General features: G+C 41.1%; 10 protein-coding genes across 15 annotated transcripts; 5 read left to right on the top strand and 5 right to left on the bottom strand.

Moving 5' to 3' along the window:
• The first annotated feature begins 5,284 nt into the window (after positions 1-5,284).
• Positions 5,285-12,635, top strand: sp6 (Sp6 transcription factor). Its single transcript, XM_068702198.1, has 2 exons — positions 5,285-5,462; positions 9,584-12,635. Exon 2 carries the CDS (start codon positions 9,703-9,705, stop codon positions 10,627-10,629), a length of 927 nt encoding a protein of 308 aa, XP_068558299.1. The 5' UTR covers positions 5,285-5,462; positions 9,584-9,702; the 3' UTR covers positions 10,630-12,635.
• A 10,816-nt stretch (positions 12,636-23,451) lies between these two features.
• On the top strand, positions 23,452-27,325 carry cwc25 (CWC25 spliceosome associated protein homolog). The gene is made up of 9 exons (XM_068702197.1): positions 23,452-23,619; positions 24,339-24,511; positions 24,605-24,841; positions 24,931-25,000; positions 25,249-25,400; positions 25,530-25,602; positions 25,717-25,922; positions 26,422-26,589; positions 26,775-27,325. The coding sequence occupies exons 1-9, from the start codon at positions 23,602-23,604 to the stop codon at positions 26,884-26,886; spliced, it is 1,209 nt and encodes a 402-aa protein (XP_068558298.1). The 5' UTR covers positions 23,452-23,601; the 3' UTR covers positions 26,887-27,325.
• A 1,105-nt stretch (positions 27,326-28,430) lies between these two features.
• On the top strand, positions 28,431-31,397 carry psmb3 (proteasome 20S subunit beta 3). The gene is made up of 6 exons (XM_068702201.1): positions 28,431-28,556; positions 29,647-29,831; positions 30,109-30,216; positions 30,418-30,595; positions 31,057-31,151; positions 31,232-31,397. Exons 1-6 carry the CDS (start codon positions 28,554-28,556, stop codon positions 31,278-31,280), a joined length of 618 nt encoding a protein of 205 aa, XP_068558302.1. The 5' UTR covers positions 28,431-28,553; the 3' UTR covers positions 31,281-31,397.
• Positions 31,398-32,180: 783 nt separating this feature from the next.
• LOC137866367 (phosphatidylinositol 5-phosphate 4-kinase type-2 beta) lies at positions 32,181-42,472 on the bottom strand. Of its 2 annotated transcripts, none has more exons than XM_068702199.1 (10): positions 41,871-42,472; positions 38,754-38,851; positions 37,722-37,818; positions 37,468-37,620; positions 36,962-37,108; positions 36,074-36,112; positions 35,520-35,633; positions 34,848-35,109; positions 34,489-34,592; positions 32,181-33,352 (listed from the first exon to the last, which is right to left on the bottom strand). In XM_068702199.1, the coding sequence occupies exons 1-10, from the start codon at positions 42,012-42,014 to the stop codon at positions 33,272-33,274; spliced, it is 1,239 nt and encodes a 412-aa protein (XP_068558300.1). In that variant the 5' UTR covers positions 42,015-42,472; the 3' UTR covers positions 32,181-33,271. The 2 variants fall into 2 exon arrangements, with proteins under 2 accessions (XP_068558300.1, XP_068558301.1); XM_068702200.1 differs by lacking the exon at positions 41,871-42,472 and adding an exon at positions 41,059-41,821.
• Positions 42,473-45,294: 2,822 nt separating this feature from the next.
• Positions 45,295-51,953, top strand: LOC137866379 (polycomb group RING finger protein 2-like). 3 transcript variants are annotated; one of them, XM_068702246.1, is made up of 9 exons: positions 45,295-45,403; positions 46,045-46,172; positions 46,603-46,699; positions 46,795-46,850; positions 46,945-47,074; positions 47,352-47,391; positions 47,518-47,616; positions 49,399-49,479; positions 50,761-51,953. In XM_068702246.1, exons 2-9 carry the CDS (start codon positions 46,055-46,057, stop codon positions 51,139-51,141), a joined length of 1,002 nt encoding a protein of 333 aa, XP_068558347.1. In that variant the 5' UTR covers positions 45,295-45,403; positions 46,045-46,054; the 3' UTR covers positions 51,142-51,953. The 3 variants fall into 3 exon arrangements, with proteins under 3 accessions (XP_068558347.1, XP_068558348.1, XP_068558349.1); XM_068702247.1 differs by having other exon boundaries at positions 45,594-46,172; XM_068702248.1 differs by lacking the exon at positions 45,295-45,403 and having other exon boundaries at positions 45,411-46,172.
• Positions 51,954-52,157: 204 nt separating this feature from the next.
• On the bottom strand, positions 52,158-54,514 carry LOC137866380 (CDGSH iron-sulfur domain-containing protein 3, mitochondrial-like). The gene is made up of 3 exons (XM_068702249.1): positions 54,228-54,514; positions 53,186-53,302; positions 52,158-53,100 (listed from the first exon to the last, which is right to left on the bottom strand). Exons 1-3 carry the CDS (start codon positions 54,312-54,314, stop codon positions 52,915-52,917), a joined length of 390 nt encoding a protein of 129 aa, XP_068558350.1. The 5' UTR covers positions 54,315-54,514; the 3' UTR covers positions 52,158-52,914.
• A 267-nt stretch (positions 54,515-54,781) lies between these two features.
• On the bottom strand, positions 54,782-57,407 carry LOC137866382 (CDGSH iron-sulfur domain-containing protein 3, mitochondrial-like). Its single transcript, XM_068702250.1, has 3 exons — positions 57,202-57,407; positions 56,761-56,877; positions 54,782-55,923 (listed from the first exon to the last, which is right to left on the bottom strand). Exons 1-3 carry the CDS (start codon positions 57,277-57,279, stop codon positions 55,735-55,737), a joined length of 384 nt encoding a protein of 127 aa, XP_068558351.1. The 5' UTR covers positions 57,280-57,407; the 3' UTR covers positions 54,782-55,734.
• Positions 57,408-57,629: 222 nt separating this feature from the next.
• Positions 57,630-87,856, bottom strand: LOC137866383 (protein AF-17-like). The gene is made up of 20 exons (XM_068702251.1): positions 87,438-87,856; positions 86,519-86,598; positions 86,349-86,403; positions 86,115-86,224; positions 82,386-82,489; positions 74,121-74,214; positions 73,577-73,684; positions 73,113-73,202; positions 72,869-73,016; positions 71,996-72,778; positions 71,271-71,470; positions 70,381-70,498; positions 70,116-70,182; positions 69,632-69,780; positions 63,785-63,985; positions 62,897-62,973; positions 61,919-62,289; positions 61,628-61,742; positions 60,465-60,668; positions 57,630-60,377 (listed from the first exon to the last, which is right to left on the bottom strand). Exons 1-20 carry the CDS (start codon positions 87,544-87,546, stop codon positions 60,342-60,344), a joined length of 3,219 nt encoding a protein of 1,072 aa, XP_068558352.1. The 5' UTR covers positions 87,547-87,856; the 3' UTR covers positions 57,630-60,341.
• A 2,341-nt stretch (positions 87,857-90,197) lies between these two features.
• On the bottom strand, positions 90,198-101,097 carry LOC137866374 (zinc finger protein Aiolos-like). 3 transcript variants are annotated; one of them, XM_068702233.1, is made up of 9 exons: positions 100,820-101,097; positions 99,183-99,309; positions 98,232-98,296; positions 97,797-97,907; positions 95,449-95,865; positions 94,336-94,503; positions 93,815-93,931; positions 92,706-92,819; positions 90,198-91,344 (listed from the first exon to the last, which is right to left on the bottom strand). In XM_068702233.1, exons 3-9 carry the CDS (start codon positions 98,281-98,283, stop codon positions 90,716-90,718), a joined length of 1,608 nt encoding a protein of 535 aa, XP_068558334.1. In that variant the 5' UTR covers positions 98,284-98,296; positions 99,183-99,309; positions 100,820-101,097; the 3' UTR covers positions 90,198-90,715. The 3 variants fall into 3 exon arrangements, with proteins under 3 accessions (XP_068558334.1, XP_068558336.1, XP_068558335.1); XM_068702235.1 differs by having other exon boundaries at positions 95,527-95,865; positions 100,820-101,094; XM_068702234.1 differs by having other exon boundaries at positions 92,706-92,816; positions 100,820-101,092.
• A 777-nt stretch (positions 101,098-101,874) lies between these two features.
• On the top strand, positions 101,875-120,582 carry LOC137866377 (insulin-like growth factor-binding protein 4). Its single transcript, XM_068702245.1, has 4 exons — positions 101,875-102,813; positions 110,914-111,077; positions 112,286-112,411; positions 117,059-120,582. The coding sequence occupies exons 1-4, from the start codon at positions 102,456-102,458 to the stop codon at positions 117,194-117,196; spliced, it is 786 nt and encodes a 261-aa protein (XP_068558346.1). The 5' UTR covers positions 101,875-102,455; the 3' UTR covers positions 117,197-120,582.
• Positions 120,583-122,411: the final 1,829 nt, after the last annotated feature.

Genomic DNA, 122,411 nt, shown 5'->3' with positions numbered 1-122,411 from the left:
AAAAACTTCTAGACAACAAATCCAGATAATGCATAAAATTAAGGCTGTCTGTGTTTGTCCTTCTTTAAGTGGCTGTTTTCAGTTGCGTGAACAAGAGATCCTGCCTTGATGAACTCACATATCAACACACACACACACACACACACACACTGTGCTAACCCAAAGACCTCTCCTAGAGCCACGCAGGCATTGTGGCCCAGTTTGTAAGCCCTGCCATGTGAAGTGGAGGGCCGGCTGGAGGTAGATGAGGGGTGTTATGAGACGGAAACAGCTGGTGAGAAGCCCAGAGGATATTAATCTGAGGGGGGAGACAGGATGGCAGGAGAGGCCGTCTAATAAAGCATGGTATTACTGCTGCAAAGGTGTGTGTGTGTGTGTGTGTGTGTGTGTGTGTGTGTGTGTGTGTGTGTGTGTGTGTGTGTTTGTGTGTGTGTGTGTGTGTGTGTGTGTAAGTGTCTGTCTGTCTGTCTTCCTGGAGGATTACTGGTATGTAGTGAGTCTGTGTCCATCTGGTTACCACCAACTTTAAGCTGTGAATTTAAAAAGAACATTCTGGTTCGAGTTCTCTGTTTATAGCTGGTAGGAAATCTGTGATCATCTCCAGTTCATCCGATAAATCCAGCAAGGCACATTTAAAGTTTAACAACCCTTTACCCACACAAAAAAGTTTTTTTGAAAATTAGATAAAATAAAGCATCCAAATTTTCTCTGAGCAATTAAAGTTCCGGTTAAAAGGCAGAAGTAGAAGATGGGAGGGGAAGCTGGGCGGCATCAGTCGCACAGACAGTAATGACGGCGCCACTGCTGTTTAACAATCAAAGATCGGAGGCGGGGGCTCGCAAGGAAGTCTCTCCTCGAAAAATACAGGTGTTTGGTACAATCAAAGCGCAGCTTGCAGAAATGACTGGGTTTGAAGTTGAAAGGGGAGGCAGGAGGAGAGGGGGGGCCGTCGTGGTGAGTGAGTGAGTGAGTGAGTGAGTGAGTGAGTGCCTGTATGAGAAAAAAAGTAACTCAGTCAGAAGACAACTGTGGGCTGGTCTCTCCTCCGGGATTTTGAATAATTAACAAGGATAAGGAAATTGACTACTAGGTGCTCACTGTTTACTTTGTTTGGATTTTTTTCTGCCTCTGGAAGGGAAGTGAGGCTTTAGCCGGCCTAGCTCTCTGGAGGCTGGTGTGTTGGCAGGTGGATTTGTCTGGGACAGCGGTGTGGTTCCCGTGGGACTAGAAACAAGTCAAACCAGCCAAAGGCCAGTGAATCAGAACCAACTTTATATGGTGGGAATCTTGTATACAAAACACCTGTCTTTTAAAGAAAGACCCAAGTTGTACACACAGAAATACAATCACACACAAACTGTGACGATGTCCTGACTAATTACTGTAATTAAAAGTACAAGATACAATGGTACTATATGTTTAGGGTGTGTAGGATTTGGGAAATTTTTTTTTTATTCCAGCAATAAAAAGTGTTGAACTATTCTTTTATTGGCTAGTCATCTATGGACATTAAATTAATAGCTTTACATTTTTGGAAAGACACTTTCCTGCCGAAAAGATTGCTACGACTCTTGTACCTTCGTTAACTGAACGTCTCTGTCCAAGGGTAATAAAAATCTACCTGCAGCACTAAAGCTCACTAATTAACACGCATTGAATCTTGTGTGTTAAATCTGTGCAAGGTGAAGAAATGACACATTGTGTTATGTGCTGAACTAAGGCGAGGCTGGTCATGGTGGTCGTTGGTTTTACTCTTTATGAATTAAACAAAGAAGATATGACATTTTATTACATTTCCACTAGTTTCCAGTCCTCTGTTTGTCATACAAACATGAGAGTGGTGTTCTCATACTACCTACTGTAGTACGAGCTACCACAGAAGAGATTTTGAGTACTTTTCCAGGGTCTATGGTGGACAGATTTTTCTGACCGTGATAAAACTGTGCAAGAGGCAGTCACAAAACTAAATGTTAATTTAAATCTGAACTACAGGTTTGTAGCTGAGATTAAGGATGTTCGAAGATGGGTGTGGTCCGTGCAAGGGGGCCGCAAGTAGGCGGGTAGGAAGTAGTCGCAAAATGGTCTGTAGTTAAAATATATTAAATCAGATGGGTGAAGTTTTTCACCATTCTGCTCCTATAAAGGGCCTCACACAGAATATGACATTGGCAACTACGCTCTGAAGCTCATTCATTTTCAATAGCTTGCACGGCGCCACAACGGCTTTTTGCTGCGTTGAGCAAAGAGTGGGCATGCCGTGCAAACCATGCCGTGTGTGAAAGACACTTAATGCCGTGTCCTGACATACATATTCACACTGGAAAAGTTACAAAATGTAATGAAGGTATACCAAAGTAGAATATTTTTCATCTGCTGTTGCTAAACACTGTTGTCCTGCAGTACAACTTACAATATGAAAATATTTAGAAAAACAAAAACAAAAAGAGTATGCTTGAGGAGCAGCAGCTCAAAAACATTTCCACTAGCATTTATGACGCTTTCAAAATTTAATTTGTTCCAAATTGCAGCTTGATCTGTAGGCACACGCCCTGTATTATTTACTCTTGGTACAAAACTGTATCCAGCATTTAAGTCTTTATACTGAGTGCCAAGCATTGACATTGACATTGATTGATTGGTACATTGTGTGTGCTTTCTATTGGTGAGAAGTAACCAGTATAGGTGGAAGGGTTTTATCTGAAAACAACAGCCGCCTTAACACGTAAAGGTCAAAGGTGCTGCAGTTATATAAATAGATGTTGTTTCACCACATTGGCATGACAGGGCTTTTGCTGGATTGATGACAAGAGTAAATGCTTCAGAACAAGCCTACTTGCAAGAGTGAACCACAAACATTTTCATGTACATTAGCAAACAACTCTTGTACAAAAAAATATGCAAGCAGTGACAGACACAAAAAAACTGTCAAAACAAGCTATCTAAACACATCTAAATCATTAGGAGAATTTGTAAGCCCCTACTTGAATTTGCACTGTAATTAAATGTTAGGCAGTCTCTTTCTGATTGTGCTGCATTGTATTCATGAGGAAATATGCTTGACTATTTAAAGATGTCTGTAAACAGCATTTAAACGTGGTGTGTGGTCTTCCTTTGGGAGACCTGATCTCTATTTATACAAGTACATTGTACTGAAAGATATGAGATACCGAGACATTATACCTATTTCATTTTGAATAAGTAAGCAACAAATTTATCATGTTTTAAGTTTTCTGTCTGTCCTTGTAATTATATCAGAATGCTCTTTGATGTGCTAAACTCTAATCAGCGGTCTGGTACCTAAAGTTGCTGGCCAAGAAATGTGCTCCTGGAAAGAACATTTCCTGATTAGTGTGATGATTCTTTATGACTTGAAGGTGTGTATAAATCTGCCAAGGCGTGTGCTGAATCAAGACTTTGTCAATATTTGCTGATCGCCCGGTGTTTCCATTATATGACTGTCATGTAAATCAGTTCAAACTCAGCACTTGCTTCAGAGAAAGAGGAGCAGAGAAGGTAGGAAGTCACTTCCCGCCGGCCTGTCTGTGGTTTGTGTTTGTCAGTTGATTTGAAGCTGCTCCACCAACATGCTGTGACAGGAAAGGAATTAACTCAGTGAGGAGACAAAATTTTAAAAAAGCCCTCAAAGGAAGATAATGTTAAAAAAGTGTGATGCACATTCAAAGCCACTGCAGTCAATTAAACTCTGACATATTTAACATTTGGCACGTAAAAGAAGCCTTTTGTAGCAGTTCAATTGTTATATCAAAGACTGTTCATACTAACGGGAGATACACATGCTGTTTCTCTGAGTGGTTCAGGACGTTTAGCAAGTAGAACCAGTGCACTGTTTTCTGCAAAGTAAGATCTCAAGATTTGCGTATTGTGCCTGTGTTTTGGCTCGAGCCAAACCACCTCTCAGGAGTGTCCGCAATCAAAGGATTTCCTGGTCTCAACTATATCTGATTCACAGGCTGCAGTCGCTTTACTGACCAGGTTACTGCACAAATGCGTCACAGTTTGTAAAGGTTAATCTAGATTTGGTACACTACCATAACTATGACAGTGTCATGTAAGACATTACTATGCGGGTCCAAATCTCTTGAGTTTGTATTTGTTTGTGTTTGGTATTAAATAGTTTACAGTTTTGAAAGAAAAGTGCTGCAAAAATAAAGTAGAATACTTCTGAGTGTACCATTTATTTCTTAAACCAGATCCCAACCTCTCGTGTTGACTTGAAAACAGTAAAAACAGAAGTTGTAATTTAACCCCCCCCAAAAAGTTATTTAAACGGAAAAAGCTTAAGTAAACTTTATGAAACAGGTTTTCTAAATGTAGATAATGTTAATGCAACGTTTTAACATTGCGGTAACTATGTTTTACCTAGTTGCTAAATCTTTGATATTTATCTAAATGTACATTATGATCAAAATAAATAAATAACTGATACAGAGCAGGGGTATTTCAACTCTCACAGTGGTCTTACAGTAATTTGTGTTTCAAATTCATTAATTTGATCATTGAATCATTAATGGGCCCTGCTTCTGTTTAAAGAGCCCACTGTTTAAGATTTTGTTAAACAGAAAAATATTCCTTCACAAGTAAAAGTCTTGCATTGAACATGTTTACTTCAGCACAGGTTATAGCAACTAAATGCACTTGAAGTTTTAAAAGTAAAAGCACTTGTTATGCAGAATGACTGAATGATATTCAGTTATGAATATAATATTGTCATAATTATGGAGGCAATAACAAGTGGTAGACTAATGTTGCAGATTGTCATAGTGGAACTAATTTGAATGATTTCATGTACTGTTGGTTTGTTGAATCTATAACAATGGGAGGACAAAAACTTGCCACCTGTATTTTTTCTGCTCTTCTTCTCCAAAAAATAAAATCCAACATAAGTGAATCTTTACAGAATCACACATTTGCCTGAACTGCAGTGGAATGAAACTATTAATACTCTTATTTTGCTTCTTTTTTTTTTTTAAACAAACATATAATAGAAGACTAAAATTGGTACCTCATCAGATGGGGACCCGGGCCAAACTTTAGAAAACTATTGGATATTTGGCAACTCTAACAGATTGTCCTATTGAGCCTCGTGTTCTTTAATGCGAGCTGTTTCCTCACCTCCAGCTTCGGAGGGCGCATCTTCAAAGGGGCAGACGGCACAGCGGCAGAGGGCGGAGCCTGGAGGGACTCAAGACGCACAGCCTATCATAAAGTTTGTCACTACTGAGAGCGCTGCTTACCTGTGCGCCAAAAAGCCGATATTGCCTCAGTTGGACCGTCTGCGATGAAGAAAATCAGATGAAATGATGATGAGGATAATATTTTTTTCTGCACACGTTTTTCGACGAAAGGAGGAAGCAGCAGAGCTGAGCTGAGATAAAGTCTATCCGACCAAAGCGCATTTATACCAAAAAGAAAATAACAGCAGTAGCTCCAAGGACAAACAGGTAAATCGGGATTTTCTTTTCTTTGCCATCACTGCCATCTACATTAGCGTTACTACTATGTTTAATAACATGACTTGATTATAAACTTATCTTCAATAACATTAAGACATTGTTATATTAGCCTACTTATTTATTAAACTGGAACTATTGATCAATATATGAGAAAATCAAAGTAATTTCATATTGAACGTAGACAAAATAAAAAAGACAATGTTAATGTAAGTTTTGAATAAACAGAACATTTAGTAGGTTAGGGCTAACACTTTTTTTACTTGGAGACAAACACAGAAAATACATACATTTCCCACAAAGAGACCATAGGAGCTGCCACTAAACCTAAACATTTTAACAATTTCAGTTTTAATTATTGTACTTGTCTGTTGTATTTTGGAGAATGTCGTTAAAGCATTCTCCAAAATACAACGGACAATTTTAAGAAAAATGTTATCAGATAAAACTAAAATATGTGTAAAATATATAGTCCAGGTTTTCCGGTGTAATAAGTAGTGGATAAGTGTGGATTATATTTAACTGACAGTTTTCTGCACCATAAAGTCAACAAGCTGACTTGTAAGTGTGAAGGGTCAGTGTCAATGGGATGTAACCTAATGTATTGTTTACTCAAATAAATAATTATGCAGATTTTATGTCTTAAAGTGTTTGTTTCACAGGCAAATTATTAACAAATTATGGAGAATCAGACCTTTATATTTGTTTCTGTCTGTACATTAATGCAGTTGAGAATATTTGCCGACTCATTGTTGCTGTTTATTTTAAATGATGGTCTAATGTCATTATTGCTCCTTTTGTCCCTGCGAAGTAGACTGCTTTAATGTGTTCATGTTCCCGACAGGAACGATTCTGCAGGGACCCTGTGAAACTTATTAAAACTGGAGAATAAAGAAAGAGTTCCTGGATGTACAATAAAAGACAAATATAGTAAATGGAGAATATTTTGAATTAAGATTATCTAGCACAGGAAAGACAGAGAGACAGGAAATGTTGGGAAAGAGAGGAGGGGACTGACATGCAGCAAATGATCCGGCCAGCTGGGAATCGAACCGGTGACTTGCTGCTCAGGGTTTTTACACCCATATGGTATAGATAAAATATATAAGACATATCTTATACAAAGATATATAAGGTACGATATATGTGCTGTTGTGGAAGAAGTATTCAAATAATTTACTTCAGTAAAAGTAGCAATGCCATAAAGTCAAATCATAAAATCAATCAATCAGTAAAGTCATGCATTCAAATTGTCACCATTAGCAAAAAAATATTTCTAAAAAATAAAAAGTACCAATATGCAGAATGGCCTATGTAAATGCTATATTATCATATTATTGGATCAGTATTATTGATGTTTGAATATGTAAGTGGTACTTTAATGCTGAAAATGGTCAAGATGCAGCGACTTATACTGTTTAATCGAAACAATTCGGGGTTTTTTAATAAACTAGAAATAAAAGGTACTATATTACATGCATATAAAGACCATTACAATTATCTAGTGTAAAGACAGACCTTGAATACATGTTTGTAGTAACTTTGCACCACTGTATATACGTATCTTGACAATCTGGATAGTAATGTGTCAATATCTCTAGTCTGCACTTAATCATACAGTTAAAGTGCAGAAAAGCAGAGATCAGCCTTCACTCTCCAGCTTTGTACCTTTGTAACCCTTCACTCAGCTCTGCAACTGACATTTTAATTCATAATCCAGTCAAAGCATTTTATAAATTCTAATATAAAGTAAATTTTGTTCCTCCTCATTATTGTACCCACCAGATTTGTTACCGGTGTGGGGTCAGACTTTGGGCAATAACAAGTATTTTCCCACACATGGTCACTTAGAAAAGGTCAGAAAGCTTTGGTGTGACAGAAAAGTGTTTGAAGTTCATCGTGGTACACTTGTCTGACAGCTGACCCTGTCGAATTGGTGTGTTCCATCTACTCCATCCATTTTGTCCTCTAAGCAGGTTAAAACAAACTTCTTGTAAATGCCATTTGACCCAAACTGGTTTGTCTAGAGTGTCCACAGACAGTCAGCGTTACTGCTTTAACTGGATTATACTACGTCTGGGATGAGATAGAATGGGGGACTTGTGGCGGGTAGAACGAGGATTAAATTGGGCCTGTAAATTATTTTGAAAGTGGCACTCAAAATGTATTAATGCAAAAGTTTAAACAAGCAGGTTATCAGTTTGAAATAAGCATATTATGTTGGAAAACCCGAACTATTAGGATCTCATATCAGAACAAAGAGTGTAAAAAAGATTTGTCAAAAACTGCACTATATTTTAAAAAATGTTCTCCCTCTCCGTGCCTCTTCCAAATGGCAGGCTTGTAAACCGGGGTCTGAGCTGGGTCTTGGTCGGGCAGGTTTTATGACCAGAGCTCTGTCATTGTTCTGTACCATCCTCCTCCTCCTAAGCTGCTGTCCCCCTGGGGGCCCCCCTATGCCAGCTGTTTCCCTTAGGAGCCCGTAGCGCTCCCAGCACTTTGGCGAATGGAGGAGGATGCTGCTGTCTTCGCTTGTTTACGGTTATGTCAGGAAGAGCAGAGTGGGCCATTCCGTTGTGCGTCTGAGTCGCATTCCCAAAAGATTAGAGAGCAGCAACTCTGGCTCCAGGCTGACATAAAAATAAATCAGCTTGACCCTTAACACCAGGCCTTTCATTAGGGAATTCCAAACTAATTGCTTTACAATTTCATTGCAACTAGAAGCATCTCTGAGATGGTTTGAGTGAACCTTTGCGAATGATGTGTAATCCTCTTGGTTTGGCTGTATTGACTCAACAAATTGAGATCTACTGAGGCGATCCTTCAATGTCAGTCAGAGTGACACCACCTGTGTGCTGAGGCACATGCATGCTCCACCAGCATTTAATGGACCTACATAACAGACAGGATGTCTTCCACTGGAGCTTGACCTATTTCTTGTCAACCCTGTGCAGTTTGCTATGTCAGATATGTTTCACAACAAGTGATCTCAAGACTTAGACACCAACCCCTGAAGCTTCAGCCTTCTTTACTATTTCCTGCTGTAAAGATAATTGTAGATGTCAAGGATGGGGGTGTGGTGGAAGTCAACAAGATTGTTTGGGGCTAGGACATGTTTGGAGCCGAGCACAGGTCTTGCAGGCAGCTAGCTTCTTGGCATAGATTTCCACAGACTTGTCCAACTTTAACAAGCTTTGTGTCACCTTTGGAAGTCAGAGCCCCTCCTCTCGCTGACTGACGTTGTTGAGGTGTGCACAAGTGTACTGAACATAGAGTGTGTTGGGGACAGGATGCTGTTTTGGAGCGTGTGCCCATAATTATACACATAAAGTAATTGTTCTCATGTCATTGCTGGTCTCCCATTCTCAGGCTCCTGAATGCCGTCAGTCTGCAACTGTTGACGCTTTCTGCCGCCAGTGTGTAAGAGGCGGGCCGTTTTACGGGGCTCCTTTTGTAACTTGCCTGCAGGGCTGTTGTTGTAAATCATGCGTGATTCATAAAAAACAGGTTCCCCTGTCTGCTAGGTTTCACAAACCTCAGAGACGTACAAATAGACTTTGGCCTGCAGCCATACCTCCCTGGAACTTCTTCTTTTACCAAACTGCTCTCCTGTCAACACTCCCCTTCACTCTCGTCCCTCCCCCCCATCTCACCAGCATTTACCCCCCCTGCTGCCTTTGCCTCTGCACAGGGCCAATGATGTTGCTTTCTTTGCGTTTGACTTTGACTGTCCTCCATGGGAAGTACCTGGCAACGGATGCATGTGGCAGGCTTCTGCCTGGACACGTCTGTCTCCCCCTCTCTTCTGTCTCCTCGGCCATGCAGCGTGAGAACTGCAGTATCCATGGCGATGAAGGAGGTGTGCTCGGGGTTTAAATGTTGTAGACGGGAGGATTTAGGCCTGAATGTCTCACTTCTGAAGTTCAGAAACGTTAGATCAGCAGAAGCTGAGTAATTTCAAAGCCTTTCAGACTGGGAAAAAAAATGACCTCAAGGCTTCAAAGTCCTTGCATGTGGTTCAGTGAAGTCACTGAGAAAATGCAACTGAGTGAGAAAGTGAGTTGATACCAGATTTGGAGAGATAACAGTTTGTCTGTTCTTTCTTTCTGCAGGTTTTTTTGATGTATCACCACCCTACCATGTGCTAATCTTCTCAGCATTACCCAGAAAATAGTAAACACTTTGAGTGGGCGACCTCATCAGCAGTCTTGCACCTGCACCAGCTTCTGTCATGGCCCACCCTTACGAGCCTTGGTTAAGGACAGCACCACCAAGTGGCAGCCCAGAAGACATGAACATCCCCTCCTGGTGGGACCTCCACAGGGACGTCCAGTCAGGCAGCTGGATAGACCTGCAGACAGGGCAGGGTGTCAGCTTGCCTTCAGTAAATCCAGGGAGCTCCATGGGGTTGCAGCACTCTTTGGGGCCCTACGGATCTGACCCGCAGCTGTGCACCCTGCCTCCAGCTCAACTCGCTCCAGCCTCGCACTCATCTCACCTCTTCCCCCAGGAAGGCTTCAAGATGGAGCCACTGGCCCCTGAAATGCTGCAGCAAGAATCGTTCTCCCTGGAAGAACCACAGGAGAACGCCGTCTCAGCCCGCCCAAAGCCCCAGCGCCGCTCCTCTTCCAGAGGCGGCGGCCAGGTTGCGTGTCGCTGCCCTAACTGCATCCATGCTGAACAGCTGGGCCAGAGCACTGATGACAGCAGGAGGAAGCACATGCACAACTGCCACATCCCTGGTTGCGGCAAAGCATACGCCAAGACCTCCCATCTGAAGGCCCACCTAAGATGGCACAGCGGGGACCGGCCGTTTGTCTGCAACTGGCTCTTCTGCGGCAAGAGATTCACACGCTCTGATGAACTGCAGCGCCACCTTCAGACACACACTGGTGCTAAGAAGTTCAGCTGCTCATTATGTCCTAGAGTGTTTATGCGTAATGACCACCTGGCCAAGCACATGCGCACACATGAGTCCCCGCCAGGACTTGGGGAGGAGAGGATAAATGGAGACGGGAGGATGGATAAGGGCTTTGATACACCTAAACCTCCTCAGTCCTCCTCCAATGTGTCTGTGTCTGACACCACAGAGCCTCCACTGAAGCTGAAATGTGAGACAGACCCCTCAGTCTCAGGTGTGACAGGGCAGTCTGGCTAATTTCATCACTTTTAGGAGAGTTTTATTGCAGTTAAAGGTGAACTTTTGTTCCCCTCTCTGTCACTGAGGCGTAATAGTTTTACAATAGAATAGAGAATAGAAAAAAGGTTTGGACAAACTTTCTCTGATGAAAGTTGGATGGAACAGAGAGTGTGTTCATGTGTGGTCTTGTGAATTTATCAACTGGGCTAACTCAGTGATAATCTAAATGTTATAGCACACAGAAAAAAAAGGAATTTTACCTATTTTGTGGATACAACTTTACTCTGTTTACTTAAAATGGAAGGTGGCTAAAGGATTGCTGCTTGAGCTACAAATACCAGTAGACCAAGAGACTGGGATGAGATTAACTGAAGGTGGCTTGTTAACTCGTTTACAATGAAATTAATCAAATGTGGTACTGGACGTTTTGGAGAAATGTTTGACTCCAACACAGTTTAATACAACAATTTCAAAGGCAGCATGCTTTTGAACGGAGAACGTTTTTGACTCAAACTATCACCATATGTGTGTGTAGCCTACTGTGCAAGTTGTGATACGACACTGGAATATAATACAGCATTTTGTCATTTTAAAAAGGACAATAGCTATTTGTAAGGTTAAAGGTTCATGCCACAAACCTGTGTGTATGTTGGTATGCAATAAGTAAAATATAGGTTACATAAACAAAAAGACAATGATGCTGTACTGTGGCAGCATGCCATAATGTTGATAATATAATATAAAAAAGGGAATTCCATGCACTACAAAGGCTTGTATTTACCAAAAAATTGTGTGTTTCTGTTGCCACTGTAGTTATGATGGTAAAACACTTATTAATGAGAATAATCACACAGTAGGAGAATGTGAATGTTGGTTTTAGTTTACCAGATGGACCACAACAATGCAAAGAAACGTGAATTAAGTGTGATGATGATGTGAAAAGAGTAAACTCACAGATCACAACTTATTGAACCCCAAAATAAAAAGTGGTCAGAGCCACTGAGGACATAATGTGATGCCCTCCACTTTTGGCACGTAAGAACAAGAGAGAAAGCTGATCATTAATGCTGGACATGGAGAAAAAATGCTGCATGGGCAAATTAATATTTTTGCTACAAACACGACTCCACAGGTCCGTCACTACAGGCTGCTGGTGCAGCTGAATCAAACTCAGTTGGGTTGTTTACTAGAGTGGCCTTTGCAGTCACAAGATGTAAAGCTGCGCTAATCACAATTTTAATATTAACAGTGGAAAAAAATTGCGTGAGTGATGAACTCTCAGAGTGTTATCACTAAACTCTGCAGCTCTACTGAGTACACTATTTACCGTTTTAGTTCAGTCTCACTTCTCTTGTCCAAATCTTTATATGGTGATGAAATGTCAACGTTTTATATACAGTTAGTTCTGCTGCCATCAAGTGGCCAAAAAGAAAATATGCTTTTAATATCCCAAATGTGCAACAGAAAATGTTAAAAGAGCGATCCTTAAATTCATGCCTGAAGGTTCACTGACACTCAACTCATTCAACAACACACTTTTTGAAACATGTCTCCGAATTAGCAGAGAACGACTGTGTTTGCATTGTAGTTAATGGAAGAAAATACAGTTTAACAACACAAGCATCAGAATTTGTTTACCTTACTTGTTTGGAATAGTCAACTTTCATAATCAATAATATGTGATCAATAGTTCTGTAGCAAGCAGTGTAGGCAGCTTTACAGTTTAAAACACTATTAGGATGTATGTAACCCATCACAGACACTAGGCTGAGATTTCTATATATTTAGGGAGCTTGCATTATTGGAGGCTCACAATTGCTATATTTATGTATAGGAGATAAGAAATGGAAGACTGCTTAAACATTAGTCAATTATTGTGTTTGACTATTTCTATTATTTCTAATAATAGAAATAGTCTTCTTTTATGTTGGTCGGTAGAACAAAATGGACAACTTTGTTTTAATTTGTTGATGTAGTGAATGTTTAGTTGACCGTAATAAAATATGTTCTAAAACCTTTAATAAGTTAAGTATCATGGTGTTATAACTTGTATTTAATCTATTATTGTCCTTTAAATAAAAAAAATATATATTCTGTGTCCATGTTGAACCTATTTTTTTTAACCAAAGATATGCTAATTGTCAATTATTCTTTCCAGTTTAATTTGTACTCAATCACAACAGCATTATTATTATTATTATTATTATTATTATTATTATTATTACTACCAGTAGTAGTAGTAGCAGAATAACAAGTAAAGTGGATTCCTTTAGACCCTGTAAATGTTTGTATCATATATCAGATATTACATAACATTTTTTACACAATTAGATGTAGTGTTAGAATCCCAAGTTAAAAACATAATTGTGGTCTAAGAGTGGTCTGCTGAGGCAGCAGCATCTCGACAGCCGACAGGAAGAGACTAAACAAACTCATCAAGAAGGCCAGCAGTGTGCTGGGGAGTCCACTGGATACGGTGGAAGTGGTGTGAGACAGGAGGATGATGGCTAAAATATCATCCCTGATGGACAACACCTCCCACCCCATGCGGTACGCCCTGGCAGCTCTGTGCAGCTCCTTCAGCCATCGGCTGATTCACCCCCGGTGTGTGAAGGAGAGGTACTGCAGGTCCTTCCCTTTCTGCGGCCGTCAGGCTGCACAACCAGCAGACCAGCAGACCATCAAACACAAACAATCTGTGCAATATAAATACATTATACGTTATATTATATATACAATATTCTGTCTGCATATATCATATTTTTAGTTTTTGGCTATAGTTATGTTTTAGCTATTGTGGATTTTTACGTAGTTAATATTCTTTACTGTTAATTATTTATAATACTTGTTTTGATCACTATGCTGCTGTGATCCTGTAAATTTCCCCACTGCGGGACTAATAAAGGATTATCTTATTTTATAAGAATGATCCATACAGTATGTGCAACTAATTAACAACCATCAAAGCACGCACGTTGACATAAAGTAAATTTTTACGAACTGCGACCATAACAACTAGAAAGTCACGTCGAGCCATAGCGCTGAATGTTTATTCCGGTTTACTCGCGACGATGACGCTGTAATGTCAGAACCTGACGATAGGCGCGTGAAGGCATTAGGCTCGTTCGACATAAGCCAGGCGTGCGCAGAATCGATCACCGGCGATCGGCGCACAATGCATGCCGGGTAGATTTGCGTCCGACTTGCTGTGACGTCGTGAAAACGTGGGCAACGTTAACCTCACGTGAGCGAGGCGGCCGCAGATTTCAGAGCTAGGCGCTGCAGAGTTGCTCTCCACCGACGGCATGACCCCAGGGCATGATGGGACTTGCTCTGACGTCATGAACACGTGGGCAACGATTACATTACATTACAGTCATTTAGCAGACGCTTTTATCCAAAGCGACTTACAATTCAGTATCTATCGCAGCTACGGGAGCAATTTTGGCGTTAAGGACACATTAACATCTAGCGTCTCCCCAAACGCGTCGCTCCAAACGCCCTAAACGCGTCGCTCCAAACGCGTCACTTCAAACGCCCCAAACGCGCCGCGCAAAATTCGCATCACTGCAGTCTCATCGTGTCTGTGCAAAGACTTTGTATGTAATCTCATCAGGCGAATAATTCGCCCTGCGTTCGGTGTGAACACAGCTGGCAGCCTCGTGGGGAGGGGAGGGGGGAGCTGCGCTCATGTGATTGCTTGAAAATGAGGCTGACATCTGATTGGCTACAGATAGGTCCATGTTAAAAAAAACGTATTTGTGAATCCGGCCAGGCACGGGAGTCTCAAAAAACCCACCAACAAATGTGAAGAGATCCACAAACAAATAGAAAACATCCACACACAAATACATACAAATGCAGAAATATATTTGTTCTGCGTGCATTTGTGAGTCACATTTATTTGTAAATCCTTCTGTGTAGAGACAGGCAGACAGACAGAGAGAGAGAGAGCGCGTGCGTGCGTGCGTGTCACTGGTTGCCATGGTGACGACGCAGGGCCTGGAGAGTCTGTGAGTCTGTTTGTTTATAAACATCAGTAATTAGCTGAATTAAGAACACCTGTGAGCTTGGCAGACTTTTCATGAGAAAACACTGGAAAACACCTGTCAAACAAATGCACTTTATACCAAAACCATGGGTCCAATCAATAAAATAAGTGCACCGTGAGAGAGATAAGACTCTGCCGAACGCCCTGGTATGTTTTTTATGTTTATAGTGTTATAAATGTGAGCGCCAGCGCAAGTTACAAAACTGGTACCGTCTGCTTTCTTTGACAAATTTCTTTTCTGATTTAACATGGGGTCTAATGGGGCAGTCGGTTGGAATTCATGTCGCTCCACGGCTGTTTGAGCCAAATGTGTAAGTCCGTTGGATTCCATAGACACTTTGTTGCGACCAGCACAAGATTTCCAAGCTTTTTGGCCAAAAATGGTGTATAAAGAGTACAAATTGTGGGAATGGGAGCAATTTGTTTGGAAAAATCACAGAACTTTTTCCTGCTCTGCTCCACTCTGACCGTGATGTCATCACTCTAGCACTTAACGAGCTGCGCAATACACACCCATTATAAAATCTGAAACAGACCCAAAGTTTTGCTGAAACTAAATCGGTGACTTCATGAAAACTATGCTAGCTAGCAAAATGTCCATTTTGCTCAATAACGTCCATCAATTTGTCTACGTTTTAAACTTTGAATCATGTTTCTACGTTAAAGTATGGCTGGTCAATATGGGTCCAAAGTTAAGTGTTTTTTTTGCTTTCTTCACGCCAAAATCCCATTCAAGTCAATGGGCCGATTTTTCATCGTAGATCGCGATTTTCGGGGAAACCGCTGGACGAATTTCTTATAAAAGTCATAGCTCACGATTCCCGATCAAGCCGCACGTGTTGAATTACTTTTTGAGCAGGTGTTGGCAACGCTGTGGGGCAAGTTTCGCGGCAAACTCTGATGTGGAAGATGGAGAATAAGAATAACTAGAAAATGCATTTCCTGCTGAAAATGCGTTGGAATGCTGAAAGCTGAAATGAATTGCAAAAACATTGCTGAAAATACAGAAATGAGAGACTACCGGTCTGAAAAATGTTGAAGCTCGAAAGCATTTAAACTGCACTGCTGAAAACCCTGCTAGTTGAAACGTCTAACTATGGTGTCTGTAGCTGAAAGTATGAGAAAGAAGGCTTTGTAAGTTGAAGAAGTTTAACAGGATTTGAAGATTTTCTCCATAGATATCCCATTCAAAACAAATTGCAAAAAGCTTAATAATTCAAAAAGTTTAAAGATTACAAATATGAAAAATACCATCCCTCTCCTGAAAAAGCTGAATATTTTGATATTCGAACAGCTTCTGTGGCTTAAAAAATGTCAGCAGTAGTGATATTTGTAGTAGTAGAAGTTGTAGTTGTAGTAGAAGTATTATTAGTGGTAGAAGTATTAGTAATTAGAAGAAGCAGTATAAGTAGTAGTATCAGTAGTCGTAGAAATAGCTGTAGTAGTGGTCATAGTATTTAAAATAACAGTTGTCGTAGTAGAAGAAGTAGTAATAGTAATGGCAGTATTTGAAGTGATAGTGTAGTATTAGTACTCGTAGCAATCGTACTAATAGCTGTAGTAGTATTGGTACTGGTAATAGCATGAATAGCAGCAGTAGTGGTAACAGAGAGAGAGCCAGTGGGAGAGACAGAAAGAAAGACAGAGAGAGAAACACAGAATGACAGGAAGACAGAGATAGAGAGACTGAATGAATGAGTGTGAGAGAGTGAGAAAGGCAGGCAGACAGTTGTTTGTACTGAGTGAGTGAGTGAGACAGGCAGACAGACAGTTATATGTACTGAGTGAGTGGGAGAGAGAGACAGACAGACAGTTAGATGGACTGAGTGTGTGGGAGAGAGAGACAGGCAGACAGACAGTCAGATGGACTGAGTGTGTGGGAGAGAGAGAGACAGGCAGACAGAGAGTTATATGAACTGAGTGAGTGAGACAGGCAAACAGACAGTTATATGTACTGAGTTAGTGAGTGAGACAGGTGGACAGACAGTCATCTGTATTGAGTGAGAAGAGCAGACAGACAGTTGTATGTACTGAGTGAGTGGGAGAGAGAGACAAGCAGACAGACCATCAGATGGACTGACTGTGTGGGAGAGAGAGACAGGCAGACAGTCAGATGGACTGACTGTGTGGGAGAGGGAGACAGGCAGACAGACAGTTCCATTGACTTAGTGATTTGGAAAGAGAGACAGGCAGACAGACAGTTATTTGTACTGAGTGAGTGAGTGAGGGAGACAGGCAGACAGACAGTTATTTGTACTGAGTGAGTGGGAGAGAGAGACAGGCAGACAGACAGTTAGATGGACTGAGTGATTTGGAGGGATAGACAGGCAGACAGACAGTAAGATGGACTGAGTGAGTGGGAGAGAGAGACAGGCAGACAGACAGTCAGATGGACTGAGTGAGTGAGACAGGTGGACAGTCATCTGGATTGAGTGAGAAGAGCAGACAGACAGTTATATGTACTGAGTGAGTGGGAGAGAGAGACAGGCAGACAGACAGTCAGATGGACTGAGTGTGTGGGAGAGAGACAGGCAGACAGACAGTTATATGAACTGAGTGAGTGAGACAGGCAGACAGTTATATGTACTGAGTGAGTGAGTGAGACAGGTGGACAGACAGTCATCTGGATTGAGTGAGAAGAGCAGACAGACAATTATATTTATTGAGTGAGTGGGAGAGAGAGACAGGCAGACAGACAGTTACATTGACTGAGTGATTTGGAGAGAGAGACAGGAAGACAGACAGTTACATTGACTGAGTGATTTGGAGAGAGAGATAGGCTGACAGACAGTCAGATGGACTGAGTGTTTGGGAGAAAGAGACAGGCAGACAGACAGTCAGATGGACTGACTGTGGGAGAGAGAGACAGGCAGACAGACAGTTATATTGACTGAGTGATTTGGAGAGAGAGACAGGCAGACAGACAGTTATATGTACTGAGTGAGTGAGTGAGGCAGACAGACAGTTATATGTACTGAGTGTGTAGAGAGAGACAGACAGACAGAGAAAGAGAGAGAGTGTGTGTGTGTGTGTGTGTGTGTGTGTGTGTGTGTGTGTGTGTGTGTGTGTGTGTGTCATCGGTTCCCATGGTGACGGCGCAGCAGTTGGAGAGTCTGTGTGTTTATAAACATTAGTAATTAGCTCAAGCACGAACACCTGTGAGCCTGCCGCCTTTTCATGAGAAAAAAACTGGAAAACACCTGTCAAACAAAACCACAAAACTCCCATAACCATAGCCCCTATTGCTCCGATATTAAGACTGAAGTGCAAGGATGACTTGAAGAACAGATCATGCGAATATTGGATCTGTAGTGTAAAAAAAAGTGGCTTCAATGGCGATTTAGAAATGGGGTACGGTTGTCTGTGCAAGACTTTTTTGAAGTATGTTTTAACATTGGGGTCTATGGAGGAGAAAGTTGGTTTTCCTCTCAAGTAAAGGCTTTTGAGCCAAATGTGTAAACCTGTGGGATTCCAAAGTCATATGTCTACGACAAGGACAAGATTAGCTACGTTTCCATCCAAAAATGATGCATGTAGAGTGAAAATTGAGGAGTCAGTCGCAAAAGACAAATATTTTTTTCACAGGAATCTCAGGCTTCTCTTCACTCTAGCGGTGACATCACGCACTCTAAGCTGCGCAATACACACCCATTATAAAAGCAGAAAAGGACTGAAAAACACATGAAAGCAAAAATGCTACTATTCAAAAAGTGTAAAAGATATCAAAATGATTATAACATACAATCATTGGTCAGGGTTTTCTCAACATTTGAAAGTTTAAATGGTGTCTGTAGCTGAAAGTATGAGGAAGTAGAAGGATCTGAAAGTTGAACAAGTTTAAGAGGATTTAAAAATATTCTCCATAGACATCCCATTCAAAAAATAAGTTGCAAAATGCTTAATAATTAAAAAAGTTGAAAGATTAGAAACATAAAAAGACATAGCACCCCTCTCCTGAAAAAGCTGAACATTTTCATATTTGAACGGTTTCTGTAGCTTAAGAAATGTGGAAGTTATTAAGTGCCAAAATACGTACGGAAGAAATAGTTGAAGAATAAAGATTAGGATAACAATACTTGGAATGCCGAATCAGCATTCCAACAATAAGCCCGCAGGATTACAGTCAGTGTGCTTTGGCACAGGCAGTATTACTGCCTTGTGCCACAAAGCCACATTGAACTAGAAAATGCATTTCCTGCTGAAAATGCGTTGGAATGCTGAAAGTTGAAAGCTGAAATGAATTGCAAAAACATTGCTGAAAATACAGAAATGAGAGACTACCGGTTTGAAAAATGTTGAAGCTCGAAAGCATTTAAACTGCACTGCTGAAAACCCTTCTAGTTGAAACGTCTAACTATGGTGTCTGTAGCTGAAAGTATGAGAAAGAAGGCTTTGAAAGTTGAAGAAGTTTAACAGGATTTGAAGATTTTCTCCATAGATATCCCATTCAAAACAAATTGCAAAAAGCTTAATAATTCAAAAAGTTTAAAGATTACAAATATGACAAATATCACCCCTCTCCTGAAAAAGCTGAATATTTTGATATTCGAACAGCTTCTATGGCTTAAAAAATGTCAGCAGTAGTGATATTTGTAGTAGTAGAAGTTGTAGTAGAAGTATTATTAGTAGTAGAAGTATGAGTAATTAGAAGAAGCAGTATAAGTAGTAGTATCAGTAGTCGTAGTAATAGCTGTAGTAGTGGTCGTAGTATTTAATATAACAGTAGTAGTAGTAGAAGAAGTAGTAATAATAATGGCAGTATTTGAAGTGATAGCAGTAGTATTAGTACTAGTAGCAATCGTACTAATAGCTGTAGTAGTATTGGTACTGGTAGTAGCATGAATAGCAGCAGTAGTGGTAGCAGAGAGAGAGCCAGAGGGAGAGAGGGAGAGACAGAAAGAAAGACAGAGAGAAACACAGAATGACAGGAAGACAGAGATAGAGAGACTGAATGAATGAGTGTGAGAGAGTGAGAAAGGCAGACAGACAGTTATTTGTACTGAGTGAGTGAGACAGGCAGACAGACAGTTATTTGTACTGAGTGTGTGGGAGAGAGAGACAGGCAGACAGACAGTTAGATGGACTGAGTGATTTGGAGAGAGACAGGCAGACAGACAGTCAGATGGACTGAGTGTGTGGGAGAGAGAGAGACAAGCAGACAGACAGTTATATGAACTGAGTGAGTGAGTGAGTGAATGAGTGAGTGAGACAGGCAAACAGACAGTTATATGAACTGAGTGAGTGAGTGAGTGAGTGAGTGAGTGAGTGAGACAGGCAGACAGACAGTTATATGTACTGAGTGAGTGGGAGAGAGAGACAGGCAGACAGACAGTTAGATGGACTGAGTGTGTAGGTGAGAGAGACAGGCAGACAGACAGTTATATGAACAGAGTGAGTGAGTGAGAGAGGCAAACAGACAGTTCTATGAACTGAGTGAGTGAGACAGGCAGACAGTTATATGTACTGAGTGAGTGAGTGAGTGAGACAGGTGGACAGACAGTCATCTGGATTGAGTGAGAAGAGCAGACAGACAGTTATATGTACTGAGTGAGTGGGAGAGAGAGACAGACAGACAGACAGTTACATTGACTGAGTGATTTGGAGAGAGAGACAGGCAGACAGACAGTTACATTGACTGAGTGATTTGGAAAGAGAGACAGACAGACAGACAGTCAGATGGAGTGAGTGTTTGGGAGAAAGAGACAGGCAGACAGACAGTTAGATGGACTGAGTGTGTAGGTGAGAGAGACAGGCAGACAGACAGTTATATGAACAGAGTGAGTGAGTGAGAGAGGCAAACAGACAGTTCTATGAACTGAGTGAGTGAGACAGGCAGACAGTTATATGTACTGAGTGAGTGAGTGAGTGAGACAGGTGGACGGACAGTCATCTGGATTGAGTGAGAAGAGCAGACAGACAGTTATATGGAGTGAGTGAGTGAGACAGGCAGACAGACAGTTATATGTACTGAGTGAGTGAGTGAGGCAGACAGACAGTTATATGTACTGAGTGTGTAGAGAGAGACAGACAGACAGAGAAAGAGAGAGAGTGTGTGTGTGTGTGTGTGTGTGTGTGTGTGTGTGTGTGTGTGTGTGTGTGTGTGTGTGTGTGTGTGTGTGTGTCATTGGTTCCCATGGTGACGACGCAGCAGTTGGAGAGTCTGTGAGTCTGTGTGTTTATAAACATTAGTAATTAGCTCAAGCACGAACACCTGTGAGCCTGCCGCCTTTTCATGAGAAAAAAACTGGAAAACACCTGTCAAACAAAACCACAAAACTCCCATAACCATAGCCCCTATTGCTCCGATATTAAGACTGAAGTGCAAGGATGACTTGAAGAACAGATCATGCGAATATTGGATCTGTAGTGTAAAAAAAAGTGGCTTCAATGGCGATTTAGAAATGGGGTACGGTTGTCTGTGCAAGACTTTTTTGAAGTACGTTTTAACATTGGGGTCTATGGAGGAGAAAGTTGGTTTTCCTCTCAAGTAAAGGCTTTTCAGCCAAATGTGTAAACCTGTGGGATTCCAAAGTCATATGTCTACGACAAGGACAAGATTAGCTACGTTTCCATCCAAAAATTATGCATGTAGAGTGAAAATTGAGGAGTCAGTCGCAAAAGACAAATATTTTTTTCACAGGAATCTCAGGCTTCTCTTCACTCTAGCGGTGACATCACGCACTCTAAGCTGCGCAATACACACCCATTATAAAAGCAGAAAAGGACTGAAAAACACATGAAAGCAAAAATGCTACTATTCAAAAAGTGTAAAAGATATCAAAATGATTATAACATACAATCATTGGTCAGGGTTTTCTCAACATTTGAAAGTTTAAATGGTGTCTGTAGCTGAAAGTATGAGGAAGTAGAAGGATCTGAAAGTTGAACAAGTTTAAGAGGATTTAAAAATATTCTCCATAGACATCCCATTCAAAAAATAAGTTGCAAAAAGCTTAATAATTAAAAAAGTTGAAAGATTAGAAAAATTATGAGAAATAGCACCCCTCTCCTGAAAAAGCTGAACATTTATATAGTTGAATGGTTTCTGTAGCTTAAGAAATGTGGAAGTTATTAAGTGCCAAAATACGTATGGAAGAAATAGTTGAATAAAGATTCGAAGAACAATACTTGGAATGCTGAATCAGCATTCCAACAATAAAGATTCGAAGAACAATACTTGGAATGCTGAATCAGCATTCCAACAATGAGGAGCTGACAGGTCTGTTTTGAAAGCTATATATATGGGTCTGATAAGATCATTACATTACAGTCATTTAGCAGACGCTTTTATCCAATGCGACTTAGCACATTTCTACACCATGGAAGCTACGGGAGCAATTCTGGGGTTAAGTGTCTTGCTCAAGGACACATCAACATGCGACCAGCGGAGCCGGGGATCAAACCACCGATCCTCTGACTGAAGAACGGCCCTGCTCTCCACTTAGCCACAGTTGCCCAAGATCAGTTTGAGACTATGGCTGTGTTGGCGTCTAAAACCTTGTTGGGAAAACTGGATGTAATGCAAGCATCTGTAGTGGGGTCTTTAAAACAACATCTGTGCCGGCATTGCAGGTAGAATTGGGGGAAATGCCATTGGAGTTGAGAAGAATACAGATCATGATGACATATTGGGTCAGTTTACAAGGACATAACAACAATAAGTACTATTGAGCCATGCTGGGAACATGAAAACAGGCCAACAAAGAGCTTTGGTTGGGTTGTTATGAAGAAGGCTAGTGAGTTAGGTTTACTGGCTAGGAGTTATTCTCCAACTGTGGTTCTGCCAGCTATTCCTCCTTGGTTACTGCCACAGCCTGAAATTGAGCTCGGCCTCTGAGGGTGGCTGTTAATTTTGTGTGGGTCCATGTTGGAATGAGAAGGCGGATAAAGCAGCAAAAAGGGCTTTGAAGAGTGGAAGACTTAATGTTAATGTAAATATAAGTAAGTCAGAAGCTAAAGTGGTGATTAAGGGACAAATCAAAAAGATACGTCAGAATGAATGGAATAAAGGGAGTAAAGGAAGATATCTGTTTAAAATAAACCATTGGTTGGGAGTGCAGGATCTAGTGGACGAACAAGAAAAGAGGAGATGATTATGACAAGACTAAGGAATGGCCATGCTGGTCTTAACAGTTCCCTCTACGTTATTGGAAAGCATAATAATGGAAAATGTGAATTTTGTGAAGAAGAAGAAACTGTGGACCATGTTTTATTGTCCTGTCAGAGGTACGAGTCAGCGAGAGAAGTTTTGAAAAAAGGTCTAAGAGAGACTGGACAGGAGAATATCATTAATGTACTAAAGAAAAGCTTTAGTGACAAATGTTGGAAACTTTTTCTGGAATATTTAGAGTCAACCAGACTAATGAATAGAATTTGTGAAAAAAAGAAATAATTTTTGTATATATATTTATATATACATATTTGTATTTATTCACACACACACACACACACACACACACACACACACACACACACACACACACACACACACACACACAGGTATATGTATGTGTGTATATATGTATATGTATTTATTTTCGTTTGGTTGTCGTATTAGAGTCCTTAGTTCACACTCCAGATTAGTGGGTGGAGGTAATGCACCCGAAAGCTGTTTGCCAACCGCCATAAAAAAAACAAAAGAAGAAGAAGAAGCAGGCGGCTGAAAACGGTCCGACTTGAACGCAGTTTTATGTCACCGCCCCCTTCTTTTCCGCCTGCTCTTTCTTGTCCGCTTCAAGTTCATTTCGAACGAGCCTAATGTGAGCTGGAACCGGAAATAGAATTATACAAAACCGGAAGTATACAAAACACATAACACACGAGCCTCGGTGGCTCCATTTTCTTGCTAGCGTTTAACTTTCGTTGTTCAACCTTTTGTAGTATAGACAGATTTGTCTTTTTTCCATTTATTGCTGGATTGAAAGGACAACTATTCCAAGATGGGGGGAGGCGATCTGGTAAGTATGAGCTAAGTTATCCAGAACAGCTTTCTGTTTAGAGACGGTTGATACCAAACCCTGTTCAGAATATGGGTGTTTAAATATGTTACTTACTGTTTTCTACATAGCTGGTACAACATGAGGTAATACCTAACGTTACTAGGACTAATTACGAGTCACAGTTCAGTAATACTCACTTTAACTTCGGTCTAATGTTATTCTATTTATTTTTTATTTTTATAGCTGTTGCAATAGCTAATGGCAAGTAGCGTAACGGCTAGTTTGCGTTAGCTTAAGGTTAATTGACCGAGCATCTAAAACAGTTTACTTTATGAGTCATATGTATGTATGTTAACACAAGGCCAACTCTACAATGACATGTATTTGACGAGTTAATGGGTCTGCTCACAAATAAAATAACGTTAGTCGCAACAGAAGCACCCGTCATATACAGATACAATGAGATGTCAAAGTAAAGTGTTTAAAATATTCTGTTGAAATATTCAGTTTCACAATAAATTATTTCCACGCCTAATGTACCAGAAGATGATATTTGATCAGGCAGATCGTTATTAATTGTATGTATTTTTCTGTTATAGTCAGTCATGACATGAATGATTTTGTTTGAGTGGGTAATCATGTTAAACCCTTTCAAGTCCAACTTGTACATTAAAGCCTGTACCTGATGGTTTTCACAGTTACAGCTTCTAAATGTCCTCACTCTTGACTTCTGTCAGAACTTGAAAAAGAGCTGGCATCCCCAGACTATGAAAAATATTGAGCGTGTTTGGAAAGCTGAACAGAAACACGAGGCTGAATGCAAGAAGATCGAGGAGCTCCAGAAAGAGCTGAAAGAGGAACGAGCTCGAGAAGAAATAACAAGATTTGCACAGCAAGCGGGTTCCATCAAGTTAGTTCGCTGATATTATCATTATAGTTATTTTGTGGTTTAAGACAAAAAAAAGTAGGTTCTAAGTCAAAACATCTTGTTTTATGGTGACAGGAAGAAAGATGACCGCCTGGACTGGATGTACCAGGGCCCTGCTGGTCAGGTCTCCAGAGATGAGTATCTTCTGGGACGTGCCATTGACAAGCAGATCACCGACCAATACGAGGAGCCCGAGAGCGGTCCATCGGCTGAGACTGGCCTCCTGCCTGGGTCCATTTTCAACCCCACCACTCCTGCCTCAAACCTCGACCTGGCTGCCAAGATCAGGGAAGATCCCCTATTTGAAATCAGGTTAGTATGTCCCCTATCTTTTGTAATTTGTTCTAAAAATACAACACAAGTTGCAAGTGTTTAATTTATGTTTTGTTGGTTTTCTGAAGGAAACGTGAGGAAGAAAAGAAGAGAGAAGTTTTGAGTAATCCAGTGAAGATGAAGAAAATCAAAGAAATGGTAAAATGACTATTTTGATGTATTGGTTTGTAGCGGATTTCTTTTTTTTTTTTACATTTGACTTACAGATTTTGGTTATTTTACCGTAAATAACTAACTCATGTCTGACATTTACATGTATTTTCCTTCTTTGCATCCGTCAGCAAGGTTTACACTAACTTTATTATCAAAAACAACTGCATGCGTGTTTGAAAGTGGTACAGTGTCAGGAGTGGGAGATTGTCAAGTATTTTTTATTTCTCTCACAGCTGCGCCAGAATCTCGACAAGAAAGATAAGAAAAAGAAGAGGAAGAAGGGAAAAAAAGAGAAGAAAGGCGACAAAGAGAGAAGAAAGGAGAAGAAGTATAAGAGAAGGAGTTCAAGCTCAAGCTCGGTTGAGGAAGATGAGAGAAAATACAGGTATGTAAGGAGATTGTTAATGAAATTATAATTTATATAGATATGTGCTCAAACAGCAAAGCACACTTAAAATGCAAAAATATCACAAATCAAGCAAAGTTTTCTTTATTATCGTTTATCTCCTTTTAGGTCACATTCCCAAGATGAATCTTCAGCAGATACCAAAAAGCATTCCCATCATCATTCAGGCTATGGCCTACAGGTCAGTAAGCAGCAAGGCAGTATTTCATTATACCAATATTATCTATTTTTCAATTATTAATCTTGCTTTGGACCAGAACCCTTAAGTCTTAACAATTCAAGTCTTCTCTCTTAGCTCCCCGCTGGCAGACATCACCAGTCCTCCGCTCCCTCCAATCACTCTGGGCGCCGTGAGAGGAGCCGCTCCCAGTCGCCACACAGAAACAACAGAGAAAGTCACTTCAACTCGTCTTCCTCACACAAAGGCGACAAGAAGGTTGAGCACAGAGCTTCCAGCCAACAAGGAGAGCGTTACCAGAGACAGAGACACCCCGTGTCCAAGTAAGACTTCACAGGGCTCCAGAAAGTATAGACGCTGGACTTGTAAAAGATGGCTATAGTCCAAATTCTAACATTATTCTAATTGACTCAGATTAAGATTCATTACCTGCTTGCTTATAAGTGTCAACCATCATTAAAATATGTGCTGATAATGACATAAGTCACCCATTCCTGAGTAAAATACAATGTTGGAGTTTCTCTCCAGTATTCCAACTTTAATCCACTATCATGTGCTGCCACGGTATATATCCCCCTCTCTAACTTTATACATATTTTGCAGAATAACTCCTATGAGTTAATCTCTTCAGGTATATTCCAAATGCAAGTAAATTTGCCATAAAACAGTTGGGTAGCTGTACCATTTTTGTCTCAAGTCACTCCGCTTATTAATTTAATTATGCTTACTCTGGGTTAGTTGGAGAAAGCGTGATAAAAATCTGTTTTTCACCACCCACACTATTCTGGTAATTTTCTCATGTTTTTTTTCTGTCTGATGTAGGAAGCTCTCTTCAGATGAGCTGGAGCGCAAGAGGCGGGAGATGATGGACGAGGCCAAGCAGAGGGATGAGGACAGGGAGAATAACGTGAAGAGATACAAGAAGCAAGATGAGCAGGAAAAGCAGCGAGAACTAAATGTCAAGCATGACCGCTATGCTGGCTTCATTCAGTAAGTTTCTGAGCAACTCTGACACAGAGATAATCAGAGGGTGTGACACACACTACCACTACTATTATTATTATTATAAATATGTCTTAAATCCAAATATATTCTTCCTGATGTCTCTTCAGTTTTCACCTTTCTTGCATGCTTAAATGTTTAGCTCCAGTAACACTCACCTTTCCCTCTTGCAGTAACATGAAGCTGGACAGTGCTGCAAGCTCTACTGTAGAGGACAGAGTGAAGAGGAACATCCACTCCATTCAGAGGACTGCAGCCTCCCTGGACAACTTCATGAAGAGATGAAGACACAACACATGTATATTACAGATGATCTAAATGAAACTGCTTGGCAAGAGTATGCCACCCATTCCTTTATCTGTCTCTTTAATGTATTGAAGCAGATGTGCATGTATTAATGCAGTGAGGATAGATAGTGTGGTGGGAGTCTGTCATGAGTTCAAACAAGGAATTACAGACTCCATGCCTACCAGTTGCTTTTATTTTGAAAAGTATTTTCCACAATGGTAACATAATTTATATTTCAGACTATCTTGGCTGATCTGTTCTAGTTACTTTCTTAAAAGCCAATACCCCTTTAATGTTCATGTAATCAGAACGTTGTACAGTAAATTGTTTGTTTTTACAGTATAATAGGACCTGCTTTTAAGGTTTTTGTAATATACGTTTGTTACTTAGTGTTACTCCTGTGAGTGGCAAATTAAATAAAAACATGTTTCAACTCTGGCGTTAAGATACTGATAGTCGAAACACACCTTCAAACAAACTTGGCCAAATATTCACATCAAGACTCTTTATCGATGGAACAATTTCGGGTCATGGCAACACAAATGGCCAAAACAGACATCACAGCTCTCACCTTATATTAAACACATGGAACCTGTTTTATGTGATGATGTATAGGGACAATTTAATTTACCGTTTTAAAATTCTCAGTAGTAGGATTTATTATTCAAAACTTATTCAACAGTGTGGTAATTATTCATTTAGTCGAAGTATTAAGAGTTGTACCTGTTGGTCAAACTATAATTTGATTATTTTATTTGGTTCTTATTGGCATTCCTTATTATTCAGTTAGTAGGAAAATAATCGTTGGTTCCATACCCAACTCAGTGAGCGTCACTCTGAAATGTGTTAGTAACCTTTGCCGAGTGAGTTTCTGACGTAGCGAACAATTAAGTTAACACACATGACCGATCAGCTGTTTCTGCAGTCGTCTTCCTGGATAATCTGTTTTATGTCTTCGTCTCCGGACAACATGAAACATGGCAAATATCAGCTGACATGAAAGAGCAATTAAAACTTACCCAATTAAATCAAATGCATGAAGAACTAAATTTTTCGATGTTACCTGGGTTTGAACATGGATGGGTTAGTTACAAACACAGCTCAGTCGCCTTGTTTTGTTTCCGTATTGCAACCTCTACTTCTTCTACTAACTTTATTGCCTTATTACAGCCATGCCTATAGCGCCGACTTCTGACAACTACACTACTGAGTTAATTTGCTCCAAATCAGTTTATGGAAACGCACCTGACAAATTTATTTTTGTGCAACATTTCAAATATTCAATAATAATACGCTTGACAGTTGAATGGAAACACTGCTAGTAGCAAACCAGTTTTAAAAAAGCGTTTTTAAAAATTGAAAGAAACCTCCCGGTTTTAATTTCACTTTAACACGCCTCGAACAAACTATGCATGCGCCGTTCTCCTTTGCCGATATCCTCCAATCACAGCAGCGCGTCGCACCAGGTACCGTTCATCCGGCCAATAGGCTTCTGCAATGATCTACGATGACGTAGAAGAATCTGTTACTCTGATCTCCATGTTTCTAAATCGTGTAGTCACTCTTACAAACCAACGAGCTATTCATAATAGTGAAGAAGAAGAAGAAGAAGAAGGGGAGTTCGCAAGTTCTAGCATTTAGGAATATACTGCAAAACCTTCACGATGGTAAGAATGCCATACATCCGATTATATGCGTATGGTTTTAAGGTCAAAATCGTCCAATTAACCAGTTAATAAGGCTAATAGTTACAAGAGCTTGGCTAAGCTAATGTATGTAGCTAACAGCTAGCGCACACACATCTCTAGCATGCTAACAATTGGAAACAAACATAAAGCGTAACGATTATAACGTTACAATGATTGTTAGCTTAATTAATTAAATAGTTTCAGCCAATGATACAGAATAATACATTGTTATAGTAGCGATAGCTGGACAGCTAAATAACGTTACTTAGCTAAACCGCTACCCAACTCAACATTAGCTGCACAGACCCGGTGGCATACCATGATTTCCTTAATTAACTTTAAAGACATTTTGATTGTATACCCAGGATAAGCTTAAACCGTTGTAGTTCCGTTTGTGTCAACATCAGCTAACAGTTTGTTTGAACAGTGTCATCCTGATTAGCTGAACCTTCAACTTAATATGGCCAACGCTAGCTAGTTAGCATTGGATAAGATAAAGCTACTGTCACAACAGTGACAACCCAATAACGATATTTCAGACATTGGTCCATTGTTGGTCCAATAACTACACTTTTTATATTACAATTACTTATTTTGTTAGTTAACGCTATTTTAAAGTACTTCTACACGCTTACTTACACATTTGGGTAAGACGTAACCCTGATTAATTAAATTGGCACGTGCTACATTTAAAACCTAATGAAATCAATTTGAATCATGATGTATGTTGAAGACAAAAATATATTTCACATTATTTGTATAATAGACATGGGCCTACAGAATATATTTACAGTATTCTTACATATACCTCGGTCCTGTGGTTGAGGTTCTTATTTTCTTCCTTTTTGATTCTTGTATTGTTAATCCTCTCTTTGCCTCATAGTAAAGCATCAATTGTTTGCTCAGTTAAATGTCAGAACAAGTGTAACATTTTTTTTGTCTTTTTAGCTGAAAATTACAATTGAAAATAAATTGATTCATCACAATGGTTGCTAAAACATTTTTTTGACTAATCAATTGATCTATTTATCATTTAAACTCTGACTTACTTATGTTCTTTTTCATCCAGTCTATTATGTCCTATAACGGAGGGGCCGTCATGGCCATGCGGGGGAAGAACTGTGTGGCAATAGCAGCAGACCGGAGATTTGGCATTCAGGCTCAGATGGTCACTACGGATTTCCAGAAGATCTTCCCCATGGGAGAGAAGCTGTACATTGGGCTGGCTGGACTGGCCACTGATGTTCAGACAGTGTGAGTGTGTTTAACCTTCATGTTTTTCTCTCAATGTGGCAAAACGCTTCTTCCACCACCAGGGCATGACTATGACACGTATACGAAATTACTTGGACTACTTTCAGATCTTATGTATTGGTATAACTAAGTATTAAGGGGAAACTGTGGTTTTAGTTATGCGGTTAGTCACCGCTAGGAAGTAATTCAAATTTGCGTTCTTTGTGATTTATTAAAAAAAAATTATCATCTGTTGTAAAATGTCTCAGGAACAATGGTGTCTTTGCTTTTTGTGTAGATCCCAGAGGCTGAAATTCAGACTGAACCTGTATGAGCTGAAGGAGGGTCGCCAGATCAAGCCCAAGACCTTCATGAGCATGGTGTCCAACCTGCTGTATGAAAAGAGGTGAGAGCACCAAAGTTAATATAGACCCATTTTAGTGTAAACAAGACAGGCGGTAAAATGCAGACGGTATGCCGTCTGTCTGCAGCTTATAAGTTGGACACGGGTCCAATTTATAAGCTGCAGACAGACGGCATACCGTTGGCATTGATTCTTGCATGGAAGGTGAAAGAATATCTGGTTAATATGTGACGTTCTCATTAGGTTTGGGCCATACTACATTGAGCCTGTGATTGCCGGACTTGATCCCAAAACCTTAGAGCCATTCATCTGCTCCTTGGATTTGATTGGCTGCCCCATGGTGACAGAAGACTTTGTTGTCAGTGGCACCTGCTCAGAGCAGATGTACGGCATGTGTGAGTCTTTGTGGGAGCCAGACATGGTAAGTAGTGAGTGAAGTTTGAGGTCACTGTTAAGCCTGTAGGTTCCTTGCTGGACACTAAACAGTTACTAACCAACAGCTTTTGCCCATTGCAAGTATATCATGTTTGCAGGATCCCACATGATAATGAAACCGTGTCTCTGCATTTTTGTGCATGTAAATGTTGTTACTACTAGCTTCCATTTGCGGTATTGGTAAATTGTCCGCTCTAACTTTTGGGACAGAGATTAACAAGATCACAATGTTGTCTTTACACAGCTGACAATTTCAACACAAAGTTCAACTTAGAGTAGAAAGTAGAATGTGCTGCCTTTTTATTATCTGCATTGTCTGTTTATTCCATTTGCACTGTAGAGGCTAATACATACTGTAGCTATGTATATGAGTTATACCTAGAATTTGGTCATTCTTCAGTTAAACATTCATGAGTGTTTATTTGAGAAATGTGTTTGATCATGCAGGAACCAGAGGACCTGTTTGAGACCATCTCACAGGCGATGCTGAATGCCGTTGATAGAGATGCAGTATCTGGTATGGGTGTCGTTGTACACGTCATGTAAGTACAGTGTGCACATGTTAGGGTGAGGTGGAATGACAGGTTTGCAGGGATTAACAGCTTTTTCTTTTCTCTTGCAGTGAGAAAGACAAGATCACCACACGGACCCTGAAAGCCAGGATGGACTAGAGCTTCTGTTTCTCCCCACACTTCACCAACACAAATGTTTTGTATACAAATGATAAACAATGCTTGTACTGTCTTTTTTTCTTCAATAAATAAATGAATGAACATAGGTTTAAACAATGAACTTGACTGATATTAGTGATAGAAGAAATTGCACTACATTGCCATCACTTTTCAGATATTTGATTCATGTTACATATTGTTCAAATTCACCGGTTCTGCACCAAACCAAGACATACTTGGCAACTGAAATTTAAATTCAAGGAAGACTACATCCGCAAGGTTGGCTGACCTGAAAATACTTCAACCTTTTATACTTTATATGACAGCTAGCTTGGACTGTACACCAGTTTTAAAAATAAGAGTAGTGCGATTACAGAAACCATTAAATGATTCTCGACATGTCACACTTGGGAGAGACATTCCCCAACACTTGTCCAAAAAACAATGTAGCGACAATTTGACATTCTTACAAAGAAAAGCCTGAAAGGGGTCGGTCCTTATGTCAATTCTGAACCCTCAGACCATGCAGGGGATGAAAATGCTTTGGTCTGAAAAAAATACCCTACCAAGTTATAGGAAGTGTAGAATACTGCAATTATGGAGTTTGACTCATACTTTATTTCTAAAATCCCCAGGGAGCACCTGAAGTCTATGGAAGTACATTACGAAAATGTCCTTTTTATATAATTTGCCACAATAACGTTATAACTCTGTTCAGTGAAATGTTATTGCTTAATGAGACATTTCTTGTGTTTTGACAAAAGGCCTAACTCCAGGTCCACTTACTAGCCTTTTCTGAAGTTTTTAATTGCATCTCACAGTCCGCCTAAATAAAAACCTTTTTGTCTAATAGTGTAGTGAGGTACAGTCACTGAAGAAATAAGCATAGCCAAACAAAAACAAGATAAAACTCCCTTTAATATGCAATGAATCATTTTCAAGTAACCTTTTTTTTCTAATGTCTGTTGGTAACAAAACAATACTGTATACAAACACAAAATTGCTACATTAATGTAAACAAGATATAAAAATGATCATTATGGTAATAAAACAAGTATTTGCTGCAGAATTCCCCTTTTTATGTGAATTGTTTTTTCCTCCACCAAGCTCACGGTTAAAATTTCAAAAATAGTCAAAAACAATATGGCAACGTAACATTCAAACACCAATTTTTTCAGTTTTTTTCAGTTTTTTTTAAAGTCATAACACTCAGATGCTAAGTTCATTGGTTTGATGTTTCAACTTACTGGTGGAGTCTCATGTACACATCAGCCATGCATTTTTGATATTGCATTCATTTACTTAATACACCATTATATATTAAAGTGTTTATCCCCTGTTCCAATTTGTCAGCAGTGCGTTTGATTCTTTTGTTGGTACTGTGAGAGAAACCTGATAGCAACTGTCAAAGTGTTTGTCATGCAATCTGACTATTCAGCATCTGTGCAAGTTGTTTACATCTGCGTGTGTGTGTCTCTAATAGAAATGATAAGAACAACGACATGAACAGAAACCAAAGAGACTGTACTGACGGACTGTTAACTACTGAAGCTGACACACTCGTTCAAGGCATTAGTGAGACAGTTTCCGTGCTGGCGTGAGGAGTAATAAGGTGGCTGAGGAAAACCGGGAAAAGAACAGGGAGATTATCGGGATGTCATTCCGAATTCAGTGAGTGGTTTCATGAGTTTTTGCAGTCAGCTAGTAGATGAGGGAGCCGGGGAGGTGGTGGGGTGTGTGCGTGTATGTGTATGTGTGTGTGTGTGTGTGTGTGTGTGTGTGTGTGTGTGTGTGTCAGTGTAACAGGCGCGGTGCATCCTTCCTGCCAGACTCATGCCGGCTGTGGGAGGACACTGGTAGTTTTTATTTTTTCTGGGCGTAGAGAGGCGGGGGGGAGATGGACCTACACTGATGTGAAGGAGAAGAGAAATAAGTGCGTGGCATTTGACAGATCTATGACAGAAAGTGACTGGCTGGACTGGGAGATGAGTCTATGATAAGATGTTGGACATGAACTCGTAGAATCGTTTCGAGTACTGCTCCGGGTTCACTGTCGATATTTCGGCCCCCGCCTAAGAAACACAAACAAAACAACATTAGAAAGATGGAGCGAAGAACATGCAACATAAGATCATTAATACTTTTGGTTTCCATAAATCTTTGTGTTACATGGAGTAAAATGCACTTTCACAGGCCGTATAAGAATAAGGATAAATCATTAAAACTTAATTCATGATTATGAAAACCACACTAATTATGAAGAAATTTTATTCATTTTTATTTCTTTATGGAATAGTTTATTAATTGTCAATTACATTCTTCCAATCTCTCTGAGCAAGCTCAGCCACCAAAATGTAGCCAGCTAAATCTTGTTAAAATTATTCTGAATCAAAAACTAGACGCTACTAGCCACAAACAGGTACAATACAATAACTGGCTTCTCCTTTTATTGAGCTCAACAATGCTACACATGCTATCTCACCAGCCTGTTAATGAGCTTAGATTTATTACTTAGCATTAAATTGAAGAGCCAGCGTTGGCAGTAGCAGCTCGCTAGTTAATTCAGATTTATGTTAGTAGCTTTATGTTTCTAAAGATGTTCCTCAGAGAAAGACACACAACAGTGTGAAGAGCAAAAAAACAGAGGGTGTGTTCCAATACCATCATCCTATCTAGTACGCCACAAAAAGATTTACTATGTCCCAATATATAGTATGTCAAAAATACTAGGATGTCCTGCTGCATTCGGTCGCACTTTGCCGTATGCAAGCCAGCATGCTTATCTGGCTCAATGTTTTTATGAAGTAGTATGTCCCAATTGAATGCATACTTGCAGTACATACTTTGTAATGGCAGAGGCAGTATGTACTAAAAGTAAAAAGAAAAAGTACAAGATTTGGAACGCAGCCACTGTCTTTCTCTTTGGTTGTTGTAGCTAGCTGGTTGGTTGGTTAGCTTGCTGGGAGGCTGAGGGCACATGTGACTGGCCGAAACATGAGGGGGCATGATGCATGAAAGCATTTCATCATGTTATTGTATTGAGTTTTAATGATTAAATAAATATGAAATGATTCAATAATGTATTGCTTTACAAAAAGTATTTTGCATAAAGTATTCATGATGTCTTATTGAATAATTTAAATGATATCTCTGTAATCTGAATGTGTAGCCATAGAGGGATGGAGCATGATGTAGTATTGACACTCACCCCGTGTTTCACAGTTTTGGCAGCATGTGCAGCTTTTTTCTTCGCGTCATAGTGTGTGAGGATGTCGATGATAGCCATGAAGTACACCTCCTTCTTCACAGCACCTAGCGCAAGAACAACACATCACACGGTTTTACTTTCACCTGAAAATAGATGATAAAGGCTGTTCTGTGGGACACACATTTCTTCTATTGTATGAGGACGGCAGCTTTGACTGACTACTCCTTAGTTTTGAGTGCTCTTAATCAAACTAAACAAGATAATGCTTAATTCTTTCTTCCTTGTCATCTAATTAGCTGCTAATGCGTCATTTAAAGCTAAGTTAAGTGAGTCAGATGGATATCAAAGGCAACCCTCACTGTCGTGGCTCTTGATTGCGTAAACGTCCACAGAGGGGTCGAACTCCCCAGGGCCGAAGAATCCTCCACAGTTGAGAGGGTTTCCGGGGCTGTCGGGGGGCGTGCCGAAGGAGCCGGTGAGCACGCCTCCGCCCATCCCGTCGTTCTCATACTCCTCCTCCTCTCCCATGCCCTCCACGTCCATCACCTCCTGCTCTGCCCGATCCACATCGTGGATTCCCACCAGGAGACTGTAGTCCATGATCTTTAGGGTGGCCAGGAACTGACACACACATACAATACACAAATGTCAATCAATGTAATGAATGCCTCGTTGTCACGTCTGTTTCTTGGTCATATAGGTCTGAGGAACATTTGTTTATGAATAAAATAGGGCTGGACTGAACAGATTGAAGCTTCATACATATCGTTCCTATCGATCAAGATGATGTTTTTTACTTTACTTTAAGGAATACAAATGTTTGAAGAAAATAGTGTAGTCTAGTTAGCATAGTATACTTTTTCAATGGAACTCAAAGAACAATTAGAATACAAATCCCACCTTTTGTATTTGACGATTGTCAATGATCGATGCAATCGACACAAACTAATTAAACAATAATACAAAAATCAATAATAACAAGACGAACATTTTTACAGCTGACAAGATGAAAACCCGGATGTGTTTCTCACCTCTACATCACGTTTTAGCTTCTCCAAAAAGTACTTCTTGTTGTCGTCTCCTATCTGCAGCTTCTGGCCTTCATTCAGAAAGTCGTTGTCTTTAAAAGTTGGGAGTTCTTTTGCCTGAAGAGAGGAGAAGTCTTTAATTAGCAAACAGTAGTAAAAATGTTGTTAATGAGGATGATTAGAGGCCACATGCAAGACACGGATACTACTGATAAGTGTTACAATTACACAGTCATAAATGTAATATGACAAATACATAGAGATAAGGTCAAAATGGTCTTTCAATGATGACAGATAACGTCCCATTCCAACAAATCTGAGTGAATAGTTGTCAGTACTCTACAGCGCATACTAAAAACAAAACAAGTACAACAGAGTATGACACACTGACCACATATTAGTACCCAGTGCAAAAGGGTACTAATAGAATAAATCTGCTTACTTAAAACTTGCTTAATTTAGCTGTCATTGAACAAGTTTGCCTTTGGGGTGAGCTAAAGGAGTTTATATTTGTCCCATCATGTCAGCAGCCGTCACTGCACAGAAATAAAACGCACCTTCTCCTTGTCGCTGGCTTCCCTTGAGACCGTAGAACCCTACAAATGAGAGAAAATTCGAATAAAACTAGAATTCATTGAAAGCAGCTCAAGACACATCAGAGGCATTGGTGCATTTTACCCACTTTATCTCAGACAGCATCTTTTTAAACTGTCAATATTGGAGCGGTAAGCTTTTCTCCAGAGAATACTTAGCAGCAGAAGAGGCTTATGCCATGAGGCATTTTTTTAGGATCACTGTAATATTCAGCACAAACCCAGAATTCTTTGTAGATGAGCTGGATTTGTAATCTTCTGCAAATTATACCATGAGTGTATGAACTTTTTCCTATTTAAATTCAAATTCAATTTTCTTCCTCAAGCACAATCACAGCAAAATCAGGTGTTTGAGCAATAAATTGAACAACCTTAATTATAAAAACAAAATAAAATCTCAGAAAATTGCAGTGCCCTGACTCTACTTTTAATTGAAACCATTTTTTTATAGCCAAAAATAAAAAAATAAGCAGCAGTAAAATGTATCAGAAGCTTGTCTCACCCCAATTATTTCTTTAATTTAACCTAATTTAATTTCCTCTTTATAATAATTCCTTTTATTGTTATGTTGTGCTATTGTTTCAATTTATTCCTTGCTTATTGTATATTTATTTTCCCTCAGAGGAGATTCCTTTTACATATCAGACATTTTTTTTTTTTGCAATTTAATTGATAATGTATTTATACATTTTCCCTTCATTAAATTAACTCAAAGAGCAGTTATAGATGTAAAAAGAGACAGATGTGCACACGTGTGATTTAAGTCTTATAGTATTCAGTTGTATGTGTGTGTGTGGTTTATCCTGGAAACATTGTTTATGTGATCGATACATGTTGCCATATTGTTTGTACCTTCAGGTCGTATTTGCGGTGTACGGTGAGGCGATGGCTGAATACATTCCGGGTCACCACCATGTACGTCTCCACCCCGTCCACTGTTAGCCTGTACATGCCCAGGAACTGTGGGAGCAGCGTGTTGCCATGACACTCCACTATAAACTGGAGACAATGAAGGGAGGAGAGCCGAGAGAGTGGGAGTCAGGAATCAAATATACAGCATGATACACACTGATTAAAACTGGACACAGCACGACTCTACAGTCAGATAATTTCAAAACTTCTGCATCATTTACATGCATGAGTAACCTTAGATTCAAATGAAGGAAGCACAAATATTTTCACAGACTGATGCTCCTAAATTTCTTTCGTACACTCCATCTATACAAACAGTAAACATTTAGATTAAATAGTGTATGAATGAACCAATACTCATACCCAACATTTAAGCACATTACAGATATCTAAGGTATTTGATTCTGTCTCTGGATATCCCGTGTGGTGGGACAAGGGACTTCTACCTGGTGATATTTCTTTAGGATGTTGTGCATCTCAGCAATGTCCTCGCTCGACACCGTTTTAATTACAAAGCGGTGGTCGTAGCTGGACAGGAAGCGGTTGCCGAAGCGACCCTGGGAGTCGCTGTTGAGTGGAGCGCTCCTCGTTAGAGAATTCTGCCCAAAAAAAACAAACAACAACATCCAGTTATATTCTTACATCAAAGTAGACCTCTTTCCCCGAAATAATTTAGATTTCATTCATCGCAGTGACTTACCTGGTAGTCCTGGTCATCAATGCAGAACCTCTCCCTCAGGTTTCTGAACACCATGGGACAGTACTCTTTGAACTTAAAGCGACTAGGCAGGTTTTCTCTGACAAGTAAAAGACACAACCGGTCAGTACAACAAACAGGAGCTCAGAGGCTCATTACTAAACACGAGGAAGAAGACCGACTGCTATTTTTAGTTTGCAAAATGTTGAATGTCGGATTTATTTCTGCTGTTGTGTGCACATACAATTCAGAGTTCACATTTACAGCTTTGAGCTCCTTTTTCAAAGCATTTGTTCTACTTTTAGATGCTGCCTATTTGCAGGGTGAGAACATTTTAAAGTGCAGAAAATAGTAAACATCAGGCTTTTTAAATCAACACCTCATTTAAATATATTAAATTTCTTTTCATGACATGTGAGCAAAGGCATCATTTCCATTCACCACTGAAGCCAGATGTGTAAAGATCGTGTGTAAATAGTCACTTTATGGAACTTGCATCCATATCGCCAAACCGAAAACCCTTAATCACCCCCCAAAAAATGATAGCGCTAGAATGTGAAACGCAATGAAATTTGAACCACCACTAAATGTCATGCAACCTAATAGGACTCATCTTTGTAGCAGAGTCTGCTACGGTGACCGAGCTACTTCAGACTACAAACAGTACTGTTTATTTATTGTTGACGTTATTTTGTCCACTCCTGTGTACAGTTCAGGACCAAAAGGGTACATTTCTCTGATTGTTGGAGGTCGTCACCTGCTACTCTCGGCCTTATAAGCTTAAAGAAAACAAAGATGCTACTTTACATGAGGATGATTTGTATTGCTAGGACTCTTGGTGAAGTCATTGCCACATTATGGTTGGTGACATCCATTCTGAATACAACATATTACGGCCATTCAGAGCAAGTCTCAATTTGTATATTTGAGCAAAGAGATGGAACGTGGACTTTTAGGAGTTACATCAGGTGTTTTGAACTCTGCCGTTGGGTTTAACAGATGGAGCTGACAGTGCATAAGCTGTGATGTACCTACTTGTTAAATAGGTGGTTGTCCACTTTGATCTTACTGTAGGCTTTAAAGTCATCTGGCATCAGCATTACTGGTACAGGCACATTACTTAACTCGTTAATCTGAGGGAGAGAAGTGAGAAAAAGAGAGAGAGAGAGAGAGAGAGAGATCAGACAAGAGCCCGAAGCTCATATTCCCAGTTACAGACTCTATGATTAAGAAATCAAAGCAGCAATATGGACTTTTGCAATTTCACAGTTTGAAATTATGCTGAAAACAGACTCTTGCATGAAATACTCTACTGTTGTGCAGTTCCAGTCAAATAAATCCAGCTGTGCCTTAAAAAAAGATACAACAGTGAGAAATATGTACAGCATCTCATTTTGCCCTCAAGTACTGAACATGCTCATCATAAGAGCAGAGCTGTGAATACCTGCAGCACGCTCCAGTATTCAAAAACAATATCTATTGTCAGTCGCATGACACCCAAACACATTTGAGTGTTTACCAGCGCCAACCGTTAACTCTGCATTTTAATCAACAACATTGTTATAAATTAAGAATGGGACATTAACAAAAATGCTGACAATGTGATCATCACATTTAACCTAACTAATATAAAAAAATAAATGATTTATACATTCTTGTACAGGGGGCTTTTAAAGACACAAACTATGAAATTATGAAAAATACATACATTAAAAAATGTTACAATAAAAGGTGGTCTTCAAAGGTTTTCCATAGTTATAATTCTACATGGATATGATGCCATCCCATTAGAATTACTGTATTGATTACAGAAGATATGTTAAATTTAAGATTATCCATATAAAATAAGACATCCATTAGGCTAAATACGGGAATATTAGGTATTGTATTATGCATCCATCCATGTACAACTCTGATCTTATCTGCTGACACTCATCCAGGGCAGAAGCTCACGCTGATGGACCTCTGAAAAATATGTCTGTGTAAACAGCAATAGAAGACTGAAGAAATCCCACTACCCCAGAGAGAAAGTGGAGACAAACAGCCTGCGAGTAACTATGAAGTGATAACAGATAGATTAACTAAAATGGGCAGTAAAGGGGCAGTACTTTAGCGAGCACACTTACACACAAGTAAATTCATAAACAGCCAACCTTACTTAAATATCATCTGATTCCAAGCTGTAACTTCCCCATTCAATCTAAATAACAACAAAACAATCTTATTTATACTCTTATTATTTTATTTTTTTTAACATTTCATTCCAAACAGTTGTTTGTACATTAGGAGTATAGTTTTTGAATTAAGTTATCAAAAAGGAAACAGTCAGTCAGGTAGCTTCCTAGTGGAGGCCTGTTCATTTGCATGAATTCAGATGTGTGCAGGAAAATTTAACGTATCTAAAAATAATGTGTAACTTTGAGAAGTATGAAAACAAGCAGTTATTGAATTTATAATGTAAAGTTTTCTATGAACACATCGTGTCCTTTACAAACATCAGAATCTGTTATCTTGAAGCTCTGATGAACCTCAGTGGTCAATTATTTATGGACATAAAAAACAAAACTAATTTTGTTTGATGCTGCTAATAATTAGCAGCATCAAACAGGTGGTGTACAGCAGTTTATCATCTAAACACTCACTGACACTGTGTGGAAGTGATGTCTTGCAGCATAACAGCTAGGACAGTATTAAAAATGCATACAACTCCTGACTGGAAGAAGAGGACTTTGATGAGAAGTCTGTTTGATGTCTTGAATCGGCTTCCCGCCCACACCTCAAATCACCAGGCCTATGAGCTGCACCCACACGCCCACTGCCAAATTTCACCCACTGAGTACTGGAGATGCTGCAGCGATAACCACATCATTAGCTGCTTCCCTAATTCCTTGGTTGTTTGCAGTATATCGCCATCTCATTTAACAGGCTAGCTAGTGTTTTGGGATCACGTCTTGCAGAAATCAGTGTGGTTTGAACCAGACACACACAAACACATTCCCAGTGTCACAGTTTCACATCTGCTGTGGCTGTTACGCACCTTTGAGTTATTACCAATTACATAATGACGACATTAATGTTTTGGAAGAGGAGTCAGTTTACCACACAATACTGTAACTTCATCATAACAGCACCAGTGTGCTTTAAATGACACGAGGGAACCAAAAATAAAAAAGAAGTGTAAACAAATTACACCTGACTGTAACAATAAACTCATACAGGTGTACTTTTATTCAGAGCAGATCAAAGCAAGTTTCAACCCTGGACATAAAGTTCTCACACCTGAGAAGCTGCTTTTCATGCATCAATCAAACTGTGTGACAGAGTGTGACAAAACACTTACTGTGTGTATTGCACATTAGGCAAGAGCAAGCTGCTGGTGCAACTCCATCCATCACTGACGTCGAATCTGCCCCTCACCGTGCTTTACATAGCCCACAGGCAGTCTCCCAAAAGTGAATGTGATATATGTTTTTTTACTGCTAGCTATTTAAGATTGTGTGATGCAATTAACTTGTTGGATGCATGCACCGAGAGCACCGGAGCTGAAAGCTCGGGAGCAGGTTTATTTAAGACAATGGGGCAGGCTGCTGTCTGCAGCTGTGGGAGCTTGAAAATCTGTGTAACCTGCTGCTCCAGCTGCCTGACAGGGCACACCCCTCCCACTCCTCCATGCCTGCGCTACAGCAACCGCAGCTCACGACTTGGCTCCAAAAAACACTTCCACCATCAAATGGTGGCAGATTGTTAACGCTACGCTGTCAGTGAAAACGCACACAACCTGCCGAACCTGATATTCACCCAACAGCTGCAGAGACTTAAACAAACAGACACGTCTAAATCCCCTGCAAAAAACCCACGCTTCAGGCAAAGCAATCCGCTGCTAGCTATGAAGGCATCAGCAGTTAGCTGCAAACTGTACGACAACGAGCAGCTCGGTACAGAGCCGGCCAGCAGACCTCTGTCCGAGCTACACTACTACATACTTTGGCGAATATCCGTGAAACGAGACATTTACCGTGGTCGGCTGAGAGCATCAGAGCTGGCTTGACAGATGATGGCAGCTGGCTAACAAGCTAGCAGGCTAGCTAAATCAAAACAGCAGCATAAACAAACCGCTTACTGGCGACCACGAGACATTTAAGACGCACTTACCGTATGGTTGACACCCCACATTAAAACGCTGAGAATGGGCTCACTCGCACGGAATAATTTCACTTTCTGTCCTATAAAATGCTTCTTTTTCGTCTTGGTTTTGCTAGCGCTGACAGGCGCTGCGCTGGTGCAGTTGGATGACATGTCTCAGGCTGGGAATTCAGGGTACGCAAGACGGCACTCACTGTCGTTCACAGCCTCTACACACAACACCAAAATTCAGAAAAGTTTAAGGGCGTCTAAAAAAAAAAATCTATAAGTGCATCGTGCTCGTCGTCCAACTCGCAGCGAGTCTCTGGGTCTGGTTGGGAGTCAGCGGTAGAGCATTTTGCGCCGTCACCACCCTTCCTCCTCCCGAGCAGGCCGCGGTGGAGTCCAGAGAGCAGCTAGCCGGCCATCAGGCTACAGAGCAGCCTCCCTCTTTAAAAACAATAACAATAAAAACCTAGAGAGGTGATACACACGCCAGACAGCTCCTCTCCTTTCCCTTTAACGCGTGCAGCGCGGAATTGATGTGATGCTGTTTTACTTGTCGGTGCGTAATCCCATCATGATGCGCCTGAGATTGTTGTCAGTCACTAACCAGTTCGGGGTCTCCTCAAGATGGCGTCTGTGTTGCGCTTAACGGTCAACAGCGTGCCCAGCAGGCCGCCGCTAGAACTACAGGGGTTCCCACACCTCAATCTTAACTAGGACCTGGAGGGTAGATCGAGTTGTATAGCCAGGATTGAGGACTAAAATACTGAGACCAAGTCCGTCCAAATCCCCAATTTGATACATGTCCGTAGTTGGAGTTTTCATAATTTATTCATTCACTTAACTGTTATTTTTAATCCAAGTCAACTACCAAGGTTAGGGTGTGAATGCTGGCTGTACACACCATGAAGAATACATTTTAGTGGGGAAATACTGGCTTTAAATAGTCTAAAAAACTGTTAAATATCACTGTAAACACACCAAGTGTTGATTTTATTCACCAATGTTGTTGCTTAATCTCCCCCAGGTTGCTAAAATGCCCAAACTCCCTGATAAAAATAAATAAATACAGCAGACATGAACCCAGTATCCTCAATGGTAGGAATGTCCCTGGCTGTAACAGCTGTTGCACTGAAACATGTAACCTGTCAGATTCTAAGTCACCATAGATTCAACTTGGGTTGATCAAAGATTGACAGGTGAGGTGTGAGTGCTTTGAAGACAACTTGATAACAGCTGATCTCCTGTTTCTATCTGTAGTGGCCATGCATCTAAGCTGTTAAAGATTTTACCACTATGTTTGATAACAGCTCACAATAAATTATGTCACCTTGGTTAAAACTGTTGGCAAATTAGCTGAAATTCCTCATCAGGTCGCCTGATGGTTAACAGGAACCCCTCACAGTTTCACATACAAATCAATGAGAAATATACGTGTGACATTATTCTAATTTCAGCGAGATGTCTTAATTTACGTAAAAAAAACTAAACACAAAAGTTGCAGAAAGATGTGGGACACAATGTATTTCCCCATGGCCACCCACCACAGGTTCTGGTCTGACAACACTGTATAGAAGCCATAGGTACATTCACTGATGCACTGCATTGTCAGCAATATTCTGCAGAATTGCACAAATTTCAAATGGTTCAATATGATGATATCAAGACATTTTCAGGGTAAAACTAAACCAGGTGATTTAATAAGTTAGTTAGTTAACAAGGCAGAAAAGAAAACAGTGTTAGTGACAAACTTTCTCACGATTCTTTAAAGAGGAAACATTGGAAAAATAAATGTAAAGTCTGATTAGTCTTCTTTCTTCACTAACTATGTATTGCCAATGGTTCAATCATCGTTTGATGATATGATGAAACCAATTTTGTATATAAAGCTCAATTTACTTGTCATGGTTAGTGCTACATTTGTGTGGAGCTATCAAGTCTGACAAAATAAACCTGATGATGTCATTAGGGTTATCGCAGCTTTAGCTTGGAGATTACAAATGTATTCAAAAGACTATGCGTAACAAACAGGGGACATGAACAAGACAAGGGCAGGGTGAGCCTTACGAACAGATACTGAGTTGTATTATGGAAGTATCCGTGTCTTTTGAGCTGGACCCATTTTCGGGACTACAAGTCAGGATCTTTGGCTCCAGCTGCTTTACATTTGACCAGTTATTGTTTTTTAAATCTGACACTTTTGAGTCCCACAACTTTATGGAAGAGAAATATTAAATTACTGGGGTACTAAAACATTAATACATGTACAACTACACTAAAACATGCACTCAGTTGTAATAATTATTTCTTTCTTTCAGACCTTATGCTCAAGACTAAACCATCCAAAATCACAGGAATAAAATTCCCTGTAGCATGTTTTTTCTTCTTCCCTTAATGAAACGATTTTTTCTTGCATTTCCTAATTATCAAATAAGTATTCTGTAACAACGCAATGTATTTGTTCCTTGTAGCTTCCAGCATGCGATCATCATGTACCCCTGTACACTGTGTTTTCCCTGTCAAATGTGCAGTCATTTCGAAAGATTTGATCTTAATACACTATGTTTACATCACTCACAGTATTTTTTGTTGTAAGCTGACCCCAGGGTTGTCACAAAAGCTTTGATGTTCTCTGCATGTTACCAAAGGGTATACTGACTCTCCAAACTGTTAGTCTGTACTGTTAGTCAGTAGTCAGTTAGTATTGTTAGTCAGTAGGCTGCCCTGTAGTTATATATTTTTTCTGTCCTATCTGTCTGTAAATATGTGCTGATTTTATTGGTTACAAGGTTAGCTGGAAAAGGAGTCAATCTCAGATTCAAATGGATAAACATTAATTTGATACATGATATAAATAAATAAAAAAAGATTTCACTTTGTGAAATACAAATTTACACTGGATTATAGTAAGAATTCTTCAGCATTTATGTATTTGATAAGGAATGTATAACTTTTCCCAGGGGTATACATCTATTATTTTTCTTACCATGTAAATAATTGTATCATTCTTTATTTTATTTATTACTACCCATTGATTTATAGCTTTACCCATAATTTATTCTATCAGTATATATGACGTAAAAATAATATATTTTATAATAAATGTAAAAAAACATTTAATTGGAGCAAGACACACATTTCCAATTAAATTCCACACGCCTTTGTGGGACAACTCATAGCTCGGGCCCCAAGACACGAGGCCTTGCAGGGCCTCTCAGACAAAATCATTTATAATTTAGACAACAGAGGGCATGGCTGATCCATCTCATGTGCAACGTATTGAAATAAAAAATAATAAACAAAGGTAAAATAACAATAAAAAAACACGAATGCGATGTCGGGGAGGGTAAATGAACGTGTAAAAAGTCAGCAGGGCCTGAGACCCAGTATGCCCCGTGAACGAGGCGACAAAATAATATCACGTGATCCAAAATGGGCAGTCCTCTGACGGTGCTGAAAAAAAGCCATTTTCTGGCGCTGCTGCAAATTCTGTCCAAGTCCAAATAATTTACCTGGATCCTCGTTGGGAGGAGAGGGAAACTTTTATGTCTAACCAGGTAGGAACGAAGCGTCGGCGATCGCTCTTTATCTGGCACGTCGCGCCGCTGTTTGCTGAGGCGCACACAAAGTGCACGGTGTCACATTTTGAGTCTCTCTTGTTCGCCTCCTGATACAGCCCTGTCAGTGAATTTAAGATGGCTGCTTTGTGTACCAGTGTGATTTTCTGTGGCTCTGCACCCCCATCAGTGTCGGTGTTGCCTCTGGATGTGTTTGGTTGTGGTGCCCAGTCGGACGGCGGAGCTCCGGGAGAAATGGAAACGCTCTTTGTTGGTCCGCTGGTCGAAGGGCAGAGCTGATGCACAAGATGAGGCCACTACAGGGGCGATTCAATAGTCGGCTGCTGTGTACCAGCACACAGCTCGCATTTAGCTGCACGACTCCCTGCTCTCCACACGTTATTCGTCGTTACAACATGTCATTGCAGTTGTATTTCGTTGGCCACGAGCTCTCTTTGTTGTGGTTTCACAACCTGCTGTCCCAAGGACGAGCTGCAGACATTGTCTGAGGGGAGCACTGTGGCAGCCACTCATTGAGCATATGAGGAAATCCCTAATTGTCTTAACAAGCACATTCACATAGGCTCTTGTGCCCCACTGTGTAACCAGAACCTCTCATGTTTGTTTGTTTCCCACCGCAGATCTGTCCAGATGGATAAAATGCAGCCCAACCGGATTAAAATCACAGATCTGAATCCTCACCTCACATGCCCACTGTGCGCTGGTTATTTAATTGATGCTACGACCATTGTAGAGTGCCTGCACTCCTGTAAGTTCCTCACAGTGAAAGCATTGCATGCATGCATGCATGCATGCATGCATGCAATTGTGTTCATTAACCCTTAGCATGACATTAGCACAGACCATACAACTGTATGCACATCTAGCAGAGCTCCTGCTCATGAGGAGGTGATGTTGAGTCACACACTGTGACTCCACCTTAATGTTCATTTTTGGAATCTTGGCCTATAAGAAGTCTACTTCAGGGAACATCTGTGTGCACAATAATAATGTACCGCATGTGAAACAATTCACATTTTATGTTGGCACTGTGTATGAGATGGAGAGTCTCCTCTGATGTAGAATCAACAGTAGTTTTGCATTAATGTTTTACGTTGAATTGAAAGTGCCCATGAACACTGTGCAATGTACAGATCAATGTTTTATAATATGTCTGTGTCCTTTCTCTCTCCGTACAGTTTGTAAAACTTGCATCGTTGCCTTCCTGGAGACAAATAAGTTCTGCCCTCGATGTGACGTTCAGGTCCACAAGACATGTCCACAGCTCAGCATCAGGTAAGTTTTGATGGTTTATGAAGGGTGTTTTGTGAAAATACTTCTGACTGCAAGGAGCATCATGCTTATAAACAGGGATTTCTTTTCTTTTCCAGGGCAGACAAAACTCTACAAGATATTGTTTATAAGCTTGTACCGGGGTTATTCAAAGGTAGGATTGTGTTTCTTGAAGCCAGCTCTTGTCATAAGTTACTGTTTTTATGGTGCATTTCTTTGCCAATGGACACGTGTATTTCTGAACCCAGATGAGATGAAACGGAGGCGGGACTTCTACGCAGAGAATCGTGTGCTGGAACCGGGGGAAGTGGTGGAGACGTTTAACATAGCAGAGGATGAAATCATCAGTCTGTCCATACAGTTCTATGAGAGGAACAAGTGAGTCAATCACTTCTCAGTTTTTTACAAAAGACAGCAGTGTGGAATCTTAAGACAGATTTAAAAACAATGCATTTTAACTATCTGATCATCCACAAAGCAAACAATAGAGAATAACTACTTCAATATACAACTAAGAAATAAGTAGTGACATAAGAGAGGACTAAGAAACTATTCCATTCACACCTGCTGTATGTCTCTCTGAATCTCTCTGTGTGGAAATAATTGTTGATTTAATATTTAACACCTTTTCTTTGTATTTAAAATTCCCCTGCAGAAATAATGAGAGGCAGCATTCAGAGTTGGAAGGAGACAAGGTAAAGCCTGATTTAGTTGGTCAAAGCAGTAGTTGAAGCCTACACTCTTCATGTTTAATGTGATTTTCTGGTGATCAGCTTGGATTTATGTGTTCCCCTCTCTGCTCTTCTTGTCTTTGTTCTCAGTCCAATGGTAAACGCTTCCTGCAGTGCCCAGCAGCCATGTCCGTCATGCACTTGGCAAAGTTCCTCCGAAGCAAGATGGATATTCCCAACAACTATCGGGTAAATGGACACTTTACCTGTACACAGCAACTCTTGCTGTATCAATTGTGTGTGTCAAATTTCAGGCTTTTCGACACAATAGTATAATTGCCTTGTGTAAAATTAATTTTAACTCTGAAGTAATGTGATCACAGTCGGTAACACTAAAACAAAAGTGGGTCAATTTCGGTTGCATGCATTAAACAGCTTTTAAAGAGACCAAATCATATGTGCCCAAACTGAGTGGCATTGCTGCAAAATCATTAAAGCTGCACCAATTTCAGCCCATAATGTCACTGTTTTGGTTCGCTTTCACTGCTCTCCCCTTGTTTTCAGCTGTAGCAGCTGTTTTTAGTGACAAAGCTCTGATAAACATTGAGCACAACCTTCCCTGCATTGTACGGAGGACAAAGTTAGCCACTAGCTGGTGAACACAGTGGAGTACTTGGCAGCTAAAGAGCCAGATATTTTTCTCAGGAGTTTGCAGAGACTAAAACCAGAGCTAAAGGGTAAACATTGGACTTTAGTTCATAAGATGGAAACAAGCAAGACTCCAAAATGAATGCTAATTTTGATTCATATCTGTCACCATAACAACTTTGTGAGGTGATGATACGTCATTGTTGTACAGCACTTTCCACTACCATTGAGCTGCAAAAAAACCCAACCTATTATTGCTTTTAAATGTTTCAAGGTAAAGATTTTGATGGGTCATAGCAGAAAAAGCACAGGTGTGACTAACAATGATGGAGCTGTTCCATTAAGTGTCCCAGTGAGACCGCATTCACAATAGCAAAGCCCTGGAACTGAATCCATATAATTACTTCATTAATTACAACTGTGCTTTTCTTGATGCAGCATGTCAAAGCGACAAAGGCCTAAAACAGGCGCACCTATTGACTCATTTGTTAGCAGTCAACCGCTGTAGCTCACTTTAGTCTTTAGAGATGTTGTTGTTCAAAGCTAAAATTTAATAAAATCCCTTTCACACATGCAGTCTGTCCCTAAAATGCTCGGGCACATTTCCTGCATGGGGTCATGTGTGAATGGGATCAGGGATGAATATCCAGGTAGATCTGTGCCGCCAATTTTCCACCTCACGACGTCGTAGTATTTCAGGGAAAATGCTGGTACGACTATGTTTTGAATGACCGCAGTAACATTGCGTGGATGAGCACATACAGGGTTACGTCCGTCTGACGAAAGATGCTTTCCCGTGCAGCGAACCAATCACAAGGCTCTGCTGATGTTGTATTTGAATCCATGACTTGTTTACGGTTTACAAACATTAAACCAATGCTTTTGCGGGTGATTTGACTTGTCTCACAAACTGTATTGAATACATTACAAGAACATTGGCGCTGGACAAAAAACGGCTTGCCCGCCAGGTTCCTGAAAATAATTGGAGATGTCTTCTGCTGCTTACCCGTAAATGAGGCTGATGTTATTACATGCTGACAACATAAGGCACACCTCTGTTCAAATAACGGGGTACTCAAAGTAGGCAGTACCAGTTATCTTGAGGTAGGAACACATAACCTTTCTTCTTTTATGCCAACGTAATTAAGGCCAGTGGAACAAAAGCATTCCTTGAACGGGCATTGCACTAGTTCAAGTTAAGTCGGGATAACAGCTCCGTTATGTGCACCGTGTTGATGATGATTTCAATGGAGGCTTTATATTGTATAGAGTAGTTCTAAACTTCCAAATGAAGAAATCAAAACATTTTAAAGTGAAGATCTGGCAGATGGCTGTTTGCTGCTGGTCACACTGTGTTAAGTGTTTTTTAAATGTGTGTTACAGGTGGAGGTGTTGTACGGAGACGAGCCCTTGAAGGACTACTACACACTAATGGATATTGCCTACTTTTACGAGTGGAGACGAGTGAGTGGCAGCTTTCATATTTTTTACTGTGGACCAAAAATATATTGCTACTTTCACTGTTGTTTCCTGCAGCTAGCATGATTTAATTTTCATTCCCCTCTTTGCAGTGTCTCCAGGATGTTTAAATACTAAAAATCCCATGACATTACTGCTGACAGTTTTCTTGCACATTTTATATGTTCTTAAATTGATTATATAACGGGCAGCCAATGGGAGCTGTTCATGTGATCAATTCTTGTGAACATACGGATGGATGCATGGAAGGAAGTCTTTGGTATTAGAGGGAGATATTCTAAAACACTATTTGTCTCAATGGGTTAAAACACAAGTTTGTTCCTTCATTATGCTGACATTGTTGAAAACAAATCATTTTTAGTGTAAGTTTTGCTTTTTTCATTTCTGCTGTTATTGTCAATGTTTAAAGTCAATGTATCTGCGGCCATGGCATGATCTTCTTTGACCATTTGCTATAAACTTCCTTTTTATATGGACGTGCTTCTAGCTTGTAACTGTGATATTTAGACACGGGTATGTTAAAGGATGAGGCTGGTGGTATGTTTTTGTTATTGTCAACAAATCCCATGAAATGACCAAAATAATCTCCAACCTTTCCATCCAGGCCCAATCATTTTAATTGAATATGTGATTCTTTGATAACTGGTCAAACTATATTTTATATATATGGAAAAAGAAGGCTGAGTAATTTCATAAAACGGGTGGTGTGTTTTGTTTGGGCAGCAAGACAGCGTTTGTGGGATTGAGTCAAAATAATTTACGGTGCCCATGTTAATGTTATGAAGGATCATGTCACCCAGTGCAGCACTGTGGCTCATTTATGTGTTTTTAATTTATTTTTTTTATCTCTCAAATAATCTCTCTGGCAAACAAACATTTATGACACTTAAATGTTTTGTTCAGCAAAATAATCTTCACAAATCAACACCACTTTTATGATTTTTTAAAGCGTATATGCAATCTCCAGAAGTAAAAAGCTGACGTTACACCAGAAACAAACTACAACACGCGGCACGACTTCACGACACCACCACACCGCCGCAAAGCTAAAGGCGGACTAGTATTCAGCGTGATGAAGTTTTGTAGTCATATTTAGCCACTTGTTTGTAACCGCCTTTTTTAAAGACACGTAAACGCTTCAAAATTCACGTTTGGGGTATTTACTGGGGTATATACTGAGGCATTTTATGTTTATAGAGGTTATTGATGACTAATAAAACCTGAGCTCCTATCCACAGTCCTAACGATGTGTGTACCTCTGTGCAGACTGGACCCATCCCCCTGCAGTATCTCGTCAAACCCACCCGGAAGCGCAGGAGGCCACCCCAGTCTGCCGCCCAGGGCCACTCTGACGGCGTCAACACCAGCCCAACATCCGAGAGCGACTCCCAGAGTGACAAAGTCCACAGTCCCGCTACAGCCCAGCTGCCCCGAGCCTCCTCACAATCCAGCCCTGCGTCCCACAACGTCTCTCCCACCATCCAAAGCTCCAACGGTACCACTGTGACCAACAACACTCAGCGACACACTCTCGCATCCAAACAGGGCGCCAGTGCTCGGAAGGTGACTGTCAATGGCATGAGCTCTGGGGCTGGCAAAGAGGAGGCGAGGGGAGGCGACAAAAGTGGTTTGCCTCCGACGACCTAATGTGTATACAGGGCCGCGGGGAGGACAGTGTTTGAATTGCTCCCTTCTTTCTCTCCAAGTAGAGAGAAAAGACAAGCTCGAGTCTTCTGGACAAAACAGGAGGCAGATTACAGTTTTAATCTTTCAGCAGGAAAGACTGAAAAGTGCAGCCAAATAGACACTTGTATGTATGTGTGTGTGTTTATGTGTGTTAGACTAGAACAGTGCACACATACAAACTGTACAGTGTGTATCAAATGTGAGCATGTGTGCATACATATGTATAAACTTATCTTTTATACAAGATATTGTAATCGTTTTGTATTGTATATGCAGTGGGTCTGTTTCATTTCCATACTGTAGTTGCGTCAACATTGATTTTGGCTCTGCAACACTTAGGACAAAATGCTAAAAAGGCATTGCAGTGTTCATCACTGCGGGAGTTGGATGTAAAGAGAAAAACAGTCATGTTAATAACTGCTGTGTAAGTGTCCATTATAAGCAACTGCTCATCAGGTAACACAGGTACATTACATTAAACTGTTGATGCACTTTGTCGAGGTCAGATCACACAATCCAAGTACTCTCCAACAGGAGAAGGAATTTATATTTACAAAGTTCCAAGCACTACCACGCTCATAAGATGTTCGTCAGCAGACTATGTTCTTTCTCTCATGGCAGTCGAAGAGCTCAAAAGGGATTTGAATATTTGGCCATGTATGTTGTAGTTCCATAAATTTCAACATTCCTTTTGTTTCTTTTCAACAAACAATGATACTTTTTATATCAGCCATATGTGCATGTTTTAGGTCAATAAAAATGTTTACTTACTAGGTTTTTCTGACGTGACTGTCCTGTTTGATTCCCTGAATGTGATAGGTTGTAAAGCATGTAGCAAGAATGAAGCTTATAAAAAAGCTTTGCTTGACATTTGATAAACAGCTTATTTTCTGTTTCTCACAGGGAGATAACCTGTGTGTGCAAAGGAGTGACCTTAGTGTCACTCCATTATCATTAGAACAGGCGATGTTTAAATATATGCTTTACATTTTTTATTTAGATTTATACATTCAAAACAAACCACTGTCAGAGCTTCTAAGTAATAAACAAAAGGAACAGAAATGAGAGACTAAACGTGCCATGAAACATATTACTGTTTCCCAACTTTTTTTCACCAATAAGATTGCATATTTTGGTGAGTCGGGCATTCAGTTGGTCTCTCTTCTTTTAAGATGATAGACACATTTAATAAGTCATGTGATCAATAAAAGGCCAAACCCCCTGCCTACCAGGATGAGTTTGAAACAGTTGGAGAGACAGGGTGAAATATCAGCACAAACCACAAACATTTAAGTTACGTAAGTTTTAATCAAGCAGCCTGTTCTGAATCTGAACACATGATTTTAGCAGATCTTCTCTGTGTGAATGGACAACAAAATGTACCGTTTATGTGCAACATTGCCCACAATGGCTTAATAGAACGAAGATCTCCCACCTCAGTATAAACAGTGTGGTAAAATCTCTCTTGGTACACAAACCTCTATTATATCACAGATCATAATATACCTGTTGTTAATGCAACATTGTCTCTCCCACAGAAAAGACAAAGCAAGGAAAATTAAAGTTGTTGGCTGTGGTGTTAACCACAATTGGCACTCTCTTCTCAAGCACAGAGGAATACTGACAAAACAAGATTCAAGCACTTGATTAGTTTACGTGCACTGCTTTAATAGAGTGCAATGATGTGCAACAGCAACATAAATACTCAGTTCAAATTCATCTCTGGCGTCCTCTTCAAGAGTCTGTTTGTTCATGTAATGTGGCAGAAACAATGAAGTCCTGCTTGTGCGTGCCATCACAGTAAGGTGGGTTGTTTGAATACTTGCAACCACACAACCAAACTGTGGCGTCTTTCTCTGGGACAAAGCGTAGCGGGGACAGGCCTTGGGCTTTGGTCTTGTGGGCTCCGTTGCAGAAAGGCTGAAAGATAAAAGATGTGATCAGGGGAATATGCAGGACTTTAGACAGGAGCGATGCAAAATAAAGAGTCAAAGTGTGGTTTTACCTGATTCTTGCTGTGTCCACAGGTGCACCATGAGTAACGCTTTCCACCAACTAGCGCCACCTTGAAAGGCTTCTTAGAGGGAACGACAGGTTCTGGAGGAAGTGTGGAGAGCTGGACCTGTGGACAGGGGAACATAAGAGTACTCAGTTGTGTTTAAAGATAATGCTGTAGGGTGCAAATACTACACTTAAACTACATGTTCTGCATTTTAAAAGTTGTCTAAAGTAAAAGTAAATACATATTAACTCTGAATTATTTATTATCAAAAGTACTCTGTGTGAGTAATGGTCAAAGTTCAATAATGAGTTAAGCATTAAAGCCCTTAAATACCATACCATCACTTATCTTGCCTGATTAGACCTTTTCTCAGGACTATGTCGGCATGTACAGACTCTGCTTAACTGACTCTCTGGTCTGTTTTGTTACACCAGTTAAGGTGGGACAACTTAAACTTTAATAACTGTCAATGAAGTTTGGTAATCGTCTACCTGAGCAAGAATCTAATTTACTGGAGGTGGATACACCTGTATGGCTGTGCAGGCTCTTTAAGCAGTATTTTAACAGATGCCTGCGTGGTTAAAACACTCAAGGTGTATTATTATATTATAAAGAGTCAAAGTTGTGGCCAGGTGTATCAAAACTAACATTGTGTTGTCAATCAAGCCCACACATACAAAGGTCTAATCAGGCTATGATTACAAATAGCTGTGCAGTGCTTAGATGTAGTTAACAAGGTGGCTGGTTATGAGTGTTGCGTTTTATATATTACAATGAAACCTGTCAGAAAATATTGATAAAGGAGGGCCACGTACAGTGTTTCTATCTGAAATTTGTTGTGGTAGAAATTAAGTCTCAGGTACCAATTAAGTGACTCAAAATTGTACCCAGGTCTACAAATAATAAAGAATACTTCGTCGGTCGACAAGTAACGTTAGGTAAAAACAATACAAGATGATTTAACAACCCAGCGAACGTTACTGCAGAAACGTTGGGAACGTTAGCCCAAAAATAAGGCGTGAGCAAATATTAGTGGTTAATTTACCTTGTAACCGGCCATAGCTGTTTTCCAAGGTTGCCGCAGGGTTAAACTTGTCCATTTGTGGTCTAATTTGGTCACCAACGTGTTCATGTTTCGAAAGACAGTTACTTCAAACAACCGTGTACGTAAAGTCACAATTACGTCACAGCTACAGGAACTAGAAAAGGTAAAGCAATTATAATTAACCTGGTCGAAAAGAGAAAGAAAAATAAAACTAATTCTTTGGGAATAGTGCTAAATATGACAGACTAAAAACGGACCAAGGTGATTGGAGGAATCACTTCCTGTAGGGTCACGTGTACGAAGCTGAACTAATCCTGAGGCGGATATCGGTCAGCCGCAGATTAAAATGAATTGATTTATTGTCCCAAAACACTGCAGGACCTGCAAGAGCTACTGTTGAGAACCACAACACAGAGTTAATTTCCTCAGTACTTATTTGTCTCTTGGAATTTGGGGACCTGTAGTACAGTTTACGTTTTATATTTGAGGGGCATGTACCAATACTTTTTAGATAGTGTCCACACATGTGACAAATAACAACACAATACAAATACTGTAATTAAACACATTTAAGAGAATAAAATAGAGAAACTCTGGGACATATAACTTTAAAAATCAATACATAAAAAACAAAGATATTATAGTCAGCTGTCACTGCTCTGTTTATATAACTGACACTTACTATACTTGCTACAGTGGTGTGCAAAAATGTGAGCACCTCTCATCAAAACGTCTTTTACAATGGCAGCATTGGACATCATTGCCACCCATCCAGCAAGCATGCGAGCAAGCAAGTGTGATGTTGGTGGCAACAAGTGCCTGCACCCAAATGATAGTAAAAGACAATACTAACCCAGCTACAGCCTGTTCATCCTGCTGCCGCCTGGCAAAAGACAGAAAAATCTGTGTTTTTCTTTTGTACCATGACAATAAATTAACCTTGAATGAACACAATCGGCATAACAGATACATTCTCATTTTTACCTCTGTGCAGGTCTTCCACATCTTGCCCTGACTTCAACTGTTCCAGTTATCCAGTTGTCTGATATTGTTTCAGACAGTTGAAATAGGTAGTTTGAAATGTTTTTTGTAGCCTTCTGCTTGTTGGTGGAAGTGAACTATCTTGATTCTGACATCCTTGGACAACTGTTCAGAGGAACCTGTGATAAATAACCTATTTGAACACCAGACCGAACAGCCGCTGCAGCTGGATACTTTAGACTTAAAGTACTTAATTAAATAAGCATTTAAAAAAACATTTTTCTTAGGGAGGGTCCCCAAATGTTTGCACACCACTTTATGCATGTCATCGTCACAACACATTCGTTTTTTTCCAGGCATGTTTTAATGGCTATACAACATTGTGTTAAAATCATATATTAAAAAAAACAATGTAATTCATACAGACAAAAATGTCAGTCTGACAAGTATGAAGAGGACGAAATTATATTATTTCTCTTACATTTACTGCACTTTGAGCTCCCAGGGCAGACATTCTGAATGCTGTTCATTTAAAGACACCTTTCATCGACATCACTAAATCCTGGAAGATGACCCTGAAGTGTGAGCCGTCACAGTATGGTGCGCCTTTGGTTTGCTTACAGGCACACAGCATGACCGTCCCGTCTTTGTCAGGGGCGAAGCGTAGCGGAGAGATACTCGGAGCTTTTGACTTGTGAGTGCCGTCACAGAAAGGCTGACAGAAAGAGAAAAAAGGTGTGAGGACTGTAAAAAATCTCTCAGGTAATGACTTCATTTAGTATCCTTGTGGCCATTTTGAAGTTTTACTCTATTGTAGTGTTAAGTAATTTAGGTGCGTCAGTTACAGGGCCCTACTTAAATGGATAGGTCAGATTTTTTGAAGTGGGGTTGTATGAGTTACTAGTCAGTGTATTACCTAGAGCAGATGACGACCAGTACGCCCCCAGTTTGGGAAAACAGACAGGAGTAGCAGCACAGAAGCAAAGCAACATACTGATGTGGAAGGGGGCAGCAGCAAAACGGATTATAGACACCTGAAAAAAGGCCCACCTGTGTGGTTAAATTACTGCTTTTGTCAATTTGACAGGAATGTAGATGACTGCTGCAGTTCCCGTACAACCCTGTTGGCTGTTCATACTGATCTTATGTGTTATATTAACCAGGATTTCTAGGTAATGAAGTCAAATGGTCTCTTAAATCCAAACTGTTATCTCTATCTGAGAAGAGCTAATAATTGCCTAAAATATATATGTATATTAATGAAGTTAATCTAGTTAGGCCCTCTATTTTACATTACTGGACACAGACTAGTTTGAAGTGATGTATGAAGTGTGAAAATGTAAAAAAAAACGACCTCAGCTTGTTTTATTGTAGTCAGTCAAAAGATGAAATTTAAGTCTTCACCAGCACACTGCCTCACAAAAGGCCTCTTTCAAATGTGTGGGAATGTAAACAGACAGCAGTACATGATCTGTGACACTACATGACAAGCTTCCTGCTTTTAGCCCAGGTGCTTCTGAAAGTTGAACCCTAAGACGCCCTACATACTCACCTGTTTCTTACTGTGTCCACAAGCACACCAGGCATAGCGTTTCCCACCAGACACCTTCACTCTGTAGGGCAGCCGGGCTGCAGCGACAGGCTGTGTGGACAGCAAGCAGCGCTGAACCTGCACAGAATGAATCATCAGAACACGTGACACAGCACAGAGAACTGGTAATCACTACAGATACATATTAGTGAGCATATATATATATATTTTATTTTTCAGAATACAGTTCTTGGGACAGCTCAATGTTTAACCAGTAGGTGTCGTGTTTTGTGTTGGCATTAAAAAGGTAGCCTATATTCGATTTCTTGTCATGACTGAACACTCTGAAATACTCCGCTAAATATCATCAGTAAATATTATAGGAAAGTGACCCACTAACAGCTAATAAACAATACATATAGTGAGACTTTCAGTTTGTAACATTAGACAATGATCGCTCACCATCGACGAGGGAACAGGTCGTCTGAAGGTCTGCGTCCATCCTCTCCGTACTGCAACTAGAAAGCTGCTCGTGTTCATTTCAAGTTCACGTGACAAAATCGTAATATACTGCACTCCTGTCAAAACCCCAGGATTTAACAAAAAGCTGCCTCACAAAACTTGGGCGGACTTCAGTGAGACGTTACAACATGGCTTCTGCCTCTTGGTTGACTGTAAACAGCTGCTGAAGCCACTCCTTCCTAATTTCTACCTCAGCCCTCTTTCTTATTTTCATTCATTACATTTAAAGAAAATACCTGCTGAACTTAAACTACTGTAACAGAGTATTTTCTTCTAATATTAGTAACTAAAAAGGTATAAATAAATTTCCTCTCTACTCAAGTACACAAACTAATAAACAGGTAAGTCATTCAATACCAGAGAGAAAGTGTAAAACAACTCAGTAAAATACATTTATTGACAAAAAAAGTCGTCTTAATCCATCCTTTTAATTTTACACACAAAAATATCAAAATACTTTACAGGGCTTTTAATCTGAATAATGTCAAATTTGTTTTGATCAATTCTCTCAAACAAATACACTGTACAATGACAACATGCTTGTCCTTTTTTAAAATTCAGTGCTCATTTCAGTTAATTTCTTCTTCTTTTTTTCAGGGAACAATGCATTCAAAATTATGCATAGTTATACTTGGTATTTAGCAACACATCTGAGAGACGTCACTGCATTTCATGCAATTCATATCCCAATAGGTAACTCATCAAACCTCATTCAGAGCCAGGTGCTTAAATGCTAGAATACATAAAAGATACACAGTACGACATTCAGAACATGGATTATCTTGGTTACCCAAACTTCAAAGCTTAAAAGAATGAATGTGTTTTTACACAAACATATTAAAGTATACAACTCTTATTCCAACAGAATTGAAAAGGTACTAAAAACAATTTACAAATGGGCCCAAAGCGCCCCAGTGCAACATGAGAAAGAAACCGCTTCAGAAATCCTTCGCACCACTCTTCAGTCAAACTCTTAGACGTCGTGTGTCTGGACTTTGCCTCAACTGAGAGGTGACTCATAAGGACATACTTGGTCAATTGCAGACCTCCCACTTGGAGTCATGTCAACGCGTTGGCTCATGTCTTTATCAACAGAATCAACATTCTCCTTTTGTCATTGCTACAGTATTTATCACAGACTAGTGAGCTGCTAGAAGTTCCTTTATTACATTAGCCGCTAACAAAATAATCTAGCACTCAAGATATCACATGTAAGGGAGATCATGTTCAAGATTGCAAACAAGTGAGAAACACAGGAGAAAATAAAATAAAACAATCCCTTACTTTGCGAGTAGCCTTTGTTAGTAAAACTGAGCCAAACAGAGACATCATATGATAAAGTGAAGTGAAAGGAAAGACACATTTATCTCTACATTGGTTTAAGTTATGAAAATGGGCTCAAACGGCCCTGCAGTGAAGGTCAACAGTAACGACACCGGCAATTCACCGTCTGATAACAGCTACACTATGTATCACACACCGCTGCGACAGCACTTTAATAACGGTTTACATCTCGGCCGTCCCCAGCCGTCTCCTATGACACCGCTGTGCAGGCTATACGGTCAGATTCTCCTTAAGTCCTTGTTTCTCAGTTCTCTGAAGCACAAACAACTATAGAACATTGCATCTGAACACAAAAATTACAATAGAAAATTATTTGACACTTCAGTTACCACTATACGGTTATTCACTCATCAGTTAGCTATCAAAAGTATAAATGGGTTTTTAGGAAGAGTGCTTTCAGTTCACTAATATACCCCTCCTTGTACCCCAAAATAAAAAACACTATAGAAGAAAGACGACAAGAAAGTATAAGCCTTTGGGCTCATGGTTTTCTCTGTAAATCTAGCATCATTAAGGCATTATCTATCCAGTATTGCTAAAAGAACAACTAGTTGGTGAACATGAAGGGAATATATATGTATGGGAGTAACATAAACAACTGACACTTCAGGAGGAGGAAGAGTGCAAAATATTCACATAAATCAAAAATCTGTCAGTTCCTAGTGGCCTAGTAAGTACAGAGCATCCTTCATAAAGGTACTGAGTTGATGGCTAATTTGCTTTGTTAGCTACTAACATGCAAAGTGCACACTTGTTTACGAAATAAAAAAACAAGTAATTTCTTACTTACAATTTCCAAATGTTTGGTTTTGTCTGCTTAATCTCAATAGCAACTGGGAAGATATAAAAATCTTTAGGTGGTTTTGAATAAAATCTGGTGCTCAACATTCTTGTTGAGGTCAGTCTCTAGTGGACCACGGCGCCATTTTGGACATGTGGGCTTAGTGCCATTTTACATTTACATGGGTCAATACCTTTGAGTTAACATCAAGATTTTTGGTGGGCATTTATATCCAGTGAAGGCTATTGCGGTAATGACTCAGCACAAAATTTTAACAATGCAAACTGGGTGGCAGAAACATCTGAGGTAATAACTAGCTTAATGTTGAAATGCCACAAACCATACATCAGAAATGACAGTAAATTTATCCTTTACATAATAAGTGCCTGCGAGAGGCTGCAACATATAGAAGATCTGGATGAAGATTTGGGTAGGGTGAACACAAAGGGAAGACACAATATCAAGGAAGACAGTTGAGGTTGCAAGAAGTGCCAAACGTCTGTGATTCTCACGGACAGAATGGAAACTGTGGCTCAAGTGCTTGAGAAGTCAGGAAAGAGACGCTCCGACCTCGAGTTCACACTTCAACCCAAAAGCCTCCATAGCACCTGCAGGGATGAGCAGGAACTCTGGCTCTGCCTTCATAAGCAGCCCCATTGGTCTAGATAACAAATTAGTGCAATTTAAGAAGAGACCACTGTATTTATGCTCTCTGAAAGCTGCCTACACAAAAAAACCTATGAGAAGAACCTCTGATATAAAGAATTTCAAAACACGAAAAACGTCACCTTGACGTTTAAGTCCATCCTGTTATACATTCATAAAAGAGGGTGTAAGATAAAGATGACAGAGAAGGAAACACGTTCAGAAGTCATGTAAGTTGACCTTCGTTCTTCAAGCGGGCTGTGATGCCCCATAATCTTCATTTGAGCTGCTCCTGTGAAATCAAGAAACGTCACCCATTCTTGTCTCCACCTTTCTCCCCGGCAGCCTGAAAGTACAATCACACAATGGTTCTTCAATTTCAAAAACTTTAATATAATTGGATCACAATTAGAAGTCCTGCAGTACTACTCACCCCAGGCTTGTGAAGTGCATTGTCCTGCAGGCCAAAGAGGCTGCCTCCCTGTAGGGGTGAGGCTGTAGCTGAGGACAGCAGGTTGGGTGACTGGGTGATCATGGGTGAGTTTGGGGTGGAGGTGAGTGCTCCCGTCAGCGTGAGGCGCTGCAGCTCCCTCTGTCTCTGCTGCTGCAACATCTGGCACACCAACACCTGCTGCTCCTGGTGGTGGATGTAGGTACAGAAAACAGCCAGTTTATGGGACATTCAGGAACCCTGGGAAAGGTTTTAACATTAACATTAATTCACATTAATCCATCTGTAAGCTTTAGTAATGTTGTTTACTAAAAAGCAGCATTTCAAGTGTTTCATCGCCCCAAAATGTAGTTGTATGTTTACCAGATGTCCACAGTGTCTGATTGGCTTCAAACTCCACCAGACTTTTATCAGTTTGCAAGTCAAATAGGAACACTCATGGTGGCTAGTTTCCTGTTGTTCAAAAGGAGTCACACAGTGACTCATAACTTCAGCAGCTAGTTAACCTCAAACTACTGGAGACACTGTTACCCCAATATTAATCCTAAAATGTAATTGCTATGAATTGACAATATTTCCCATCTTAACCCTTTGTATAGTTAATATTTAAGCATTGTGCTTCTTATCATTAGTGTCATGTTTGATTATAAATTTTGTCTAAAGACTAATGACAGGAAGTTTCTTAGAGTAAGACAAAATAAGAAGGAGCACTACTTTTGTATTAGACAAATTACTCCTAATTCTGGTTAATTATTAAAATAAATTGGGTTGATTCGGACACAGGTTAAATTTACTTTCATTAAAAGGAATAGTTTGACATTTTGGGAAATACACTTATTGCTGTTTGTTAGATGAGAAGATCAGTATTGCTCTCAAGTCTGTATATTAAATATGAAGCTAGAGCCAGCATAGTTCGCTTAGCTTAGCAAAAAGTCTGCCAAGAGGAGGAAACCGCTAGCCTCTGTCCAAAAGTAACAAAATCTGCCTACAGACATTTTGTCTTCCTGAGTATATGTAAACAAATAATGCCAGAATACTCTGAATCACCAGTGTATCAAAAGAGAGACATCTTGATCAGATTCTATGAGAAAATGTACATTGTGAAAAAAAAACTGGTGAGAATATGACAAAGTGTGAATCATTACAGGAGTGAAGTTCTGTGAGGTGAGGAACTGCTGGAGCTGCTGCTGTTGCTGCTGCTGCTGCTGCTGCTGCTGCTCGAGAAGAAGCTGCTTCTGCTGCTCTGTCAGGAGAGAAGACCTGAAACACAAGCAACGACACACGGCCACATTACAAACCACACGATGCAACACTGATCTGTCCAAACAATTACATTACTTATCCCGGACATAATGTCAGAGCCTTGAAACAAAACAAGAATGTATTTCAAAGTGGATTTCTCCCTCGGCTGATTTAAAGACAGACTTGGTACATACGGGCTCACACTCTTGGGCAGCTGAAAGCCCTGTGCCAGTGCCTGGGGGTTGAGCGGTGGAGGCTGGGGGCGCAAAGCGGGGAGTGTGGGCTGAGGGGCGTTCTGCACAGGAGACTGGATCACACCGTTCAGACTGCCCAGCACGCCGTTCATATTCAGCTGAGGACTTCCTGCCAGGGACGACATGAGCCCGCCCACCATGGGCAAAGAGGAGCTGACAGCCTGACCGATGGGCCCCAAGCCATCGCTCAAACCTCGACTCAGGCCATTCAGCAGGGGCTGGCTGAAGGAGGCAGGGCTCTGCTGAGGAGGAGGAGTACTTTGGAAGGAGAGGGAGGAGCTACTGCGGGACGGACTACCAGAGTGGAGCTCCTGAAACAAACACATGAAAAAGCATTGTAGCAATTTAGCTCTGAGCTTTTGCTTTTGATGTGAATTCAGTGCAATGAGATTTACAGTGGGGCTGTACTGAAAATCACATTCAAAGCTTCTATTGCGGTTTGCAATAGAAGCTTTGAATGTCTGCCGTCCTATCTTATGACGCCGTCGAAGGAAAACAATATTGTTTGCGTTACTGTGGTTATGAAAATATAATTTATGGCGCTCTTACATTGCTGCTAGAATACAGGTATGTGCCTCCCTTTTTGTGAATCAAGAAGGGGAGCATTGTTTATGAAAGGCTAAATGCCAACAAATATGGATTAATTTATCTTTTTTAAATGCATTTTTACTGCACTCTGTAGGTTTTGGAAATATTTCGATCACACAAGTCAGAAACTGTACAACGCAGCCACAACTGGAATCTAATTTAAACATCTAAACAGTATAATACTAATAATATTAGTGTATTATATTAGTGCCTGATCTCAAAAAAGCTGAGTTCAAATTTAAATACCAATGTTATGATTGAGGCTTGGAACTATTCAGTACGGTTTTGTATGGTGTGTTCAAGGTAAGAAACGGTTCTACAGGTTCTCACCTCAGACGAGGTAGCAAAGGAGGTGTCATTCAGGAAGCAGCTTTTGGACAGGGGACTCTTATTGGTGCTCAGGGGGTCTAAGGAAAAGAGAGGCACAAAGACAGGGTGAAAACTACAAATTGCTTTTTTTTTTTTTTTTTTTATTAAATTGATGTTAAAATGCTTTACATATCACATTTCCACATCAAAAAATAATCACAACATCTTCTCTGTGGCCTCTACACTGCATTTTACAACATGTGTTATTTTTGTGCTGCAAGGCATGATTTCATGGGAAATCTGCTGGATTGATTTATGGGATTGCGGAACATTGCTTCAGTTATCAAAATCAGAAACCATGTGCCGATTTCCAGTGCAGAAGTTAGTTAAGCTTATTTCTTATGCATCTGCCATTGACTCCTCTCACGCATGCTCACTCATCATTTCCTTGCTGTCATTGTTTGGGGCTGTCAATCATGATATCAGCTGTTCTGATGAGCTGGTGTCCTTTATCCAATAGCACAACAACACAATTACATCGTTAGCCTATCATCCTGCTGCTGTCCCTTTTCATCAGCTTCATCAGCCACCACCAGTATCTGGACATGTTATTGAACAAGTGTTGCAAGTTTTGCAAATTTGCATCGCTGCCGGTATGAATAGTTTTGATGCAAAATATGCAGGGGAGAGTATTTTGCATTTTTGCATTGTATATTTGTCACACCCCCCGGCCTTAATAGAGTGAGGTTTAAAAAAATTCTACATACAGGTGGCTGTTTTGAGGGGAGGAAGGAGGAAATAGTACTGCAGGTGAAAAGTAGATGGGGAGTGTACTACCTGAAATCATAGTAATAGTGTGTGTCCTAAGGTTTTGATATGAAAGTGGGTAGAGGAGATAAAGAATCTGACCGTGGGAGGATGACAGGAAGTTGATCTGGGCAGAGGTGTGCATGGGGCCGTGGGCGGAGTGAAAGGGTGGAGGGAAAGACACGGCCAGATCCGTGTTGAGCAGCTGCAGCCGCTCTTTCTTTGCCGTCAGGCTGAGGATCTGGTCCTGGAGGCGCTGGTTCTCCTGCTGCAGGGAGTGGAGTGACTGGAGCATCTCCACAACTACAAGAAGGAGGGAGGACAGACGCGTCATCATACAGAAACCGCATTTCAGTCGAGGTCCATTATTTGACTGCATTTTGGGGTGGGATGTGATGCGGACAAGAAGTATCCAAATGAATTGGACTACAACGTGCATGGGAAGACCACTACATATACACATATCTACTAAGTGTGAGTTGCTGTGCTCAAAATTTTTAGGTGTCACAGTTTAAAAAAAAAATCCAACTAGTCGATGCCACAGATGGACAGAGAGGATTTATACTTACTCCTCTATACTTGCATCTATGAATCATATTGACACTAATGTATTCTGAAATGTATTGTATAGCGGACTTCAACCAGTTGTGATGACTGGAATATCATTTATTATGAAATATCCACTTAATACATTCAGCTGATTCCAGGAGGTCAAAGTAATCGGTAAATAACATAAAATACGTGACTATTTTTTTTCCTGTAAATCAGTTAAAAATTCAAAATTTGTCGGTATCTGTCATTATTGAAAGTATGTTGTTAAAGTCAATAAACAGACTACTCAGAACTGATTTTACAATATTCCCATTAATTTAATGTATGCATCAGGATAAATTAGTTATGGTTAAACAATCTAATGCATGGGGAAATATCTATCCCAAAGAGGGGACAGCCCTACAAATGATTGGTAAGTGTCTGACATGTCAATTTACTGCTCACTAGAAACTAATTAGTGTAGGCCAATGATTGCCAACTGGTGGCCTACTCATTCAGCCCGCAGAATATTAATGGAAAAGAATGCGATCTGGTATTTTGGATATCTAGCAATTTTCTCTTTGTATAATGAAGCAACCGTAAACAACTGAGAAGGAAATCATATTATTAGGAAGATTTACCAACCCCAAATATGTGCGTAAGACCCTACTAAAGACATAAAAATCTATGTCAGCGCATTATTAGCAAGGAGCCTACACAACCAGATGCAGGAGTCAGGCCTACCTCACTCACAAAGCTGTGCGTGCTTCGTTGGTTGCGCACTGAATAACAGTGGCCTAGGATATGTAAAGCGAATATATATCATAAATGGAATGAGTACCTAGGATATGTAAAGCGAATATATATCATAAATGCGTAGCTCATATTTAATGTCTTGGTTCATTTATTTTTTCGTCCCAATTACAGATTTTAACCATCAGTCCTCAGTGGTCTGCCTCCTTGGCGGAGGATTGAGAGTATTTTCTAGTTAAGTGTCTAGTTATCAATATGAATTTCCCATGTTTTTTGGAGTCTGTTTACACTGATATGGGCTAATAAAAATCACATGAATCAATAGGCTAAATAAATACATATGATTTATTTTAGAGTCCCACCCCCACTGTGTCTGCTTCGGGAAATTCTGGCCCTTAGACAAATGTAGTTGATGACCCCTGATGTAGGGAGTCCTAAGATGTCCCACCTTAACAAAAAAGATAACAGGAGAATGAGGGAGACGTCAGTCGCTTTGAGTGTGAACACACCCACACAGTCCTTTCCTGGATTAAGGGTCTAATCAAGAAGAATATGTAGAAAGACCTAGGTTTTATGGTGGACTACAGGTATATACAGGCTTTAAAGGTTGGCAGTTTCAATGCAATACCATTATTACACGCTTACAGTTGCTGCTATTGGAGTTAATTTGAAAATACTATATGAGAAAATACTACATGTTTAACTAAGATAAAATAGTTCTGAAAAAAACATTTGTAACTCCACCACATTTTTCTATAAACTATTGCCAAAGATACAGAAATTACACTTCAATCCGGAATAGAAAGTGCTGACATTAACTGGTGGTTCCTGGACTTGCTCTTAGACCTAGTATTACTTCAAAGCAGTGCCATCAGGTCTGAAGTAGGAATTCAACCCCACCCTCTAAATGCTTTCTAATTGATTTTCTATGGCGCTATCAGTGCAGCGTGCCCTGCATCACAGACTGGGAGAACAAACCCACTTCTCTCTCATTTTTGCAGAGTGGAACAGCAGTTAACACTCGTTAAGTGAACTTTACCTGGGGTATAGAGAAATATATTTAAGGTGCAGACTGCACAATATTGTCACAGCATGCCATCTCTTGCTGTGCTATTGTTTGTCCCCAACAGCGTCTACAGGCACACTCATCATCAGTAGTAGGGCTGTACCGAATGTCATTTTGTTTTTACATTCAAAGTGTCTATTGAGGTTTTCTAAAGAAGCTTGGAATGCCTGCCGTCATATTTTATGACATCATCCCCTTAAAAAAAAAAAAACTAGAATTACCTCCTTGCGGTTGCATGCCTCTGCCAACCAGTCAAACAAGTCAACATCCATGCAAACTCCATCCATGTCTGGCAAAAATTTCAATCATTTTAGACATTTGTGTGAAATTCTCATAATTAGCATATACATTCTTGAGTTATGGCCAAAAACGTGTTTTGTGACATCACAGTGACCTTAAAATTAAATTGACTTTCTTAAATGAATATATGACTCATCAGTGTCGTCAACATTAAGAATGTAGGTGCGGATCAAAGACTGTATGTATAAAGTTAGATACAGTCTGGTGTGTGGACTGAGCAGAGAGAGACAGACAGAGGGGAAGAGACAGTGCATGCAATAGTCCACCTTCCACCTCTCTAAGTTATTAATAACTTATTCAGAATGCTAATTTATCAACCGCCTGTCTAAACCTGTGATAAAAAGTCAGCGCATCACTGACACGCAGCCAACACTGGAATATAAATCTACAAATGGTAAAAGACTCCCACAACTGAATGCAAGGTTTAAGACTTTTTCATACTACTCCGAAATAAATTTAAGACCAACTTTACAATTACATTTTTTTTTATTGTTACGCTTTCTTGATCTGTGTGAAATTAATACGAGAGGTAAAAAATAGATTTTGAAATTGCAATGTAATGTAAATGCAATGCAATGTAAAAGGAATTAATAAATGCAATGTAAAAGGAATTAATAAAATCCTACTTCCGAAGTCTTAGCATTTTTAAGAATTTTGAAAGATTTATTTAAGATATTGTAATACCAATTAAGGCCTTATTTTTAGATGAATGAATTTGATGCCTTTCAAGATTTTTTAAAAAGGATTCGCGGGAACCCTGAATACTTGTCACAGCTCTGCTTCTCTCATGTCACTCTATCTCTCACTCACCTAATCAGCTCATTCAGTGCACCTGTTAGTCACACCCACCTCTCCAGCCCAATCACTCTCACCTGCTCTCTCTGCTGCACCTACTATTTAGACCCCAGTCTCACACACACACACACACACACACACTCACTGCCAGAATGTTCTCCGCTTCAATGCAAGACCTTCCAGCGTTTCCCTTTGGACTGATTCCCCGTTACCGACCCTGCCTGTTTGTGACTACCCCGCCTTGCCTCTGCCCCGGTAATTTACTCAGCCTTCTGTCCCTGACCACGAGAGACTGCCGCTGTATTCCTGTGAAGATTCTACCTGTTGTGTGTTATGAAGAAAATAAAGCTTTGATTCAAATCATCCCTGGTGTTTGTAGTACTGCTCCTGGGTCCTTACTACACCTGCTACAGTACGATCTGGCCATAACATGGATCCAGCAGACGACACTACGGCATGGGCCCGGCTCGAGGCAATCGAAGAGGCGATGCAGCGAACCGAGACCATGGTGGTCACCAACACCGCCGAGATTAGCCACAACCTGGCGAATCAGAACCTTGGACTGGCACATATTTGTCTACCTCGACAACATCTTGATCTTCTCCAAGAACCAAGAGGAACATGTGCACCACGTCCAGTCCGTGCTTCAACGCCTACTGGAGAACTCCCTGTTTGTGAAGGCGGAGAAGTGTGAGTTTCATGTTCCCACGGTTTCATTCCTGGGATATATCGTTTCCCAGGGCAACATCCAGATGGACCCCGCTAAAGTTGCTGCCATCACTACCTGGCCTGTCCCCAACTCCCGCAAGCAACTTCAATGTTTCCTGGGGTTCGCCAATTTCTATCGGAGGTTCATCAGGAATTACAGCGCGGTCGCTTCCCCACTCACTGCCATCACCTCCTCCAAGATCCCTTTCCTGTGGACCTCTGCAGCCAAAGAGGCCTTCCAGAACCTGAAGTTCAGGTTCACCTCAGCACCTATCCTCCAAGTCCCGGATCCGGACAGACAATTTGTGGTGGAGGTGGATGCCTCCGACATAGGGGCTGGGGGTGTTCTGTCAAAGCGCTCGGCCACTGACCAAAAGCTCCATCCCTGCGCCTTTTTCTCGCGTCGGCTTTCCCCTGCCGAGAGAAACTATGACATTGGTAACCCAGAATTACTAGCAGTGAAGCTGGCCCTGGAGGAGTGGCGGCATTGGTCGGAGGGGAACAAGCTCCCATTTCTGGTTTGGACCGACCATAAGAACCTGGAGTACATCCGCACAGCCAAGAGGCTCAATTCCCGACAGTCGCCTGTTACCCGCGTTGGAGAAGATTTCCTGCCCTTCAGTTCAGACCTTCATCCGCCGCTGCTACCAGACCTGGACGAAGGCTCGAGAAACCCTGCTCCGGTCTGCTGACCGCTACGCAGCAGCAGCTAATCAACACCGCACTCCAGCCCCCATCTACCAGGTGGGTCAGAGGGTGTGGTTGTCGACTCGGGACCCTTGCGGTCGGAGTCCAGAAAACTGGGCCCTAGATTCATCGAGCCTTTCGAGATCGAGAGGATCATTAACCCGGCGGCGGTGAGGCTCAAGCTCCCCAGAGCCATGCGCACCCACCCCACACTCCACGTATCCAAGGTCAAACCTGTCCAGGAGAGTCCATTGGTGACAGCTGCTCCTCCTCCTTCGCCCCCTCGCCTCGTCGAAGGAGGCCCTGTCTACACGGTTCATTGCCTGCTTCGCTCCCGCCACTGGGGGCGAGGTCTTCAGTACCTGGTTGACTGGGAAGGATACGGTCCGGAAGAGAGGCAATGGGTGCCGGCTCGTAACATCTCCGACCCCCGAACCATAGCCAGGTTTCATCGGCAGCACCCAGAACAACCATCCAGGACCAAGACACCTGCCAGAAAGACCCAGCAGGTTCCCGGTACAGACTATGAGGGCCCTTCCTCCGGGGCAAAGGAACCCTACCGCCAGACCTCCTCCACCCACCCGGCTGGGGACTCTGACTCGGAGGCCTCGGAGGAGTTCTACACTGGGTCCTTACTACACCCGTTACAATACTAATATTAGAGTAGACTAATCTTTATCCGCAACTGTCCTGAAATACAGGACAGAATTTAAACAGACTTGCAAAAAACAAAACAATCAAACAAACTGCGCAGCATTCAAATGTTGATTTATAATTTGAATGTAAACGTGATGAATGAAGCTTCAAACTATTCGGTACAGCCCTACTAAATAGTATCAGGTCATGTTCGCACAGAGAACTGCACAGTGAGAGCAGGTAAACAGAATCTTGTCCAGATTATAAATGCTATTTTTTTTCTTTTTACCATGTCTAGTTTACTGTGACCACTAGCTGTGAGGTGATTTCCTCTTCTCACATTGTTTGATTCAAATTATTTTTTTAAGAGACCTTACAAGGTGAAAGTACCCCCTAATTTAGGCAAAATTAACAAATCATTTTTGGAGTTTTGTCTTGGAGCCACGTGGTAACCAGTGGTTCGTGTAACTCACTGTTAACTCCCATCTCTCCATTGCCGTGTTTCTCCAGCAGGAGCTCAATGTGGGAGCTGGCTGGAGGGACGTTCTCGGGACGGGCTCTGACTCCTGCACTCAACCCATCCCTCTGGTCAAACAGAAGAGGAAGACAGCTCATAGGAGACCTACGTGTGGAGGAGGAGAAGAAACCCAACAAGGAGTCAGAAAGAAAGTCATTGCTGCAGCAACGCTGGGAAATCACCAGCAAAACCCTGTGGCTGTGGTTACTATTTCTTTCTAATGCTGCTATTTGCCTCCTTTTCCTGTTACTGGTTACAGAAATAGAAACTGATCTGACAACAGCTACAGTACAGGGAAACTTTATCAAAATGATGTTTCCTTTGATGCAACAAAGAGACGTGTTTTACTACTCGCTCACATATTTTCAGTAAGGATGTAAAATTGTGTAATGTCCACGACTTAGCATTAAAAATACCAATAAAGATGAAATGAGACATACTGTGAAGAAAGACTCTCTCTTGGTGAGTTCCCCTGACACGGAAAGCGACAGTCGTCGAGGTCGGACTCTGAAAATTGGGACAAAGCGCCGTGAACTTTACTTCTATTTAATGAAAGGTGGTACAAATTAAAGAGATTTAAAGCATGTCGGATTCTGACAAAGGTAGGAATATATGTGTCAGAAGAAGCTAATCTAAAACTAGCTTCAGTTTCTCAACAAATGCAAATAAATCATGTTGATCTCTGAACCCTGATTTCCCGCTCACCTGGCAGTGAGGACTGGGATTGGGTCAGTAGTGGTGGCAGTGTCGGGGCTGTGGAGAGACAGCTGGCGAACGGCTGAGTGGAGGTCAGGCCATAGCTGGTGCTGGAACCTGGATGGACCTACGAGACAATGAACGTCAACATCTGGCCGAAAAAATAAATCTCTTTATACGACTGATGCACACTACAGGTGAAAAAAAAGAAAAGGTCAAATAAGAACAGCAGGCGCTTTCAATCAGAGGGTCGGCAGTTCAATCCCCGGCTCCTGCTCTGCTAGACTCATGTCAATGTGTCCTTGAGCAAGACACTTAACCCCAAAATTGCTCCCGTAGCTGTGCCTGCGGTGTATAGATAGATACTGAATTGTAAGTCGCTTTGGATAAAAGCGTAAAGTAATGGAGTAAAAAATTAAAATGTCTTGATATATTAAATTGTTTTGTCTACGGGAAGAAATAATTCATAATAATAATAATAATCAAATAATAAAGAAAGAAAGTCAGATAACTGTAAAAAATGTGCATTTTAATTTTAAGGAGATGTTGCTTAATTTATCCAACTGATTGTCCAAACCCTTAAGAGATTTACTTCACTGACAAAGAAAAGCAGTAAATCCTCACAATTGATAAGCTGTTTTTTTGGCTTGAAAAATAACTAAATGATGATTTATCAATTGTCACAGTAGTTGCAGATTAGTTTTCTGTGGACCAGCTAAATAATTTGTTGACTAATGGTTTCACCTCTATAATTATGCAGTACTAACAAATAACACAACAAGTAGATATTGTCCCAGACACAGAGATAAACACCAGGCATGGCAGCTCTGCAGTGGTACTGATAATAAGTGGACAAAACAGTTCCCCCTGCGACCCTTAATGCTGACTCTCTGAAATACCTGTGTGTTTGAGACAGCATTGACTGACGGAAGTGAGAGTGAGGAGACGTGGGAAGTAAGGAGTCCTGAGGAGAGAGGGGTGCTACACATGCCCCCTCCCAGGGACAAGGAGGTATTACACACCCCTCCACCCAGGGAGAGAGGGGTACTGCAGACACCCCCGCCCAGTGCAAGAGGGTCCTTTAGACTGGAGTAGATACCTGAGGGATGGGGAAGATAAAAGAAAAAAAGATATTTATTCATATTTTCATCTCAGAAGTTAGAAGACCCCCAAAAGACAACAACACATGGCAGCCGAGCGTTTGTGCACACGAGAGACTCAATCTGTAAGTAGGGCAGGAAATCTAGCACTCAGAGATATGTGCAGCACACACAAAAAACACTATCTAGGACATTATTCTGAATTTTAAAACCCTGTGAATGGAAACAGTGGCATGTACTTTAACAGTACACTCTGAGGTTCTGATGTACAGATAAGCTGCTACGGTGGCGCTGACATAGAACATGTGAAATGGAAACATTTCACCACTTTAAAAGCAGGCTGCAAATGAACACAACAAAGTGATCTTTACACACACACACACACACACACACACACACACACACACACACACACACACACACACACACACACACACACACACACACACACACACACACACACGCTCTCACACACAGGAAGCTAGATAGCTACCACACACACCCACTCACTTACTTAAACTCACCAGAGTTGAGCAGAGAGTTGCCACGGCTTGTGGAAAAAACACTGGCAGAGGAGGAGGAGAAAGAAGAGGAAGAAGAGATGGCTGTGGGAGGCAGCGTGGAGGGGAAGGCAGGGTGAGGGATGGAAGATGGGCTTGTGTACAGCGAGGAGGTTAAGGCTGGAGGAGGCGGCGCTGCACGGTGATGGTGGTGGTGATGCTCCTCTTCCCTCCTCTCTCGGTTCTTGCTGCCCCGTGGCCGCCCTGGACCATGGCTGCTCTTCTTGTTGCCGCGGTGCCGCCTCTCTCTGGGCAGCGGCGGAGGCGTGGCTTTGTCCTCCTGGGCCGCCTCCTCCAGGATGGGCGGCGTGCTCAGTTGCGACGGCTTACAAAGACTCTTGGAGGGCTTGTAGTCCCCGGAGGAGGAGATCTTCCGGATCTTGCTACTGCTGCCCAGCCCCGACGAAGAGGTGATGCGCATGATGGACCCAAAGGTAGAAATAGTAACCTTGTTCTCGAAAGGGCTTGAGTTGCCCTCCGACCTGTCGTGACCCTGTGACCCTGCCAGTGGGCCATCAGCAGGAGTCAAAGCTGGTGGCTTGTGGTATTTACTGTCCTCCTCCTCATCTTTGTCCTCGGCCTTTTCATCGTCCTCTTCGTTCTCCTCCTCCTCCTGGACTGCTGGCCTTCTGTGGCGTTCCTTACGCTCCTCACCACTGTGGTTGTCGGCCCCTTGGTCGTGTTCACGCTCCAGGCGCGAGGATGATGAGAACGAATGGAAATCCTGAGCGGAAGACAGTGAGCCACCTCCAATAGAAACACAAAGTGATAGTCAAATTCAAATACACGATGTGTCAACATTTCACTCTGTCTCCTCTTTCATTCTGCACATTGTACCAGTGTTGAATGGACTGGAGGAGCAGGAGGAGGAGGAGCAGCTCTTGCCAGTGCTTCCCGTCTTCTTACTGCGATGACCGTGACTGTGTGAGCTCAGCTTCTTGGACTTTCCTTCACTGTCCTTGCTGCTGTGGTGACTGGAGGATATCTTTACCAAAACACACAGGTTATAACTAGATTAGCTCGTCTACTAGTCAAAGGGCCCAACATGTCACAAGTCATCCTGTGGGTTGGCTTTTCATACCTTTTCTATACTGCTGGTCGTCACTGAAGATCCCAGGCTGTCAGAGGACTTCTTGTGGCGCTCTTTTTGCCGAATCTTGTCCTTATGACTCTGAATAGACATAAATACACAGGGCTCAGGTATGTTAAGACTCAAACCAGGTCCTACGAGGAGTTATTTTTTTAAAGTAGTGCCAATATGATACCATTTGTGTACCAAATCTCCATTTTAAAAACCTTATAATGTAAAACCACAAAACACTTAAAAAAATCAATAGTTCTCAAATGATAATGTTGCTTTAACACAAGCAGACAGACAAGAACTTCACCTCTGTAAAATTGTTGAACGTTTTCATTTACATTAGAAGCTTACTGGTCAAAGAATGTGTAAACATGACTACAAATCTGACCAGATATTCAATGCAAACCTTTGGGTAATTAGCACACTTGGCCCTTACAGTTACACCCATCAACACTAGCGTTTACCTTCCTCTGTCTGTGGTGATGATGTTTGTCTAGTGGTGGAGAGCTTGAGCGCCCCCGGACATGACTGAAGGAGCTACTTGTATTTTCACTGGAGCGTAACTTCTTCTGCTGTAAAATCCAAAAGGAAGAAGTAAGCATGGTCTCAACAACAAATAAAACTTAAGAGCTGCGTGGCATCCTTCACCCCGGGATGTTGATGGGACGGATACGTCAGTCACAAGCCAGACTTTATAATGAGGTGAAAACAAGATGCTAACTCAATTTGATTATTAGGCTGCTGAGACTGAAACATACAAATAAACTACTCGTTTGAGGAGGTGGTAATATAAAGTTTAGCAGTTATGTTTAGTGTTAACTGGCAGATTTAACACTTCACCGTGCATTTAAGAGGAGATTATGGGTAAGGACTTTTATCTCTGATGATTGTAACTGCCATCATTTTCATCAGTACTTGTTAAAATGTCAATAACTCTTAAAATGTCTTGATTCATGCGATGTGTGGGATGACATTGGTTTGCAGCCTTTAGACTGTGGTCCATCTTACCATTTTGTTGTAGTGGTGCTTGCAGTAGCCGCAATACTTCACGTTGTCAGCTTCTGGGCCTTCCTCCTCGCACAGCAGACCTGCCATCTGAGCACTGAATGCAGGGTGTTACAGGGTCAGACAGGAGAGGAAACAGGAGAGCACACACAGACACACACACACAGACCTGAGAGCTTTTGTCATTGATCAAGACAGGATGGATAAAATGTCAGATCTCAGCACACAGAAATCTGTGCTGAACTATATTCCAGGATTGATTTTGTAAACTGTGTAAACAGGACGTCCACTCCGTAGGGCTGGTAACGCCGCTGGACACGCCGCCAAAATAATAAATGTTTTATATGAAGGCAAGTCACTGTCAAAATTCGAGAGCGCAAATTAGATTCACGCACGCGCGCAAATCAAACAGCCGCGGGCGTATTTTACTTTGTCGAGCGCTTTTACATCACTCCGCGGGCAAAATTCCCTCCCACACTCGCGAAAGTCCCTCTCCCTCGCTCGCGCGAGAGGGACTTTCGCTCGCTCGCGAAACTTTACTCAGCTCGCTTGCTCGCAGTTTTTCTTTTTGACGGTAAGTGGGCGGACCCAGTCTCTACATCTAATTGGTTACAATCCTTGTCTTTGGATAGACCGGATATCACTGTGACAGACTCAGATTTTCAGAGATTTTCAGATTGCACTACCCATGCAGTAATAATGTACTTACTGTACGTGTACTTTTACTTTCTGCACTTAAAGTACATTTTGCTGATAATAACATACTTGACTAAAGTTCTGAATGCAGGTATTTACTCGTAATGGATTGTTTCATCAGTATTAGTACGTTTACTGCAGTGAAGGATCTGAATACTTTTTCATCCACTAATTACTTGTCAGTGATTTAAATTGGGCAAACAGTTAATATAGAAACAGTGGTCCCTAATCTTGGCTACAGATCCTTGAGCGGGTCCAATTTGTTGCTCATATTATATACAACTAGGGCTGCAGCAACGAATCGATAAAATCGATTAAAATTGATTATTAAAAGCGTTGGCAACGAATTTTATTATCGATTCGTTGCGTCGCGCGATTATTACGCCACTCAATAAGTCACAGAGATGTTTGAGTATAACAATAAAAGTTGAGTTGAGCGCGGAGCAGAGCGGAGGTAGAGGAAAGACCATCGGAGAGACCCGTAACGTTGTTCTGAAACACACGGCGGAGGCAGAGAAATCAGTACGACCTAAGTCATCCAAGGTGTGGGAGCATTTCACACTAAATCAATCGAAAAAGTGTGTTAATTGCAAGATATGCAAAAGCGACATGGCATGGCACTGGAGCACCACGGTGATGATTCAGCACCTAAAACGTGAACATGTTGGAGTCCTTGATGAGGAGGAAGGGAGTTCAACAGCAGGTTAGTCACTACAGAATCCTACTGTTCCGTTTTGAAGTGAGGAACGTAACGTCCCTTCATCAGCTCTTCTGGTGCTGGTGTTTACTCGTTATTCAGCTTGACAAGCATGACAAGTTAGCGTTAGCTCGTTAATAACAGTAGTAAAGCAGGGGTGGTATAGTTTGCAAGACTAAAGACACGTTTTTATTCACTCGCCTTTTCCCCGCCAATTCATCGAAAAAAATAATCGACAGATTAATCGATTATTAAAATAATCTCAACTTTTTTTATACTCAAACATCTCCGCGAGTTATCGAGTGGCGTAATAATCGCGCGACACAACGAATCGATAATGAACTTTGTTGCCAACGCTTTTAATAATCGATTTTATCGATTCGTTGTTGCAGCCCTACTTGAAATGTGTCGAGAAATTAGCAAACAACAAAGAATGTAATGTAGAAAAACACTTCCAGAAAAAGCACACATTTGCTGAAAAGTATCACGCTGGAGATGAGCGAAAAAGAGCAATTTCTCAACTGCTGCAGCAAACTGAGTACGTTTTTTTCTCCTCTTCTTAAGAGTTTGATATTGTTATCACAGGTGAAATAGCAATAAAATATCAAGAATTGTCTTTATTCTTGTTCTATAATTTCATAAATACAACAAACTATAGCTTTTGTAGATATAATATAGCTATATATAAAACTTTATAAGCTGTGATATCAAATAGCTTTTGCGGCTCCAGACAAATTTTATTTGGAGAAAAGTAGGGCAAAATGGCTCTTTGGATAGTAAAGGTTGCCGACCCCTGAGCTAAGGGAAACGCATACCAGCATTTTGTGACCAACTGTGGACTGCAGCAGGCCATTAATTCTGGGGCTGTTTCACAACTAATTGCATCAGTCAACAAGAAAAATCAATCATGTGTATCTAAAATCAGATTACGCCTTGATCGTAGTTTTTGTTATTGTGTGACTTTGGTGAAATTTGAATGGTTAGTTCGGATTCACCGAAGTCACACAATAACACAAACAAACTAACCGATTGAGGTTGCTGTAGACCAGCAACTCCTGTGTTCTGCAAGAGGGCTGCCTGATGGCAAGGTAAAGCAGTGAAAATATTCTAAATATATTGTACACTTAAACTAATATAGACTTTTTTAATGCATCTTCAATATGTTGCTGCCCCCATCCACACCAGTTCATTACTTTGCTTCCGTGCTCATACTCGTGACTGTTTTTCAAAACTTGGGGTGTGTAAAGGACTCTTATGAGGTTCTGTTATATGTAAGGTGAATATTTCCAACAAACCCTTTTCTTTGTTACCTAAGTTAATCACTTCCTGCTAGCCTTTATTTTGTAAGTGCCCTTTCTATGTTTTGGGTCCTTTTATTTTGAAGTCCTTCTGGCGAAACCGGAAGCAGATCCAACTCGTCAGAGTATAGTAGTTTGACTTGGATTTGGATAAAAAGATTGACGGTGCAGACGAAAAGATGTTATAAATATTCCTCTGCAATATTAGTTTATTAATTAACGGTTAAGCACCTAGCTGGAACGGGAACAAGGTATTGTGTGTTTATTGTGTGTTTTATTGTATTTCTGTTTCAATTAGATGCTAATGTTAGCTTAAGAGAGTTAGCTAAATGACTAAGCTGTAATTTTAAGCTAATGCTATATTTCGTTTTTTACATGTGCTTTTGAAATGTATATATATATATTAGAGAAAATGTTTAATTAATGCTCCCATCTATATTTAACTGTATTTAAGGAATTTTTAAACTCGTAAGAGCTCATTTATGTTGTATCTGTTCCGTAGCTCTTACGGTGTTTTCTGGAGATTGGTTTAAATGAGAAAAAATAAATAAAGGCCTCTGGAAACATTAGTACGCTTCACCATTGTCCGGCTGGGGTCCGCTACAGTAAGAGCTTCGCCCTCACCGATCTGACAACTTGCTGCCTCCTTGACGGGCCGTGACGGAGGGTCTCCACGGCTACCTGCTGCTGCTACGTCGCCACATGCTGTCCACATGGATTCATCTAGCGCTACATGTGCCCGGGTGCCAGCACGAGATCCACTTCGGCTATTCTGGTAGTGTTCTCATGGATTCGGTGCAATGGTCAAGTACGGTCACATTCAGTGACATTGCTGCCCCCCCCCCCCCCCCCCCTTTATTACCCACAGTCTACAGTACTGCAAATAAGGAAATAAGGTGAGCTCCACATGAACAGCCTTTAGACTGAACCAGTGAACATTTCATACAGACCTGCTCATCTACAGCAAAGGAAAGACACTGTTGCTTACATTCATATGGACTCTTATTACTTACAAACATTTTACTTCTTTGGACACTTCCAATTACTTTGAGAATTGTGTTAACACGGTACTTACCTGAATATTTACAGTAATCTGAGCATATGCACACAAACGCAACTGTGTTACTGTCTACTGTTGATCCGATACTATAAGTTCATGCTGTTTATTGCAATGGTTTTATAAAAGGTTTCTCTATTGACTAAATAATTTAAGAAATTTAGTTTATGATGTCAGAGTCAGGTAGCGTTAAGGAGACTAAGGAACTTCCAGATTTGCAGAGTGAGCTCCTCTCACTGACAGATGTATCTGAGAGACCCTGTCTGAAAGATAATCTTCACAAAAATGATGACCAACCTGAAGGTCCTCGACGCTCTGAACGTGCACGGAAGTCTACAGAGAAAATGCTTGCGCTGCAAGGTGAAGAAGCCCAGAGAAAGGAAAAAAGGCTGCTCTCAATGTATGAGAAATGGAAGCTCAATGTACGTAAGGCAAGAGATCAGCTGAAGACGTACATGTCAGAGAGCGAGCTCTGGCCTCTCATTGAAGAGCTGAAGAAAAGTAAGGATAACATAATGAACATGTATTTCGAGATTCAAGATCTCGCGACACCTTCCACTGACGTGAGAAGACGAGTAGACGTATGTGAATCAGTTACCACAGAAATTGTCAGTATCGCCTATAGTAGAGCAATTGACGAAGAAGGTGAGTTTAATGAGAACCAGGAGAGACGCCGCCTTCATGATCTGTTCCACCGTGAATGTGCAAAGTCTGTCTACGGATCTGCTGTTTCTTCTATAAGTCACAGCAAATCTGAACACCACTCCATAACTTCGTCCACGGCAGCTAAGCGTGTGGATGCAGCTGCTGAACTTGCAGTGAAGGAAGCAAATTATAAGATGATGGTAGCAGAAGAAAGGCAAAGGGAAGTGATCTGTGAGTTAGAGGAACAGCAACGGAAGGCTCTAGAGGCACAAAAACGGGAGTTGGAGCGATTGCAGGCAGAAAAGGAAGTGTGGGCGGCTCAAGCCAAACTTAAGGTGTACGATGAAGAGATGGAACGTGAAGCCGCTGACTGCCTTAACAACGAAAGGAACAAGGACTCAAAGAATGAGCCTGTAACCACAGTCCCTCATTCACATGCTGCAACACCCTCTCATCCAGACATTTCCTCTCTTGCTCAGGTCTTTCAAGACAGCATAGTCTTAAATAGGCTCCCTCTTCCAGAGCCATCCATCTTCAGTGGTGATGCAATACAATTCATTGAATGGAAAGCAGCATTTACCTCACTCATCAACCAAAGGGCTATTGCTCCAGCTGAAAAACTCTACTATCTGAAGAAATACGTTGGTGGTCCAGCACGTCAGGTGCTAGATGGCACTTTCTTCCGAAACGATGATGAGGCCTATCAGGATGCCTGGAACAAGCTAAATCGTCGCTTTGGCCAGCCATTCACCATTCAGAGAGCATTCAGAGAGAAGCTCACCATTTGGCCAAGGATTCAAGCTAAGGATGCTCAAGGACTCAGAAGCTTCTCAGATTTTCTGAGTGCCTGTCAGGATGCCATGCCTCATGTCAAGGGTCTCGACATATTAAATGACTGTGAGGAAAACCAGAAGCTCACCCGTAAACTACCAGACTGGACAGCTTCAAGCTGGAACCGACAAGTCACACATAGCCTAAACGAGAAACAAGAATTTCCAAGTTTCAAGGACTTTGCAATGTTTGTGTCAACTGAAGCAGAGATTGCTTGCAATCCAATTACATCTTTCCATGCTCTTCATTCATCAGACTCTAACACTGAAAAGAGAAATCTCATCGACACAAAGAGAGACAGGGCCAGTGTTCTCACCACTCACACAGCTATAGACAACTCAAACCAAAGGTCAGATCAGAGACAGGTTAAGGCGCCCTGTATTCTCTGTCAGGATAATAGACACCAGCTACATGCATGTCCCAAGTTCATGGAGATGCTGTTGGCAGAGCGACGGAACTACGTAAGGGAGAAGAAACTTTGCTATGGATGCCTAAAATCTGGCCACTGTGCAAAAGACTGTCGTCACCGTCACTTCTGTGACAACTGCAAAGGAAAGCATCCGACAGTCCTTCATGACTACAACTATGGAAAGGAAAGGTCTTCATCAGAAACAGGGACAAATCAAGGTGCCACTGCAACATCACTCAGTGTAGCAGGTGAAGGCTCATCCTACACATCAATGATAATGCCTGTGTGGGTGTCATCTAAACACAACCCTAAGGTTCAGAAGCTTGTCTATGCTCTACTCGACACTCAAAGCGATACCACATTCATCGACCAAGAAGTGAGTGACAGTTTAGTTGCTGACAAGTATCCAGTGAAGTTGAAGTTGACCACCATGACTGGAAAGAACACGATGCTCCCAAGTGAGTGTTTCTGGCCTTTATGTAAGAGGATACAGTTCATCCATTCATGTTGAACTTCCAGTTGCCTACACAAAAGACTGCATACCTATAAACCGTCTGCACATTCCCACTTGTGAGAAGGCTAAACAATGGAGCCACCTCAGAGAAATAGCTGACAAAATCCAACCACTAAAGGACTGTGACTTCTGATAGGCTACAACTGTTCCAGAGCAATGGTACCAAGACAAGTCATTCTAGGAGGAGATGAGGAACCCTATGCTGTACGGACGGATCTAGGATGGTCTATTGTGGGGCGCTCCTCACAAAGCCATGATTCACTGAGCACAAGTGGCTTGTGTCACAGAATCACAGTTAAAGAGCTACCTCTGGTAACACCTGCAGATGCTATTCGAATTCTAGAATCTGACTTCAAGGATGGCAGTGAAGACTGTAAAACAGTGTCACAAGACGACATCACCTTTCTCAACAAGCTAGATGAGAGCATACGGAAAAATACACATGGCCACTACGAAATGCCTCTGCCTTTCAAAAGCAGACCCAGCTTACCTGATAACAAAGATTCAGCCATGATACGCCTCAACCACCTGAAAAGGAAATTGCAACGGAACGAAGGGTATAAGGAGCGGTATGTCAAATTCATGGAAGAGGTCATCGAAAGAGGAGACGCAGAGCAGATCGCAGATGGTGGGAGTGAAGGTGAGAGATGGTACATTCCACATCACGGCGTTTATCATGCAAGAAAGCCAGATAAACTTTGCGTAGTGTTCAATTGCTCTGCCAGGTACAAAGGAACCAGCTTCAACGACCACCTCCTCTCTGGGCCTGACATGTTGAACAACTTGAGTGGAGTTCTCATTCACTTTCGACGGCACCCTGTTGCACTGATGAGTGAGATTGAAAAAATGTTCCATCAATTTCATGTGGATGAGGCTGATCGCAACTATCTGCGCTTTCTCTGGTGGAATCAAGGAGTCTTGAACTCACCACCCAGCGAATTCAGGATGAAGGTGCATCTGTTTGGTGCGGCCTCCTCCCCTGGATGCGCAAACTATGGATTGAAGCATCTAGCTAAGGAAAATGTAGTAGAAGAATGTCAGTAGAGAAACCTCTACTGACAAAGACGGACTAGTGAGGAGAGTTAAGGTTTGCCTCGGTGACAAGAAGCTTGGGGAAAGGGGAGAGCGTCTTCACAAGATATCTGAGGTCGAGCGACCAGTCCAGAAGCTAGTCCTGCTGCTGGAAAATGATTAAAGCTGCTCACTCTAATATGGTTCAAAATACTTTCTCTAACAGGGTTGTGAGCTCACTTAGTTTATGAAGGTTTTTTACTTTCTTATTTGTATATGGAAGGTCATTTTCAGTTAAAAATCATTCGTGCCTAATGTAAATTGTATACAGTTACATTATTTACTCATGATTGGTGGGAGTGTAAAGGACTCTTATGAGGTTCTGTTATATGTAAGGTGAATATTTCCAACAAACCCTTTTCTTTGTTACCTAAGTTAATCACTTCCTGCTAGCCTTTATTTTGTAAGTGCCCTTTCTATGTTTTGGGTCCTTTTATTTTGAAGTCCTTTTGGCGAAACCGGAAGTAGATCCAACTCGTCAGAGTATAGTAGTTTGACTTGGATTTGGATAAAAAGATTGACGGTGCAGACGAAAAGATGTTATAAATATTCCTCTGCAATATTAGTTTATTTATTAACGGTTAAGCACCTAGCTGGAACGGGAACAAGGTATTGTGTGTTTATTGTGTGTTTTATTGTATTTCTGTTTCAATTAGATGCTAATGTTAGCTTAAGAGAGTTAGCTAAATGACTAAGCTGTAATTTTAAGCTAATGCTATATTTCGTTTTTTACATGTGCTTTTGAAACGTATATATATTAGAGAAAATGTTTAATTAATGCGCCCATGTATATTTAACTGTATTTAAGGAATGTTTAAACTCGTAAGAGCTCATTTATGTTGTATCTGTTCCGTAGCTCTTACGGTGTTTTCTGGAGATTGGTTTAAATGAGAAAAAATAAATAAAGGCCTCTGGAAACATCAGTACGCTTCACCATTGTCCGGCTGGGGTCCGCTACAGGGTGTGCGGACCGTCATCTACTGTCAGTAATACACTGATAATGGAGAAGTACCTCATACAACCCCACTTAACTATCCCGTTAAGACTCACCAGGTGACATGGAAAGCTTGTCTGCAGCCCTGTCTGTTGCAGGTCATGCAGGCTCCGCAGGCCGCCTTGCTCTCTCTCCCGTGGTCCTCACAGATATAACAGGTCTGGTGAAGAGGCAAAATGGAGAGAATAGGGGAAGAGGTAACAGAGACATATCAGTTATTAGTATTATTAACAGGTGCTACATTGCCCTGTAGATGAACAAAGTGCACACAAAGCCCTTGCCATTAAAAAAAGAAACAGATTAATGTGGAAAGCTGAGTAACGCTCATTCATTCATGTTATTTGGCTACTCAAGAGAACCATTGTGATTTAATTGCAATTAAGCTTAATTCTCCTTACTTTGAGTCCAGAGGCAGCTATACTGTAAACGATTAGGACGTTTTGTTTGTCAAGACAACAGATGGAGCTTTCCAACAGAATGCAGTTTGCTCAGTGCTTGCCGCTTTGTACAGCAAAACTGTTTACCAGATGTTTGGGAAAGTTGAATGAAAAAAAAAGCTGACACCAAAGAGCTTGTGGCTAGTTGTGCATTTGTTTTCAAAACAGAGCTTTTACTTTTATATCAGGATGGTACTAAAATCTAAAAATGTATTTCCTCCATCATTTCCTTCTAGTTTGTATACAATTGGTGTAAATTGTTGCGGGGGAACTTGCATTGATGTAGCAAAACAAAAACAAAATAAATGTCAATCATGCGAAGCCAAGATTTTGGAAATTATTCATTTTAGAGCTCAAGGCTGGAATCCTTGCCTCCGGCATGACAGCAGCATCAGTGCACACAAAATACATGCAAGCATACACATGTGATCACTCACACACACACACACACACACACACACACACACACACACACACACACACACACACACACACACACACACACACACACACACACACACACACACTTTTTGTACTTCTTCCTCAGCTTGTCCCCAGTGAGCGGGGCAGACTGCTGGTGGGGGCCAGAAGAGGCCTAGCAACAGGTGCAGGACAAAGGAACAGCGGGCTCTTTACCTTTTTTGCTTCGACCCTCTCTGTTTTGCCCGTTCTCCTGTCTTCCTCTACTCCCAACATCCTTACTCTGCTCCCCTTAGAGGATGTTGGCTATGTAATGAAAGGCCAGAGACATAACTACACCAAGCGTGTAAAAGGAAGAGTGGCTTCTCAAGTTTTCCCTGTCCATTGTAACGCTGTCTAGGAATGCAGGCAGCAAAATCTGGATGAATGGCTCCGACAGAGAAAGCTGCATGCAATTTACTGTAGCTGACACAGTAATATGAAACCAGGCACTCAAACACTCACATGTGTACATTTATATGCAGGCATGCACACAGACACACTCACATTACATACACACAGCACATCAGCCACTGGTTGCTAAGACTAATGAGTACATGCGTCAAATATTGATTTATTTGTAATGTGCATTGCTTTGAAAAGGCCGGCTCTGATGCATGCTGGATACACCAGCGCTCACTACTTCTGCTAAACACAGTCTGCCAAAGACTAAACAGACAATAAAAAAAAGGTACAAATGGATGAAGTTACAAGACAGCAGATGTGTGATAATGCTATAATGGTCTTTAACTAGTTTGTGGTTCAACGGTTTGCTTTAAAAAGTGAGATATAAATACACATTAGCAAAATATTTCAGTAGCCCTTCTGAATATCTAAGCATGACTGTATATGATGAAGGCCTTTTGTCCATATGTGGTGTTACTCTACACGTTAGGACTCTGTAAGGTCCGGCTATCTTTGGATTTTGTCTGTCAGTATGCAGAATTAAACTGTTTCATATCAACATGTTGTTGACCATTGTTCATTTAAGTTACAAACACACACGTTACATGATTAGACTTGGAGATGCTTCTTTGTCAGATACTATCAATTCATGACGCTCTGTACTACTTAACTAATGATTCTTTTTATTAACTGATATTTAATAATCAATTCAGCATTTTATCTATAAAAAGGTAAAATATCCCAGAGCCCAAGGTGACATCTTCAATAGACCATAACCCAAATAGATTAAATTCTTATATTATATAAAAATCAGGAAGTGCAGCAACTTCAGGAAGATTTTTGTTGTACGTAAAAAAAAAAAGTAATTTGGCAGTATTTTGTGATGAACTGTTACACAAACGTGACCAGTCTCATTCATTTTCTACTTAAAAGGAACAGTTTCATGGAACTATGACTGAAAGAAAATAGCTCCGACATGAAACTGCTCACAACAAGGTCTGTGGATTATCTTGAGTAATCGGGTCATGATTCCTGGAAAGAGACATTGCTGTTGACTTTTTCAAATGTATCTTTTTTTTTTGCCGCTTTAAGCTCCACAAGCCGAGTGCCATCTAGTTCCATTTTATTGGATAGAAGGCAGAAATCTCTAAGGCCAATATCTCAAAGACTAGACGACTCAAGATCAAAACAATCTAGATTGATAAACAGCATTAAGAGGAAGAGGAAGAATATGTATTTTTGATTTTGATGTGAGCTGTCCCTTTAAGATGAAACGCTCCCACGTTTCCCAGAGTGACTTTTAACAACCTCCAGAGAGCAGAGACCTTGCCACATTGGGCTGTGGGTTTGTACGGAGCATGTAGGTGGAGAGAAGGTGATGTGGTGCAGAAAAACATTGTTTTCCGGTTAAAGGAGAAAAAGAAGAAAGAGTTGTGCCGTTTCCCGGATGACTTAAAGCTGCGTTTGTTGTAGCTGCTGTCGTTGGTGAAGAACCTGCTCATGCTTTCTTCTTTTTTGATGGATTTCTCTCTGTGGGATTTGTGACACTGCAGAAAAAAGTGTTTCCTAAAACAAAAGGTACTGCTCTGTTTTTCTGACTTTTGGTGACTGACACCAAAGCTGATATTTTCAGTTCTATTTCCAACTGAACTTGAAAGTGGCAATAGACATGGTTTAGACAAAGTTTTTTTTATTTAATTCATCATTATGAAATAAATTATGATTTAGATAGCTATAAAATAATGACAACATCTGCATTTCGATTGGTTTCTATAATCCTTGGTTTCACTATGCAATTCTCTCTGGATAAATAAAGGCTTGATTTAGGGCACAAAGGAACAAAAGCAGGAAGAGTAGAGCACTTTTGTTTTCCCCGTTAGCTATCGGTAGCTATCCCCATTTGAAAAGTTGTCTATTTCCACTATAAGTGAAGACAGCTTTATTTGAATTGCTCTGAAATTAGTTGTGTAAGCCCAAGTTAGAGTTCAGATAGCAAGACTTTACGTTTTCCAAAACCTTACTTCCAAAACAAATGTTCAACAGAAAAATCACTTAGGAAAATAAGATTAAAATAAACAAACATCTGTATGAGAACATTGCCTAAATAAACTTCAAGAGAGAACAGGTAGAGCAAATATGAATCGGACCAATCATTTGGTGCAATTTTGATATGTGACACTTTTCAAAACAAACCTTGTTTGGTTGGAAAGTATCAATGTTTCATACCCGGTCATAAATGCTTGTCATCTCTGCTAAAGGATGTTATTACGCGTGTTCCAGCCGCTACCGCAGGAAAAAAAAAACAGATGACATGTGGACACCATTCTCTGGCCATCCAGAAATACAAACACCTTTCTGTATATCCTTAATATAAGTTTCGAGACAGGGCGCCACGCCCCGAGGAAGTCCTGTAGACTAAAAACTGTTCACTTCAGAATGTGTTACAGGTTTTATCCAGTCAACAGTGTGTGTGTGTGTCAGTACCTTGATGTATCTGTCATGTGGGACGTACTGCAGGATGATGGGCTCCATGGTGAGGACGTTGGCAAACTGAACCTCAGGGATGTAGAGCGCGCACACAACGTGTGCCCAGCCTGATGGAGAGATTGGCAGTGGATCAATGACACAATGAGGTTTTCTTATGAATGAAGTGGAAATCCGTTCAGTGCATTCAGGGAAACAGCAGGAGAGTAAGACGGACAGGAGGGTGAGATTTACCTCCGCTGTCTGTCCTCTTGAGGGCACCATCTTTGTGGGGACACAGCTCACACCTCTGAGGCAGGACGGGAGAGAGCAGAGCTTGTAGTGAACGTGGCATCGATCCTAGCAGGTGAAGCAGAAACGGATGGATGTGCTTCGTGTCATGTCGTGTGTGCTGGCATACTCACCACACGTGCCGCCCTCTCCTGTGATTCACACTTCCGACAGAACCACGGACCGGTGGGAACCTGGACAATGCCGTAACATGCTGGGATGGGGAAACGGAAACAAACACAAACACACACACGGGTTAATGGTACTATTTTGATACATATTCCATTTTCTACTGTTGTGTCAGTACCGTTAAGTGCTGCTGGCACCTTGGTCAGGTAATATTTGAAAGAAGAAATGTATCCAGTTGGAACTTCAATTTAAGATTGAATATGAAATACATTGACCCTATGAAGACAGTTCTCAACTCCACCTGCTGTGTCAGCTTCTAACTAATCTTCCTTTATTACATTTTATAGCACTTTCGCTGACTTTACAGGAACAAAGTCATCTCTACTTAAAAAAATGTACTTGCAGATAAGGAAAGTCAGCCTGGCATAAATCTACAGCAGCCTCCCACAGAGTTGGTCAAACAGTCAGTGGCAGGGCTAATTTCTGCTCAGAAATGATTCCTAGAAGTTAAAACTGCTACACTTGTTTTGTGTCATTAAAAAGCAACAAAGCAAGTGGACACAAGGCAACATAATTTCCAAACCCGCGGGCCTCGCTGGGGCTGTTTTTGTCGCAAAAACACGCCTCTTGCAGTGTGTCGTGAATCCAAACCGGGCCAGACACGCACGCACGTACGTACACGGACCTGAAGTGCCATCAAGGCGCCATCCAGACTCGGCGTTACACTCTGCTGCTTGGCCCTGTGTGTTTAATCATGTGTGCGGAGAGGAAACAACAAACAGCACGCCTACCTACCCCTCCCACACACACGCACGTAGACAGCGATGGACCTACTAAAGAAACCTACCGACCTACCAGCACCTCTGGCTGCCTCCAGCCGCCACAGCTGCCCAGTAATTACGTTATATCTGCGGCTAACGTTACCTTGGTGAACAGCGACGCTGCAGCCGTGTCCATCACAGTAAACCAGAGGGTTCTCTGCCCAGCCTCGCTCGTCTGAACACACGCAGCAACCTCCAACCATTTCCCGCATGCTGCTCCCATACGAAGAAATGTATTTCCCCTCCCGGTAACGGCTCAGACCTCGCCCAGGCCTGTCAAGTGGACGTCCCGCACTTTAACGCCGCACCGGGCATAGCCGTGGGCCGCTTTCGTCGCGCACTTTTAGCGCTGCGGAGAGGCGAAATCTCGGCGTGGGGTTTGTGGTGGTGCTGCTGCTGCTACGTTTTTTCCGTGATGTCCTCCCCGTCCCCATAGAACCGATGCAGTGCGCATGCTCAGACTTGCTCTTGTGTTTCGGAATAAGTCACAGCAAAAGGTAGCAAGTTATTGTTGTTTTGTGGACATGAAGCCCCTTTTTCGCCGCGTGTTTTCAGACTGCAACATTATTTTTAAAATTCTCATCAATGTGACAATATATTGTACCTAAAGGCGTGGAATAGTTCTATAAATTAGATTAGTAAAACATGTCGATCAATCAGTCAAAACCGCTGGCTGCACTCTTGTTTCTCTGTCAAGTTTGTTTCAACAGCACCATCTTCAGGATTTCCACAGAATAGCGGGGCAAAAAATTACAAGCTATTTCACCATCCGATGTGCTGACCTAAAATGCAAAACATCCAGTGTGAATGATATACCTGTGTGTATATGAACATTTAATTTTACTTTATTCTGATTCGTTCCATTTTGGTGTAAGGTTCAAATGATCTACAAACAGTTATCTACATGTATCTTATATTCTTTCTCTATTTGTGGGCATCACTCTTTCCATTTACAGCCAAAACAATAAAAATACATTAAGATTAAAATTCAAGTTTGTCAAAGTGACCAGTGGCATACTGAGGTTTCATGACTCAAACTGCATTTGATTGGTTGCTCTTAAGGTCAGTGTACAGTTTGTTGTTGTTCCAGTTAAACTGCATCAGCATGGATCTCATTCAGATTTTTGGCTAATAAGTTGACTTCTATAATTCAGTCAGCAGATGTCACTAGAAGCCTCTCGTTTTGACTGGACTGCTTTATGACTTCTGTCTCGACTGGCTGAGTAAACTCTGTCTGACAGGCCGGTTTTATGGTGGATATGGGACTCCAGAAACACACAGTTTGGGATAGGGCTGTCTGAACATAGTGCAATTCCCCTTTTCCGATATACAGTATGGTTCTTTTTTGTTCAGGGGTAATGTGTCAAAAAATATCCTCTATGAGTCCTTAGGTTGTTTTTTCTTATCCTCCTACATTAGCACAAACTTCCCTGACTTCCATTTTATCTTTAAACTTCTGCACTCTTACTTTAACAAACTACTCAGAAGAAAAATACCCTGAAGTCAACCTCTTACAATTAGAAGAAAAAGAGAAGCAGTCTGGCTGTTCTTTTTTTCTGGCTGTTCTTTTTTTTTAATGGATGACTGGGCTTTTTAATCTAACGTATGGACATGACGCTGTCATGACAGTTTGCTTCACAAGTGTCACTTCTCATCAAACCCAAAGAGAGAAAAGGGAACTGGCTCTGATGGAGAGGACAGATAGCGCGGTGGCAGCTGGATGAAGCTAACACCCTGTTCTGGTCGGAAGGCAGCAAGGCGTGACTGAGTCCCTGCGCTGACATGTGGGCGTAGTGCATCCACACACGGCCCCATGCACTGACTTAGTTGCAATGTCAGAACCCAGTTTGTGTGTTGACCTAAACTTCCCTTAATAACAGCTGTCATCGGAGGTTCCTGAAGTCTGTCACATCAAAAATTACCACAAACCCTCCATTTGAAGCTACATTTTTCCATCACACATATAAATTCCCATGTGTGGAGCTTTACTGGCAGACATCACTTACTACCACCTGTTCTGTGGGTGAAGTGAGAGTTAGTGGGAAGAGTGAAACTATTGATTAGAATAATTCTCTCATGGAGTTTTCTTCAAGTTAAAGAAATAATAAATGCATTGCGCTATTCTTTGTTTAGTTTGGGAGCCCCCTGCACCATTTTAAAGGGCCCCAAGTGGATCATAGAAACCACTTTGGGACCCACTGCTCTGGAGTGATACTGTGTAAGGAGAACACATCAAGAGTAAGTCAATGTCGTGCAGTACAACACTTCTCCCAGCAGATGGGGGCTGGTGTGAAGAGACTTGTGATCCACTGCCATTCATTTCTTCACCATAAGGGTGGGAAAGAAGAAACAGTGATGTCTATTGACAATCCCACAACACAAGACAAGAGTCATTTGCTATTTTACCCTCATTTGATAATTTTTCATTTAAATGTTATATATTGCAGTGGCTCATATTCTTTGCTCCTGATTAAATGCAAAAGCTTTAAATGCTTTCAGAGAAATATTTAGGTGTTCAACAGCACCTGACATTTAATTTAGACCTACCTCAACTTTCATTTATACCCCCGTTACTTTCTAAGTCCTAAATATATACACCTCTATTTCGTGCGACAATAACATCTCTGTGAGCCCTTTCTAACTTTGTTTGAGTGTATATTGTGAGAAACCAACACATGGTGCAGAGCGAAGGGATGTCTTTTGAAGCTGTGAACTGCACTTCTCTCAAACCACAGCCTAAAAGAAGACATGTGACCTTCTAGATAATAGGATTTTTTTTCTGCAGTCTTGAATTGGCAAGTGCTTCTAAGAGAAGATAAACTTCTCTCAACAAGGTGCAGGTCTATGTGTTATGAAGGAAAAGGAGTGGTTATCTTTTATTTTTACATCTTTACACATATAACAGTAAAAGAACAACAACAGATACACAGTAAATTCATTCATTTTTGCTATCTTGTTGAACATTTGAATGTATATATGGCTGACTATATCATATAAACAGTGGCTACAGCAGTGATCATTAAGTACTGTAACGTATCAAAATTAAGTAGAATTACTCCCGCATAAACACTTTACAGGCCATCTTTTCAGATGAGCACAGTATGACTAAGAACACTCTGACACTGGCCGCACTGCTATAACGTCTCTCTCAACAGTCTCGCACACGCACACGCACACACGCGCACACACACACACACACACACACACACACACACACACACACACACACACACACACACACACACACACAAGACTACAACTTCATGCTTTCATTTCTGATACTACCAGCTACTTATATGAGTAAATCTGTGTTCTTATACAGTGTTATCTATCGGAGCATATGTGTGTGTGTGAAAGCATGAATGTCTGCATGAATGAAAGCTACTTCAGTTCTAGGCGGTGCTCGCCGCGGGCTATGTGGGACGAGAACTCGTAACGGTCCCGACTGCGGTGGCCGCACACATTGCACTCAAGGGGGTCGCGGAAACCGTGGCACCCCATGTGGATGGTGAACATGACATAGTCCAGGAAGATCACCCTGCAGTGGCCACAGGGGTACACCGCCCCGGGCAGTGCTCCGCCCTCCCCGTCTACCCGCACCACCCGTAAAGCCTCCAGCGGCGACAAGGGGATGGACTGGGCGTGTGGGTGAAGGATGCCGTTCTGATGATTCAGCCCCCCTAGCAGGTGCCCTAAGCTGTACATTACAGGCTGGGACATCTGGGAGCCGTCAGTGTGGAACGAGTCCACGCCGAGGGGTGGCTGGGTGACGTGGGGGTGGCCAAGAACCGGCATGCCCATCTTGTGGCCGTTAGTGAGGCCCATGGGGCTGATGTCACTGCGGCCCAACTGGATGGGGTAGGGCCTGCGGGAGGGAGCTGGGTTACTGTCTGGCCCTGTGGGTTGTTGGTGGGTGTCGGGCCCTGGGGAGCCTGGCGGAGGATCCTTGATGTCAGTTCGGTAGACCAGCTCCCTGTTAAAACTCAGGTCTAGGCAGACACCGTTGTCGCCTAGACCGGCAGCATGAGAAAAAAAGAGTACTGAAGACTCCACAGGAAGACGATTCACATACTTCATCCAACAGCAGACCCAGAGAAATAGCACAAGCAGCAGTTAAAACAGTTATTGCTTACAGATGGGAAAATATCTACTAAAGATCCTTATAGGACTCTAAGGGGTCGTCACTTTGGTGTTGACTAAAGACAATTAGAACAATGTGCACCCACGGGTAAACAAAAAGGAAACCTGGAATATGCCTGGATCCCAGAACAGAAGAAGCTTTAAAGCATGAGAGGACCCTGAGCCAGCAGTTGAGCTTGGCGGCATGAGAGGACAGAGGGCTGAGAGGAAGCAGACGACGCAGACGAAGGCCTCTAGTGTAGCTGCACCACAAAGAATAGACAGAGCGGCACCTGCTCACGTTTCTCGCCTCCCGCCTGTTCTCTCTCTCTCTCTCTCTCTCTCTCTCTCTCTCTCTCTCTCTCTCTCTCTCTCTCTCTCTCTCTCTGTGGTTGCAGACATTACTTCTCTTTTCCCCCCTGTGGTTGTCATATTGAAAGATCTCACTTCATTTGTCAACCTGATAGAGACATGTAGGAGTTTGTTTTCTCCTTTTGTGAGCAGCTTGAGGTATGATTTACGAAACTACAACCCAATGTTCAAGCTTAAGAGCAAACTATTGAAAATCATTGTGTGTGTGTGTGTGTGTGTGTGTGTAGGACTCCAAGGTCACCAATTCACTTAAACTCATATCTTTAGATCATTCATCTGAGTTTGAATCAAAAAGTGAGTAATTACATTTTTTACAAGTTTCAAGTGCATGTTTCTGTCTCTGTCTCTCTCTCTTTATTTTTTAACATGTAGTCATTAATTTAACCATGCATGGTTACCAATACCCACCTACGGCACATTTCTCGCAGAGAATTTAGGACAGTGGAGGCCACTCTGTGTGCAGTATGAGGCAGGCATTCTGCCCTCAATTCCTGTTTGGCAAGAGATGGAGGCCAGCAAAGACAACTAGACAGACAAACAAGTAGCTTATACAGACAACTTGAAATCATCTACATAGCATAAATGCACAGCAAAAAGCACAAACAATGTAAAAATGTCAAAAAGACAACAGCATCTTATAGCTGCACAAGATGATAAAGTTTCAAAATAAAGAAGCCAGTAAACAAATGTGCATTAACATACACAAATATGAATTAGCAATTAGGTAGATGAACATATCAATCAAATGTAGACAATGTAGGCATTCATAATCTTTTGTTTTAATCTTAAGTAATTTTAAAACTTCAACACTCTCTTTCATCTGCTTGAGGTCATTGCCTCTACTCAGCCCCTTTGTGTCTGTGTGTTCAGCTGCTCTTACCGGTGAACTTCTGTGGCATTGAGCTCTTCCGTTTGGCTACGTTGCTGGCGAGCCTGTCGAGCAGCAGAGCGCGCTCAGTGCCCATTTGAGTCCTGGATGTCTGGCTGTCCTCTGCTTGACAGCAAGAGAGTGAGAGAGTAAGTGCAACAAAGAAATGAGGACCTCTTCTCGATCAAGCAGTATCAAAAGTAAAGGCAGAGCTGCAACTGTCCACCTGTCAAAGCTTTTGAGGTTGTAAAGTGAAGTAAAAAAAAATACCCTGCAAGACACACCAGCTGCTCGAAGCTGAGTCACACTGGGAGGAACAAGATATTAATTTCAGATCAGAAGCTCCTTTGACCTAACTTCCTAGTGGGTTTTTACTTCACCAGTGCAGGAGAGGAGACCACAGGATGAGGATGTACTTCCTCACCACTACGGCACTATCAGGCATAAACTTACGACATTTGTTGACCACAGAAGCAGAGCATCGTCTCTGTGTTGCAACTGTGCAACTGTCCTGTACGTAGAGGCATTTTTGGGGGGAGGTTATGTACATAGTGTCAATTTAACTTCTTCTGTTGATGCATAGACTTAATTTGTTTACTCTGTAATGTATTGTTTTGTTTTATTGTATGCATGAAATCAATGTTTAACTTTGCTGCCTTCCTGGCCAGATAGATTTTTAATCGGTGGATAAATAAAGGTTGAATAAAGAAAATTTAGAGGGTTTGTGTGTGCGTGTGTTGAGCGGATGGGTTGAAACATTTGCCCTACATATTTGGCTTCCCCTTTGCCGCTCCAGACATTAGAAGCGGTCTTCATACGCTGTGCCTCCAAACCACAGCAGCCATAACCTATTTAGCTGTAATGATGGGGTAACAGTCATAAGCTCATTAATTTAACGAGGCTATAAAAACAGGATCTGCTCAAAATAACAGCTGTAATTGTGTGCTCCATATGTGCAAATGAGCTTATGTAAACTGTGCAGTGGTCAGATTACATTAGCAGTTATGTGAGCATATGTGAAGTGTGTCTTTGTGTGTCCTGTGAAGACATGTAGGAGTTTCAAAGATGTTGCCTGATGCAGCGAGTGTTAGAAAGTGGCTGAGTTCGTACTGTGTGCTCACCTCTCTCAGCGGGGCCTTTGCTCTGAATGTACACATGGCACCTCTCTCTGTGCTCTTCGAGGGAGCTGCGCTGCTTATAGCTGCGACTGCAGTGGTTGCACTTGAAGGGTTTCTCCACTGTGAGCAGGAGTTTCAGTTAATCGCCAACACATGAAACAGCAACACCGTCTAAATGTTACAGCAAGTATTATTTCCTTAAGTACACGGTTTCACACAAAACTGATGACGGGCACATTAAGAGACTGTGTCTGCAGGTAAAACACGTGAACTGAAAGTGAATGAGTAAGTTTCCAGAGGTAAATGAGTAAGACGTCATATGTGATGAGCGTAACCATATGAGAGTACATGGCAGGTTGTTACTGGAAAAGCAATGCAGGCTCAGCAGACCTCATGTGATTCAAAAGGAGTGAGAAACCAACACCAAGGAGTGACAAACCAACCAACATGACACCGTGCACAGGTGCATACAGTATCAGTGCATATCAGCTTTACATGTGAGTGAGTATGTGGCTGGCTGGTACCAGAATGAGTGCGCAGGTGCCCGCTCAGAGCATCACGTCGACGGCAGGCGTAGCTGCACATGGGGCATTTGAAAGGCTTCTCCCCAGAGTGCAGTTTGATGTGGCGCAGCAGGTTTCCCTTCTGGGTGAAGGAGGCCCCGCACTGAGTGCAGTGGAATGGCCTCTCACCTAGGTAAGAAAGAAAAACACACCATGAAAAACAAGCCTGCAAGATGACATCTGTTTCTTTTGATCACACAACTTTTTATTTTTGTATTCGTCAAGTTCTACCACTGTAAATTATCTGTTGCTGCAGATTCACTGCATTGGGCTGGGTTACTGTTGAACAACACATTGATGTGGCGATATTGATATCTTAAAAAATATTAAAATATATATTTTTTTATGATTTACTTAAGTTGAACGACACTCTTCTTGTCCCTAGTATTACAGTGAATTGCAAAAAACACATAATCATTCACCATCTTTGAAAAGGGAACAAGGCAACATCCACTTAGATTGTCAGAAACCTAGAAACAAATGTTCTCACGACTCAAACTATGCAAATGCCAAGAATATTGTGCACCTCACTCCCCATGTCAAAAACACATCCTCATGAGTTCCATTTGAAGGCGGCATTTTTCTACTAGTCAACTGTACTCATCAGTAAAATGATGAGTGTGTGTTAATAGACGACGTGTTTTCATGTGGCTGACAACCACTCTGCATAGTGATAAGTATTACAACATGTGGATAGACAAAAAACATGCACCATATATACTAGTGAGTTCATTAATTACAGGAATTGCATAATTCAGCACAGAATAATGACTGTAGATGTACTATGATGTGTTGACCTATCTGTTCACAAACAAATCACAAAGTTATTGCATGTGCTTCATATTTAAACAACACTAGAGGATATTTCACAACCTCCTTCTGTCACTGCAGCACTGGTTAGGACACGTGCGTCATGTAGGATGCAGACTTGTGCGTTCTTAATCGTAGTTACGTGATCAAACATCTTGACCTAGTCAATACAAGGCGGTATCCATTAGTGCTATCAACAGAGAGACGATTGCGCAACTGTTGTGTTTGAGGTCAGGTGCTTTAGGCTGTGTTCCTGTGCTTTACCCGTGTGGCTGCGTTTGTGCACCAGCAGTACGTTGATGCTGACGCAGGACAGGCCACAGATGTCACAGTTGAGCTTGCCTGTCGTCTGGATGCGAGGGGCCACGGCTCCAGGCACGTAGGTCCCTTCTGCACCAGCCGCTGCACCTGCGTGGGCGTCTGGCACGGCTGCGCTGTCGTAACGCGAGTAGTCCACAAGCGACAGGTCCTGTGGCTCATTCAGGGTATCTCCCTCTTCATCACCCTCCCCGTCCCTCTCCTCATCATCGTCCTCCTCTGTCCTCTCCTCATCGAATCCTTCCTCCGTCCCGTCCTCACTGGCCCCCTCCATTTCCTCTTTTAGCGATATCTCTCTTTCTTTTTCAGCCTGAGGGTACTGCTCGTTGTCTTCCATCTCCTCTGCCTCAATCTTTATCACATCTAAGCAAGGAGAAAGCAAGGGAGAATATATTTGGAGTGACATCGAATGCAAACACACATGCAGTGACTGAAACGTGATAAGGAAGAGATAAGACATGTGAAGTGATGTGTGGTCCATATACAACAGTTGATGTTTGTTCTCATTTCCAAATAAGGCACGAAATAAGTTTGATGAGACTCCACTCCAACCAGAATGTAAAACGCTGTCACATCTTTACTTCTACATTTGTATTTATAGCTGATAGTTTCATATTAGCACTAGCACATCTCCAATGTGTGGGTATCTTAATTTGGGCTTATGTGAAGTGTCACAAAGAGATTCAGAAGATGTGTACACAAGATAAGGGGGAAGGCATTTCCTCTGAATACACAGAAACTAGAACCAGGGCAGGAGAGAGAGAGAGCAGGTGCCTCACACAGGACAGCACCAATTCCTCATCTGCTTTTAAAAAGAGATTTCAGATTGATTGATTATTGCCTGTATCACTGAAGCTGAAAAACATTAATCTGCACCAAAGCCAGCAGTGCACTGCTGTAATTATAGTCCATTTCTAGCATATACAAGTTGACCATTTCATCTTAGCCACAAATCCTTACCCACTGTAGGTCAAACTTCCACACCTTACAGGATCCGCCTCAACTGTATTTCAATTTCTCAACCCCACAGTTGTTGATACGCACAGTCCTGAGGCCTGGTTTGCAGGACCTCTCACCTAAACGCTTGCTTCGTGTCAATGTACTCAGTTCCATCCAGAAACCACACTGTGGTCTTGGCGGCGACTGGTGATGAGCTGAAGAGCGGCGCCTTGTATTGTGGAAAGCGCTCAGAGGTGCTATGGAAACTTTGCACATGCAGAGCTCCGAGAGGCCCGATATAGAGTCCAGGGTCTCAGAGAGTGAACCGCAGGCTGCTCATCAGATGCAGAGCAGGGCTTTAGGAAGTGCACCCAGTGGGGCAGATGGGTGGCAGTCAGAAAAAAATAGGAGAGCTGTCTGTAACACCATGTTCTTTTGGAGATGCCACAAGTCTGAGTGACAACATTTCCACACTCAAAATATTGTGTTTGAAACACACTCACCGTTTAGAAAACATGTTTCTGGTCGGTGTGAGTGTGAACTGCGGATGAAGAAATACCCATAATATCTGACCATTTCACATTTAAGATGAATTAAGATGTAAGTTTCATCGGATAATACATGACACTGCAGTGAGCAACAAAACTAGACTGGGGTTGATCTAGCCCACATGTTCCTCATGTTCATGCTCTGGATCTCCCCGGCCCGAACAGTGTTCAAAGCAGATTGAATCAAATTCTGAGAATGATTTTCTCATTCATTTGTATTGAATAAAACCTAATGATGAGCTCCAGTGCAGGAGCATTTAACTCTACCCCAAGATAACTACAAGACTTTTATGATGCCTTTCCTGTCTAATCCGTTGGAGGACATAGAAACGACTCTTACTTCAAGCACTTGTCCATCATATGTAATCTGTCACTAGTTGATCATATTTAATTACATCCACCTTGCATTTTTTTAATATTACTATCATTTTAACTGAAGTGAAAGGATAAAACTCCCCCTTGTTTCTATGGGTTTAGAAAATTCTATCACACTTTGAGATACAAAACTATTACAAGCCTTAAAGTAAATATAGAAATGATAGAAACGAGATAATTGTTTTAGTTACTTTGCTAGACTTTTACTACTAAAAGGTATTTCCAAACAGCAGCGCTTCATTGTATTAATTCACAGGGTTTGTAGTGGTTCGTACCTCAAACTTTTTCCAACGCTTCGGAATGTCAATGGACAAAAAAGTGAGTGTAAGCTGCTGGACGGTGTGAGCTCGATGGCTAAAATGCAAAGCGTAATGGAAAGATGTCAATTGTGTGTGTGTGTGTATGTGTGTGTGTGTTGGGGGGTGTACATACGTGAAGCCGTCACACCTTCAGCACACTGCATTCCATTCTCACTGAATGAATTATCTTCCCTCTCTTCTTCCTCCTCCTGTGGCTTCACATCTGCAACATCACTGCAAACGTCTGAAAAAGTGACACGTTGTGCATGTGCAAATACTCTGTGTTACTTTTTGTTTCATTTGGAGAACTTCAAACCAGTAAGCTACAGTTATCTGTTAGAATAATGGAATATTAAAATCCCTTCACAGACATGAAAATGTTCAAGAACAAAGAAAACGTATGGTCTGCTATCAAATGCAGCCTGCACACATCCAGCTTCAGCATTCAATACTTTTCAGTCATGTGTGCTGAGGCAGTGGGGTAAGCAGGATGGCGGCAGCTGTGGAGAAACGTGTGCAGCCCGATCACGTACACCCTCACACTAAGGACAAGGAATCAGATACTCACCCATTCCGTTTCCCTCTGGGGTGGTAAATTCAGGATCTTTGTCTGTGTTCATGATAAAAAATGTTCTGTGGAGAACAATTACAATATTCATCAATAAGAGACAGTTTGGAGTCCAAATGAATGTAATCTGGTCAAGCCACATTACTTCTTATAGTGTTTTCAGAACTAGATCTAAGTCTACACAGCAATACGGAGAGAGAACATCTAGCACATTATAAAAATGATATTTGCTGCATATATTCAGTGTGGCCTTTTATCTTGACACATTGACACGAATATACCTTTCTTAAGGTTTTCGACACTATTAAAAGCCTCCCTTACTATTTCGAAAAAGCAGGTGAAGAAATAGAAGCAACATGTGCATATCACTGTTCCTGTTGGTTGGACAGCATAAAAAGAAGTGTATTAAAAAAAATGTGGGTAAAAGCCCATGGTTGATTGCTCAACCCTGTCACTACATTTAGCCTTATGAGAAAGAGATGCTGTTCACTGCAGATGCACTTCCTGCCAGGTCTGTACATAGGAGCAAGTGTAAAAGCTTTTCAACACCAATAGCCAGTGAGTCTCCCAACACCCGTAGCCAAAGTTTGAAAATTAATTTGGAAATAAAAGATCCAGATCTGCTTTAGAGACACTGTATCACTTTTCATTGAACGAATCAAAATTCCCAGAGCATGACTACTTTTACAATGTATATTACAAGTGTAACCGTAATTACAATAAAACCTGCGTAGTTATGTAGAACAGTTTTTATCATTTAGAGAGCTGCAACTACCCTTACATCCCATTCAGTGAGGAAAATACAGCAATAACAAAACTTTCTCACACGCTCAAAATTAAATTAAATTGAGAAGCGCATGTCAAAACGTGACAATTAATGCCAAGGTACTTTTTGTGTTTTATAGTTTGTTGGACGTAGCAAAGATTGGAGTAAAGATGAAATGATCTGACCTGCTTTTTGCTCAGCACCTGGAGGAGACTGCTATGGCAGTAGGAGATTCCACACTCCGCCACTGGACTTTCTCTGAATATGGAATATACTGCGCGCAACGTCACTACGGTGAAGTTGGAGAGATCCCTTAAAGGAACAGGAACATATTTTGAACAAGGTTGAGCAACAAAGACCAGAGCATGTTCACACAGTAGAGTAGCAACACCAATGATTTAGATTACTCCTCCTTACCGGTTCCATGATCGTAACATAAATATAATCACTAAACCTTAACAATTAGAGTCTATAACACTGTACGTTTACGAGTGAAACAAAGACCTAATTATGCGTTCTGTATCGATTCAGGCGGTCCACATGGTTCCTGACCATTTAAGGAGCTACCACTCCATCTTGTGGCCAAACTAGAACACTACTTTTCATTCGAACTTTTCTCTCCCCAATCAATAAAATAAGACTGTACACAATTTTAAAAAGACCCTATAAGCACTTGTACTGTAGCTATTTGAACACATTTTTATCTCTTGAGAGTTTAATGTACTTAGGTTGCTTTGGAAAAGAGCATCTGCCAAATGAGTGCAATGTAAAACTTTAGCGTACAAATTTGTTTTACTTCAACTAGGCCCAAACTTTAATCATAATTTTAAGTTAAAAATAAATCAACTGAGGAACTCATGTTTTAAAATAACAAAATAACATCACACTATCTGAGCTATTGAGTATTGGATAATGGGGCATTAGAAGAGCGGCAAACAGACTTTTCCCATAGACTTACATTGGGAAAAAGACATCTGTGAATCAGTGGATCTTTTTCTCTGTTTTTTGAGGTACATCAACTTCCCAGTACAAACGCACGAATAGCCCTTGTTTAAATCAGTATGTCCTAAAAGTTGTCAAATGCACTAATATAGCTGTTCATGTGTATGAGGGAGAGACCGAGGCTGGACCGAGGGCTGGGAGTCGGAAGATTGCAAGAAGATCCGGGTATTTTCCTCTGAATTCTATACATGGAAGTCAAACGTATTTTGCTTCATGCTCCACTGCTCAACTTTCATAACACCCAAACATTTATTCACATCTATCTTAGTTCTGTTAGTCTGTTTCAGCAATTTACAATTTACAAACTACAGACACACACTAAAATACAGCTCATTGGCACACATCAAACACCTACAGAACAGCATGGCTAAGCTCTGAGTAATCACCCTGAATGCCCAAGACTACATTTCATTGTGCAATGTTGTAAAATGACAATGATAAATCCTTGAAAAGACACACACACACACACACACACACACACACACACACACACACACACACACACACACACACACACACACACACAGTAAAACACCTCATAAATGACACATAATGAAACTGCTGGCTCTCTTATGAGCCCCAGGACCAGAGAGCCGCTCCTCTAACTACCAACTGTTTTAGTATATTGTTATTACAGTCTGTCAAGCTATTTACTTTATGTTGACCAGATATAGTTTTTCTTCTCAAATATTTGACTTGCAATTCAGAAAGTGGCTGAATCACAGCGAGGATCTTGACTAATTCCTGATAATTTACCAAGCAGGGACAGATTAAGAATCTGGGTGCAGTGTAACAAACAAACACCCACTGCAGCACCCACCTGAGTGGTGAATGGCCTTGTAAGGCTTGGCTGCGGCCCATGGTCCGCCTATGGCAACTAGCTACCAGACGGAGGAAAAAAGCTGAAAGAAAGCACACTCACAAAGGCATTACAATACATGCTGGGTTTCCATGGCAAAACAGAGGCAAAGGAACACAGGGGGGAAAAAAAGAGACGTCGACCAATAAAAGCCATGATTCAAAACCTTAAAAGCTGGGTGTAGGGACATATCTGCACAAACGGGCAAACAAGAACAAAGTAACACAATGATTTACATACTCTTTCATGATCGGAAATACACACATATATAATAAACTGCCATGGTTTGCAGCATTGTTAAAACTTATCTTGCAATCTTACTGGTTGGAGGCTTTTTTAGGACCGGTGGGGGTAGGGCGGCAGCAAAGAGGGGGGGGGGTTAGACTGTCCGTTTGCCTTTTAGAGCTGCCCATTCCAGTTAGTAGCAAGAGAGAGAGAGAGAGAGAGATTTGGGGGAGGACATGATGAGGGGGGGCAACACCAAAGACTGGACTGACCACTGGACGCACACGTATGCAAACACACACATAAACACACACTGAGACCTTGTTGAGGGGCAGGCATGAGGCTGCTTTGTTGTTTGAACAATGTTTCGACCCCAGAGGCACACGTGTGTGTGTGTGTGTGTGTGTGTGTGTGTGTGTGTGTGTGTGTTGGGCATTCAGGGGTCAACACCTCGATATGGTCTTTGTTTTTAATGGACCCAAATATTTCATCAAATCAATATATCCGAGTAATTGTGACATGAAATAAGTCAGACGTGTATGACTGCTGAGACCAATAATAGGAGGGTGGAGATAGAGGACGTAGTGTAGTCAGTGTGTGAACAAGTGAGCGGGCGATTCAGCTGTTTTGTTTCCCTGCGTGCACTCAGGATTGAGAAAGGACAAGTGAGAGAGTGTGTATATAAGCTTGTGTGTCTGTCTAAGAGAGCTAGAGAGTAAGACAGAGGGAGAGAGCTTTAGCCTGGCTTTTCTCTGCTGTGCTTTTCAGCGCCTCTCTCACTGGAGAAAGAGGCGTGTCCATGGACCAGTATAAAGTCCAAGGAGAGCCACTCGTGTTGAGCCATTCTCAGGAGCGAGTCCTTTACACTGCTTACCGACAAGAGGAGGAAACTGCAGCTGTTGTTTAAAACGCTGCCTTTTGATGACCTGCTTTGCATTTGGACACTTGTAGACCAGATTTTTTGGTGTTTCATTAGAGGGCGGGTGAGTCTCTGGACTCACACTCGAAGACAGAGAGCAAGACACACCTGAACACAGTGGTGGATATCCTTCCTGCAACTGTTCATTCCAACATAACAAAAACTAGTTCTTATCACCACTACATTCGCCAGCCGAGCAGATCAAGAGCAGGCTCCAATTCCTGCGCTGTGAAATTGAATCAGAGGAACAGAGAGGCAATACAGCAGAGGCTTTGTGTCTCTGCAACTGAAACACTAACCAGCTGAAAATATCAAAGACTATCCTGGACAAACAGGTCTAAAATCTGCTGTTGAAGTAGAAAGTGATCAAAAGCTGCACAACACTCAGAGGAGAGGGAAGCAAAGGGGAGCATATACACGGGCGAAGGACTGCGTGCAGGTGCCGGGGCTGCCATGGTGCGTGGAGGTGGCGTGGCAGTAGCTCCGTCCTGCTGGGGCCTTTGGGCATTTGGCGCCCTGTCGCTAGTGGCACTGTGCTTGTCAGACCAAGCCATCCGTTGCCCGGTGTGCTCCGAGGAGAGGTTAGCCAGCTGTCGTCTGCCGGATGGCTGTGAGGAGACCGTGCGGGAGCCCGGCTGCGGTTGCTGCCCCACCTGCGCTCTGGCAAAAGGGGCGCACTGTGGTGTCTACTCGCCCCGATGTGGCACGGGTCTCCGCTGCTACCCGCCACGTGGCGTGGAGAGGCCACTGCACTCACTGATGCACGGCCAGGGGGTGTGCACTGATGAGAGAGAGGTGGAGGACAACTCAGGTGAGAGCGAAGGGGTCAGAGTCTGTGTGTGAACTTCTTTACACTGGGCACTTCTTTTTCCTTTTAGTAACTGTCAATTATAATTAAACCCACAGCACCAAAGCATTTACACCAGATTCATAATCGGAAGATTAGTATGTCAAGATGCTCTCATAGTATGCTGACCAGGTCTCTCCAAACCTGGACTCATGTCTCTGTGTTCCTCTCGCTCTGTGGACCCGAGCAGACCAGAATATTTTTTCTGTCTTCGCTCTCTGGGCCTTACATTAGGCAGGGTCAGAGTTAGGGCTGGGGGTGGGGGTGACAATGTGCTGCTTGTTTACCCTAATCTCGGCTAAGCCCTGAACCAGAGGGTGGACACACACCAGCTCCTCACGCATGGCCTGATGGGAGAGCGCACACAGTCCCTCTGCTGTCTTGCGGCCACTCGCTGTGAAAGGGGCCCTGATGTAAGACGCAGAGCAGGCTTCAGAGAGGAGAGCACTGTGGTGATAGCTGAGGTGGGCGTGTGTGCATACTAGTGTGCATGAGGACTCATTCTACTGTATGTGTCTGCTGCATGTGTCTGCACTCTTTATGACTGTTTAGCGTGCAGGTTAGTTACCTGTTTTAGTGAGGGAATAACCACACTAAAAAGGTCCTTTTCCAGAAACCTTTGGGTGTGCAAGGTAGTCGTGTAGTGCAGGCAGTGAATTGAAATGCATTGTGGTGGTACTGGGAGTGTGAGAGTCTGAGTGTGTGTGGGGAAGTGAATATGTGTGTGTGTTTGTAATGGGAGGAGGTAATAAAAGCTGCTGTATGAAATGACTGTAATGGAGTGTGGCCAGCCTGGGGCTATTAGAGCTCTCAGTAATTCACTTGGTGCTCTTTCATGGACGCCCCCATTCCTCCTCCTGCTGCTGCAGATGTCTTACTCTTCTTCTACTGCTGATGTCTCTATCACACTCTTTTGGTGTGGCTTCTTGTTCTCTTCTTTTATTGTTGCATTCCTCTTGCAAAGAGCAAAGTCTGTTTCCACTTTCACACAGTGGGATGTCTAATGCTGGATGTTTTATATGAAGATCCAGTTCCAGTTCATTGCTTTGACGTTAACTTAATTTTACTGATGAAACACTCTCTACTGTTTGTCTTTCTCTGCTCTCCACAAAGGGAGTGGTGTTGATTTCCATTATGCCATATGAGACAATTGTTATAATGTGTCGCAGACAAGGTGGTTCTTGCATTTGTTCCAGATTATCAACTAACCCAGGCTCCCAGATAGTTACTGGTGATGGCAGTTGGCTAGCGCCAGAACACCAAAGATTTGGATGAACTTAGCCAATATAAAACTCCCAGGACTCTCATCTTCATTGCAGCATCTGCTTCCCACCCCCACCCCAACAAGCCTCCGAGCGCATCGCCCACCACGTCAAGCTCCTTCATGAGGATGAGCTCATCGGCACTCTTGCTGCCAGAGCTGAAATGAGAGCCTTCTGCTCTCTGTGCAGGGCCAGCATAGGTTAGGCCGGCACATAGCATGACTAAATGGAATCAGAAAGAAGAGGAAAGCTGTTCACAGCATGATACAAACGGAGGGCTGTCTTGGCTTGGCCCGGCTCTGTCCATCCATATCAGTTTATCTTTCAGAATATTCATTATTTCTGCTCTTTGATGGTGCGTTGTCCGATCCGCTGGCCAAGAATTGGGTTATCGTGCACTTGGGGGAGTCTCGGGTCCCTTCTCAAGGGATGGACGGCAGTAGATGGAAGATTTTTGGAAAGTTCATAAATTTTGTTTTTGGTGTTCTGTAATCTGAGTGCTGAGTTCTGTTTACCGTCACACTCCTTCTCACCCCTGGAGTCTGTCATAACAAAGCGGGGAAGGTGCTGCCCAATAAATCTCACTGTAAATCAATTCTTCTGGGCAGCAGCTCAGAACCGCTGTATAAGAATGTTCCTATGTAAACCATGGCAGCAGAGAGACAATCAGAAAGACGTGGGGGAGAGGCGAGGAGCAGCTCCAGTCACAAGCAGGAGATTTCCTTTGTGGCGCATTCACCGTACTTATGCATTATTAAACAAGGGGGTGCATCTCCTGAATACATGTCTGACACTGCCCCACTCCTAGCAACAGTGAACATGCTAGATAAAAATAGAAGAGGGTTTTCAAAATCCTGGAGAATTCATGATAAAAAGGACCCTAGGATAGAGGCAGATCTCAGCAGCCCATTAAACGGAATTTAGGGTGTTTGGGCTAATAGTTACAGCTCACATCAACATAATGCAACATAACACTTGTATCACAAAGATTTGTGCTGACTTATTTCATTTTAAGGCTCACTTTCTGCTAACTACCAATGAAAGAAGTAGCAAAGTAACGGTAATTCATGAAACCAGGCTGGCAAGAGTTATGAGCCATTAGTCCATTTTCTTTGGTTCAAAACTGTGTTTTTCTCTCAAAAATGTATCAACCTTCAGGCTAATCTTGAACCGAATTTCCATAGCAACAACACATATTACCCTGCATCTTCTGACAAGGTTTGAGACAGGCTTTAGTGCATCTTAATATCCAATCTTTAGAAAACCCTCTCCATCTCAATACTTGTAATAAATCATTATGCTGTGTTGGCATCTGTTACTGCATTCCTGCAGAGTTTGCCTTGGTGTCGTATGCAAATGCTTCCCTCTGACAGTGAAACGGATATTATTTATAAACCGATACAGATGTCAGATATGAAAAGTCTTACACCTACAGGCACCGAAGGAATTGCATGAATGAAGCTGTCGATGGAGCCAGACTCTGTCCAACTACGCCCCAGTTTACTGTGACGCACACAGGTCTTTATGAAAGCAGCATGCTAACCTAGATTTTCCTCTCTCCTATGAGCGAGGACTCCTCAGTACATTTTGGGAGTTGTATTTAAGATGTGGACATATCTTCAGAGTGCTACAAGAGGATTATCCCCAAACCTCTTTCAGCAGATGTCACTTAATGTTGTGTATTTGCTTTCTTTGGGTTGTGCAGCACATTTGTACAGCTGGGGCTCTCGTGCAGGATTAACTGTGATTAGCCCCCTTCTAGTGTTGGGGTTGAGAGATACATAAACAACCCAACATTGCCATAAAACAGGCCTAATCTAAGGAGGACAGTTAATCCTCATAAACTGATATTTACGACATGAACCTATTCATTCTGCAATAAAAACAATGCAGTAATCTACAAGTCAAAATCTGGATTCTGAATTTTAGTGACAATTCTATTTTCTGAGCAGTAGTCATTACTGTTAATCCATAACTTTCTTAAAGATTAATTATTGTATCTGTTACGAATATTCCATGTATAACACCCCTTCACTGGCCTGTAGAAATACTGCAGTGTTAATCATTTTTATCTCCTGGCACCTGATTCTGTGCATATATTAAAACAAGAGCAATCCAGTCAAAATTAAGTTCATGATGTAACTCAAAATAGATTGACCTAATTCACTGCAGCTGCAGGTATTTCTTTATTCCTACATGCATTCATCACATGTAGAACTAGTATAAGTGCATCAACAAGTGATGGATGGTTAAGATTACCCCAGCTTGCTATGACAGAATTTACTCACAGATCTGCTCGCAAATAAATCTAGAAAACAAGTCTGCCTATGGAGTTACTATATGTCACTGAGGTTTAACATGACTATAATACCTCAGTTCAGTTTATATTGTTGGATAGGTGACACAGATGTCTTTGAACATGTGTTTATATAAATTGAAAAATAGGATTGCATCCTGAAAACTATGACTCTCAGAGGAAGCAGTGAATGTAGGCGAAACCTCAAACTGCACTTCAGATCACAAAACGTGATTTCTTTCCATCATGCAGTGAAATGTTTTATCCAAAAGATTTCTGTCAGGATATATAATATTCATTCTGATGATGATCCAGCTGGAAGACTTTCTGCTCTATCCTTTGTTCATATTTTGTTTCTCTCTTGATTGGGGCTGTTAAAGATTCTCTATATTCAGAGCATTAATATAGCAGCAAACAGCTATTTTCTATGTAAAAGATTGTGTTAAAGATTTAATCAAACAGGACAGCAAACTGCTGAACGCTCTGCTCTCTTTTAATCCAAACTCACAAACATGTCCTACCTCGTACATGTCTGTTTCATTATCAGCTGAATAAGTGGCCAAAGCAGCTTCAGACAGTGCAGCCGCAGCAGCAGGTTTCAGTTACACAAAGGTTGCCTTTGTGATTCAGTGTTGATTTAAGTAGCTTTAACTTCATTTCACATCTTTCCTTTGACAAATGACACTTTCCAAAATTTCCATTGGCCTTTTTACAGCACATTCTGGTCTCTTTAACAGTTCTTACAAGTGCACTAGACATGAACGCTGATGATTAACTGATTCAAAGAAATGTCCTTCCTGGAAACTAGGATCCAGTGTTGACTGAAAAAAACAGTTTTTTTGGTAGTAAGCCTAGGTGACTTTTGAGCTTGCAGCCAAAAACTGCTGAAAAGATACTTATCAAAGTGTTACAAAACGTTTTGGAGTAGCCTCCCCAAAGAGTAATACTTTTCAGGAGATTAGTTTGTGTCAATATTGTATAATTTATTCTAACTAGTTTCAAGAAAAGTTACAACATGAAACACAATGTTTTTCTGTGAAATTCCCATTTCAAGCCACACTAGGCAAGTTGTGTTTTGCATTTTAAAATCAGGCTAATCCCAATGTCTGTAATTATTAAGGCGACAGAACAGAAATGACCCTGGCTAAGGCACAGACCTCGGTAATGGAGTTGACGCCTGTGCAGTGAGCAGTGGCTCTCCATAGCACTAAACAGTTGGGATGGATTAAATGCAGACGATAAATAGCATATATAAGATTAAAAGTTTAGCTTAAGATCTCAGCAATACTGATTTCACCATTGCTCTATAATTTATTTTCTGTTTTTTTCCTATTTTGACATGTTACATAAACAAATGTTCAGACTAAAGTAATGCTTTACTGCCCTCTGAGGTTAAATGTTTTCAGCGTGTTTTGTCAGAAAAGTGCTATAGCACTAGGGCTGCATCAAATGTAACTTTTATTACATTTGAACCTTCTATTTAAGTTTTCAATTGATGCTTCAAAGCTTCTTTTCTAATGTTGACAATCGAATTCTAAATCAACATTGGAATGCTGCGCGGTATTTATGTGCAGTTGCAGATATAGATTAAGCTACACTTATATTATTAGTAATATACTAGCTACGGCTGCGGAGGATTGTTACTGCTTTGTGTGATCCAAACTTTTCTAATAACTCCAGAGCGTTATAAAGTCCAAAAGTCCAAATCTATTTAAAAAAGATCGATATCAACCCTTTCCAAAATTCATAACATGTTTTTACTGAACAAAATATTCCGCTTTAATCCACATTTGTTGGTGTTTAGCTTTTCAAATACAAATTTTTCTCTGCGGTCAAAAAAGTTAACTCCCCCGCTTGCTGCACACAAAGGGAGGCACACATCTGTCTTAACGGAGCGGTCTAGCAATCTAAAAGCACCATATGTTATATTTACATAACCGCAATAACAAAAAAGGATGACATCAGAAAATGTGATGACAGACATTCAAAAACTTAATTGGAAAACCTCAATAGAAACCTTGATTGTAAAAATGTCATTCTGTAGCCTATAACCACATATGCACCTGTAACCACACCCAACAGTGATGTCACCGTATACTGACACACACCTTGAAGTGCAGTCCTACATCACTGCAGCAAATTGTAACATTAAATCACTAGAGGTCAGAAAAAATAAGGATTTTCTTTTATAGGAATCCTTTACGTGAGTTTTTTTTAAAGAATTGTGACCAATATATGTACTGAGTGGGACAATTTACGGTTGGAAAATATACCTGTCAGTATTCTTACATACGTTCTCCAATTTATTGTTACGCCATAACAAATGTCAATAGAGATATATCTGTGACAAGCATATATTAGCTGATACTTCAGTCAGGCTCTATGCCCTGTAACTCAGCAGCTCCTCTTACTGTTTTGAAACTTAAATATAAACACTAATCTATCTAACTGTACCCTGTAACAATACTTAGTGTATCTTAAACAAAGCACAAATGAAGATGTTATTTTGTAATGTTATTTGTTATTTTTAAATGGGTGAATCTCAGGCTTTTGTACAAATGTCTCACATAGTGGACACTCGTTTGACTAAGACCCAACATCTGAGCTAGTGGAAATATAAACCTTAGGAAAGCACTCTGCCAATCTTGCTGAGCAAAACTAAATATTTATTTGAGGAGGATATTTGTCTCGGAGTTTTACAAGTTCAGCCTTAAAGCCACAAACAGTGGAATTTGAAATCTGATTCAAATCTTTAATTCCTCATGTCACTGTTTTACTGACTGCAAGAAGAAGACAAACATATAAACAGAAGACTTGGCATGGACTTGTAATGTAGATTAAATTATATATTTGCAAAGAACTTGTAAAGGGATGTTTGTCGAGGTAGACAATGTGTTCATCTGCTCTCTCTATCCCATAATGAATGATGCTCACACAGCTGGTGGCCTGAGTGATGAATGCATTTGCAAGTGCGGCAGCTGATATGTGACAACAAATATTTAACTAAGAACTTGATTGAGCAACAATGATTATGTGTTTACTCATGATCTGTCTTTATGTTTGCTGTGCACCTGTGACTGGCAATGCACTATAATGTATCAGCTCTAGGGATGATCATGCACCGTAACAATTATATTTTTAAAAGCCAAGAGCTGCTCAATTGAAACCACACAGAGAAGTTGCAACTTCCTCCATAGAAAACAGCAGTGGTAGCAAACAGGACATGCCACCCCTGACCCACTTCTAAATCACTTTGGCTTGCCCTACGAAAGTGCGTTGAATCGTAAAAGTGTGAACTAGCAAAAAGGGGTGAACGAACAACTTGGAACAAAGGAAACAGCTGAAACCCTTTTTGCTCTTGGGGAAGAAAATGCTGATGAGCAAGCCCTTACTGCAAAAAGATTAAAAACAGCCAAGAGACACTTCTCCCCAGACAAACCAGGCCAAGCAAGATGACTGTCTTTGAAGTCCAGAGAAACATCATCACCTTCCAACTGCTGTCGCCAAGTTGTAAAAAAAACAGAAAATGGCCCAAGATCATTATCCTGAATACAGCAGGGCTAGGACTAGCTCACAAACTAGTACTACAAAGAAGCGCTTAATGGTTTGGATTGTGTGTATGTATCTTTCATGCATTGTAGACCTGAGAAAAGGCTGCACATTGCACAAGATAGAGGAGGCTATACTGAGCCACCTTCATTGTCTCTTTGCCAACAGCAATTAACTGAATGCCTGGCAGTGACCTTAGATATTAACCAGAGCTCAGATCTGGTTCAGACCGTGAACAGCTTCAAAATGGTAAAACCGCAGTGCTTTGATTCTGGTGCCAATCTGTAAAATGCCATGGGTTATGAGCAGAAAGCTCTGCCAAGTTTTACAAGCCACAGGTGAAAAGCTGCATGCATGCACACACAGACAGGCACGCACAACCTTTATCCTTCATTTTGCCCATCTTGTGCCCCCCAGGCCACCAACCACCTCACACACAGTTGTGCCCACTCGTGACAGTACAAAATACCCTCTAACAACCTCCATCTGGCACAGGCCGAGGTTGTTGTGGAGTGGTGGAGTATGAAAAGGGAGGGGGGCATTTCCTGAGGAAGCAGCTGGCTGCCTGCCGGACCACAGCACTCCAGCTATTGTTTAAATAGCCTCCGAGCTCGTGGCATAGCTGTGGTGCGGTAGTTGAGTACCAGAGCAAGAGCCAAGATACAGACTACCCAGAGCACTGTGTCCTTGATTGTTAACCTGGCCGCATATTTAAGCCTACATCTCACCATGCTCAGTTGTATGGGATGTTATGTAGAAGGTCAAGGGGGAAAGGCAGAACAGCTCCTGCTCTGACACCCAAGCTAATCATATAATAATGGATGCTGCCCTAAATTATGCTCATATAATTAAAACGTGATATTAAATGCAAATGTATTTGACTAACTGTTTATGTAATGCTCGGTGTAACCTTCTTGTTGGATTTAAGGAACTAAAGTATTATTCTTTGTCCTTCAGCAATGGACGGGCAGGATGAGATCATTCCTGACCACCCAAACAACAGCAATATCCGGTGCAGTCCACAGGACAAGCGTTGCATACAGAAGACCCTGGCGAGACATCCTCCAAAATCCACAAATCAGAGAAGCAACGCCGCCAGAGAGGAGACCAAGGCAGTGCTGGTGAGAGAAACCGACCTTCTGACATCTTATCAGTTTCACGGAAAACAACAAATCCAAGCAATCCCCTCTGCGGCACATGCCTCACCCCCATCAGGTGTTTTACATTAAGGCTTTTTAGTTCCAAAGCCACAAGCTTAACTGTCAGGTTGTAAATGTACAAATTAGATATTTACAGACCATAACATTTAATTGCAGTCTTGCGAAATAAAGTACAGGTGCACATTGACATCAACATAGCAAGGGCAAGATCCTAAAATCCCCATTAAACTGTACCACGCTGGGTGTACCACATTTTAGTACATTCATGTACCATAGAAAGGTGTAGCATGAATGCCCAGTAATCTCCCATATATAGAATGTTTTATGTTTTTAAAGACTGTCTGGGAATGCTGTTGGCGATTGATTAAAAGAATCTGCCAGAACGATGCATTAACATGGTGTCAATAATTGGCTAGTAAATTCGACGAGGCTCACTCTTAGCACTATTTGCAAATACATCTACATGCCTAAACAATGTAAGACATTTTCTTTGTGTCAAATCAAAACCTGTGTGATGCTAAGTTTCGCTATTGCCTCACTAAAGCACTTAGACTTTCATTTAAATAAATAAATCATGATTGCAAAATTAAAGTTGGTATTTCCCCAGCTCGCCTGCTCTGAATTTTCTACTTTAAAAGGTGCAATGTGTAAGATCTGGCCAGAATTTTGGTTAAAATCAATACAAATGTAGGTAAAATTGTCATAAGAATGTGAAAAACTAAGATTATATACATAATTTTGGTGATACACTTTCTGCAAGGACAGTTGCACAGACTTGAACTGACGCGGATTCGTGAAGAAGAAACATTTAAAAATTTATACTCGTTGCTCCTTTTAGACAAATCAACATTCTCCTCAAAGTTTTCAATTTTCTTCGCCCATCCACGTCTGTGTTAAAGACAATGTTTGATGTGCATGGACAGGTGAAAACCTGCCGCACTGAACCCCGACAAAGGGCCATGTCTGATGCAGACACTCACTCACTTAACTTATAGTGGGCGATTTTTTAATTTGACCGAAACCTCGTAACTTTCTTCTGAAAATCCGAGATAATAATTTTGCATTCTTTTCTAAACAGCCATTTTCTCTCTGCACCACTGTAAATGTCTACACACAAATCTACATCTGGAACGCTGCTGATGTCAAATGAAAAATTATTTCTCCTCCAGGCTCCATGTCGTGCTGAGCTACAGAGAGCGTTGGACAGACTGGCGTCAAACAGCCGCACACATGATGATCTCTTCACGATCCCTATACCCAACTGTGACAAGAATGGAGATTTCCACCCTAAACAGGTGTGGGAATTCAAGCACACACTTGTTATGAGCTTTATTGAATTACTGAGCAGACCACTATTTGGCCATGCGCATATGGATCTGTTAGTCTCTATTATTAAGCCAATTCAAATAAATATCTTTATACTTAAAACAGTTCCTTTCAAACCAGCAAACTGTGGGCAAAAACACAGACCAGGCCTTGCAGCCAATGAAACATTGTCATTTGACAGTTGTGGTAATGCCATGTCCTTATTTTTCTAAGCTCATATGAAAAGTGATTTTTTTTTTACCAGGAACAAGAGTTAAACAGCGTGTGTAAAGTGGTTTCCCCTAAACCATTAACGATAATCACTTTATTGCTGTGATGGATGAAATTAGCTTTTAGATGCAGTTACTTTTTTGTTAATCTGTCTCTGCAAGATTGGGCAACTATGCATATAAGGGTGAGAGAATCAGAGAACACAAAAACACAGATAAGACTGCTGTGACTTGTGTATGCAATCAAAGCAGCAGACACAGAGTGAGAGATAGAAAAGAAAGCTCTGCTAAGGCACCAGTCATCAAGAGTCTGAGTTTTGTTGATTGTGTAACATGGTTAAACTATCTCTGTCTGCTCAGAATCACAGGCATCTGTTTACTGTTTAACTAAAGCTACACTGTGATAAACCCTATTGGGAAGTAAAACACAGGTCATGAGGGACAACTGGCAATCATTTCATGGCAGGGTTGCTCTGAGATTGTTAATTGGTATTAGGTGCTTCTTGACACTGTAAAGCACTCCAGAAAAAGTACAAAATAACCCTATAAACTTTTTTCTAAAGTTTACAAAAGGAATCTCATGCTCTCAGCTGTAAATCTAATAATTGAATTACTTGCGATCTGGGTGTAGTCTGCCTTAATGTATGTTTTTGTACATATATTCATGTGTGTGTGTATATAAGACTTATAGTAGTATATATATATATATATATATATATATATATATATATATATATATATAAACAGGATCCGACATACAGTCATTTGACCATGCAGTACAGGGAGTGCAAACCAATGAAAACATCTTTAAAAGCTTTAAAAGCTGCAGGTCTGATGTTATCTTAGCGGAATATGTCCCTGCCAACAGAGCATCAACTGCTCTTCAAGATAATGGTCTGTAACCTCTTACCTAGCGCTCACTTTTATATAAACCTGCATTAATTGATTCTTGAGGGCAGCACAACAAGCTGTAAACACAACACAAACACAAATTATCACCTTAACCAAACATGTTCACAAGTAATTGCCTATTTAGACATCCAGCAGAGACAGAGCAACATTAGAGACCAAGTCACTTCTCAAGTCTTTCAGCTACAGTAGCGACCAAGTCAAGTCTCAAGTCTTTAAACTAGAGTCCAAGTCAAGTCTCAAGTCTTTGAGCTACAGTAGAGACCAAGTCCAGCCTCACGTCTTTGAGCGACAGTAGAGACCAAGTCAAGTCTCAAGTCTTTGAGCTGGAGTCCAAGTCAAGTGTCACATATTTGAGCAAGAGTAGAGACCAAGTCTAGTTTTAAGTCTTTGAGCTACAGTAGAGACCAAGTCAAGTCTAAGTCCTTGAGCTACAGTCCAAGTCTTAAGTATTTGAGTTACAGTAGTCTTTAAACTAGAGTCCAAGTCAAGTCTCAAGTATTTGAGCTTGAGTCCAAGTCAAGTCTCAAGTCTTTGACCTACAGTAGAGACCAAGTCAAGTCTCAAGTCTTTGAGCTAGAATCCAAGTCAAGTATCAAGTCTTTGAGCAAAAGTAGAGCCCAAATCAAGTCTCAAGTCACTGTGTGTGTGACTGAAATCTATGGGGTCAGATCAGTCTCAATAATTGCAAATGCACGCAGAAAGACTCACAAATGCAAACAGAAAGATTCACAAATGCGCACAGAACAATTCACAAATATATTCGATTAACAAATGCACACAGAAGGATTTACAAATAAACTTGACTCACAAATACACGCAGAACGATTCACAAATACATTCCAATGCACACATAAATAAATTACGATTTACATAAATGTAAACAAAAAAAATCACAAATATATTTCTGCATTTGTATGTATTTGTGTGTGGATTTTTCTATTTGTTTGTGGATTTGTATGTATTTGTTTGTGGATCGCACTGTATTTGTTTGTGGATTGCTCCACATTTGTGTGTGGGTTTTTTGAGACTCCCCTGACGTCGCAGGATTCGCAAATGCGTTTTTTAAAACATGGACCTATCTGTGGCCAATCAGATGTCAGCCTCATTTTCAACCAATCACATGAGCGCAGCTCCCCCTCCCCTCCCACGAGGCTGCCAGCTGTGTTCACACCAAACGCGGCGCGAATTATTCGCGCGACGAGATTACATACAAAGTCTATGCACAGACGCGATGAGACTGGAGTGACGCAAATTTGCGATGGCGCAGCGCGATTGACGCGAATTCGCGTCAATCGCCAAAACGACCTAACGCGTGAGTTGAAATTTTTCAACTCCGGCGAAAAAATGGCGTGACGCTGCGGCGCGATTGCCTATCAGCGTTGAGATGTTCCTTCTGTCATCACTGACGTCATGCCGTTGTTGAATCAGGAAATACATAGTATCCGTCTGTGTTCACCCACAGCTCTATGCAGGGACGTGCGGCCAGGGGAGGCAGAGCCTCACCTGCCATCATGAAAAGTAAAAAACAAAAAATTATGAAATAAAATAAATATTAATATTTCTCTACTGATCTGTGCTATAAATGTAATTTCTGTATGATTGCAATCATTTCAAGCATTTTTATAATCAAAATCGCTGAATTAGCGCATGTCCTGTTCAAACAGAGAGGAGACATGCGAGGTGAGGCAGCGACAAGTTGTACCTCATCTCATATAGTGAATCCCTCACTACCTGGGTTGAGCGCATGCCTGTTGTCTCATTCCTGCACACACAGTAATATCTGTAGACACTTTTATTATATGTCCTTTCTTAACATAGAATAGGTACTGTATTTCACGTCTGTGTAGAACATATTTAGTCCTGCTGATCTGACATTAAACCGCAGTGAAAAAGCACAGAGGGGAGGCAAACAGTACCTCTGCCTCAATGAAGGGGGCGTGCGAGAGCCCATGGGTCGGGTTTATCGCATCAAGCTGCACAGAGCAGATGAAAAATATTATGTGCAGCCGGATCGCAGCGCACACGCTCCCGGTGGAATCAAATATGTACTTTACCTTTGTGTGTGTAAAGAATGCTGATATGAAATATGTAAAACAACCAGTAGTCAATGTGCAAGCTGCCCAATTGAATGGTGATTTAAGGTACTCTATTGGGTTCATATATTTGTAAATCTGACTCTGAAAGAGTCAGTGCCTCACCAGTCACGATCCTCACCGCACGTCACTGGGCTCTACGCTACCTCATATTAATAGAGACCGGACCAAACTATGTGTATAAATGTGTGTGTAAACCATATGGTACAAACAATGAAAAAGACGCTGCTGCATTTATGCCGAGATGACGTTATTTTGAGTGTTGATGGAGCTGCTACAATGTTAGCAGAGCATAGCACCGATCGATCCGAGCTCCATTGAGAAAACAAGTATTTTAAAAGTTATTTGCATGTCGTCTTGCGGAGAGAAACAAAACATGAATTCAGACTTTTTACAAATCATTACGTAGTTATTTCGGCATCCCTATTTGTCCATTTATTGCAGTTAAATCACAGCCAAATCTGTTTATTTGGGGTTCATACAGCTGTAGTAAACCAGCCGACGTGTGGCTTGCTAGACACAGTGAATACAGCTCGACAAAATTCACGGAGCTCCTCCGAACTATGTTATGAACCCCGACATGACAGCGTTCAGTTTCCCGGGATAGCTGGGACTTCCACAACAAGTACTAAGCAGAAATATAGGTTATGTTGTTCATGGTTGAAGGCGGAGAGTTGAACGGCTTCCAGGGCGATAAGCCGCGCCCCCTCTCCGGCACGTCTAGCGCGATTCACGCGAATGAACACAAATGGTCCCCGGCGAGACCGGCGGCGCGAATGACGCGATAAACGCGGCGTGAATAATTCGCGTCGCGTTTGGTGTGAACACAGCACGCTGGCGGGGGGGAACTGCGCTCATGTGATGGGTTGAAAATGAGGCTGAACACACAAATGTGGAGCAATCCACAAACAAATGCAGTGCGACCCACAAATAAATACATACAAATCCACAAACAAATAAAAAAATCCACACACAAATGCAGAAATATATTTGTGATTTTCACAAGTCCAAGTCCCCATCTGTGCTGTGTTCATCAGCTTGTAGCCAAAACTGTTAGCATGCCGTTTGGTGCTGGACAGGTAGTGTACAGTGGTCTTTTAAAACCATTGTATATGCTGATGAAAATCATGAGAGTGAACCAAAACAGTAAAGCTGTGAGCAGCAAAACCAAAATACTGTTATAAAAAATGCCATGAAGCCCAGTGAAGCTTATGAGAACTGCAGAGTTGCATGATAAGTGTCTGTGGGTTTAATATTATGAGCAACAACTTTCACGTTACTCATAGTACTTCATTCCATTGTTAATACAAAAACATTCATTACAGCAACTTTAATATTTGAACCTGTAGTTGAAGAAGCTGTTATATGTGACTAGAGTATTATATATCTTTTTTGGCCACAGTGTCATCCCGCACGTGACGGACAGCGGGGAAAGTGCTGGTGTGTGGATCAGAAGACGGGCATGAGGCTGCCAGGCCCACTGGAGCTTCGAGGGGATCTGGACTGCCACCAGTTAATGACTGCTACCCTGAGAGATTGAAGAGTGGAGAGGCAGTGAGGGTGCAGTACCAGCTGAATTCTACCGGCGTTTATTAGTAGAACTACACGAGGAAAGGACTTTGCTCTAAAGCCTCGCTTCACCTGAGGCCAACGGTACTTGAGCCTGCGCAACAAAAAGGAAACCAATGATTTGAGTTCTTTTGCTATTTTGTTACTGTGTGTGAGAGTATGTGAGTCTTTTGAGCACCATTTGTGTATTGTTTCTACTATGTGAACTTAAGACCGTTAAGTCTTAAGACACATGTGCTTTAAAGTTACAGGTGGCAGAAAAAAAACTTCCACAGATAACAGTTGTAATTGTGACTGTTGTTCGAGAGCAAAATGTGTTGTTTTCTAACAATAGGGTTTTCTTGAAAAGTATGAAAATGCATCAACCCACCAGATAATCAGACCTAAACTACAATAGGATCTGTTAACATTTATTTTAATCTCTCTGGAGCACTAGACCAGTTAGAATTACTGCATTAGGACAATCCAGAAAGATTAATTAAAGGACTGCATACTAGTTTTTCACACAATTTGCGGAATTGGTTGTAACATATGGCTCTTATTCTACTGCCCTATATGTATTAAACCCCACCCATCTGGTCAGAAGGTCAAAACAAAACACAAAAAGTGTTTTCAAACACAAAGTCTAGTTCAGCAACGACACAAGAGTAGCAATAAAAGATGGGATGAGAACAGATAAAATGAAAAAAGAAACAGGGGAAACAAAGGAATGCAACAAACCCCTGCTATGAGTTACCAAATGATAAACCATAGCTTTTCACAACTTCAAGACCAAAGTGAAAAGGGATTTAGTTTGAACAACTGTATCTCTGAAAGGCCAGAATGGATGTGCTTCATCTCCCGGTAGGTAACTCTGCTTCCTCTCTTTGCCGAAGAGCTCTCTCTAGCATCGAGCTCCACAGGGACTTGCAGCATAGCGAGGCGAGAAACTCTGTACACTGCTGATAGGATAATCTCATTTCTCCAGCTGGTGCTAAAATGCCAGTGTGACTTTCATGTTTGGATGAATATGCTTCAACATACAGGATTTTTCTCCAAACAGACTGCTTGGAAGAACTTTGGTGGTGCTATATACTGATTGTGCCAAAATACAAAAAAAAAACTTGTTGGCCATTTTTTAGGACAGAAAACTGGGACTTTGAGGAAGTGGAGCAATTAGCATCAGCAAGTGCGAGGATCACCTAAATGTGTGACCATCTGCACTAGCTATTGGAAAAGGCTGCTTTAAAAGTGTGTTTTGAATGTTATTGTTAAAATATAAAAGAAACATCCCACCTTGGTGCTGCACTATCACTGCAGCTACAACTGGCTAATTGTTTCATTGGCCAGTGTTGTAAATTGCAGTGTGATGTGTCTCAAATATACAAGCAGAGTGAATTAAGTTTGAATGATTAAGCTCCTAGCAGCATAGCAACTCCTAGTTAACGTGAAGCTTTGAATGGAGGAGGTACAGCAGTAAAGATAGCATAATGATTATGTGGAAACCAGATTTTCTCTTTTAATTTGACAACACTAATGTTCAGCTTTCATATTCATATCGTCTGTAAGGCATCCCACTAATAATTAAAGGAGTGTTTTACCAGTGCAAATGACGTAGCTACTCATCAAATATTTTAGATACTGTAGGCGAGACTGGCAATATTCTTATAGCAGTTTGATTGTACAGCATTGTGAGCAAAGCAGCAGGTTTAAGCTAGTGGTGGTGTTTGGACAGCCTGCTCTATCTGTTCCATGGGAGACTTTGGTTATAAATGACTCAAGCACAAATTCATCTTGTGTGGATAGACGGCCAGTATTAGTTTTGCTGTCCCACGTAGAACAGCATCAATGTCAACCTAACAAATCGTTGGTGTGTAGATTACAGTGTAGTAATGTCAGATATGTTGAAAAGAAGAAAAAAAAGATTATAACGAGACAGATATTTACAGCTACTCTCACACAGTTTTGGTTCTTTCTGTCTCCACATACTGATATTACATCCGATGAGCTTTAAATAGAACTATTAGAGCACAACACTCTGAAGGGAGGTCCATTCAGCTCCACACAGTTATTAAAGTGCCATGAAAACTATTACTGTTATCATTATTATAATGCCTTTTTGCACATTTTTCCATATTGAATTTGGTCCAACTTTTTTCCCCCTAAAATGCAGAAGTATATGCATATATAAATATTAGTGAGTGAGAAAAGTAAACTCCTCTAATTTTGGTGCTATTCTCATTCGGTTATCGTGTGAGGGAGAAAAACATAAAACCTTCAGCTGCGAAATGTAGTTGCTCTCACCAGTAATCGCAACACAGCAAAGTGAGGACAGTTAGATACTGTATGGGCCAGCCTAATCCCAAAATTAACATCAGACTGAGGATTTCATAATGTATCTTCAGTGCATCCTGAAGCTTCATGAAGGTGAAATTTTGGAAAACAATCTCTCTACTATTTTTAAACTTAAGAACTTGAAGGGTGTGTTTTTAGTGCACTTTGTCTTCTATCATTTTGCTTCAAAACTCACTTAAGAAATTGGAAAAAAAATAACATAAAGATAATTACAATTCATTTGCAAAAGATTCACATCCTATATGTTTATTCATTAGAAACTAAACTAATAGAAATGATCGAAGGAAACAAAACTACATACTACATACAAGAAACGTAATCTAATCACTGAAGCCAGTGGTCAGTTTGCGGGAAGCAGTGTATTGCCACCTGATGACCAATTTTGCTTGTCACTACAAAAAGAAATGTATGCAAAGGTGGTTCACCAAAACACAGATAGATATATAGGAGATGGTATGGGTGGAGAATCATTGCTACAGCTTAAAATTGTCAAAAACCAAATATCATAAAACTTGTTCCAAAGATTACAAGCATCTGGAGACATCAATATTCATTCAGTGAACTGCATGCACAAACTCCTTCTAATCATTACCATCAACTAATAAATTGTTACTAAACACATTTCTCTATTAATGGTAATATTTGAGAGAGCAAATTTCGGCTTTGACATTGTAAAGGCCTTCTAACTACATAAACGGTGTATTTACGTAAGCTATAATACGTTGCTTGATCTCTAACCTTGCTGTACTGAACTGTAATTGCATTTCTCGGGAATAAACTGTCCCTGTTTGCCTTTGATATTATCTAATGTTTGCATGCATACAAATGGACCAGGGTTGGAAATAGTTAAGGTCTTGTGTATCTTGTCCAGAACAGGATCACTGTAATACAACACTGTGTGTGTGATGAAAGAACTGAAATATAGAGTTGCAACCAATGAGATGATCAGTTACATTGTAAATGTTTACTTGATGAAATTGTACACATTGTAATAAATCAATTAAAACACTTTAGAAACTACAATTGCGTTGCTGTTGCTGTTATTATTAGTAGCAGTAGTAATATCAGTAGTAGTATTGGACGATTTTAGCTGATCACAGATATATTGGTACCAGCAAGCCAGTAAGTCACAGGAAGTACAAAACGCCATGCAGCTATGTTTTCTAGTAGCTTGTATCACATAGTCAAAATACAAAAAATAAACAAACATTAAGAATATACTAGTATATAAAGATGAACTAGTCATTGGTGGCTATTCTATCAAAAATCTATTTAGTAGCCATAATATAAGGTTGCCCACATCCAATATGACTCAGTAGTTTATTATAGTTCTATAATAGTTTTAAAGGTTTTTTTAAGTATTTGAGTATTATTTATTTAATGAAACATATTTGTGATGTGTTTGCATTGTTGTTTTTAAGTTATTACTGATACCAATTTAATACTCGTCAAAACTCAGTGTTAAGTATTTGAGGCTTTACTTTTTGACAGTAAAATGTTCTCATCAAGTATCAATGGTATGTGACTATTTCTAAATGCTTACATATGATTTGTTAGGCAGCAAAAAGTAACCAAAGCATCAATAGATACTGTGCCAAAATCTAACAGGAAACACATTTTTGAATAAAAGGTTGCAGGTGCTTGATTATACATAATGAGTTCTGTTCCAGGAGATACTTCACATCAGAATTTACAACCAGAGCAGAGCGTATCAGTCTATGTGTTTCTTTCAACAAAAAATAAAAAAGTCAAATGGTTGCATCAGGCCAGAGGCAGAATATTTAACATGTACGGGTGACTTTTAGGAATTTATGAAACCAACCAAGTCAGAAAGAAAATGCATTCACCATATGTTTCCTTGAACATATGGTGAATGCTGGTTTGACAGACAGGTTAATGATAAAACTTAAGGTATTTGTCAAAAGAATACCTCTGGAATGATACAAAATAATCTGACTGCAGCAGCTTCTAAAAATACCTCCACCATCCACCACCAGAGTAAACTTTCAAGTCTGCTTAGTTCCACTGCCTGAGTCTATTTTGGGGAGCTCTAAAGGCTTATGAACTGTCTCTGAAGCTGCATTACAAGAACAGCTTTACGGGTTTTCCTTTGATTGATTAAAAATGTCACAGGCCCTGCTGCCTCTGGGCATCCACAATCCCACAGCTGTGCCTGGGAGGCCCTGTGCGAGTGTGTGTGTTAAACCTGCACAGTAGCTTACAGGAGGCATGTGACCTCCACCCTACCTCCAGATGGACTCCATAACAGGTGTCCGACGCTATACAAGGTCCTCCTGCTCACGCCTTGTGTGGAATCTGCTCCCGTCCCATCCGTGCAGGTTTCTGGCCATTGCCTGGTAGAGGAAAAGAACATTAAGCACCACACCTGCAGATTGGACCACAACATTGTCTGCATGCATGTTATACAGGATGCAGGTCAAGCAGAAATAAAATAATCTCTCAAGTGTGCAGTACAAACAGACAGAAACGGGGACACAATGAACACAATCAATTAACAAATCCAAAACAAGTACTATTCAGGTTGAATGGACAGAGATGGAGGCTAAATCCTACAGGCTTAGGATTGTTATCTTTAGGGAACACACTATTACAACTATTGACCTGGGCGGCTCTCAAACAATGTGAACAAGAATGCAAAGTATTTCAGTTCTAACAACAATGGAGCAGTGAATAGGGCAACCTTGATTTTCTCAAAAGTTTAGTGGCCTGTGAAGCCTCCGTAATACAATTTACGGTATGGTGACATAATGAATCATTCTTTTTTTTTTAAAACATTATATAGCCTAAGATTATTACCTTTTGCAAAAAAATGGTTGTAAACTGTAGAGCAG

This window comes from Cebidichthys violaceus, unplaced genomic scaffold (genome assembly GCF_023349555.1).
Source record: "Cebidichthys violaceus isolate CVI_PGR_0920_01 unplaced genomic scaffold, fCebVio1.0.p SCAF_82, whole genome shotgun sequence".
Taxonomy (NCBI): Eukaryota; Metazoa; Chordata; class Actinopteri; order Perciformes; family Stichaeidae; genus Cebidichthys; species Cebidichthys violaceus.
The sequence above is the reverse complement of the archived record's forward strand: the minus strand, read 5'-3'. Positions and strand labels throughout refer to the sequence as shown.

Coding starts and splice junctions, on each gene's coding strand:
- sp6 (XM_068702198.1), top strand. CDS start 9,703: ATGGCCCACCCTTACGAGCCTTGGTTAAGGACAGCACCACCAAGTGGC.
- LOC137866380 (XM_068702249.1), bottom strand. CDS start 54,314: ATGAACACGTTGGTGACCAAATTAGACCACAAATGGACAAGTTTAACC. Junction 53,303..54,227: donor CAGCTATGGCCGGTTACAAG/GTAAATTAACCA, acceptor CCCTGTCCACAG/GTCCAGCTCTCCACACTTCC. Junction 53,101..53,185: donor GTGGACACAGCAAGAATCAG/GTAAAACCACAC, acceptor TTTATCTTTCAG/CCTTTCTGCAACGGAGCCCA.
- LOC137866383 (XM_068702251.1), bottom strand. CDS start 87,546: ATGCGGGAAATGGTTGGAGGTTGCTGCGTGTGTTCAGACGAGCGAGGC. Junction 86,404..86,518: donor AGGAGAGGGCGGCACGTGTG/GTGAGTATGCCA, acceptor GTCCTGCCTCAG/AGGTGTGAGCTGTGTCCCCA. Junction 71,471..71,995: donor CAACTCTCTGCTCAACTCTG/GTGAGTTTAAGT, acceptor CCCATCCCTCAG/GTATCTACTCCAGTCTAAAG.
- LOC137866367 (XM_068702199.1), bottom strand. CDS start 42,014: ATGTCATCCAACTGCACCAGCGCAGCGCCTGTCAGCGCTAGCAAAACC. Junction 36,113..36,961: donor ACCGCAAATACGACCTGAAG/GTACAAACAATA, acceptor TCTCATTTGTAG/GGTTCTACGGTCTCAAGGGA. Junction 33,353..34,488: donor CCAAAACTGTGAAACACGGG/GTGAGTGTCAAT, acceptor TGTGTTTCTTAG/GCGGGGGCCGAAATATCGAC.
- cwc25 (XM_068702197.1), top strand. Junction 24,842..24,930: donor GATCCCCTATTTGAAATCAG/GTTAGTATGTCC, acceptor GGTTTTCTGAAG/GAAACGTGAGGAAGAAAAGA. Junction 26,590..26,774: donor CGCTATGCTGGCTTCATTCA/GTAAGTTTCTGA, acceptor TCCCTCTTGCAG/TAACATGAAGCTGGACAGTG.
- LOC137866379 (XM_068702246.1), top strand. CDS start 46,055: ATGGATAAAATGCAGCCCAACCGGATTAAAATCACAGATCTGAATCCT. Junction 46,700..46,794: donor TGTCCACAGCTCAGCATCAG/GTAAGTTTTGAT, acceptor TTTCTTTTCCAG/GGCAGACAAAACTCTACAAG. Junction 47,617..49,398: donor ATATTCCCAACAACTATCGG/GTAAATGGACAC, acceptor TGTGTGTTACAG/GTGGAGGTGTTGTACGGAGA.
- LOC137866377 (XM_068702245.1), top strand. CDS start 102,456: ATGGTGCGTGGAGGTGGCGTGGCAGTAGCTCCGTCCTGCTGGGGCCTT. Junction 102,814..110,913: donor AGAGGTGGAGGACAACTCAG/GTGAGAGCGAAG, acceptor TTTGTCCTTCAG/CAATGGACGGGCAGGATGAG. Junction 111,078..112,285: donor AGGAGACCAAGGCAGTGCTG/GTGAGAGAAACC, acceptor TTTCTCCTCCAG/GCTCCATGTCGTGCTGAGCT.
- LOC137866382 (XM_068702250.1), bottom strand. CDS start 57,279: ATGAACACGAGCAGCTTTCTAGTTGCAGTACGGAGAGGATGGACGCAG. Junction 56,878..57,201: donor GACCTGTTCCCTCGTCGATG/GTGAGCGATCAT, acceptor CATTCTGTGCAG/GTTCAGCGCTGCTTGCTGTC. Junction 55,924..56,760: donor GTGGACACAGTAAGAAACAG/GTGAGTATGTAG, acceptor TCTTTCTGTCAG/CCTTTCTGTGACGGCACTCA.
- LOC137866374 (XM_068702233.1), bottom strand. CDS start 98,283: ATGAACACAGACAAAGATCCTGAATTTACCACCCCAGAGGGAAACGGA. Junction 94,504..95,448: donor GCACAAACGCAGCCACACGG/GTAAAGCACAGG, acceptor TTTCTTACCTAG/GTGAGAGGCCATTCCACTGC. Junction 93,932..94,335: donor GCACCTGCGCACTCATTCTG/GTACCAGCCAGC, acceptor TCCTGCTCACAG/TGGAGAAACCCTTCAAGTGC.
- psmb3 (XM_068702201.1), top strand. Junction 29,832..30,108: donor GCCACTGATGTTCAGACAGT/GTGAGTGTGTTT, acceptor CTTTTTGTGTAG/ATCCCAGAGGCTGAAATTCA. Junction 30,596..31,056: donor CTTTGTGGGAGCCAGACATG/GTAAGTAGTGAG, acceptor TTGATCATGCAG/GAACCAGAGGACCTGTTTGA.